Genomic DNA, 144,179 nt, shown 5'->3' with positions numbered 1-144,179 from the left:
TCGGGTCCTCCTTTCAAACTCCTCTAATATTTTTACTGGATGTTCCCGATAGGTGAGGTCTGGTTGCACGTCAATGTTCTCGTGGGATACTTGCTTCTCTGGGTTGCTTACGCACTTCCTCAACTGCGAGACGTGGAACACGTCGTGGACATCGGATAATTCTTCGGGTAATTCTAGCTGGTAGGCTACCGTGCCTCTTCGTGCCACTATACAGAATGGTCCGATTAATCTTGGTGCTAGCTTTCCTTTAACCTTGAGTCATTGCAGGCCCCTCATAGGGGACACTCATAGGTACACATATTCACCGGGTTCAAAGCTGACTTCACGGTGCTTCTGATCGTAATAGCTCTTTTGTCGACTTTGAGCTGCCTTGAGTCAGTCCCTGATTAGCTTGACTTTTTCCGGGTCTATGGCAATACCTTCTTGGGTCAGTATGTCGCCCAGAAACCCTACTTGTTTTAGCCAAAATTCACACTTGCTGAACTTGGCGTACAATTGATGTTTCCTGAGTTCTCCTAGCACAATTCTGAGATGTTCCGCGTGCTCTTCTGGTGTCTTGGAGTATATCAGAATATCGTCGATGAATACCACAACAAACTTGTCCATAAACTTCATAAATACTTTGTTCATGAGGTGAACAAAATATGCGGGGGCGTTCGTTAGTCCAAATGGCATTACTGTGAACTCATACAGTCCGTATCTGGAGGTGAAGGCTGTCTTGGGGATATCCTCTGTTCGTACTTTTAGGGTATATGGAGATATATAGGCAGAAGAAGTACGTCAAGGGGGCCACGAGGGGCCCACGAGGGTGGAGGGCGCGCCCTAGGGGGGTGGGTGCGCCCCCTACCTCGTGGCCTCCTTGAAGCTTCCCTTACGTGCACTTCAAGTCTTCTGGGCTTCTTTCCTTCCAAAAATGAGTTCAGGTCAATTGGACTCCGTTTGATTTTCCTTTTCTTCGAAACCCTAAAACAAGGTAAAAACATAAACTGGCACTGGGCTCTGGGTTAATAGGTTAGTCCCAAAAATGCTATAAAAGTGTATAATAAAGCCCATAAACATCCAAAACAGTAGATAATATAGCATGGAGCAATCAAAAATTATAGATACATTGGAGACGTATCACTGTCCTGGCGGAAATGGCGGCAGTCCTCAAGGAACCACCCGAGCCCCCGGAGCCTCCCGAGGCTCAGGGTCCTGGCGGCTCGTGAGGAGCGACTCTTCGGCACACATCATCGGCTACTCCAACACCACTTCCGGCAGCGTTATCAGGTGACTCTTTTTAGTTCATTCAGTTGGGGGCGCCCCTCGGGCTGCATTATCGCCAAGTCGTACGGGTCTGCCCCTACGACGTGTATCCTTTTGCATCTCTAGCTTACCCTGCTGTGGGCGCCCTCGGGCTGCATCATCCCCAGGCCGCTCGGGTCCGTCCCGGTGGCATGTATCGTTCTTGCATCTATCTGAGCTAACCTGCCGCTTTGCTTAAGACGTTCTATGACTATCACCTGCTCATCTATTGATACGTCCATTTTGCATCATGCTTTTATATCGATATTTATTGCATTATGGGCTGTTATTACACATTATGTCAGAATAATTATGCCTATTCTCTCTTATTTTACAAGGTTTACATGAAGAGGGAGAATGCCGGCAGCTGGGATTCTGGACTGGAAAAGGAGCAAATATTAGATACCTATTCTACACAGCTCCAAAAGTCCTGAAACTCCACGGAATCTATTTCTAGAATATATAAAAAAATATTGACCGCAAGAAGTTCCAGAGGGGGGCCACACCATGGCCACGAGGGTGGGGAGCGCGCCCTACCCCCCTGGGCGCGCCCCCTGCCTCGTGGGTCCCTTGGTGGCCCTCCGATGCCCATCTTCTTCTATATGGAGTCCTTCATTGAGGAAAAAATCATAAGCAAGCTTTCGGGGCGAGACTCCACCGCCACAAGGCGGAACCTTGGCGGAACCAATCTAGGGCTCTGGTGGAGCTGTTCTGTCGGGGAAACTTTCCTACGGGAGGGGGAAATCATCACCATCGTCATCACCAACGATCCTCTCATCGGGAGGGGGTCAATCTCCATCAACATCTTCACCAGCACCATCTCATCTCAAACCCTAGTTCATCTCTTGTATCCAATCTTTGTATCCAAACCTCAGATTGGTACCTGTGGGTTGCTAGTAGTGTTGATTACTCCTTGTAGTTGATGCTAGTTGGTTTACTTGGTGGAAGATCATATGTTCAGATCCATTATGCATATTAATACCCCTCTGATTATGAACATGAATATGCTTTGTGAGTAGTTACATTTGTTCCTGAGGACATGGGAGAAGTCTTGCTATTAGTAGTCATGTGAATTTGGTATTCGTTCGATATTTTGATGAGATGTATGTTGTCATCCCTCTAGTGGTGTTATGTGAACGTTGAATACATGACACTTCACCATTGTTTGGGCCTAGAGGGAGGCATTGGGAAGTAATAAGTAGATGATGGGTTGCTAGAGTGACAGAAGCTTAAACCCTAGTTTATGTGTTGCTTCGTAAGGGGCTGATTTGGATCCATATGTTTCATGCTATGGTTAGGTTTACCTTAATACTTCTATTGTAGTTGCGTATGCTTGCAATGGGGGTTAATCATAAGTGGGATGTTTGTCCAAGTAAGGACAGCACCCAAGCACCGGTCCACCCACATATCAAATTATCAAAGTACCGAACGCGAATCATATGATCGTGATGAAAACTAGCTTGACGATAATTCCCATGTGTCCTCGGGAGCGCTTTCCTTCATACAAGAGTTTGTCCAGGCTTGTCCTTTGCTACAAAAAGGATTGGGCCATCTTGCTGCACCTTATTTACCTTTATTACTTGTTACTCGTTACCAATTACCTTATCACAAAACTATCTGTTACCGATAATTTCAGTGCTTGCACAAAATACCTTGTTGCAAACCGCTTATCATTTCCTTCTGCTCCTCGTTGGGTTTGACACTCTTACTTATCGGAAGGACTACGATAGATCCCCTATACTTGTGGGTCATCAAGACTCTTTTCTGGTGCCGTTGCAGGGGAGTGACGCGCCTTTGGTAGGTGGAATTTGGTAAGGAAAATTTATATAGTGTGCTGAAATTTACTGTCACTTGTTACTATGGAAAGTAATCCTTTGAGGGGCTTGTTCGGGGTATCTTCGCCTCGACCGGTAGATCAAATAGTTGCTCCTCAACCTACTGGACCTACTGAAAATGAAAATGTTTACTTTGAAATTCCTTCGGGTATGATAGAGAAACTTCTAGCTAATTGAAACGTCTCCAATGTATATACTTTTCCAAACACTTTTGCCCTTGTTTTGGACTCTAACTTCCATTATTTGAATGGAACTAACCCGGACTGACGTTGTTTTCAGCAGAATTACCATGGTGTTATTTATGTGCAGGAGCAAACGTTCTCGGAATGACCTGAAACTTCACGGAGCAACTTTTCAGAAAATATGAAAAATACCTGCAAAAGATGAAGGCCAGGGGCCCCACCACCTCTCCGCGAGGGTGGGGGGCATGCCTGCCCCGCTAGGGCGCGCCCCACTACCTCGTGGGCCCCCTGTTGCCTCTCCGACTCCAACTCCAACTCCATATATTGTGTTTCGGGGAGAAAAAAATCAGAGAGAAGAAATCATCATGTTTTACTATACGGAGCCGCCGCCAAGCCCTAAAACCTCTCGGGAGGGCTGATCTGGAGTCCGCTCGGGGCTCCGGAGAGGGGAATCCGCCTCCATCGTCATCATCAACCATCCTCCATCACCAATTTCATGATGCTCACCGCCGTGCGTGAGTAATTCCATCGTAGGCTTGCTGGATGGTGATGGGTCTGATGGGATCTATCATGTAATCGAGTTAGTTTTGTTAGGGTTTGATCCCTAGTATCCACTATGTTCTGAGATTGATGTTGCTATGACTTTGCTATGCTTAATGCTTGTCACTAGGGCCCGAGTGCCATGATTTCAGATCTGAACCTATTATGTTTTCATTAATATATGTATGTTCTTGATCCTATCTTGCAAGTCTATAGTCACCTATTATGTGTTATGATCCGTTAACCCCGAAGTGATAATAATCGGGATACTTACCGGTGATGACCGTAGTTTGAGGAGTTCATGTATTCACTATGTGTTAATGCTTTGTTCCGGTTCTCTATTAAAAGGAGGCCTTAATATCCCTTAGTTTCTATATGGAGCCCGCTGCCACGGGAGGGTAGGACAAAAGATGTCATGCAAAAGTTCTTTTCCATAAGCACATATGACTATGTTCGGAATACATGCCTACATTATATCAATGAACTGGAGCTAGTTCTGTGTCACCCTAGGTTATGACTGTTACATGATGAACCGCATCCGGCATAATTCTCCATCACTGATCCATTGCCTACGAGCTTTCCATATATTGTTCTTCACTTATTTACTTTTCTGTTGCTATTGCTATCATCACTACAAAATACCAAAAACATTACTTTTACTATTGTTACCTTTTGCTACCGTTATCGCTACTATCATATTACTTTGCTACTAAACACTTTGCTGCAGATATTAAGTTTCCAGGTGTGGTTGAATTGAAAACTCAGCTGCTAATACTTGAGAATATTCTTTAGCTCCCCTTGTGTCGAATCAATAAATTGGGGTTGAATACTCTACCCTCGAAAATTGTTGCGATCCCCTATACTTGTGGGTTATCAAGACTATTTTCTGGCACCGTTGTTGGGGAGCATAGCTCTATTCTTTGAGTCACTTTGGATATATATCTGCTTATCATTATGAAGAACTTAAGAGATCCAAAAACTAAGATCTATCCCTCAACTACAAGGGGAGGTAAGGAACTGCCATCTAGCTCTGCACTTGATTCGCCTTCTGTTTTGAGTAAGCTTGCGACACCTACACCTGCTTCTGCTATTCGTTCTGATATGTCGCATGTTATTGATGATGTCACTTCTGCTATGCATGGTATTTATGATGAAACTACCTCTATGCGTGATACTACTGTGCCACTTAGTGATTTTCTTGATGAACAAATTGCTAGGGCTAGAGAAATTGAAAATATTGAATCTGATGATACTAATGAAAGTGATGATGAAGAATCACTTGTTATTCCTAAGGGTTATGTTTTTGATCAAGAAGCTTATTTCGCTATTTTAGCTTGCAATCTCCTTGTCAGATTTCTGAGCTTCTCTGATCTTATCCATCAATGTTGACTGAATCTCCAATGCTGCTACATAGCCTCTCGGAACTATTTCCAAACATAGCTCACGAAGGTTTTCTGCTAACTCCTTGGGTATACTTCCCGTCATTATCGTATTGACATGGCTCTTACGGCTCAATGCGTCAGCTACTACATTAGCCTTTCCGGGATGGTAATGCAATCTCATGTCATAATCCTTGATGAGCTCCAACCATCTCCTTTGTTGGAGGTTCAACTCCTTCTGAGTGAAAATGTACTTCAAACTCTTATGATCCATGTACACCTCACAATGATTTCCAATGAGGAAATGTCTCCACGTTTTCAACGCATGCACTACGGCTGCTAACTCCAAATCATGCGTGGCATAATTCAACTCATGAGGCTTCAGTTGTCGTGAAGCATACGAAACAACTCTCCCTGCATAAGCACTGCTCCAAGTCCTCGACGTGAAGCGTCGCAATACACCTCATAATCCTTGGTCTGATCTGGCAAAATCAATACCGGTGAGGTAACCAAACGTTTCTTCAACTCCTGGAAACTAGCCTCACACTCCTCAGTCCATGTGAACTTAGTATCCTTCTTCAACAACTCCATCATAGGCTTCGCAATTTTTGAGAAATTCTCAATAAATCTCCGGTAGTATCCTGCGAGTCCAAGAAAACTCCGGATCTCTCCAACTATTGTTGGTGCTTCCCATTCGGTTACGGTCTCAACCTTTGTGGGGTCAACTGCTATACCTTCTCCGGATATAACGTGTCCGAGGAATCCAACTTCCTTCAACCAAAACTCACATTTGCTGAATTTGGCATATAACTGATGTTCCCTTAATTTCTCCAAAACCAAACGCAAATGTTCCTGATGCTCCTCTTCATTCTTTGAATAAACTAGGATGTCATCAATGAACACTACGACGAACTTATCCAAAAACTCCATAAACACTTTGTTCATCAGGTTCATAAAATAGGCAGGTGCGTTAGTCAATCCAAATGACATAACGGTATACTCATACAGTCCATATCTTGTGGTGAATGCTGTCTTAGGTATGTCCTGCTCTCGAATCTTCAACTGATGGTACCCTGATCGCAAATCGATCTTGGAAAACACTTTAGCTCCTTGCAATCGATCAAACAGATCATTAATCATTGGCAGTGGGTACTTGTTCTTGATGGTTACTTCATTCAATCCCCGATAATCTACAACCATCCTTAATGATCCATCCTTCTTTTCCACTAGAAGTACGGGTGATCCCAAAGGTGAAGAACTTGGGCGAATGTAACCTTTATCCAATAACTCCTTAATCTGATTCTTAATTTCCACCAAATCCTTTGCTGGCATCCGGTACGGTCGCTTCGATATTGGGCCTGTACCTGGCAATAACTCAATCAAAAACTCAATGTCTCTATCCGGTGGCATGCCTGGTAATTCCTCAGGAAATACATCAGGAAAATCCTTTACCACTGGTACTTCCTCCTGCACAACTCCTGATAAGCAATTCACTTGTGTCCTGTTTGGCACATGCCGGGATACATACTTGATCCTTCTTCCTTCTGATGTGGTAAGCAAAATTGTCTTACTGGCGCAATCGATGTTTCCTCCATACATCGACAGCCAATCCATACCAAGAATCACATCCAGACCTTGGGATTCCAGAATAACTAAATCCGTTGGGAATACATGCCTTCCTATACTCAATGGTACTTGAAAACATCCTTGTCTGGCCATGTATTCTGCTCCTGGCGAGCTTACTAGCATAGGTGTTTTAAGAATCCTAGTGGGCAGGCTATACTTCTCCACAAATCCCCTTGATATGTATGAATGCGATGCACCAGTATCAAAAAGAACGAGTGCAGTAAATGACTTAACCAAAAACTTACCGATTACTGCATCGGGCTGATCTTCAATCTCCTCCACATTAACGTGGTTCACCTGTCCCCTATTGAAAGGGTTCGGCTTCTTCCCAGAGCTTCCATTGCCATTTCCATTCTGGCCTTCAGGACATTCATTGGCATAATGTCCGGTCTTCGAACACTTGAAACAGGTGACTTGACTCAGGTCTCTCTTGGTTGGGGTTGATGGGGTTGTTCGGTTCTGGCCGTTGCTTCCTCCATTCCCATTACCATTCTTGTGGCCATTATGGTTGTGCGAGCTACCTCCTCCATGGGTGTGCTGAAACTTAAATCCCGGTTTAGGGGTAAAACGGGGCTTCTGCTGGGCTCCAGAGTTATACTTCCCCTGTCCATACTTCCTCTTACGGTTCTCAATCTGCTGTTGCTTCCCTTCAATCATGATGGCACGATCTACCAACTCCTGGTAGTTGTTGAAACTTGCTACCATCAACTGCATGCTTAGTTCATCATTCAGTCCTTCCAGAAACTTCTCCTGCTTCGCTGCATCCGTAGCAACGTCATCTGGGGCATAACGGGCTAGCTTACTAAACTCTTCCATATACTGGCCAACAGTCCTTCCTCCTTGGCGTAAGTTGCGAAACTCACGCTTCTTTATGGCCATAGCTCCTGCTGAAACATGGGCAGTGCGGAAAGCTTGCTGAAACTGATCCCATGTGACAGTGTCAACTGGGTAAGTGGCTGTGAAATTCTCCCACCATGCTGCCGCGGGTCCGTCAAGCTGGTGAGCGGCAAACTTCACTTTCTCACCATCCGTGCATCCTGCAGTGGTCAACTCCCTTCCTATCTTGCGGAGCCAATCGTCTGCTACTATCGGCTCGGTGCTACTAGAAAACACTGGCGGATTCAGCCTAAGGAAACGGGCTAAGTGGTCAACAGGTGGTGGTGGTGGTGGGTTGTTGTTGTTGTTCTGCTGATTCTGAACTAACATCTGCATCAATTGATTCTGCTGCTGGATCAACTGAGTGAGCTCCGGTGGAAATCCATTGTCACGTCTCGGAGGCATCTGAGGGTTTAGAAAAGACGAGAATTAAGAATAGAGGGGGTCTAAAGGGAAAACACTACCCATATGCACATGAGGCAAAAGCACACAATTCACTTCAATCAATCAAACAAGGGCTTACAAACGGTCTAACTATCGCAAAAGTGCTCGACTATAATGTGTTTACATGGGGGAATACTACTACTATCTGGTGGTCATCTAGAAATTTGAACCGGTGGAAGACTCCATGATATCTACTCCAGCTTCGTCTTCAAAGTCGGGTTCACTTGGATCCGAACCGGTGTCGTCGATGATGATGTAGTTGTCCGGACATGCGACGTACTCGTCTTCCTCCTGGGATGCTAACTTCCTCTTGAGTTCTTCAATCTCCTGCTTAAGATCGCCATTGTGCCTTGCTAGAGCTACGATCTCGTCCATGTAGTCCTTGCGTGTAGACTTTAGTTCTCCTTCTAGCTCGATGATCCTTGCCTTCGCATTCTTCAACTCTACCATATCATTGCACATCTGGTTCTCGTGGCGTCGAATGTGCTGGTTTAACTCCTGGATGAAAGATGCAATGGATCTATCCTTCTTGGTGCTGACTAACTCCCATTGTTCATCACGGCGTCCGCAAATCTGGTAGATAGTGTCCTTGAGGTCTTCTTGATAAACTTCTCCAATGCATCCTATGGTGATATGAGCTGCCATGCTCCTTCCTAGACTCCAGGTTGGTGCATTGAAAACACTATCTATGGGCTTCGTGATTGGCGCGAATGTTCTTCCCGGAACGTGAGCTTGAATCTTCCAGCGCTCCTCTTCAGGCAGAGTGGCGTTGAAGGTTCCCGTGAAGCTTGGTAATCCAATGTTCAGGTACTTGGTGACTTCCTTCAGGTGAAATCCAAATGGTGTGCCTTCATCCGGTTGAGCGTACTTAATCTTCGCGTGTGTCATCCTAAAAGAGTAGAAAAGATGAGGAGTTAGAAAATGAGAAGAGAAGGGTGATCTATGGCTTTAACTTAGTGGTCGTGTCCTACAGTCAGCGTGTGCTCTGATACCATCTCTGTAGCGACCTGACCCGAATGGATCACGTCTACTGTGCTACGGTGTCATCCCTGGATCAGTAATGCTGACACCACACAGTACATCGAGGTTTTATAGCAGAGTTGCAATCACACACTTATTACATCGATGGCTGGAAAAAAAACTTGTTACAATAAATATGGCTTAAGGCCGATAACAGCGGAAGACTTGGAAGATAAATGGGTCCATCAACTCCAGCGGCATCACTGAGTATAGAACCACGACCTAAACGCACCTCAATCGTCGTCTGAAAAGTCTGCAACATTAACGTTGCAGCCCGAAAACGGGTCAGCACATGGAATATGCTGGCAAAGTAACACATAGAGAGTAATGGAATGAAACAGCTATACTATATGCATATATGGCTGGTGGAAAGCTCTATGGTTACAGTTTTGCGTAAAGCCAGTTTTTCCCTACTGCAAAGGAATAAATTTTATTTACTATCATGGTGGTTGTGAAACATTGAGAATGGTTGACAGCATTCTCAATCCCAATTAAAAGTAATTAAAACCCAATAACATTAATTAGAAGTAACATGTTGAGATTCACAATGATATTCAAGTACTAGATACTCAAGTTGTCCATAACCGGGGACACGGCTAATCATGATTAGTTTGTTACTCTGCAGAGGTTGCGCACTTTTCCCCACATGACTCGATCGCCTCCGTTTGTTTTCTCGCACTACATGGTGTTTGAGAAACGGATGACCGAGACAGTCTTTCAGAAGCACTAGCACCTTACATGTGGGGTAGACCGGTACACCTACATCCCCTACATCTGCTAGTCCACCCCGTAAGAGTTCGCACAACTTAGTCAACTATGCCAGAGCCCATAGTAGCATGTGGCTGCACACGGAAGTTTCTAGCATGAATTATCTTATGATCCCTTTGAGCCTGGGTGGCGGTCCAAAAAAAACAGGCAAGTCTTGATAGACATCAGGTGCCTCAATCCACCCAGATGTGTGTTTAAGTTGCCACCTTAGATAAACCATTAAATTATCAATCTCACATCTGTCATGGATATCACTCACCCAATCCACGTCTACTAGCAAAGCATGGCATAATAAGCAAACGTAGAAGTAACTCCCAAAGGTTTGATAATAATACAGGTAATAGGTACTACCTCATCTACTTCCCATCCCACAATTTAATTAGATCCTAATCATGCAATGTGTGAGGATTGATCTAATGCAGTAAAACATGGGTTGTAGAAAAGGTATGATCAAAGTGTTACTTGCCTTGCTGATGATCCGCGAGTCCTAGGGTTTCGAAGTAACAAGCGGCGCAATCCGGGTAATCTATCGCAGACAACAACAAGCATACAATAAGTACTCATCTAATGCACAGGTAAAACTCGAACAAGAGATCGAACCAGGTAGTTCAACTTAAGAACTCCGGTTGCAAAGAAAGAACGAAAAACAAACGGCGGAAGAAAACAACTCGGTTCTAGCAAGTTGAAGCTAGGTAAAAATTTTACTATAACAAAAGCTTGTTCAAGTTGATTAGACGGAACGGCGGTTTCGAGACGAAACTCCGGGCGCTTGAATCACCTGATTCCGATAAACGAGCGGAAAAATAGACTAGGAAGAAGATCGGATCTGAGATCGCGATCGCGGAATAAATCCGACGAAAAGAAAAAGAAGAACGGTTAAACGAACGGACGTTCGTTAACCTAGAAGAATCCGGTGATCACGTTCGTTAGGACGAACGGTCCGGCGAACGGTCCAAAGCAACTAAATCGGAGAAGAAAACGAATCCAATCTAGGGTTTCGGAGAAGAAAAACCGAACGAAAAACCGATCTAGAAAACCGGAACGGTTTAGAGAAGAAATGAATCGGAACGATTAGAAGAAAACGATCCGAGAAAAAGAATAGATGTAGCGCGGGGCTACCTTGGCGAGGTCTCCGGTGAGGGGCTCCGGCGGCGTCGGCGTAGGGCGGCGGCGTGGGCAAGGTGCGGCGGCGGCGCGGGTGTGGGGCGGCGGCGGCGGTGACGCAGGGCGCGGTGTGATGCGGTGCGGCGGCGGTAAGGTGCGGCGGCAATGGCGGTGACGCAGGGCGCGGTGTGATGCGGCGCGGCGGCGGTAAGGTGCGGCGGCGGCGCGGGGTGTGGGGTGGCGGCGCGGGTGAGGCGGTGCGGCGGCGGTGATGCAGGGCGCGGTGTGATGCGGCGCGACGGCGGTAAGGTGCGGCGGCGGCGCGGGGTGTGGGGTGGCGGCGCGGGTGAGGCGGCGCGGCGGCGGTGACACAGGGCGCGGTGTGATGCGGCGCGGCGGCGGTAAGGTGCGGCGGCGGCGCGGGGTGTGGGGTGGAGGAGAGCTTTGATTTGATGTGTTTAGAGGGGGGGTGCTTGGGTATTTATATTGGGAAGGGGAGGGGTTTACTTGGGGTAGAGGATAAGGAATTAGAATAGGAGTAGGAAAGATCTAGAAAATAAACGAAATAAGGAAAGGGGACAAGGGGGCGCCCTAGAATCCTAAAAGGATTCGGTCCTAGCAAGAGGCGGCGGCGGCCGACCGGCTCCTGGCTCGGCGCCTGGCGCCTGGGAGCGCGGCGGTAGGTGGCTTGGCTTGGGCCTTTGGCCCAAGGCGGTGCTCAATTTTTTTTTAAATAGTTTCCTCGCGCAGAAAAAAAACAAAAAGGGATCTAAACGAACTCCGAAAAATCTAAAGTAAATTTTCCCCGACTCCTAAAAATGAGCCGAACAAAATGAACTTTTCTTCGGACCTAAAATGCAATTTTTGAAAACGCGCATTTTTCCCTATCCAAATAAAATGCAAATAAACACCGGAAAGCAAAATTGATCTATTTATTATATCTTCATTTTTCCTAAATTTGGGAAAGTCATATTATTCCCTCTCTCATATATTTTGACACCGGAAAAATTATTGAAGATAATAAATAAATCAAATGATCCTATTTTCAAAATTCGAGAGAACTCTCAAATATGAAAATAACGAAATCTCCAACTCTCTCCGAGGGTCCTTGAGTTGCGTGAAATTTCTAGGATCAACCAAAATGCAAGAAAATATGATATGCATATGATCTAGTGTATAACATTCCAAATTGAAAATTTGGGATGTTACACTGAAACTGTTGTGGCACATCTTACTAAGTTGAATGAAATAGCCACCCTGTTCACTAAAGATGAGAGAACTCGTTACTTTTACATCCTCAAAATATTTCCGGTCTCATTAAAGGGTGATGCTAAGATATGGTTTAATTCTCTTGATCCTGGTTGTGTGCGTAGTCCCAGGGATATGATTTATTACTTTTCTGCTAAATATTTCCCTGCTCATAATAAACAAGCTGCTTTAAGGGATATATATAATTTTGTGCAAATTTAGGAAGCGAGTCTCCCACAAGCTTGGGGGAGGCTTCTCCAATTTCTTAATGCTTTGCCTGATCATCCTCTTAAGAAAATTGAAATACTTGATATCTTTTATAATGGACTAACCAATGCTTCCAGAGATTACGTGGATAGTTGTGTTGGTTCTGTTTTCAGGGAAAGAACATCGGATGAAGCTGAAATTTTATTAAACAGTATGTTGACAAATGAAAATAATTGGACACCTCCAGAGCCAATTCCTGAGCCTATTCCTAAACCAACTCCGAAGAAGAGGGGTATTCTATTTCTCAGTCCTGAAGATATGCAAGAGGCAAAGAAATCTATGAAAAAAAGGTATTAAAGCTAAAGATGTTAAGAATTTACCTCCTATTGAAGAAATACTTGGTCTTAATTTACCGCCTATTGAAGAAACATATAATCTTAATCCATTACCTATTAAAGAGACTCATGGTCTTGATAACCTGACACGGGTAGTAAAGGTAAATTCTCTCTATAGATATGATAAAGCTGAAATCCCATTTACTAAATTTGCTAGCCCATGCTTAGATGAGTTTGACAAATTTATGGCTAAGCAAGAAGACTTTAATGCTTATTTTGGTAGACAATTGAAATACAATTCAAATATGCTTGAACACTTGGGTGATTATATGGCTAATGTTAAAGGTGAACTTAAACTTATTAGTAAACATGCTTCTATGGTTACCACTCAAGTAGAACAAGTACTTAAAGATCAAAATGATGTGCTCAATGAATTGAATAGTAAAGATAATGATAGTGTTGTTAGACTGGCTACTAGAACTGGTAGAATGACTCAGGAACCTTTGTATCCTGAAGGCCGCCCTAAGAGAATTGAGCAAGATTCTCAGAGAAATAATATAGATGTACCTAGTTCTTCTAAAAAGAAGAAAAAGAAAAATGATAGGACTTTGCATGCTTCTAGTGATCCTATTGTTGAAACACCTGAGAATCCAAATGATATTTCTATTTCTGATGCTGAAACTCACTCTGGTAATGAACCTGAAACTATTGACAATGTTAATGATAATGTTCGTAATGATGCTCAACCTAGTAATGATAATGATATAGAAATTGAACCTGTTGTTGATCTTGATAACCCACAGTCAAAGAACCAACGTTATGATAAGAAAGACTTTGTTGCTAGGAAACATGGTAAAGAAAGAGAGCCATGGGTTCAGAAACCCATGCCTTTTCCTCCCAAACCATCCAAGAAATTTCCACCATGCTTGCTAATTATACTTTTAAGGGTGGAATACCAAAGAAACTTGGAGATCCAGGAGTACCCACTATACCATGCTCTATTAAAAGAAATTATGTTAAAACTGCTTTATGTGATCTTGGAGCTGGTGTTAGTGTTATGCCTCTCTCTTTATATCGTAGACTTGATTTGAATAAGTTGACACCTACTGAAATATCTTTGCAAATGGCTGATAAATCAACTGCTATACCTGTCAGTATTTGTGAGGATGTGCCTCTTGTAGTTGCAAACGTTACTATTTTAACGGACTTTGTTATTCTTGATATCCCCGAGGACGGTAGTATGTCTATTATTCTTGGAAGACCCTTTTTGAATACTGCAGGGGCTGTTATTGATTGCACTAAAGGCAATGTCACTTTTCTGTTGGGGAACGTAGTAATTTCAAAAAAATTCCTACGCACACGCAAGATCATGGTGATGCATAGCAACGAGGGGAGAGTGTGATCTACGTACCTTGTAGATCGACAACGGAAGCGTTTGGTTGATGTAGTCGTACGTCTCCACGGCCGGACCGATCAAGCACCGAAACTACGGCACCTCCGAGTTCTAGCACACGTTCAGCTCGATGACGATCCCCGGACTCCGATCCAGCAAAGTGTCGGGGAAGAGTTCCGTCAGCACGACGGCGTGGTGACGATCTTGATGTACTACTGCAGCAGGGCTTCGCCTAAACTCCGCTACAATATTATCGAGGACTATGGTGGAAGGGGGCACCGCACACGGCTAAGAATATGATCACGTGGATCAACTTATGTGTTTCTGGGGTGTCCCTGCCTCCATATATAAAGGACTAAGGGAGGGGGTGCGGCCGGCCATGGAGAGGCGCGCCAGGAGAGTCCTACTCCCTCTGGGAGTAGGATTCCCCCCCCCCCAATCCTAGTTGGAATAGGATTCGCGGAGGGGGGAAAGGAGAGAGAGGGGCCGGCCCCCTCTCCTTGTCCTATTCGGACCAAGGGAGGGGAGGGGCGCGCGGCCCATGTTGGGCTGCCTCTTCTCTTTTCCACTAAGGCCCACTATGGCCCATATAGCTCCCGGGGGGTTCCGGTAACCTCCTGGTACTCCGGTAAAATCCCGATTTCATCCGGAACACTTCCGATATCCAAACATAGGCTTCCAATATATCAATCTTTATGTCTCGACCATTTCGAGACTCCTCGTCATGTCCGTGATCACATCCGGGACTCCGAACAACCTTCGGTACATCAAAATGCATAAACTCATAATATAACTGTCATCGTAACCTTAAGCGTGCGGACCCTACGGGTTCGAGAACAATGTAGACATGACCGAGACACGTCTCAGGTCAATAACCAATAGCGGAACCTGGATGCTCATATTGGCTCCTACATATTCTATGAAGATCTTTTATCGGTCAGACCGCATAACAACATACGTTGTTCCCTTTGTCATCGGTATGTTACTTGCCCGAGATTCGGTCGTCGGTATTCCAATACCTAGTTCAATCTCGTTACTGGCAAGTCTCTTTACTCGTTATGTAATACATCATCCTGCAACTAACTCATTAGTTGCAATGCTTGCAAGGCTTAAGTGATGTGCATTACCGAGAGGGCCCAGAGATACCTCTTCGACAATCGGAGTGACAAATCCTAATCTCGAAATACGCCAACCCAACATGTACCTTTGGAGACACCTGTAGAGCTCCTTTATAATCACCCAGTTACGTTGTGACGTTTAGTAGCACACAAAGTGTTCCTCCGGCAAACGGGAGTTGCATAATCTCATAGTCATAGGAACATGTATAAGTCATGAAGAAAGCAATAGCAACATACTAAACAATCGGGTGCTAAGCTAATGGAATGGGTCATGTCAATCAGATCATTCACTTAATGATGTGATCCCGTTAATCAAATAACAACTCATTGTTCATGGTTAGGAAACATAACCATCTTTGATTAACGAGCTAGTCAAGTAGAGGCATACTAGTGACGCTTTGTTTGTCTATGTATTCACACATGTATTATGTTTCCAGTTAATACAATTCTAGCATGAATAATAAACATTTATCATGATATAAGGAAATAAATAGTAACTTTATTATTGCCTCTAGGGCATATTTCCTTCAGTCTCCCACTTGCACTAGAGTCAATAATCTAGATTACACAGTAATGATTCTAACACCCATGGAGCCTTGGTGCTGATCATGTTTTGCTCGTGGAAGAGGCTTAGTCAACGGGTCTGCAACATTCAGATCCGTATGTATCTTGCAAATCTCTATGTCTCCCACCTGGACTAGATCCCGGATGGAATTGAAGCGTCTCTTGATGTGTTTGGTTCTCTTGTGAAATCTGGATTCCTTTGCCAAGGCAATTGCACCAGTATTGTCACAAAAGATTTTCATTGGACCCGATGCACTAGGTATGACACGTAGATCGGATATGAACTCCTTCATCCAGACTCCTTCATTTGTTGCTTCCGATGCAGCTATGTACTCCGCTTCACACGTAGATCCCTCCACGACGCTTTGTTTAGAACTGCTCCAACTGACAGCTCCACCGTTCAATATAAACATGTATCCGGTTTGCGATTTAGAATCGTCCGGATCATTGTCAAAGCTTGCATCAATGTAACCATTTACTATGAGCTCTTTGTCACCTGCATAAACGAGAAACATATCCTTAGTCCTTTTCAGGTATTTCAGGATGTTCTTGACCACTGTCCAGTGATCCACTCCTGGATTATTTTGGTATCTCCCTGCTAAACTAATAGCAAGGCACACATCACGTCTGGTACACAACATTGCATACATGATAGAGCCTATGGCTGAAGCATAAGGAACATCTTTCATTTTCTCTCTATCTTCTACAGTGGTTGGGCATTGAGTCTTACTCAACTTCACACCTTGTAACACAGGTAAGAACACTTTCTTTGCCTGATCCATTTTGAACTTCTTCAAAACTTTGTCAAGGTATGTGCTTTGTGAAAGTCCAATTAAGCGTCTTGATCTATCTCTATAGATCTTAATGCCTAATATGTAAGCAGCTTCACCGAGGTCTTTCATTGAAAAACTCTTATTCAAGTATCCCTTTATGCTATCCAGAAATTCTATATCATTTCCAATTAGTAATATGTCATCTACATATAATATCAGAAATGCCATAGAGCTCCCACTCACTTTCTTGTAAATACAGGCTTCTCCAAAAGTCTGTATAAAACCAAATGCTTTGATCACACTATCAAAGCGTTTATTCCAACTCCGAGAGGCTTGCACCAGTCCATAAATGGATCGCTGGAGCTTGCACACTTTGTTAGCTCCCTTTGGATCGACAAAACCTTCTGGTTGCATCATATACAACTCTTCTTCCAGAAATCCATTCAGGAATGCAGTTTTGACATCCATCTGCCAAATTTCATAATCATAAAATGCGGCAATTGCTAACATGATTCGGACAGACTTAAGCATCGCTACGGGTGAGAAGGTCTCATCGTAGTCAATCCCTTGAACTTGCCGAAAACCTTTTGCGACAGGTCGAGCTTTGTAGACAGGAATATTACCGTCAGCATCAGTCTTCTTCTTGAAGATCCATTTATTCTCAATTGCTTGCCGATCATCGGGCAAGTCAACCAAAGTCCATACTTTGTTCTCATACATGGATCCCATCTCAGATTTCATGGCTTCAAGCCACTTTTCGGAATCTGGGCTCACCATCGCTTCTTCATAGTTCGTAGGTTCATCATGATCTAGTAGCATGACTTCCAGAACGGGATTACCGTACCACTCTGGTGCGGATCTTATTCTGGTTGATCTATGAGGTTCAGTAGTATCTTGTTCTGAAGTTTCATGATCATCATCATTAGCTTCCTCACTAACTGGTGTAGGTGTCATAGAAACAGTTTTCTGTGATGTACTACTTTCCAACAAGGGAGCAGGTACAGTTACCTCGTCAAGTTCTACTTTCCTCCCACTCACTTCTTTCGAGAGAAACTCCTTCTCCAGAAAGTTTCCGAACTTAGCAACAAAAGTCTTGCCTTCGGTTCTGTGATAGAAGGTGTATCCAATAGTCTCCTTTGGATATCCTATGAAGACACATTTCTCCGATTTGGGTTCGAGCTTATCAGGTTGAAGCTTTTTCACATAAGTATCGCAGCCCCAAACTTTCAGAAACGAAAACTTTGGTTTCTTGCCAAACCACAGTTCATAAGGCGTCGTCTCAACGGATTTTGATGGTGCCCTATTTAACGTGAATGCGGTCATCTCTAGAGCGTATCCCCAAAACGATAGCGGTAAATCAGTAAGAGACATCATAGATCGCACCATATCTAGTAAAGTACGATTACGACGTTCGGACACACCATTACGCTGTGGTATTCTGGGTGGCATGAGTTGCGAAACTATTCCACAATTTTTCAAATGTACACCAAACTCGTAACTCAAATATTCTCCTCCACGATCAGATCGTAGAAACTTTATTTGCTTGTTACGATGATTTTCAACTTCACTCTGAAATTCTTTGAACTTTTCAAATGTTTCAGACTTATGTTTCATTAAGTAGATATACCCATATCTTCTTAAGTCATCTGTGAAGGTGAGAAAATAATGATATCCGCCACAAGCCTCAATATTCATCGGGCCACATACATCTGTATGTATGATTTCCAACAAATCTGTTGCTCTCTCCATAGTACCGGAGAACGGTGTTTTTGTCATCTTGCCCATGAGGCACGGTTCGCAAGTACCAAGTGATTCATAATCAAGTGGTTCCAAAAGTCCATCAGTATGGAGTTTCTTCATGCGCTTTAAACCGATATGACCTAAACGGCAGTGCCACAAATATGTCGCACTATCATTATCAACTCTGCATCTTTTGGCTTCAACATTATGAATATGTGTGTTACTACTATCGAGATTCAACAAGAATAGACCACTCTTCAAGGGTGCATGACCATAAAAGATATTACTCATATAAATAGAACAACCATTATTCTCTGATTTAAATGAATAACCGTCTCGCATCCAACAAGATCCAGATATAATGTTCATGCTTAACGCTGGCACCAAATAACAATTATTTAGGTCTAATATTAATCCCGAAGGTAGATGTAGAGGTAGCGTGCCGACTGCGATCACATCGACTTTGGAACCGTTTCCCACGCGCATCGTCACCTCGTCCTTAGCCAATCTTCGCTTAATCCGTAGTCCCTGTTTCGAGTTGCAAATATTAGCAAAAGAACCAGTATCAAATACCCAGGTGCTACTGCGAGCATTAGTAAGGTACACATCAATAACATGTATATCACATATACCTTTGTTCACCTTGTCATCCTTCTTATCCGCCAAATACTTGGGGCAGTTCCGCTTCCAGTGACCAGTCTGCTTGCAATAGAAGCACTCAGTTTTAGGCTTAGGTCCAGGTTTGGGTTTCTTCTCTTGAGTAGCAACTTGCTTGTCGTTCTTTTTGAAGTTTCCCTTCTTCTTCCCTTTGCCCTTTTTCTTGAAACTAGTGGTCTTGTTGACCATCAACACTTGATGCGCCTTCTTGATTTCTACCTCCGCAGCTTTCAGCATTGCGAAGAGCTCGGGAATAGTCTTATTCATCCCTTGCATATTATAGTTCATCACGAAGCTCTTGTAGCTTGGTGGCAGTGATTGGAGAATTCTGTCAATGACGCAATCATCTGGAAGATTAACTCCCAATTGAATCAAGTGATTATTATACCCAGACATTTTGAGTATATGCTCACTGACAGAACTGTTCTCCTCCATCTTGCAGCTATAGAACTTATTGGAGACTTCATATCTCTCAATCCGGGCATTTGCTTGAAATATTAACTTCAACTCTTGGAACATCTCATATGCTCCATGACGTTCAAAATGTCGTTGAAGTCCCGATTCTAAGCCGTAAAGCATGGCACACTGAACTATTGAGTAGTCATCCGCTTTGCTCTGCCAGACGTTCATAACATCTGGCGTTGCTCCTGCAGCAGGCCTGGCACCCAGCGGTGCTTCCAGGACATAAAGTTACGGACCCAGTCCATGTAATTGCTACCATCATCTTTCAACTTTGCTTTCTCAAGGAACACATTAAAATTCAACGGAACAACAGCACAAGCCATCTATCTACAAACAAGCATAAACAAGCAAGATACTTATCAGGTACTCAGTTTCATGATAAATTTAAGGTCAGTTAATTTACTTAAAGAACTCCCACTTATATAGACATCCCTCTAACCCTGTAAGTGATTACGTGATCCAAATCAACTAAACCATGTCCGATAATCACGTGAGATGGAGTAGTTTCATTGGTGAACATCATTATGTTGATCATATCTACTATATGATTCACGCTCGACCTTTCGGTCTCCGTGTTCCGAGGCCATATCTGTATATGCTTGGCTCGTCAAGTATAACCTGAGTATTCCGCGTGTGCAACTGTTTTGCGCCCATTGTATTTGAACGTAGAGCCTATCACACCCGATCATCACGTGGTGTCTCAGCACGAAGAACTTTCGCAGCGGTGCATACTCAGGGAGAACACTTCTTGATAATTTAGTGAGAGATCATCTTATAATGCTACCGTCAATCAAAGCAAGATAAGATGCATAAAAGATAAACATCACATGCAATCAATATAAGTGATATGATATGGCCATCATCATCTTGTGCTTGTGATATCCATCTCCGAAGCATCGTCATGATCACCATCGTCACCGGCGCGACACCTTGATCTCCATCGTAGCATCGTTGTCGTCTCGCCAAGCTTGTGCTTCCACGACTATCGCTACCGTTTAGTGATAAAGTAAAGCATTACATCGCGATTGCATTGCATACAATAAAACGACAACCATATGGCTCCTGCCAGTTGCCGATAACTCGGTTACAAAACATGATCAGCTCATACAATAAAAATCAGCATCATGTCTTGACCATATCACATCACAACATGCCCTGCAAAAACAAGTTAGACGTCCTCTACTTTGTTGTTGCAAGTTTTACGTGGCTGCTACGGGCTTAAGTAAGAACTAATCTTACCTACGCATAAAAACCACAATGATAGTTTGTCAAGTTGGTGCTGTTTTAACCTTCGCAAGGACCGGGCGTAGCCACACTCGATTCAACTAAAGTTGGAGAAACTGTCACCCGCAAGCCACCTCTGTGCAAAGCACGTCGGGAGAACCGGTCTCGCGTAAGCGTACGCGTAATGTCGGTCCGGGCCGCTTAATCCAACAATACCGCCGAATCAAAGTATGACATGCTGGTAAGCAGTATGACTTATATCGCCCGCAACTCACTTGTGTTCTACTCGTGCATATAACATCAACATATAAAACCTAGGCTCTGATACCACTATTGGGGAACGTTGGGGAACGTAGTAATTTCAAAAAAATTCCTACGCACACGCAAGATCATGGTGATGCATAGCAACGAGAGGGGAGAGTGTGATCTACGTACCCTTGTAGATCGACAACGGAAGCGTTAACTTGGTTGATGTAGTCGTATGTCTTCACGGCCCGACCGATCAAGCACCGAAACTACGGCACCTCCGAGTTCTAGCACACGTTCAGCTCGATGACGATCCCCGGACTCCGATCCAGCAAAGTGTCGGGGAAGAGTTCCGTCAGCACGACGGCGTGGTGACGATCTTGATGTACTACGTCGCAGGGCTTCGCCTAAGCACCGCTACAATATTATCGAGGACTATGGTGGGGGCACCGCACACGGCTAAGAATCGATCACGTGGATCAACTTGTGTGTTCTCTGGGGTGCCCTGCCTCAGTATATAAAGGACTAGAGGGGGGAGGCTGGCCGGCCAAGGGAGGCGCGCCAGGAGAGTCCTACTCCCTCTGGGAGTAGGCCCCCCCCCAATCCTAGTTGGAATAGGATTCGTGGAGGGGGAAAAGAGAGAGAGGGGGCCGGCCACCTCTCCTAGTCCTAATAGGACTAGGGGAAGGGGGAGGCGCACAGCCCATGTAGGGCTGCCTCTTCTCTTTTCCACTAAGGCCCACTAATGGCCCATATCTCCCGGGGGTTCCGGTAACCTCCCGGTACTCCGGTAAAATCCCGATTTCACCCGGAACACTTCCGATATCCAAACATAGGCTTCCAATATATCAATCATTTATGTCTCGACCATTTCGAGACTCCTCGTCATGTCCGTGATCACATCCGGGACTCCGATAACCTTCGGTACATCAAAATGCATAAACTCATAATATAACTGTCATCGAAACCTTAAGCGTGCGGACCCTACGGGTTCGAGAACAATGTAGACATGACCGAGACACGTCTCCGGTCAATAACCAATAGCGGAACCTGGATGCTCATATTGGCTCCTACATATTCTACGAAGATCTTTATCGGTCAGACCGCATAACAACATACGTTGTTCCCTTTGTCATCGGTATGTTACTTGCCCGAGATTCGATCGTCGGTATCCAATACCTAGTTCAATCTCGTTACCGGCAAGTCTCTTTACTCGTTATGTAATACATCATCCCGCAACTAACTCATTAGTTGCAATGCTTGCAAGGCTTAAGTGATGTGCATTACCGAGAGGGCCCAGAGATACCTCTCCGACAATCGGAGTGACAAATCCTAATCTCGAAATACGCCAACCCAACATGTACCTTTGGAGACACCTGTAGAGCTCCTTTATAATCACCCAGTTACGTTGTGACGTTTGGTAGCACACAAAGTGTTCCTCCGGCAAACGGGGGTTGCATAATCTCATAGTCATAGGAACATGTATAAGTCATGAAGAAAGCAATAGCAACATACTAAACGATCGGGTGCTAAGCTAATGGAATGGGTCATGTCAATCAGATCATTCACTAATGATGTGATCCCGTTAATCAAATAACAACTCCTTGTTCATGGTTAGGAAACATAACCATCTTTGATTAACGAGCTAGTCAAGTAGAGGCATACTAGTGACACTCTGTTTGTCTATGTATTCACACATGTATTATGTTTCCGGTTAATACAATTCTAGCATGAATAATAAACATTTATCATGATATAAGGAAATATAAGGAAATAAATAATAACTTTATTATTGCCTCTAGGGCATATTTCCTTCATTTTCATGTTAATAGCAATGAGCATATGGTACACTTTCCGAGGAAACAACCTCAAGTTCATAGTATCAACTCTATTGGAAAAATTCCATCGATTATATTTGGAGGTTTTGAATTTCCTCTTCCTACTGTCAAGAAGAAATATGATATTCTTATTATTGGGGATGTGCATATCCCCGTTGAGGTAACATAGTGTTATTCGAAATTTCTCCGGTTCCATGTTATTCGGAATGAGTTCGTTAACAAGACTTGATCAACCTTGTTAGTGGATTCCTTTTGATGATCATGAGATGGATGAAACTAGAAGGCACAACCTTCTATGCCCCACTTTTACTTTCTGTTATATATATTAAATAAAATAAAAAATTAATATTTTCTGTCTGTTATCTGATTATCCGTGCAATATAAAAATACCCCGAAAATAAAAGTTCTCCAAATGCCCTGAAATTTAAATATATTTTTTTCTAGAATATTTGAGAATATTTGGCACTGAGAACACAGCAGGGGGGCCAACCACCTGCCCACGAGGGTGGAGGGTGCGCCCTACCCCCTGGGGACGCCCCCTGCCTCATGGGCCCACGGTGGCCCTCTTCCACTTATCCTTTCACCCATACACTTCTTCTTCCTCCCACAAACACGAATAACCATCTCAAACCCGAGTCCAAGCTCGTTTTGCTGCCATTTTCGATCTCCTTGCTCAAAGCACCTCTCACAAAACTGCTTGGGGAGATTGTTCCTCGGTGACCCTGTTCTTGAGCTTGCATGTCAAATTTATATGGTCAAAAGTAGTTTTAATGCATGATATAGGCCCTAGGCACTTGTAGGAGTAGTTGCTATCAATATTATTGAGTTTGGTTTACTTTTATTTTGATGTTACTAAAAATTTCTGAATTTTTCAGAAAATGATGAGGAGACTATTGAGGGGCTCATCGAGCCATCGAAGGAAAAGGCACCGAAGCCTAAGTATAATTTACCGCGCACCGCGGAGGTTCGGGCGTGTGAATGGCCTTCCGAGGATTTCTTGAGAGCAGCCGGTATTTATGAAGATTTTCATGAGTTGGCTAAGAATGCAGGCCTCACCGATTTCCTCCACGACCAATGCGATCAGTATCTCTTACTCACAAATACCTTTGTGCAAAACTTTCATTTCCATTCTAGGAACTCGCCACCTACGGTGGAGTTTCATTTATATGATGAGCATAAGGAGATGTCACTTTATGATTTTTGTCGGATTTGTTTAGTCCCTTTTGAGGGCAAGACAGAAGAACCACATCGCGACGATGTGGAGGGGTTTATTGATACTATCACTGTAGGGGAAACAAGGAAGGTTTCTGATGCACGAATCACTAGCATACATTTTCCTGTTTTACGTTACTTTGCATTATTTGCTAGTCGTTGCTTAATTGGTCGCAGAAACTATGGAAACCTTAGTATCCCTGATATTATCATTCTGCTCCACGGTTTATACAGTGATAACACTTTTAGTATGGGCGGTATTATTGCCAAACTGTTAAGTCTGAACCGTACCAAGGGCCCCATCTTTGGAGGCATCTATGCTTCACGCCTAGCTGCACATTTTAACATACCCGTTAGGCATTTTGAGAAGGAAGAAAAGGTGCAGCCTCGTGTTTATCTAGATTATAAAAGTATGGTGGCACATGATTTTATTGTTAAGAAAAGGGAAGGAGACCTTAAATACCAATTGTTCTTTAATAAACATCATCCGGAGACTATTACCCTGCCTGCTCCTTCTTTGTTTGATTTATCTTCAGGCACGTACTTTGTTCTGTTGAAGGCTATTCACGCCTACCGGAACCCTGCACTAGGCGTGGAGCCTGAGCCGGAACCACAAGTTGATCCTCCACGACAGTCTAATTACCAGTGGGATCCGGAGATGATTGTCAGCCAATGACAATCGGAGTCTTCCTCTTCTTCATCTTAGTACGACCCCAACTACTATTATGGATATCCGCCAGGCCAGCCGTGGCCATAGACCAACTTAGGCCAAAAGCCTAAGCTTGGGGGAGTACGTATTTCCCACCGACATTACATTTATGTTCACACACTCATTGCTAGATGTCGGCGCTCATACTTTTTCATTGTATCATCCATGCTAGTTTAATTTCCTTTTTATGCTATCTTCTTGTGTGTTTAATAAACCTTAAGAAAAACAAAAAAATAGTTGTAGCTTTTAATCAGTTTAATTTCCATGCTTGTAGTAGTAATTAAAAAGAAAACCCAAAAATATTTCCTGTTCTTCTTTTGCTTGTGGGGAGCTTTCTGCTACCTCTTAAGCACTGTGTTGGTTTTCCCCAAAGAGGAAGGGATGATGCAGCAAAATAGCGTAAGTATTTCCCTCAGTTTTTGAGAACCAAGGTATCAATCCAGTAGGAGGCTACGCGTGAGTCCCTCGTACCTGCACAAAACAAATAAATCCTCGCAACCAACGCAAATAGGGGTTGTCAATCCCTATGAGGCCACTTACGAGAGTGAGATCTGATAGATATGATGAAGATAATATTTTTGGTGTTTTTATGATAAAGATGCAAATTAAAATAAAGGCAAAGTAAATAGCAAAGTAGTAGGAGAACAATATGATAAAGATAGACCCGGGGGCCATAGGTTTCACTAGTGGCTTCTCTCGAGAGCATAAGTATTCTACGGTGGGTGAACAAATTACTGTTGAGCAATTGACAGAACTGAGCATAATTATGAGAATATCTAGGCATGATCATGTATATAGGCATCACGTCCGAGACAAGTAGATCGACTCCTGCCTGCATCTACTACTATTACTCCACTCATCGACCGCTATCCAGCATGCATCTCGAGTATTAAGTTAAAAACAGAGTAACGCCTTAAGCAAGATGACATGATGTAGAGGGATAGACTCATGCAATATGAAGAAAACCCCATCTTGTTATCCTCGATGGAAACAATACAATACGTGCCTTGCTGCCCTTACTGTCACCGGGAAAGGACACCACAAGATTGAACCCAAAGCTAAGCACTTCTCCCATTGCAAGAAAGATCAATCTAGTAGGCCAAACCAAACAGATAATTCGAAGAGACTTGCAAAGATAACCAATCATACATAAAAGAATTCAGAGAAGATTCAAATATTGTTCATAGATAGACTTGATCATAAACCCACAATTCATCAATCTCAACAAACACACCGCAAAAAGAAGATTACATCGAATATATCTCCACAAGAGAGGGGGAGAACATTGTATTGAGATCCAAAAAGAGAGAAGAAGCCATCTAGCTACTAACTATGGACCCGTAGGTCTGAGGTGAACTACTCACACTTCATAGGAGGGGCTATGGTGTTGATGTAGAAGCCCTCCGTGATCGATGCCCCCTCTGGCGGAGCTCCGGAACAGGCCCCAAAATGGGATCTAGTGGATACAGAAAGTTACGGAGGTGGAATTAGGGTTTTGGCTCTTGTTCTGATCGTTTGGGGGGTACGTGGATATATATAGGAGGAAGAAGTACGTCGGTGGAGCAACAGGGGGCCCACGAGGGTGGGGGCGCGCCTGGTAGGGTAGGGCGCGCCCCCCTACCTCGTGGCCTCCTGTTACGTGCCTTGGCGTAGGGTCCAAGTCTCCCGGGTCTTATCTATTGAGAAAATCACGTTCCCGAATGTTTCATTCCATTTGGACTCCGTTTGATATTCCTTTTCTTCGAAACCCTAAAACAGGCAAAAAACAACAATTCTGGGTTGGGCCTCCGGTTAATAGGTTAGTCCCAAAAATAATATAAAAGTGGATAATAAAGCCCAATAATGTCTAAAACTGTAGATAATATAGCATGGAGCAGTAAAAAATTATAGATACGTTGGTGACGTATCAAGCATCCCCAAGCTTAATTCCTGCTCATCCTCGAGTAGGTAAATGATAAAAACAGATTTTTTTTTATGCGGAGTGCTACTTGGCATAATTTTAATGTAATTCTTCTTAATTGTGGTATGAATATTCAGATCCGGAAGATTCAAGCCAAAAGTTCATATTGACATAAAAATAATAATACTTCAAGCATACTAACTAAGCAATTATGTCTTCTCAAAATAACATGGCCAAAGAAAGTTCATCCCTACAAAATCATACGGTTTAGTCATGTTTCATTTTCGTCACACAAGAATGCTCTCATCATGCACAACCCCGATGACAAGCCAATCAATTGTTTCATACTTTAGTAATCTCAAACCTATAAACTTTCACGCAATATATGAGCGCGAGCCATGGACATAGCACTATAGGTGGAATAGAATATAATGAGGGGGTTATGTGGAGAAGACAAAAGAGGAGAAAGTCTCACATCAACGAGGCTAATCAATGGGCTATGGAGATGCCCACCGATTGATGTTAATGCAAGGAGTAGGGATTGCCATGCAACGGATGCACTAGAGCTATAAATGTATGAAAGCTCAACAAAAAAACTAGTGGGTGTGCATCCAACTTGCTTGCTCACGAAGACCTAGGTAACTTGAGGAGGCCCATTGTTGGAATATACAGGCCAAGTTCTATAATGAAAATTCCCACTAGTATATGAAAGTGAAAAAACAAGAGACTCTCTATCATGAAGATTATGGTGCTACTTTGAAGCACAAGTGTGACAAAGGATAGTAACATTGCCCCTTCTCTCTTTTTATCTCATTTTTTATGGCATTTTCTTTTTTATGGCCTTTCTCTTTTTGGGGGGGCCTTCTCCTTTTTTATGGCCTTTCTCTTCTTCTTTTTTATATTCCTCACTTGGGACAATGCTCTAGAAAATGATGATCATCACACTTCTATTTATTTACAACTCAATGATTACAACTCGATACTAGAACAAAAGATGACTCTACATGAATGCCTCCGGCGGTGTACCGGGATATGCAATGAACCAAGAGTGACATGTATGAAAGAATTATGAATGGTGGCTTTGCCACAAATACTATGTCAACTACATGATCATGGTAAGCAATATGACATTGATGAATGTGTCATGATGAACGGAATGATGGAAAGTTGCATGGCAATATATCTCGGAATGGCTATGGAAATGCCATAATAGGTAGGTATGGTGGCTGTTTTGAGGAAGATATAAGGAGGTTTATGTGTGAAAGAGCGTATCATATCACGGGATTTGGATGCACCGGCGAAGTTTGCGCCAACTCTCAATGTGAGAAAGGGCAATGCACGGTACCGAAGAGGCTAGCAAGGATGGAAGGGTGAGAATGTGTATAATCTATGGACTCAACATTAGTCATAAAGAACTCACATACTTATTGCAAAAATCTACAAGTCATCAAAAACATCGGTACTACGCGCATGCTCCTAGGGGGATAGATTGGTAGGAAAAGACCATCGCTCGTCCCCGACCGCCACTCATAAGGAAGACAATAAAATAACACCTCATGTTTCAAATTTGTTGCATAACGTTTACCATACGTGCATGCTACAGGACTTGCAAACCTCAACACAAGTATTTCTCAATTTCACAACTACTCAACTAGCACAACTTTGATATTATTACCTCCATATCTCAAAACAATCATCAAGCATCAAACTTCTCTTAGTATTCAAAACACTCTTAAGAAAATTTTACTAATCTTGAATACCTAGCATATTAGGATTAAGAAAATTACCATGCTATTAAGACTCTCAAAATGATCTAAGTGAAGCATGAGAGATCAATAGTTTCTATAAAACAAATCCACCACGGTGCTCTAAAAGATATAAGTGAAGTACTAGAGCAAAATTATATAACTCAAAAGATATAAGCGAAGCACATAGAGTATTCTAACAAATTCCAAAACATGTATGGCTCTCTCAAAATATGTGTACAGAAAGGATGATTAAACTAACAAGCAAAGACTCAAATAATACAAGACGCTCCAAGCAAAACACATATCATATGGTAAATAAAAATATAGCTCCAAGTAAAGTTACCGATAGAAGTAGACGAAAGAGGGGATGCCTTCCGGGGCATCCCCAAGCTTTGGCTTTTAGGTGTCCTTAGATTATCTTGGGGGTTCCATGGGCATCCCCAATCTTAGGCTCTTGCCACTCCTTGTTTCATAATCCATCAAATCTTTACCCAAAACTTGAAAACTTCACAACACAAAACTTAAAGTAGAAAATCTCGTGAGCTCCGTTAGCGAAAGAAAACAAAAGACCACTTCAAGTTACTGTAATGAACTCATTCTTTATTTATATTGGTGTTATACCTACTGTATTCCAACTTCTCTATGGTTTATACACTATTTTTCTAGCCATAGATTCATCAAAATAAGCAAACAACACACGAAAAACAAAATCTGTCAAAAACAGAACAGTCTGTAGTAATCTGTAGCTAGCGGAAGATATGGGACCCCAAAAATTCTAAAATAAATTTCTGGGCGTGAGGAATTTATCTATTAATCATCTGCAAAAATAATTAACTAAATATCACTCTCCAAATAAAAATTATAGTAGTTCTCGTGAGCGCTAAATTTTCTGTTTTTTTACAGCAAGTTCAACAAGACTTTCCCCAAGTCTTCCCAACGGTTCTACTTGGCACAAACACTAATTAAACACAAAAAACACAACCAAAACAGAGGCTAAATAAATTATTTATTACTAAACAGGAACAAAAAGCAATGAATAAAAATAAAATTGGGTTGCCTCCCAACAAGCGCTATCATTTAACGCCCCTAGCTAGGCATAACAAGCAAGAATAGATCTAGGTATTGCCATCTTTGGTAGGCAATCCATAAGTGGCTCTCATAATATATTCATAAGGTAATTTAATTTTATTTCTAGGAAAGTGTTCCATGCCTTTCCTTAATGGAAATTGTAATCTAATATTTCCTTCCTTCATATCAATAATTGCACCAATCGTTCTAAGGAAAGGTCTACCAAGAATAATAGGACATGAAGGATTGCAATCTATGTCAAGAACAATAAAATCTACGGGCATATAATTCCTATTTGCAACAATAAGAACATCATTAATTCTTCCCATAGGTTTCTTAATAGTGGAATCCGCAAGGTGCAAGTTTAGAGAGCAATCATCAAAATCACGGAAACCTAACAAATCACACAAAGTCTTTGGAATCATGGAAACACTAGCACCCAAATCACATAAAGCATATCATTCATGATCTTTAATTTTAATTTTAATAGTTGGTTCCCACTCATCATAAAGTTTTCTAGGGATAGAAACTTCCAATTCAAGTTTTTCTTCATAAGATTGCATCAAGGCATCAACGATATGTTTAGTAAATGCTTTATTTTGACTATAAGCATGAGGAGAATTTAGCACGGATTGCAACAAGGAAATACAATCAATCAAAGAGCAATCTTCATAGTTAAATCCCTTGAAATCCATAATAGTGGGTTTAGCAACATCTAGGGTTTTAATTTCTTCAATCCCACTTTTATCAATTTTAGCATCAAGATCAACAAATTCCGAATTCTTGGAACTCCTTCTAGGTAAAGGTGGATCATATTCAGTCCCATCATTATCAAGATTCATATTGAAAAACAAAGATTTAATAGGGGACACATCAATAACTTTTAGTTCTTCATCATTATTTTCATAGGAAGTAGAAGAACACGCTCTTATAAAGGCATCTTTCTTAGCACGCATCCTAGCGGTTCTTTCTTTGCACTCATCAATGGAAATTCTCATGGCTTTGAGAGACTCATTGATATCATGCTTAGGTGGAATAGATCTAAGTTTCAAAGAATCAACATCAAGAGAAATTCTATCAACGTTCCTAGCCAAATCATCAATCTTAAGCAATTTTTCTTCAATCATAGCATTAAAATTCTTTTGCGAAGTAATAAATTCTTTAATATTTGACTCAAAATCAGAGGGAATCTTATTATAATTTCCATAAGAATTGTTATAGGAATTACCATAATTATTAGAGGGATTACTAGGATAAGGCCTAGGATTAAATTTTCCTCTATACGCGTTTTTACCAAAATTGTTCCTACCAACAAAATTCACATCCATAGATTCATTATTATTCTCAATCAAAGTAGACAAGGGAATATCATTAGTATTAGAAGAAACACTCATATTAGCAAATAATTTCATAAGTTCATCCATCTTTCCAGTCAAAACATTAATTTCTTCTATCGCATACACCTTTTTATTAGTAGATCTTTCAGTGTGCCATTGAGAATAATTAACCCTAATATTATCTAGGAGTTTAGTAGCTTCTCCTAAAGTGATTTCCATAAAAGTGCCTCCCGCGGCCGGATATAAAAGATTTCTAGAAGCAAAATTCAATCCGGCATAAAATTTTTGTATAATCATCAACAAATTTAAACCATGAGTAGGGCAATTACGTATCATTAATTTCATTCTCTCCCAAGCTTGTGCAACATGTTCATGATCAAGTTGCTTAAAGTTCATAATATCGTTTCTAAGAGAGATGATCTTAGTGGGAGGAAAATACTTAGAGATAAAAGCATCTTTGCACTTGTTCCATGAATCAATACTATTTTTAGGCAAAGACGAAAACCAAGCTTTAGCACGATCTCTAAGCGAAAAAGGAAATAGCTTCAATTTAACAATGTCATTATCCACATCTTTCTTCTTTTGCACGTCACACAAATCAACGAAACTATTAAGATGGGTAGCGGCATCTTCACTAGGAAGGCCGGAAAACGGATCTTTCATGACAAGATTCAGCAAAGCAGTATTAATTTCACAAGATTCAGCATCGGTAAGAGGAGCAATCGGAGTGCTAATAAAATCATTATTATTGGTATAGGTGAAGTCACACAATTTAGTATTATCTTGAGCCATAATGACAAGCAAGCAAACTAACACACAAGGAAACAAAAAGCAAGCGGGCAAAAGGAGGCAAATAGAGAAAGAGAGGGAGGATAGAAAGAGAGGGCGAATAAAATGGCAGGGGTGAAGTGGGGGAGAGGAAAACGAGAGGCAAATGGCAAATAATGTAATGCGGGAGATAAGGGTATGTGATGGGTACTTGGTATGTTGACTTTTGCAGACCTCCCCGGCAACGGCGCCAGAAATCCTTCTTGCTACCTCTTGCGCACTGCGTTGGTTTTCCCCGAAGAGGAAGGGATGATGCAGCAAAGTAGCGTAAGTATTTCCCTCAGTTTTTGAGAACCAAGGTATCAATCCAGTAGGAGGCTACACGCGAGTCCCTCGTAACTGCACAAAACAAATAAATCCTTGCAACCAACACAAATAGGGGTTGTCAATCCCTATGAGGCCACTTACGAGAGTGAGATCTGATAGATATGATAAAGATAATGTTTTTGGTATTTTTATGATAAAGATGCAAAGTAAAATAAAGGCAAAGTAAATAGCAAAGTAGTAGGAGAACAATATGATAAAGATAGACCCAGGGGCCATAGGTTTCACTAGTGGCTTCTCTCGAGAGCATAAGTATTCTATGGTGGGCGAACAAATTAGTGTCGAGCAATTGACAGAATTGAGCATAATTATGAGAATATCTAGGCATGATCATGTATATAGGCATCACGTCCGAGACAAGTAGACCGACTCCTGCCTGCATCTACTACTATTACTCCACCCATCGACTTCTATCCAGCATGCATCTAGAGTATTAAGTTAAAAATAGAGTAACACCTTAAGCAAGATGACATGATGTAGAGGGATAGACTCATGCAATATGAAGAAAACCCCATCTTGTTATCCTCGATGGCAACAATACAATACGTGCCTTGCTGCCCTTACTGTCACTAGGAAAGGACACCGCAAGATTGAACCCAAAGCTAAGCACTTCTCCCATTGCAAGAAAGATCAATCTAGTAGCCAAACCAAACTGATAATTCGAAGAGACTTGCAAAGATAACCAATCATACATAAAAGAATTCGGAGAAGATTCAAATATTGTTCATAGATAGACTTGATCATAAAGCCACAATTCATCGATCTCAACAAACACACCGCAAAAAGAAGATTACATTGAATAGATCTCCACAAGAGAGGGGGAGAACATTGTATTGAGATCCAAAAAGAGAGAAGAAGCCATCTAGCTACTAACTATGGACCCGTAGGTCTGAGGTGAACTACTCACACTTCATCGGAGGGGCTATGGTGTTGATGTAGAAGCCCTCCGTGATCGGTGCCCCCTCCGGCAGAGCTCCGAAACAGGCCCCAAAATGGGATCTCATGGATACAGAAAGTTACGACGGTGCAATTAGGGTTTTGGCTCTTGTTCTGATCGTTTGGGGGTACGTGGATATATATAGGAGGAAGAAGTACGTCGGTGGAGCAACAGGGGGCCCACGAGGGTGGGAGCGCGCCTGGTAGGGTAGGGCGCGCCCCCTACCTCGTGGCCTCGTGTTACGTGCCTTGGTGTAGGGTCCAAGTCTCCCGGGTCTTATCTGTTGAGAAAATCAAGTTCCCGAAGGTTTCATTCCGTTTGGACTCCGTTTGATATTCCTTTTCTTCGAAACCCTAAAACAGGCAAAAAAACAACAATTCTGGGTTGGGCCTCCGGTTAATAGGTTAGTCCCAAAAATAATATAAAAGTGGATAATAAAGCCCAATAATGTCTAAAACAGTAGATAACATAGCATGGAGCAATCAAAAATTATAGATACGGTGGAGACGTATCACTTTCCCGTGTAAATAGTTTTATTTCTTTTCTTTCCTTTGGGGGTCGATAGGAGAAGACCATGATTAAATTGTTGAAGTGGCTCTTATATGCATTATTGTTTATCTGACAAAAGAGCCCATATTGCCTTGTCTTCTCATGTTTATTGAATGCTTGCAGATTCCAGCTTAGTCCAATGCACGTGCACTATTATTATTATTCACACTATTCGGTCGTGCAAGTGAAAGGCAATTATGATGATATATGATGGACTGGCTGAGATGAGAAAAGCTGGTATGAACTCGACCTCTTTTGTTTTTGTAAATATGATTAGTTCATCGTTCCTGATTCAGCCTATTATGAATAAACATGTTTGCAATGACAACTAGAGATCATAGTTTCTTGTGCCATGCTTGATTAGCTATGAGTTATAATGGTTGACCTTGCGTGCCAACATGCTATTGAAATGGTTATGATGTGGTATGATAGGGTGGTATCCTCCTCTGAATGATTTAAGTGACTTGACTTGGCACATGTTCACGCATGTAGTTGAAACAAAATCAACAAAGCCTTCACGATATTTATGTTCATGGTGGATTATATCCTACTCATGCTTGCATTCGGTGTTGATTAATTTTAATGCATGTTCATGACCGTTGTCGCTCTCTAGCTGGTCGCTTCCCAGTCTTTTGCTAGCCTTCACCTGTACTAAGCGGGAATACTGCTTGTGCATCCAAACTCCTTAAACCCCAAAGTTATTCCACATGAGTCCACTATACCTACCTATATACGGTATCTACCTGCCGTTCCAAGTAAATTTGTATGTGCCAAACTCTAAACCTTCAAATAAATATCCTATTTTGTATGCTCGAATAGCTCATGTATCAACTAGGGTTGTCTGTATCTTCCAAGTTAGGCGGGTTATTCTCAAGAGGAGTGGACTCCGCTCCTCACTCACGAGATAAATGGCCGGTCACCAGGATGCCCAGTCCCATGCTTTATGCAAACTAAATCAAAATAATTGCGAACAAAACTCCCCCTGGGACTCTTGTTAGTTGGAGGCACTCGTTGTTTCGAGCAAGCCATGGATTGATGCTTGTTGGTGGAAGGGGGAGTATAAACTTTACCATTCTGTTTGGGAACCGCCTATAATGTGTGTAGCATGGAAGATATCGCCATCTCTTGGTTGTTATATTGACAATGAAAGTATACCGCTCAAAATATTATTCACCTCTATTTCAAAACCGAGCTCTGGCACCTCTACAAATCCCTGCTTCCCTCTTCGAAGGGCCTATCTATTTACTTTTATGCTGAGTCATCATCCTCTTATTAAAAAGCACCAGTTGGAGAGCACCGTTGTCATTTGCATTCATTACTGTTAGTTTACATTGAGTATGACTTGATTGGATCTCTTTTACCATGAATTACAATGTCTAGTCAGTCCTTGGTCTTTAAAGGTGCTCTGCATTCATGTTTTGCGGTCTCAGAAAGGGCTAGCGAGATACCATCCTGTTATATCATATTATGATTGTTTTGAGAAAGTGTTGTCATCCGAGATTCATAATTATTGCTCGCTAGTTGATTATGCTATTGATATGAGTAAACTTGAGACCTATGCGTTATTGTGAATGTGGTTAGTTATAATCTTTGCTGAAAACTTGAATGTTGGCTTTACATATTTACAACAACAAGAGCAAATAGAGTTTGTAAAAAAATTTCTTTATCACTTTCAGGTTGTCAACTGAATTTCTTGAGGACAAACAAAGGTTTAAGCTTGGGGGAGTTGATACGTCTCCAACGTATCTACTTTTCCAAACACTTTTGCCCTTGTTTTGGACTCTAACTTGCATGATTTGAAAGGAACTAACCCGGACTGACGCTATTATCAGCAGAATTACCATGGTGTTATTTATGTGCAGGAGCAAACGTTCTCGGAATGACCTGAAACTTCACGAAGCAACTTTTCAAAAAATATGAAAAATACCAAAAGATGAAGGCCGGGGGGCCCACCACCTCTCCACGAGGGTGGGGGGCGCGCCCCCTACCTCGTGGGCCCCCTGTTGCCTCTCTGACTCCAAATCCAACTCCATATATTATGTTTCGGGGAGAAAAAAATCAGAGAGAAGAAATCATCGCGTTTTACGATACGGAGCCGCCGCCAAGCCCTAAAACCTCTCGGGAGGGCTGATGTGGAGTCCGTTCGGGGCTCCGGAGAGGGGAATCCGTCGCCATCGTCATCATCAACCATCCTCCATCACCAATTTCATGATGCTCACCACCGTGCGTGAGTAATTCCATCGTAGGCTTGCTGGACGGTGATGGGTTGGATGAGATCTATCATGTAATCGAGTTAGTTTTGTTAGGGTTTGATCCCTAATATCCACTATGTTTTGAGATTGATGTTGATATGACTTTGCTATGTTTAATGCTTGTCACTAGGGCCCGTGCCATGATTTCAGATCTGAACCTATTATGTTTTCATCAATATATGAGTGTTCTTGATCTTATCTTGCAAGTCTATAGTCACCTATTATGTGTTATGATCCGTTAACCCCAAAGTGACAATAATCGGGATACTTACCGGTGATGACCGTAGTTTGAGGAGTTCATGTATTCACTATGTGTTAATGCTTTGTTTCGGTTCTCTATTAAAAGGAGGCCTTGATATCCCTTAGATTCCGTAAGGACCCCGCTGCCACGGGAGGGTAGGACAAAAGACGCCATGCAAGTTCTTTTCCATAAGCACGTATGACTATGTTCGGAATACATGCCTACATTATATCAATGAACTGGAGCTAGCTCTGTGTCACCCTAGGTTATGACTGTTACATGATGAACCGCATCCAGCATAATTCTCCATCACTGATCCATTGCCTATGAGCTTTCCATATATTGTTCTTTGCTTATTTACTTTTCCGTTGCTATTGCTATCATCACTACAAAGTACCAAAAACATTACTTTTACTACTGTTACCTTTTGCTACCGTTATCACTACTATCATATTACTTTGCTACTAAACACTTTGCTGCAGATATTAAGTTTCCAGGTGTGGTTGAATTGACAACTCATCTGCTAATACTTGAGAGTATTCTTTGGCTCCCCTTATGTCGAATCAATAAATTTGGGTTGAATACTTTACCCTCGAAAACTGTTGCGATCCCCTATACTTGTGGGTTATGGAACATTGCATCCCGACTTACACTTAATATATGTGGATGAAGTTTGTGGATTATTAAAGCTTGCAGGTATGCCCGATGATGTTATCAAGAAGAAGGTCTTCCCTTTATATTTGAAGGGATATGCATTGACATGGTATAGGCTATGTGATGATATGGGATCATGGGACTATAAGCGATTGAAATTGGAATTTCATCAGAATTTTTATCCTATGCATCTTGTTCATCGTGATCGTAATTATATATATAATTTTTGGCCTCGTGAAGGAGAAAGCATCGCTCAAGCTTGAGGAGGCTTAAGTCAATGTTATATTCATGCCCCAATCATGAGCTCTCAAGAGAAATGATTATTCAAAAAAATTATGCTCGGCTTTCTGACAACAATCGCTCCATGCTCGATACTTCTTGTACTGGTTCCTTTATGATGAAGACTATTGAATACAAATGGAATTTATAGGAGAGAATTAAACGCAACTCTGAAGATTGGGATCTCGACGAAGATAAGGAGTCAGGTAAAACACCCGAGTTTGATTGTGTTAAATCTTTTATGGATACCGATGTTTTCCGTAAGTTTAGCACTAAATATGGACTTGACTCTGAGATAGTAGCTTCTTTCTGTGAATCCTTTGCTACTCATGTTGATCTCCCCAAGGAGAAGTGGTTTAAATATAATCCTCCCATTGAAGTAAAAGTAGCTGCACCTATTAAAGTTGAAGAAAAGACTATCACTTATAATGATTCTGTTCTTCCTACTGCTTATGTTGAGAAACCACCTTTCCCTATTAGAATAAATGATCATGCTAAAGCTTCAACTGTGGTTCGTAAAAGTAATATTAGAACTTATACACCTCCTCAGAAAGTTAAAGTTGAACCTAATATTGCTATTGTTAAAGATCTCCTGGCTGATAATATCGATGGGCATGTTATTTATTTCTGTGATGAGACTGCTAGAATTGCTAAACCTGGTGCTAAATATAAACATAGACATGTGGTAGGCATGCCTGTTATTTCTATTAAAATAGGAGATCATTGTTATCATGGCTTGTGTGATATGGGTGCTAGTGCCAGTGCAATACCTATTTCCTTATACAAACAAATTATGCATGATATTGCACCAGTTGAGATAGAAGGTATTGATGTTACCATTAAGCTTGCTAATAGAGATACTATTTCACCAATTGGGATTGTTAGAGACGTTGAAGTCTTGTGTGGGAAGGCTAATATACTGCTGATTTTCTTGTTCTTGGTTCCCCTCAAGATAGCTTTTATCCCATTATATTTGGTAGACCCTTCTTGAACACTGTTAATGCTAAGATAGATTGCAAGAAGGATGTTGTTACTATTGGTTTGGATGATATGTCTCATGAGTTTAATTTTTCTAAATTTCGTAGACAACCCCATGATAAAGAATTGCCTAGTAAAGATGAAATTATTGGTCTTGCTTCTATTGCCGTGCCTCCTACCGATCCATTAGAACAATATTTGCTAGACCATGAAAATGATATGTTCATGAATGAAAGAAGGGAAATATATGAAGTAGTATTTAAACAGGGACCTATTCTGAAACACAATTTGCATGTTGAAATCCTAGGGGATCCTCCTCCACCCAAGGGTGATCTCGTGTTTGAGCTTAAACCATTACCTGATACTCTTAAATATGCTTATCTTGATGAAAATAAAATATATCCTATTATTATTAGTGCTAACCTTTCAGAGAAGGAGGAAGAGAAATTATTGAAAACTCTGAAGAAGCACTGTGCTGCTATTGGATATACTCTTGATGATCTTAAGGGCATTAGTCCCACTCTATGTCAACACAAAATAAATTTGGAGGAAGACGCCAAACCAGTTATTGATCATCAACGACGGCTGAATCCTAAGATGAAAGAAGTGGTAAGAAAAGAAATATTAAAGCTCCTTGAGGCAGGCATAATTTATCCTGTTGCTGATAGTAAGTGGGTAAGCCCTGTTCATTGTGTCCCTAAGAAGGGAGGTATTGTTGTTGTTCCTAATGATAAAGATGAATTGATTCCGCAAAGAATTATTACAGGTTATAGGATGGTAATTGATTTCCACAAATTAAATAAGGCTACTAAAAATGATCATTACCCTTTGCCTTTTATTGATCAAATGCTAGAAAGATTATCCAAACATACACATTTTTGTTTCCTAGATGGTTATTCTGGCTTCTCTCAAATACCTATGTCAGCTGATAATCAATCAAAGACCACTTTCACTTGCCCTTTCGGTACTTTTTCTTATAGACGTATGCCTTTTGGTTTATGTAATGCACCTGCTACCTTTCAAAGATGCATGATGGCTATATTCTCTGACTTTTGTGAAAAGATATGTGAGGTTTTCATGGACGATTTCTCCGTTTATGGGTCCTCTTTTGATGATTGCTTAAGCAACCTTGATTGAGTTTTACAGAGATGTGAAGAAACTAATCTTGTCTTGAATTGGGAGAAGTGCCACTTTATGGTTAATGCAGGTATTGTCCTGGGGCATAAAATTTCTGAAAGAGGTATTGAAGTTGACAAAGCTAAAGTTGATGCTATTGAAAAGATGCCATGTCCCAAGGACATTAAAGGTATAAGAAGTTTTCTGGGTCATGCCGGTTTTTATAGGAGGTTCATTAAGGACTTCTCAAAAAATTCTCGGCCTCTGACTAATCTATTACAAAAAGATATTTATTTTGTCTTTGATGATGATTGTGTATAAGCATTTGAAATACTTAAGAAAGCATTGATTTCTGCACCTATTGTTCAGCCACCTGATTGGAATTTACCCTTTGAAATTATGTGTGATGCTAGTAATTATGATGTAGGTGTTGTTCTAGGGCAAAGAGTTGATAAGAAATTAAATGTTATTCAATATGCTAGTAAAACTGTAGACAATGCCCAGAGAAATTATGCTACTACTGAAAAGGAATTTTTGGTAGTTGTATTTGCTTGTGTTAAGTTCAGACCTTATATTGTTGATTCTAAAGTAACTATTCACACTGATCATGCTGCCATTAAATACCTTATGGAAAATAAAGTTGCTAAACCAAGACTTATTAGATGGGTTCTCCTGCTACAAGAATTTGATTTGCATATTATTGATAGAAAGGGAGCTAAGAACCCCGTTGCAGACAACTTGTCTAGGTTAGAAAAAGTTCTTGATGACCCACTACCTATTGATGATAGCTTTCCTGATGAACAATTAAATGTCATAGATGCTTCCCGAACTGCTCCATGGTATGTTGATTATGCTAATTATATTGTTGCTAAATTTATACCACCTAGTTTCACATACCACCAAAAGAAAAAGTTCTTCTATGATTTGAGACATTACTTTTGGGATGACCCACATATTTATAAACAAGGAGTAGATGGTATTATTAGACGTTGTGTACCTGAGCATGAACAGGAACAGATCCTACGCAAGTGTCACTCCGAGGCTTATGGAGGACACCATGCTGGAGATAGAACTGCACATAAGGTATTGCAATCCGGTTTTTATTGGCCTACTCTCTTCAAGGATGCCCGTAAGTTTGTCTTATCGTGTGATGAATGTCAAAGAATTGGTAATATTAGTAGACGTCAAGAAATGCCTATGAATTATTCACTTGTTATTGAACCATTTGATGTTTGGGGCTTTGATTATATGGGACCTTTTCCTTCCTCTAACGGGTATACACATATTTTAGTCGCTGTTGATTACGTTACTAAGTGGGTAGAAGCTATTCCAACTAGTAGTGTTGATCATAACACCTCTATTAAGATGCTTAAAGAATTTATTTTCCCGAGGTTTGGAGTCCCTAGATATTTAATGACTGATGGTGGTTCACATTTTATTCATGGTGCTTTTCCTAAAATGATTGCTAAGTATGACGTTAATCATAGAATTGCATCTCCTTATCACCCACAGTCTAGTGGTCAAGTAGAATTGAGTAACAGAGAGCTCAAATTAATTTTTCAAAAGACTGTTAATAGATCTAGAAAGAATTGGTCCAAGAAACTCGATGATGCATTATGGGCCTATAGAACTGCATATAAAAATCCCATGGGTATGTCTCTGTATAAAATGGTTTATGGTAAAGCATGTCACTTGCCTCTTGAATTAGAACATAAGGCATATTGGGCCATTAAAGAGCTCAATTATGATTTCAAACTTGCCGGTGAGAATAGGGTTATTTGACATAGCTCACTTGATGAATGGAGAACCCAGGCTTATGAAAATGCCAAGCTGTTTAAAGAAAAAGTTAACAGATAACATGATAAAAGGATACAAAAGCGTGAGTTTAATGTAGGTGATTATGTATTGCTATACAACTCTCGTTTAATATTTTTTGCAGGCAAACTTCTCTCTAAATGGGAAGGTCCTTACGTTATCGAGGAGGTCTATCGTTCCAGTGCCATAAAAATCAACAACTTCGAAGGCACAAATCCGAAGGTGGTGAACGGTCAAAGAATTAAACATTATATCTCAGGTAATCCCATAAATGTTGAAACTAATGTTATTGAAACCGTAACCCCGGAGGAATACATAAGGGACACTTTTCGGAACATTTCAGACTCCGAAAAGGAATAGGTACGTGGTACGGTAAGTAAACCGACTCCAAAACAGTTCTAATGGAAATATTTCTTCGTTTTGGAATATTTAGAAAAATAGGAAAATAAGAAGCAGACCAGAAAGGACACTAGGCTTCCACGAGGGTAGAGGGCGTGCCCTACCCCCTAGGCGCGCCCCCTGCCTCGTGGGCACCTCGTGTGCCTTCCAGACTCTGTTTTCTTGCACAATACTTCTTTTGGTCGGTAAAAATTCATTATATAATCTCCCGAAGGTTTTGACCACCGTACCACGCAAATATCCTCTGTTCTTGTTTCGAGCTATTTTCTATCAGGGTTGTCAAGGCCAGGCATCATGTCGTCCCCCTCCTCCAACAATGGTGACAATGATGCTTGGCTAATGAAGATAGAGCTGAAGAGGGAAGAACCTATGGAGATCAACAAGGATGAAGGGATCAAGAAGACCACGGAGGACCAAGTTCCGGTAGCAGAAGACATCCTTCAACTTGATCACAATCTTCTTACCCCAACTGAGATCAAGGCTTTCAAGATGATTGAGTTAGCCCGTATACAAAACAAGTATCTCACATGTGAAAATATTTTGTTGAAGGATCATATCATCGCACTCAAGGGTATTATCCACAAGTTGGAGGACCTCCTACGCTTGATGTGAGACTATCCATCATCAACAACTCCACCTTCTTCACCAACAAAGAAGAACTGAGTATCTGGTATGGGCACTCCCCTTGGCAACTGCCAAGCTTGGGGGAGTGCCCCGTTATCGTATCACCATCATAACTTTTATCTTTATCGTTTTTCTTAGTTCGATCCTTTTGATAATATCTTGATCTAGTATAATAAAGTTTTAGTATGATCTAGTTGTGAGTTTTGCTTTATGATCCCTCTATGTAATCGAGTCCGTGAGCTATATAATAAAGATTAGTTTTGAGTCAAGAGCTTGATTATTTTGCTATGATCTTGAAGGAATTAAATAAAATAAAAGAGAAGAAATAAAAAGAAACAAAAATATCATATGGATCTTATGGAGAGTAATGGCCTCACATATAAAATAGTATGATGAATAAAAGTTGTTGGGAGTTGACAAACATAGTTTTGGTCATCATTGCAATGAATAGGAAGGAATAAAGAAAGAGAGGTTCGCATATAAATATACTTTCTTGGACATCTTTTATGATTGTGAGCACTCATTAAAGTATGACATGCTAAGAGTTGACGTTGGACAAGGAAGACAACGTAATGGGTTATGTTTTCTTACATCTGAGATAAATTATAATGTCATGGATTATCCAACATGTTGAGCTTGCCTTTCCCTCTCATGCTAGCCAATTTCTTTGCACCAAGTAGAGATACTACTTGTGCTTCCAAATATCCCTAAACCTAGTTTTGCCATGAGAGTCCACCATATCTATCTATGGATTGAGTAAGATCCTTCAAGTAAGTTGTCATCGGTGCAAGCAATAAAAATTGCTAGCTAAATATGTATGACTTATTAGTGTGGAGAAAATAAGCTTTATACGATCTTGTGATGTGGAAGAAATAAAAGCGACGGACTACATAATAAAGGTCCATATCACAAGTGGCAATATAAAGTTATGTTCTTTCGCATTAAGATTTTGTGCATCCAACCAAAAAAGCACATGACAACCTCTGCTTCCCTCTGTCAAGGGCCTATCTTTTACATTTATCTTCTACCTTACATAAGAGTCATGGTGATCTTCACCTTTCCTTTTTACATTTTATCCTTTGGCAAGCACAATATGTTGGAAAGATCCTGATATATATAGCTAATTGGATGTGAGTCTTCATGAACTATTATTGTTGACATTACCCTTGAGGTAAAACGTTCGGAGGCAAAACTATAAGCCCCTATATTTCTCTGTGTCCGATTAAAACTTCATACCCATAAATATTGCATGAGTGTTAGCAATTGTGAAAGACTAAAAGATGGTTGAGTATGTGGACTTGCTGAAAAGCTCTTATATTGACTCTTTCCTATGTTATGATAAATTACAATTGCTTCAATGACTGAGATTAGAGTTTGCTGGTTCTCAATGAAGTTTATGATTCATACTTGAAATTGTGATTGAATTGTTACATTAGCATAAGAGATCATATGACAAAATATATTTATGTTGTTGTTCTAAGAATGATCATGATGCCCTCATGTCCGTATTTTATTTTTATCGACACCTCTATCTCTAAACATGTGGACATATTTTTTGATTTCGGCTTTCGCTTGAGGACAAGCGAGGTCTAAGCTTGGGGGAGTTGATACGTCCATTTTGCATCATGCTTTTATATCGATATTTATTGCATTATGGGCTGTTATTACACATTATGTCACAATACTTATGCCTATTCTCTCTTATTTTACAAGGTTTACATGAAGATGGAGAATGCCGGCAGCTGGGATTCTGGGCTGGAAAAGGAGCAAATATTAGAGACCTAATCTGCACAGCTCCAAAAGTCCTGAAACTTCACGGAAGTTATTTCCAGAATATATAAAAAATACTGAGCGCAAGAAGTTCCAGAGGGGGGCCACACCCTGGCCACGAGGGTGGGGGGCGCGCCCTACCCCCTTGGGTGCGCCCCTGCCTCGTGGGCCTCCTGGTGGCCCTCCGATGCCCATCTTCTGCTATATGGAGTCCTTCGTTGAGGAAAAAATCATAAGCAAGCTTTCAGGACAAGACTCCGTCGCCACGAGGCGGAACCTTGGCGGAACCAATCTAGGGCTCTGGCAGAGCTGTTCTGCCGGGTAAACTTCCCTCCGAGAGGGGGAAATCATCACCAACGATCCTCTCATCGGGAGGGGGTCAATCTCCATCAACATCTTCACCAGCACCATCTCATCTTAAACCCTAGTTCATCTCTTGTATCCAATCTTTGTATTCAAACCTCAGATTGGTACTTGTGGGTTGCTAGTAGTGTTGATTACTCCTTGTAGTTGATGCTAGTTGGTTTACTTGGTGGAAGATCATATGTTCAGATCCACTATGCATATTAATACCCCTCTGATTATGAACATGAAAATGCTTTGTGAGTAGTTACGTTTGTTCCTGAGGACATGGGAGAAGTCTTGCTATTAGTAGTCATGTGAATTTGGTATTCGTTCGATATTTTGATGAGATGTATGTTGTCATCCCTCTAGTGGTGTTATGTGAACGTCGACTACATGACACTTCACCAATGTTTGGGCCTAGAGGGAGGCATTGGGAAGTAATAAGTAGATGATGGGTTGCTAGAGTGACAGAAGCTTAAACCCTAGTTTATGCGTTGCTTCGTAAGGAGCTGATTTGGATCCATATGTTTCATGCTATGGTTAGGTTTACCTTAATACTTCTGTTGTAGTTGCAGATGCTTACAATGGGGGTTAATCATAAGTGGGATGTTTTTCCAAGTAAGGACAGCACCCAAGCACCGGTCCACCCACATATCAAATTATCAAAGTACCAAACGCGAATCATATGATCGTGATGAAAACTAGCTTGACGATAATTCCCATGTGTCCTCGGGAGCACTTTCCTTCATATAAGAGTTTGTCCAGGCTTGTCCTTTGCTACAAAAAGGATTGGGCCATCTTGCTGCACCTTATTTACTTTTATTACTTGTTACTCGTTACCAATTACCTTATCACAAAACTATCTATTACCGGTAACTTCAGTGCTTGCAGAGAATACCTTGCTGAAAACCGCTTATCATTTCCTTCTGCTCCTCATTGGGTTTGACACTCTTACTTATCGAAAGGACTACGATAGATCCCCTATACTTGTGGGTCATCATCTATTATCCATCACGGCCACCCGCGCTGCCCATCGGCCCCTTGCTCACCCCGCAATGGGGGCTACTCGTGCTGGCACAATGCTTGTGCTCGGGTCCGTCCCTACAACGCTGACAAATCTGAGCGGTCGAGCTCTGCCTCGCAGGCATGCCCCGTGCGCATCACCTCACCAGGCCCTCGGCGCCTCCACCTGCTTGCCGAATGACCAGTGGCAGACCAGTAAGCGCGGTTGCAGCCTGTATTCCTCCTTCACGCTAACCTGCGGGAACTTCCGGAGGCTGATGGCGGACGGCACCGCAGGCTCCTCCTTTTTTCACACAATTCGCTTGCGCGTTAAAGGGGGGGCTCCTGAGCATCGCGACCCAGGAACCCTTACTGGCTCTCCAGCCCTCACCCCCTGGCCTTGACCATGGCATCGCGACCTGGCATACCAGCGGTGGCTGAGCTCGCTCGAGGGCCGGGACCCGAGGACGCAGAGCACATAGAAGGACAAGAAAGGAGTGGGAAGCTTGCACGAGCCTAATCCAGTCGACGCACGAAGCTGGCGTGACACAAGGAATCGACTCTGGACCGCTAAGATAAGTCTCACACCCGGATCAGCCGAGAGCTGCGACACAGGATTCCCTTCTCTTGCACCCTTGCTACGGCGACGCCGCCTTCCTTTCCTACCTTCAGGTAGTTGCTTGCATGCTAAAGGGGACCTCTTGAGCATCGCGCCTCAGGAGCTCTTACTGGACCTCGGGCCGCTCACCTCCTGGCCTTGACCACGGCATCGCGACCTGGCATACCAGCGACGGCTGTAGCCTGTCTAGGGACCGGGACCTATTAGCGTAGAGCACTTGGCTACCGCGAGGACAGAAAGGGGGGACTGAACCGAAGCAAGACGTGCAGTCGTAGACCTTCATAATAAGGGAAATATTAACAAAAGACACTACAGACCCTTTACACGCCCCCATGGGGTTCATCTCGACTCCTTGCAAGGAACAAAAGAAGAAGGTTTCTAGGAGCCCTATCTACAGACATCACCGCCGAAGCCATCATCAACAGTGGGCCATGAGGGGCCGACGCCAACCCCATCCAGATCAATGGCGGCGACGGGCAGACGCCGTTGCTGCACTCCGGGCCCGGCGTGAGCTCGGGGCACATAGCTGTCGTCGCTCGTCTCCGGAGCCTCGTTGGGCTCGGGAGAGTCGCTGGACCACCAGGAGCCACCGTTGCTGCTAGAAGAGCTATCGGCAGGACCAAGGGAAGGCTAAGCACCTGCCACCGCACCGTCCTAGCGGCCCCCTCCAGGCAGCAATCCAGGCAATTGCCATCCTCGTCGAAGACCTTGAAGAACAACGTGGAGACGCCATCATACTCGAAATGGATGGCGAGCGCCCCCTCCGCACGGCAGACACGGGCGACCTCACCCCATCCACGGGTCATGAAGACCTTGCCCGGGGAGATGCCCTCAACCTCCGCCCCCGTCGCTGGGGTGGTGCACCCAGCATATTGCAGCCACAACTCCAGCGGCCCCCTCGACGGCATCACGTCAGTGAAGAACTGCGGGAACCGGATCCACGTGCTCGGTGGCATCGCCGCCCACACCACGAGTTCATGCGAGGAGCCCTCGGTGTGGGTTCACGGGGCGGCAGCGCGTGCCGCCAATGTACGACCACCACGGCCGTAGCGCGGGGGGCGTCGGTCCCTGCTACCTCCTCCGGAGCCCTCTGCCTGGGCGTACAACGGCAGCGGATAGCCCGGGGGAGGTCGTTCATACCAAGGCCCCATCACCTCCGGCCTCACGATGGCATCGCGCGGGCAAGCCAGCCTCTTCTTCGGCGGGAGAGGCCTAAGCTCTTCGCGGGGGGCTTTTCCCTTCTCGGCGGCGGAGAACCTCTGTATCGGTGCCATGGGGGTCGCGGCAAGGAAGAAGAAGGAGAAGCAGGAGGAGTGGAGGAAGAGATGGGTGACAGGGGCTCTGCCCCCCTTCTCATTTATAGCCAGGAGGAGGCCAACCGCCGGCCTCCACGGTCTAAGGTAATAATGACCTTTTTCTGCATGCAACGGGGACTCGTCAAGTCGGGCAGTTGCCGAGGCAGCGTGGGGAAGTGGAGACGCCCACGTCCCGTCAATCGCCATGCGTCAATCAAGGCCGCAGGTTGTTAGGGCCCGCAGTGCTCCGCACTTGCCCCTTGGCTTCTCCGCGAAGCCAAGCACGAGCGTGCCTTGGGCCCGGGGGCTACTGTCGGCATCCTGGGAACGGGGGTACCCAGACTTGCCTGCCTACGACCCGGGGCGTGGCTCCACCAGCGGCCTGGTATGGCCCATCTTCATCAACCAACACTCAAGACCCTCGCGAGGGGCCAAGCCTCATGAGGCGGAGGACACAAGACCTCCTCAGGGGCAGCCTCACTAGGCTGGCTTGCGAGGAGCAGAGAGATCAAGGCGAGGGGCACCTCGTGAGGTTTCCATGACGTGAGCCATGACGACCAAGGCCAGGCGGGCACCAGCGGGCGTAGAGTGGCAGTTTCCTCTTTGGTGCTAAAGAGGCAGGCACAGGCGAGGAGTCCCGAGGCGTCAGGAAAAGGTTTCCATATCGGTGCAACAAGACCATTACTAGCAGGACGGCAAGATGGAGGTCACCACGGAGCCCACGACGGCGTCAGCACCAGAGCCTTTGGCAGGCAAAGACCACCTTTTGTCAGGATAACTTGTACTCGTTTTCCCCCTTCAAATTGGCTGTTGTGGGATTCCTTCCCACCTAATATTTGGGGAGAGGACCCGGGCCTCTATAAATAGGGCTATCCATCACCGTAGCCGGGGATCGGCTCATCAAGAGACGGGAAGCTCATCTGGAGACGGATCACTCAGATTATCCCCAGCCACACAAGCTCATCGAACTCAAGAACACCTCTCCTCAGGAGGTTGTTCTTTCCTTGTACTTGTTCATCCCCAGCCTACAAGGCAATCCACCACATCACACTAGAGTAGGATATTACACCGCAACGATGGCCCGAACCAGTATAAACTCTTGTGTCCCTTGTTCTTCGGGTTCGGTGAGCTAGATTGTGAGATCGTTGCGAGAGCATGAGCTAGGGGGAGAGAGATATTCATGCGCACCCCAGTGTTTGAACCTCAAGGGTTTACCGGAACCCGTAATCCGACAATGTCTATGGTTAGGAAACTTAGCCATCTTTGATTAACGAGCTAGTCTAGTAGAGGCTTACTAGGGACACGGTGTTTTGTCTATGTATCCACACATGTATCAAGTTTCCGGTTAATACAGTTCTAGCATGAATAATAAACATTTATCATGAATAAGGAAATATAAAATAATAACTTTATTATTGCCTCTAGGGCATATTTCCTTCATTATCCCACATTACCTCTTTTGCTGAAAGATGAACAATAAATGCCAACAAAAGTTCAAAGCAAGAGCTTGTATTGAGAAAATAGAATGTTCAGGTTTAGGGATCTTTTCTCCTTTTGTGCATTGTCTACTCTCCCACCATATGAACCAACTAGCCACTACAATCATACATGCTACAGGGATTTAAGCAAATGGCATGGATCATGAGTCGAACTACAAATCAGTTCCTCTAGTACAACCGAACCAACCCTGTCAACAATCAAAGCTCTTCCATGTTTTCCAATAATCTTGGGTTTCCCAAACTTTCTGCGCTCAAACACATTCAAATAAAGCATGTCGTGTGTCTTCAATATGCACTTGCCAAGTTAGCAAGAATAAATTTACATGTAATCACACTCTGTAATATTCTCCACACATGAACCTTGACTATGCCTGGGAATTTTAATTTCCATAGTACATTCCAAATTGCGTTGGCCGCTGATCCACCTTGGATGTTACTTCCTTCAAATTTGCTACCAAACCTAATATTCCACTCAAGGTAGTAGGTTGATCGCACCGTGAAATTATGAGACTTTCTATACCGCCAAACAACAAATTTGTCCATGTCTAGGTTTGAAAGTGGGGTTTGGAGGATTCTGTCTGCATCAACTCCCTCAAAATTATCTCTAATTAATACTTCATCCCATTGTCCAGTAGTCAGATCAATAAGCTCGTGTACCATTGTGAGAAGTGTAGGGTCTCGCCTCATAACTATTTTTTTGGAGCTACTAGTAGGGATACACTGATTATCCCAAATATTAACATTTAAGCCATTTCCAATTCTCCATATATAACATTGGTTCAAAGTCTCGGTACCTGAGCAAATACTATGCCAAACATACGAATAGCCCTTCGTCAACTTAACTGACAAGATATTGCTATCCAGATAATATTTAGCCTTGACAATTCTTGCACATAAGGATTCCTTATTTTCAATTAGACGCGAACATGCTTGGCCAAAGGGCTTTATTAAAGCTACCCCAAGTCACTAAATACCATTCATCCAATATGCTTTGGAGCACACATTTCCCACCATGCTAGCCAGTGCATTCTTCACTGGTTCTCATCATCACCCCACCAATATTGTGTCATCGCATTGGTGATTCCCTTTCATATTTTATTTAGGATACTAAGGACGGACATTGCATATGTAATATGTTGGGATTACCTAAGCAACCACTTTTAGAAGCACTTCCTTGCCCCCAATGGACATGGTTTTCTCTTTACAACCATCACCACTTGACCTACCCGATCAATAATATGCATAAAACACTCTGACGTATCAAGGCCCACCATCAAGGGTAATTGGGTAAACCAAGGTACTTATCTGATAGTGACTCGGTGAGTATATTTAGTATGTGGCAAACTCCAGCCTTAGTTGTAACTTCAGTATTCGAGCTAAAGTAAATAGAGGATTTAGTTTCACTTACTAATTGGCCCGAAGATTCACATTGTCTAATAGAAAATTGGGAAGGGTTGTTGCATTTTGTGAGTCTGCCTTCATAAGGATTAATGAATCGCCACCGAATAAAAGATTTGTGACCTATAGGGAATCTCCACATACCTGCACCCCTTTACAATAATTGTTCCTTTTTTCTCATTTATAAATGTTGTCAATCCATCAGTACAAAGGAGAAATAGGTAGGCGGAAGAGGATCCCCCTGTCAAAGCCCCCTTGCGGGTATAATCTCATCTGTCTCAAAATTATTGAACTTGACATGATATCTTAGTGTGCCCACACACTTCATTATCGTTTCAACTAGTGACATTGAGAAGCCCAGTCTATGAAGAATGGATCTTCAAAAACTTCATTCAACACGGTCATATGATTTGTGCATATCTAATTTTACTGCACACAGGCCAGTCTTTAATTTCTTTATCTTCATTCTGTGAAGACACTCATAAGCCACTATAACATTATATGTAATAATACGTCGTGGAACAAATGTGTTCTGAGTGTCACTTATTGTTGGTGCGATATTTTGCCTCCTTGTAGATTGGAGATTGTTTTCGGTAATAGAGAGGGACTAATGTGTTTTCTAGTGCACACAAAGAGAATAGGTCCCTAGAGTTATGGGGAGTTTGAAACAAGCTCCGAAGATAATCTCTTGCGGGGCAACAAATATTATCACCGAAGATTGTGTGTGTCAAAATTGACCTGGAAAGATTGTTGATGCAAAGCAATTGGTTCGATGTCTGTCTGAAGAAATTGACTACAGCCGAGAAGAATCAAAACGGAGAAAAGACGTTATATTTCCTTTCGTAGATCATTTTCTCTTTCTTGGGTCATAGGACCACTGTACTATTAAGAGGAGTATAGTGTTTGAAACTTTTGTTTCTCTGATGCCAAACTAAAATCTATGAGAGTTGAGAGAAATCTCTTTATGTTCCAAATAAATACTCGTTGGTCCCTTCTAGACTGCGAGAGATTTTCTTCGGACCGAGGAGTCATCTTACTTGTTCCCCAAGTAAGTTTTCAGTGACGTTTGAAATACGACCATTGGAAACGTGTCGGTTGGCCATTGGCTGGACTCCATGTCCTACATGGTCATTTCACATAAGGGAAGGCTGCAAGTATAAATAACCACCCCACTCCAACGTGAATCATTGTCTGCTCTGTGATTTCGAGAAGTTTGTGTGAGCATCCTCTCTCCAGAAGATTTGAGTATAAAATGCACCGAGAGAAAGCCCCAAGATCCAAAAAAATAGATAGTGGTTTAGCATCACAGAGATCTAAGTTTAGTACTGTCTGTGTCAAAACCGGCGGATCTCGATCGGGTAGGGGGTCCCGAACTGTGCGTCTAAGGCGGATGGTAACAGGAGGTAGGGGACACGATGTTTACCCAGGTTCGGGCCCTCTTGATAGAGGTAATACCCTACGTCCTGCTTGATTGTTCTTAATGATATGAGTATTACAAGAGTTGATCTACCATGAGATCAGAGAGGCTAAACCCTAGAAGCTAGCCTATGGTATGATTGTATGTTGTCCTAGGGACTAAAACCCTCCGGTTTATATAGACACCGGAGGGGGCTAGGGTTACACAAGGTCGGTTACAAAGGGGGAGATATCCATATCCGTATTGCCTAGCTTGCCTTCCACGCCAAGTAGAGTCCCATCTGGACACAGGACGAAGTCTTCGATCTTGTATCTTCATAGTCCAACAGTCCGGCCAAAGGATATAGTCCGACTGTCCGGAGACCCCCTAATCCAGGACTCCCTCAGTAGCCCCTGAACCAGGCTTCAATGACGATGAGTCCGACGCTTAGTGTTGTCTTCGGCATTGCAAGGTGGGTTCCTCCTCCGAATACACCATGGAAGAGTTTGAATGCAAGGATAGTGTCCGACCCTATAAAATAAGTTCCACATACCACCGTAGAGAGAATAATACTTCCATAAATCCAATCTGCTGACATGTTTTGATAGTATGACATCACTTCATGGCCCACTTATTATTCGAACCGCCTTTCTCAACCAGCTATGCACATATCGCGAGGTGGTTTTCTCGATACGTCTTGTCAAAGTAGAGATCGTGTTCCCATTATCACAGGATTCTCATAAATACGGATGTGGATAACCCAACCACGCCATCAATTACGGCGCCTGGGGAATAAACGGTTTTGCCAGGCAAGTGGGGAGACTCATCGCCTCCTCTGCCCTTATAAAGGGACAAAGATCTATTTTTTTTCACCCAGGCCTTCTTCCTTCTCGCTTGCCCATTCCCGCACACTCGAGCTCTAGCGCCCAAGCTCGCGTTCTTCTTCTCAAACCACTCCACGCATGTCTGGAGCAGGAGGCAAGTGGATGGTCTCCTCCGTCACGGAGGAGAACATCAAAAAGTTACAGGAGGCCGGATACCTACCTGCGAATATTGCGCACCGGCTGCCGAATGCGGGACAGATCGTCCCAATGCCCGAACCCCATGAGAGGGTAGTTTTCCTTACCCATTTCGTCCGCGGACTGGGATTTCCTCTCCACCCGTTTGTCCGCGGGCTCATGTTCTACTATGGGCTGGATTTCCATGATCTGGCCCCCAACTTCATCTTCAACATCTCGGTGTTTATCGTCGTGTGCGAGGCCTTCCTCCGCATCAGGCCCCACTTCGGCCTATGGCTGAAAACCTTCAATGTCAAACCGAAGGTGGTGGGTGGCCAGCAAGCAGAATGCGGAGGCGCCATGGTGGGCAAGATGCCTAATGTCACCTAGCTCGAGGGCACCTACGTGGATACCATAAAGGGGTGGCAATCGGGGTGGTTCTACATCACCGAGCCGCGCGACTCCAACTGGGTGGCGGCCCCCAAATTTCGATCTGGAATCCCCACGCAGCTCACCTCCTGGAAGAAGAAGGGCCTGTCCTGGGGTTCTCTGGTAGAGCTGACCGGACTCCAACCTACATCTAGAATATCACAAACAAGAAAATCAAGCTCGTCAACGTGGTCCAGGTTATGCTCTTCCGCCGGATCCTTCCGTGCCAACAACGGGCATTTGTTTTGTGGGAGTTCGACTCGGCCCAGCACCAGACGATACGAGAGCTCTATGACATGATGCACGAGGACGTCTGGAGGGTGATGTTCAAGAGAGCCGAGATCCCTCCCCCCTCAACGAGGACCGCGGACTCAGCGCAAAGTGCCGCGCCAATCTGGTAAGATTTTTATATTTCTCGGGGTATTTATTAGCCCCGGTTTAGTTGTGTGCAGGATATGAACTTCCATGTCATTAACAGGACTGGATAGAGACGGCGGAGCAGCTCGATAGCCCAACCCTGCTGCCCGAAGATCCTGCAGACGCTCTTCTGACGAAGATGCTGACTCCGGCACCCTACGAGGTGCCGAAAAAGACCAAGAAGAAGGCCGCGGGGACCCAAAAGGGTCTCCGGCGCAAGCTTGTATCGGAGTCATCGGACGATGACTCCGACGCGCACTCCTCCCATGGAAAGGAGGAGGAGGAGAAAAGTTCTCCCCCCCAGCCGGGGGAGACAAGAAAAGGAAGGCCGACCCATCCGGGGAGGCCGAAGGGTCCAAGAAGGGAAGGACCCTCCTTCCGGACTATGCCACGACAGTCGCCGAAAGCAGCGACGAGTGGCTACCTAGGGACAAGCCTCTGGCGAAGTCGTAAGTGTCCGGACACCGTAGTACTTCATGATATGTTTCATTGTACTGCCTTTCCTCATGCCGAACATGATTGTGCAGTCCGTCCCAAGCTCATCTCAACATACGCTCGTCGAGCGGCTCTTTGGACTCGTCGGATATGAACAGCGGTTCTATTCCGACTGCCTCCACCCCTCGCCCTTCGGACAATGCCGAGGTGTTGTCTAAACACGTACTGAGCCAAGGGGAGGTGGTCCTGGGGGCGCCTTGCGGCGACTTCCCGGACCCTGGGTACCAAGGGAGCGAGGCTCCTACGGGCTTCGAGTTCGGGCCCCAGCCGGACACTGCACCGGAACCCTCGATGGTTCTGGACTCTGGCAGGCGGTCCCCCGTCAAGGGGGGCCAACCATCCGTGCCTGTGTCCTCTGTCTAACCAAAGGCACCGGACAACCTGCTGGAAGCGCTTCGTAGTGCTTCCATCGAAGAAGAGCACCACACTATCATAAGTGCGGTGGTCGAGAAGGTTCAGTCCGCCAAAAACGGACTGACCGAAGCCTGCGCCAGCCTTCTAACAGCCTTTGAGGTGAGCAATCAAAGTATAAGAAAATATACCGCATAGATAGTAGCCCTTGATGCTCTGTTCGGCGTTCGCGAAGAAAAGCTGAATAGAGGATCAAATGATAACCCAGGAGTCTAATTAGAGTATGTCTATGTGTATGTGCAGGCTTCACTACTGGCCGCTGCCGCACGTACTGCGGAGGTCACTGCGCTAAAGCAGGACCTGAAGCGGTCCGAGGACGAGCTCGGCCTTACCAAGAGGCAGCTCGAAGAGAGCAAAGGTAAGAAATACCCCTGTCTATGTAGTTAAAAGAAGATTGGGTGTGAAGTAATAGGATCATCATGGATTTGTCAGGGGCCACGACCGAGGTGGCGACCCTGAGGAAGGCGTAGTCCAAGGCCGAAGACAAAGCGGCCAAAGAACGCATTGAACGGGAGAAGCAAGAATCCCGAGTAGGCGAGGTGCAGCAAGAGCTCGAGGCTCTCGCCAAAAAGCACGAGTCCTTGGAGCTGGACTCTAAGACGCGAGAGTCCGAGCTTGCATAGGCACTTAAAAGCGTCCGGAGCGCCAAGGCTGAAGCCCACAAGGCCCTCCAGGAGATTGACGCGGTGAAGAAGATAGCAGCGGGTAAGGCATTCATTATGCAAAGCAAGCACGTGAAGGAGACTTTCCTTATTCTTACCCGAGTTCGGAGCTCTCCAGGAGCGTTTGCAGATCTTCCCCGTAGTGTACTGGATGCCGCAGATTTTTACCGGGCTGAGGAGGGGAGCTCAACGGAGAAGTTGTTCTGGTCTCAGTATACTGGGACCGAACACCCCGTGTCCTTGAGCGACCAGCTGAAGCAGTTGGTCGAGCTTCACAAGGTGGCCGAACAGGCCATGAGGGGCCTTATAGTCCGGATGTGGCCTGGCGAGCCTCTGTCCGGTAGCTACTTCGGCCTGATAAGGTGGCTTGTGGAAGCTTGCCCGTGGCTTGAAGTCATCAAGCGGTCCGTCTGCATCGAGGGTGCACGCAGGGCTTTTACCCGGGCGAAGGTGCACTGGGTGAAGCTAGACGCCGTGAAGCTGGTGAAGGAGGGGTCGCCGGAGGGCAAGGAGCATCGCTGCCCCGAGAATTATTACGAGGGTGTCCTGGAGGGTTCCCGCCTAGTGGCAGATGGGTGTGCCAAGGATGTAATTTTTGAATGAACATGCTCATGTGATCCTGTAATATGAAACGAGTACATTTGTCCCATGCGACGCTTTCTTAATTTAAAATATTACCTTCCGTGCGGCTGTTTATAAAATCTGAGAGTTGGCCAGTCGTCGGCTTCTGCCCCCATGTAACTAGTATCGGGGTGTTCGGAATAAACCTGAACACTCTTTACCCCAATTCTGGGTCCTCCAAGGGAGGTGTTCAGCGCAACGAACCAGGCAATCGGACTATAATGCTTTATCACTCTCACTTAGCCATAGAAGTCTATGATTTTAAATTTTTGGCGAAGCCCCTGGTATTCGGAAGGCCGAATTTGGGGCGCTATACACGCCTAAGCCGGACAAGGCCGACTCTTCGCCCGAAGCGGAAAAAGTCTTTAAGGACTTGAGACCTCTCAAACAGAGACCAGTCTCTCGCCTTATCATGACAGACAGTTTTTGGCTTTCTCTACTGAGGTGCTCGTCCGGAAGAACCGGGACACAATCGCAGTAGTTCTCCCACCGCTACCTTAGCCGATATAGCGGAACGTAAGGTACCAAAGCATGGGAGCCGGGCAACCCAACATTTGACCCAAGACATGATTCGGAGCTGATGCATATAATGCTATAAGTTCGGGGTGCCGCACTGTCGAAAGTGTTCGGACTTATTGAGCCGTACTGTAGGGTAAACGAGAGCCCCTGGCGTACTGACCGCACCCGAACGGGCAGGTGTGGAATGTCGTAAATGGACATATAAGAGAAAGAGAAAAACTTAAATAATGTAATGATAGATTAATAATATGTGTTTATTTGAATAATACGTCAAAGCGTACTGGTACAAGTATGCAATAAGCATGAAGTAAGACAATTCTAAATGCCCTATCCCAAGGCAAGCTACGCATAAATAGTAAAAAAAAGTGGGTATATCAAGTAGTACTAGAGACCACCTGGCGGTTCCTGTGTTCGTCTTAGCTTCTTGCAGCCTTGGTTGTTGCTTCCGGAATGTGTCCGGCAATCGGACTACCGGAAAGGGATTCCGAAGAGTTAGGCCCTGAAAGAGAAAAAGAATGTCACAGGTATACTGCCCCTGGTGTGGTTAAGCCACAATGTGGGGCATGTCCTGATTGTGCCCCCGCCTATGTCCATGGTATTTTCAACGCGTAGTTATGTACGCGTGGCACGAATTTCGTTGCTGCACTGGGACTGGGATGAGGGCCGGATTGCTAGGCGAACGCTGATCGCGCCAGGCGATCCTGTTGCAGATTGTTCCGGACTCGCTTGAAGGTGTCCGGGGGCTGTAACGCCGAATGAGTGGTCTGCCTGAACATGCTGCTTTGTCCCTCTGCTGCAAGGGCCGCAGTGTGCTCTTCCGTACGAAGTGAGCATTCTGTGTTTCCATTTACTGTTATGACCCCGCGAGGTCCTGGCATCTTGAGCTTGAGGTATGCGTAATGCGGCACTGCATTGAATTTTGCAAATGCTGTCCGTCCGAACAGTGCGTGATAGCCACTGCGAAACGGGACGACGTTGAAGATTAATTCTTCGCTTCGGAAGTTGTCCGGTGATCCGAAGACCACTTCTAGTGTGATTGAGCCTGTGCAATGGGCCTCTACACCTAGGATGATGCCTTTAAAGGTGGTTTTGCTGGGTTTGATCCTTGAGGGATCGATACCCATTTTTCGCACTGTATCCTGATAAAGCAGGTTCAGGCTGCTGCCACCGTCCATAAGGACTCAAGTGAGGTGAAATCCGTCAATGATGGGGTCTAGGACCAATGCGGCCGATCCGCCATGACGGATGCTAGTGGGGTGGTCCCTGCGATCGAAGGTGATCGGACAAGCAGACCATGGGTTGACCTTCGAAGCGACGGGCTCCATCGCATAAACGTCCCTTAGTGCACGCTTCCGCTCCCTCTTGGGAATGTGGCTTGCGTATATCATGTTCACTGTCTTCACTTGTGGGGGAAACCCCTTCTGTCCTCCTAGGTTCGGCAGCCGGGGCTCCTTCTCGTCATCGCTATGCAGCCCCTTGTCCTTGTTTTCGGCATTTAACTTGTCGGCCTGCTTGAACACCCAACATTCTTTGTTGGTGTGATTGGCTGGCTTGTCAGGGGTGCCGTGGATTTGACACGAGCGATCCAGTATGCGATCCAGACTGGACGGAGCCGGAGTATTTCTTTTGAATGGCTTTTTCCGCTGACCGGATCTAGAGCCTTTGAATCCGGCATTGACTGTCGTATCTTCGGTGTTATCGCCGTTATTGCGGCGCTTTGGTCTATTACGACGCTGCCTACCGTTAACGTCTTTGGTATCCGAGGTATCCGGATTCCTTGATGTGTTGTTGCTGCGAGCTAGCCAGCTGTCCTCGCCCGTGCAAAAGCGGGTCATGAGTGTTGTGAGGGCTGCCATAGATTTCGGCTTCTCCTGGCCGAGGTGGTGGGCGAGCCACTCGTCGCGGATGTTATGCTTGAATGCCGCTAGGGCTTATGCATCCGGACAGTCTACAATTTGATTTTTTTTAGTCAGGAACCGTGTCCAGAATTGTCTGGCCGATTCCCCTGACTGCTGGGTTATGTGGCTCAAGTCATCAGCGTCCGGTGGCCGCACATAAGTGCCCTATAAGTTGTCAAGAAATGCATCTCCCAAATCCTCCCAACTGCCGAAGGAATCTGTTGGCAAGCTATTCAGCCAATGTCGAGCTGGTCCTTTCAGTTTTAGTGGGAGGTACTTGATGGCATGTAGATCATCACTTCGAGCCATGTGGATGTGAAGGAGGAAATCCTCAATCCATACCGCGGGATCTGTTATGCCATCGTATGATTCGATATTTACGGGTTTGAAACCCTCCGGGAATTCGTGATTCACAACTTCATCAGTGAAGCATAGGGGTGTGCGGTGCCTCTGTGTCGGGCTATATCCCGACGTAGTTCGTATGAGTCTTGTCTGCTGTATTCAGCCCGGCCGGATTTACTCTTGGTGTATCCGACGCGACGGTCATCGTCCCGTGTGGGCGCACGTGTTCGTGTCCCGTATATTGACCTTGCGATTTTTGCCTTGCTGTCCAAGATATCTCGTAGGTCCTCTGTGTTGCCCCAGGCCTTAGTATCTTTGACTGAGTGGCGACGGGGTGCGGGCTGAACTTTGGGCTGAAACGCCTCTCTGGCTCGGCCGCGTAGTGGCCGGTCCGCCACATTGTACACTGGTGAATGAGGTCTGAATGCTTCCTCCTCGAGGTGAGGTAGCAACCTGCGTTTTGGGTAACTCTTGGATGGGCGCTCGAGTTCATGCTCCTTGGTCGCAAGGACTTCGGTCCATCTGTCTGCTAGCAAGTCTTGATCAGCTTGAAGCTATTGCTGTTTCTTCTTTAGGCTATTTGTCGTGGCCATAAGTCGGCGCTTGAAGCGCTCTTGCTCGACGGGATCCTCAGGCACGATAAATTCGTCGTCGTCGAGGCTCGCCTCGTCTTCGGAGAGAGGCATGTAATTGTCCTCCTCTGGTTCTCCATCTGCTGCCTGCTCTGGAGGGCTAGCTTGTTCGTCCTCCAGCTCTTCGTCGTGCTGGAGGGGATTGTTGTTGTCTTCGGCGCTATCCGGAGTGTTATTATCTCCTGTGCCGGTATCGCTGCTCTTACTGTGGCGGGACTTAGAGCGGCGCCGCTGACGTCGGCGCTTGGGTTGCATCTTGGAGGGGTCATCCTCCGCTTTCTCCTCGCCATTGGCTTCTTTGGGGGTGTCCACCATATATATATCATATGATGAGGTGGCGGTCCAGTGCCTTGAGGGCGGTGGATCCTGTTCGTCTCCGGCTTCGTCGTCCATACCGTCGAAGTCTTCGGAGCCGAAGTCGAGCATGTCAGTTAAGTCGTCGACAGTGGCTACTAAGTGGGTGGTGGGTGGGCAGCGAATTTCTTCGTCGTCCGCATCCCATTCTAGCCGGACATAGTTCGGCCAAGGTTCTCCTGACAGGGAGAGAGACCTTAATGAATTTAGCACGTCTCCAAAAGGTGAGTGCTGAAAGATATCCGCGGAGGCGAACTCCATGATCGGCGCCCATTCGGACTCGACGGGCACGGATACGAGCGGCTCGGAGTCCGTGGCCGAAGATGAATCCAGTGGTTCGGCAACACGACTCTCGTAAGGGGTGAAGTCAGTATCCGGCTCTATCGCCGCTGAGAGTGCGGCCTCCATGGCGGGGTCCATCCCTCCGCTCTCGGATGGCGCGACTTGCTCCAGATTAAAGGTCGGAGTAGCTGTGGATGCGATCTCCCGAACACTGTCCGAAGGTAGAGTTACGTCTTGCTCATCGTGACTGTGCGGCGCGTCCGGCATGGGCTCGAATCCATCGAAGATCAAGTCTCCGCGGATATCGGCCGTGTAGTTCAAATTTCCAAATCTGACCTGATGGCCAGGGGCGTAGCTCTCAATCTGCTCCAGATGGCCAAGCGAATTGGCCCGCAGTGCAAAGCCGCCGAATATGAAGATTTGTCCAGGGAGGAAAGCCTCACCTTGGACCCCATCGCTAGCGATGATCGAAGGAGCCATCGAGACTTATGGTGACGACATAGAGGAACTCTCAATGAAAGCACCAATGTCGGTGTCAAAACCGGTGGATCTCGGGTAGGGGGTCCCGAACTGTGCGTCTAAGGCGGATGGTAACAGGAGGCAGGGGACACGATGTTTACCCAGGTTCGGGCCCTCTTGATAGAGGTAATACCCTACGTCATGCTTGATTGTTCTTGATGATATGAGTATTACAAGAGTTGATCTACCACGAGATCAGAGAGGCTAAACCCTAGAAGCTAGCCTATGGTATGATTGTATGTTGTCCTACGGACTAAAACCCTCCGGTTTATATAGACATCGGAGGGGGCTAGGGTTACACAAGGTCGGTTACAAAGGGGGAGATATCCATATCCGTATTGCCTAGCTTGCCTTCCACGCCAAGTAGAGTCGCATCCATACACGGGACGAAATCTTCAATCTTGTATCTTCATAGTCCAACAATCCGGCCAAAGGATATAGTCCGGCTGTCCAGAGACCCCCTAATCCAGGACTCCCTCAAGTACGCTCCACCTTTTACTCTTGAGAGCTGCCAGCTCTCTAGAAGGTTACGTGTCAAGTCTTTCAAAGAGCAAGAGTAATTGTGATTCAAGAAGACAAAGTCTGTGAAGGTTTGGAGATCACCTCAATCATCTACCACGAGTGATCGACACTAGTTGACAAACAATTGTCAAGAAAAACGGGACAAAAAGAGTTTATCTTCAGTGTTGAATCACAAGTCACTCCAACCATATGTAGTCCTTTTGTAGAAGGGCGAATAGGTCTACGAAGTGTTGTGTTGCCATCGAGCATAACTTGTTTCATCTTAACCCTGTTTTATATTTGATAGTATATCTTCGGTTAAGTTTCAACCATGTTATTTATGTTCGGTTAACCCTGTTTTTCGGTAGTTGTTATCCGTAGACTTGTTTCTGTTCCATCTATTCCGCTGTCATGTTCTAAGGTATTTGAAGTTCCTCAAAAGAAATTTTAAATCTCCCACTCACACCCTTCTCTGGTAGACACACTTCGTTCCAACACTTATCGACTCTAGAAATAACACTTTCAACCTATCTGCCATCATTTTGGATATTACCTTGTAGACTACATTACATAAGTTGATGGGACGATATTGTATGATATTCTACGGATTATTAGTTGTCGGAATGAGTACAAGTGTGGTGCCATTCCATCCCTCTGGTATTGTACCCAAATTAATAGCTTACAGAATAGCCGAAACCAAATCATCCAAGTGTGGTGTCATTCCATTCCTTCGGTATTGTACCCAAATTAATAGCTTACGGAATAGCCGAAACCAAATCATCCCCAAGCAACGACCATTTTTTTAAATAAAAAACCATGTAAAGTCTGTCAAGACCAGTGCCTTAGAGATCACCAATGCTAAATAAAGCTTTTTTCACGTCTTCCGCTGTGTATGGATCTGTTAATGACTCATTCATATACTTTGTAATCCTCGGATTAACTTTATTAATAGCTTCCATATCTGGGTTAATAACATCCGCACAAAATAGATTAGCAAAATAAGATGAAATGAGACCATCAAAATTATCACCACCTTCACGCCAGTTTCCATCACCCCCTTGAGTTGTTTAATAAAATTGAGTTTCTTTCAGGTTGTAGAAAAAATCTGGAAGAGAATACTATTGTGGTGTCCATTCTTAAGCCAATTTGCACGGCAGCGTTGCAACCAATAAATTTCCTCATGTTCTAGTACATATTCAATTTCCATTAAGATTTCCCATAACCGAGCTGAATTATCATTTATTGGCTACTCCCTACGGGCCACCTCAAGCCTTAGGGTCCCGTTGGTTCACGGGAGTCTGAAAATGTGGAAATATGAAAAACATAGGATTAGAATGTCATGCTCATCTTAATTATACAGGATTTTAGGTTGTTTGATAGCATCGTAGAAAAAACAAAGTAATCTTTCAGATAAGCTTGAGTGGATGCTAAAAATCCTATGAGAAATAGTAGTACAAAGAAATCCTTGGTAAAAATTCCTATAGGATACAATCTTACGAATGATACAACCAATATAGAAAAAAGTCCTAGGGCTGGATTCTAACCCTCTAAGGCCTCCTTTGTTTGTAGGAATGTCATAGGATTTCTATAGGATAGGATTTGCATAGGAAAATTTCCTTCGAGGCCCTTTGGTTTGTAGGAATGGATTCCTATTCCCATATAGGATACGAATCAATCCTTCACATTTTGAAGGAAAAAAAACATTAGCTAAGACTCAATGGAAAAATTCCTATCCTATGCATCAAATGACATCTTTTTCTCTATAGGAATTGAGATGCATGTTATCTCACTTCCTATGATTTTCCTATTCCTACAACATTTCTATCCTATGAACCAAAGGAGACCTAAAATTCATGTGAAAATCCTTTGAATCGAAGGAGCCCTTACTTTCACATCTTCCAGCCTCTTTTTTTGGGGCCTTCAGAAATTATTTGTCCCACTAGTAAAGCTCAGCATGCACTAGAGCTGTACGCGCAACGAAATTAGGCACCCCTGCTGCATCATCACATGCCTTAACTAGCGTTTCATGTATCAATTTTTCCTGTGACCAACCGAGCTTCAAACTTCTTGCATCCACTTGACCAAAGGATAGGGGCATCATTCGGCTCCAGATAAATTCGTATAAGCAGACGGTGGTCAAACTTGCAATGATCTCCATTTGTTACCGTAGCTGAAGGAAATAGACTTTGCCACGATCCGTTCCCTACAGCACGATCAAGACGTTACTTAATGTGACCTCTGCACCAGGTGAACATATCTCCAAAGTAACCAAGGTCCTCTAAAAGCATGCTTAATAATATAGTCAATGGTCGGTTATAAAAAGTTGTCATGTCATCTACAGCTAAGCTCTTAGCCGGCATGTGCAATAATAAGTTTTAAATATGTATCTATTTTGGAACGGAGAGAGTATTAATTTATCAGTAGTTGGCTCATCTTACATCCTCACAAAGTGTCTTGGGTCTCGTGTTGCAGCTGGCTACTAACCAAAAGGGTGCTTGGTTCCAAGGGACTATTTTTAGTCTGACTAAAAATAGTTTCTTTTAGAGACTAAAGTTCCAAGCACCCCTGACTAAAGAGAGGGTAGGACTAGTCTTGAGGCTAAAATTTTTTAGTCATAGGAAACTTACTAAAATATGTATTAGCCCTCTCTCTCTTCATTTAATTTCTCTCCTTTAACACATGCGAGTTCTGGATTGGAGGGTTTGGAGGATAATAAATGTTCAATAAATTAATTTTAGTCTCTTTAGTATTTGGATCCAAGCATGGGTGAGGCTAGGAAGTTTTAGTCCCACTACTTTTAGTCATGAGACTAAAACGTATTCAAGCAGCCTCCAAGAGCCCGCTTCTCTTCTCTCTCATCTTCCAACTAAGTAAAGAAATATTATTCTATTCTTTATAGCCTACTTATGCCATCTTATTGTACTTGCTCCAACCCATAGTCAACTAGTGCCTCCTTGAAAACCTCCATCAATTTAATCAGTCTCAGGTTACCACCCTCATTTTCATAAGAATACAAGATCTTGTTAAAATCACCAACCAAAAATCAAGGGATATTAGCTTGATGGTGATGATATCTTAGATTACTCCATGAGAGGTGCCTCCTCTCCCACGTCGGTTCTCCATAGAAGCAAGTTAATCTCCAAATATTTCCATCTTTGTTTTCTACTCGCACATCAATAAAACCAGGTTGACTAAAGTGCGGAAAATTATTGACTGAATTCTTCCACATTAACAGCAAACCTCCATCCGACACATCACTTTCCAAACATTCAAATGAATCCAGATCCAAATGTTTTGTGAGCTTTGATGTCTTAACTTTGTTTATAAATGCGACTCAAACAGAAAAATCACATCTGACCACACTCTGGATTTCTAGGAGCGATCTTTTGCCGCCACACTGCCAATGCCGCGACAATTCCACACTAATAATTTCATTGCTTATGATCAGCCCCCTCGGAGGCCACCGATCCAATCTGCAACCTTAATTCCCCGCAAAAAATAAAAGAGTAATGCTCGTTAACTTTGTATCCGCATGCAAGGGAGCACAAGTCCCTAAACGTCACAGCGAAGCACAACACGGGTCATCCGTGATTTTCCCGTTGCGAGTCTCAAACGTCGCGGTAAAACTTAAAACTCGTGCGTTGATGGTTCCCAACACATGCAGCTATCCAATGTATTGTTGGCAGAATTTATTAGTAATTGATCATGAGATTACGAGGGGCACTACGATCCAGAACATGGTCATCTTTTCCTTCCTTGATCTTTGACGTCTTCTCTGGAATGGACGAGAGTATAAAAAAACTAAGCAATGTGACGTTTAATACGCACTTTCCACACCTCCATCTCTGCCTATCGAGTCAACTCCCCACCACTCCCCAAACCCGGCCACTAGAGCGAGAAACATGGAGTCGTTCTCATCTGCAATGATCGACGCGATCTTCTGGGCCGTGATCCTGGCGGTCGTGGTGGCCGTCTACGCCCGCTTCTTCTCGCCGGCCGAGATGACGAAGGCGCCGGGCGACGCAGGGATCTTAGTTTCGCGGGAGGCATGCGCGTGCGCCGCCCACCCGGAGCTAGCTTCCCTGCTCGTTGGCTTTCGCCACTCGTTGACCCTCGCCATGGGTCATTTTCTCGCTTCGGAAGCACTGCCGCCGGTTTCGTATATGGCCGTCTTCTTCGTGGTTGCTTCATCCCTCTCGTGTCTTCTCTTTTGAGCTCCGCGGGCGCCGTCGCTGCTTTCGTATTTGGTAGTCTTCTCCCACGTCTCCTGACCTGCGTTGCGTTCTTCGTATCCAGCTCAGGAAGCTACGTCGCTGGTTTTCTAAGCCTTCTTTGTGGTTCCCTGATCCCCGTCATGTCATCTCTTTTGAGCTTCGGATCCGGCGTCGCCAGTTTCACGTACGCTAGGCTTGTCCGTGGTTTCTTGATCCCTGTCGTGTGTTCGTTCTTGAGCTTCGCAGGCGGTGTCGCTGGCTTAATGTATAGCGGCCTTCTATGTGGTTTCTTGGTTCCCGTCCTGCGTTCTCTTCTGAGCTTCGGGGGCGCTACCGTCGGGCTCGCGTATGCTAGTCTTATTCGTGGCTTCTTGATTCCCGTCGTGTGTTCTCTCGGAGGCCTCGTCGTCAGCGTCGCCGGCTTCGTATATGGTGACATTCTTCTTGGCATCTTGATCCCTGCCGTGTGCTCTCTCTGGAGCTTCGGAGGTGACCTTGTGGCGTGCTTCCTGACCCACTTACAGTGTTTCCTATTTGGATGACTGATGACTAGTAACTATTCCAGCTCGAGCGCGTGTACATGCGCTTCTCCTGCACGCATGCTACACGCATATATGGTGTACGTGTGGAAATGTTCTGTGCGCTCTCGTATCTCACGTGGTGTCTGTCATGTCTCAAGTCTCAAGTATGTCATGGTGTACGTGTGGAAATGTTCTGTGCGCTCGTATCAACATGGAGACTCGTCCTAAATTGCGAATGTGTCACTGCTCTTTCTTTATGTGTTTGCAATGCAGCTCTCGTGTGTAGGCTCGGCAGCACATCAAGTCCTACCGTTTTTTCTTTCAGTTTTGGTAAATGTTAGTTTCCTGATTATTATTATTTTGAGGGGGGTTGGTTTTTAAATTTGGGTTGGTCAATTCACGCGAGAAAGAAGGAAGAGACACAGCGAAGCACCGAGGCTGTCGGTTGCGTGAGCGTAGTGAGGGCCGGGACGTCAGCAAGGCCTTAGACAAGAACAAGCTGAGCTGGTGGAGGGGAGTCGGAGGTAGACGGTGGTGAGAGAGCAGGGCCAGGCTCATCGCTAAAGTCTGGTGGTGTGATAGTTTAGAAAGATGGTCGGGAAGGGGCATGCTTAGTGGTGGGTGGCGGTGAGGGGAGGTGGGGCAGCGAGGCTGGCGCGGGAGCAACAACTCCAAGTCGGTGTGGCGGAGGCAGGTGGTTCAATTTCTGGTCTAGATCCCGCGGCGGTCAGATGGGCTAAATTATAAGGGATTGGCTAGAGATGCCCTTACATCCATTGACAGCGACACTGCTGACCGACTCAGGAGCAAGGTGTACGGCATGTTCTCCTAACCGTCTACAAAGATCTTGTCCAGGAATGGGATGAAGTCATGAGGGTTGAGGTGGCGGAGCGTGTGTCGTGTCGGTGCAGGTTACGTGTCACATGTCATGGTTACGAAGGCCAGAACAGAGTAACAACTCAAACTAAACTTTCTTTGTCAACACATCAACCATCCTTGAAGGCCTGTAGGAGTCGGCGAGTGGGTGGCGGGAATTAATCAATCCCAAAAAAGCCATCATCTTGCACTCATCTGTGACAATCATATATTGTGCCCATGAAGATCAACCCAGAAAAGTGTCAAACACGAAATGAATGCAACACACAACCTCCAAGTCATGTCTCCAAATATGATGCTCCCAACAAAGAAATGGCGTCAAGGAGCGCCACCATCATCAATATGAAACCGAACCTAGGCTTTTGCCCTTAGACAACAACCCAAATGAGACGGAGTGGGATGCTGGCACACCTCAGTTATGCATCCAAGGAGGGAAAACGACACCCACAGGTGTCGTCACTGCTGGCACTGATCAAAGACGGGCAGAACATTCATTTGTATCATCGCACACCTCATCCTAGCCCACTGGACTTAGGCAATGCCGTTCACATTGGTCCAATCCGCCGCCGTCGCTTGGCCAACACCATCACACAAAGGACCAGTTAAATCCGCTGTCGCTGCTCCTCATCGTCTAAGCCATAACGGCCATCACCACCACGGCAAGCACACATCACATCATGATGCCTGCCTGAAGCCCGACGACTCCAAGCCTGCTTGAAGCATGCCCTGGGCCCGTAATCTCACACAGATCCTAGTTGGTGGGTCAAGAGCCCCAAGTCGCAGCCGCCACCGAGGCAGCACCATTGGACGGATCCCTGCCCTTCACCCCCTCCACCGAGCCGAGGAAACCTTCACCTCCCCCCCCCCCGGGTTGAGGAACCGTTCATCCATGTCGCCTCCCATACTATATATAATATTTGACATTGTAGATTTTTTTTCTTACATTTTTTATTAAACTTGGCCAGACTTTAAAAATTTCGACTTAGGACAATTCTAAAACTTCAACTATTTTGATACCGAAAAAATATTAAGCTATGATGTTACCACCATATACGGCTATATATTATATGCATGATACTAACGTGTAAGGGTGTGGATAGATTTCAGTCGATTGAGATTTAACCAAGTCTCAGTCAACTGATATAGTGTAAGAAGAAAAAAAACTAAAAGAAAATTTATGTACGAATCTTCATGCAGGATCAAAGGAATATAACATCGACTGAGACATAACGAAATCTAAGTCGACTGAGACTTAGCAAAACTGAACGTGTAGGTATTACTCCGTACCATCTCTTGTGCCACTTGAGTTCGAGACAACCTGCATATATGATCCTGTAAAAAGGAGTGATACATAAGTGGCATGGCAGCTACTTCCTCCTTTCCGGTTTATAGGGTTTATTTCAAAATTTTAGTTTTTTCATTTTATAAGGCTCAATTTGGTTGTTCCCCATCACATGTTCAGACTTCAAAATGCATTAAATCATTGCATGCAAGTATTAAGAGAAAACTGAGCAATGCATGCAATTTATGCATGCATACATTGTAATTAATGCATTCGTAAATATATTTTGTTAAGAAAAACAAGAGCACTAATTGGATAAGCAAACTATAAAAAATATTGCACCACTCATAAATTGAGCCTTATAAACCGGAAAGAAGGAAGTACCATGTAGCCAGCAGTTGACGATAGTTAACCATTCTCTGAAGTGACCATGGAATGCGAAACGGCTGTCCACGGAACAATACTCGGAGTATGACAGGGCGCCTGTTTGCATTCCATCTTGTAAATTGCACTTGCTATGCTAGTCTTGGAATTGCAACAGAGCCGCCTCGTACTCTGCAGACTAGCTACCGGGTCTTCTCGCCTTCCCAGCTCAAGCTCTCCCAGTCCCAAGAATGCAGAAAATGCACCGGCGCGGCAGCACAATATATAATGCTCCTCAAGCTCTGTGTTAATCCACCCCATCTCACCACCCGTTTCTCCCCTTCCTTCTGCCATACACCAAGACAAAAAAAAAAAAAACTCGTACCGAGCGCGACTGATGGCGGTTCCGGCGGGCTTCATCTTCGGGGCAGCCGCGGCGGCGGTGATCGCCGTGGGCGCGTACATGTTCTTCTGGCCGGCGTCGGCGGCCGTGGCCATGATGAAAGCACCTGGATCCGGCGGCCTGCTGATATCCCGCCTGGCGTTCGAGGCCAACCCGCAGCGCTACTACTACCTCCTCCGCACCGCCGGCGCCGCGGTGGCCGCCGCCGCTTTCGCTCCGTGAGCGAGGCGATCGCCTGCTTTCACAAGCTGTTGCAACGGTGATCTTCAGCGTACTAGTAGCATCCAGTGGAGTATACCGGCAGTTATGTAGATGTCTGTCCAATGCATCAGTCGTCCGCTACTGCAGTACTGATTCTACTGAACTAAACCGTGGGGCTTGTGCACCAATAATCGTTTGATGCTGACAAGTTCGGTGAACGAAACAAACTTGTCACTTATTGTCAAAATGTTGCAATCGACAATCATAGTTAAAACCTTTATTCGATGATGTATGCAGTGATTGTGCCGAGAACAGCATCTCTTTATTCTAAATCAAACGTGCGCCAGCAGCCAAGCATACAGTACAATCGAATCACGCATGCAGATTGTCCCGATCACGGAGCCGCGAGCCCCGTGCCGCGAAACTTGTCACGGACGACCTCATCCAGCCGCGTCGCCATCTCCGGCGTCATGTGGTTCACCCAGTCGCCGGCGACCCCTTTCCTGAAGAAAGAGTCCCGGGGCATGGCGTGGTACGCCCCCGCCGAGCCCTTCTTGTTCACCTCCAGCCCCTTCATCTTCTCGAAGCTGCACAGCTCCACCACCGCCTCCACGGCGCCCTCGTCGGCGGGCGAGAACGGCCGCCCCATGAACTCCGCCAGCCGCCTGACGTGCTTCCCCGTGTCCAGCAGCAGGTCCTCGTACCTGAGGAAGAGCACCCTGTCGGGCCGCGCGAGGCTCGCGCGCCAGTAGCTGAGCACGTGGTCCCAGATCGGGCCGACGGCCACGGCGCCGTCGCACACGTGCTCGAACAGCTCCGCGAACGGGAGCTCCGGCTGCCGGCGCCGGAGGAAGTGCCACAGCGACACCACCATGTCCTTGGGATCCCTGCAGACGTACGCCACCTTGCACCCGGCGATGACCGACTCGGGGAGCAGGGTGTGCGGCATGTGCGTGTTCATGAGGCGCGGCGACGGGAGCCTCTCCAGCTTGGCCTCCTGCCCGTCCGCGAAGATCTCGTCCAGGAACGGGACGCAGTCGTGCGGGTTGAGGCGGAGCAGCGGGTGCTGCGCCGGCGCCGGGTACGCGTCGCGCGTCATGGTGGCGAACGCCAGCGCCTTGAGCCACGTGGTGCCGCACTTGGGGTAGCTGGCCAGGATCACGTCGTCGGGGCGCGGGGCGAAGCGGCGCTGGAAGACCACGGTGCCCGCGACCCAGTGGTCCGGCAGCCAGAATCCCTGGTACAGGCGCAGCTCCAGGCCGGCCTGATGCTTGCGCGGCAGCGCTGCGACGAGGTCCCCGAACTCCTCCTTGGCTGGGCGCTTCGGCACCGTGCCGTCGTCCACGTCCGTGAACGGAACAGGGCCGGAAGTGTTGGTGGCCATGGCGGCCATTGGAGATGGAAACAGACTGACTGTCCGCACGCCGCGTCGCGCGCGAGCAGAAAAGTGTAGTGTGCTCAATCAAGTGAGAGCAGGCTGACACTTCCACTGGTTTGGGGGAGAATATATATCTGTGAATGTTGGCACGTTGCATCACGCATGTGCCTTTTGTTCACTTCATTAACGATGGATCAAATTTTGACTTTGAATGTCGAAAGCGAAGTGGTACTACCTTGCCGTGGCCGCCAAGGAGCAGACCCCAACCTCATCATGATTAGTTTTTCTTCCTTAAAAACAGGGAGTAGTTGCTGTCTTAGTTGAATACAAGAGTGAGAATGATGACACGTTCGAGTAGGGTTATAAATACGAGTTTAGCTCGAATAAATTGGAAGTTAGGAAATGCAAAATGAAAAAGGTGTATTTCAAAATTGAATCTGGGAAAAAAAATAAGGAAGGTTGGAGTGAATATTGTGGGTCTCCTACTTGTTGTCAGGGGCTCCGGGTGAAAACCCTACCATGTTATTTTGGGCTTGGCTGAAAATCCTAGTATGTTCTTTCGGGGCTTGCCGTCGTGTCATGTTGTGTCATCACATTCTTGGGGTCGTTATTGGAGAGCTCGGATGCCTATTGGTTGATACGCGTCTGGGCTTTTGGCATGCTTTGATCCTGGTGTCAAACTTCTTCGACTGGCATGAGATTGTCTCTTTTGTCTCCTACCTTTCACACGTGACCTTGTGGTCCTCGTTCTCGGGGCAGTACTGTTTGTAGACTGGATTGATGCTCCGCGGCCTGAAATGAGACGGCAGGTGACCCTCTCAGACGACGCCCTGGTGTGTTTGTTGCAACAACGTCCAGTGGTTGTGCAAGTAGGGTACAATCTTGGAGTTATTCTGATTGCGCCAAGTTTTCGAGTCGTCGAGACGCTCATCAGAATGAAGCCCAGCCTCTATCTTTGCAAGATCTAGGGTCGCACCACCGCCAAAGAGGCTTTTAGAGCCAAAGAAAAGGCTCACTGCAAGCAACGAGGCACATATCGACGTGGCGCATCGGTTGGGAATTGTCCTCGTGCTAGTCTGGACTTGAATCTACTGCACTATACTGGCGAGGTCGGGGAAGAGAACCAGATACGCCGCCTACAAGCCATCTCCCCGTTCCAGGAATACCAATTCGTCTCGGCTGTTGGCGTTGCCACAACATGTAGCAACCACCATTCATGAACAAAAAGACTAAACTCGTCGTGCCGAGAGAACGACAAGTACACAAAGCCGACTCTTCATTGATGCCATGGAGAGCATCGCCGTGCTGAGGAAAAAACCAAGGCAAATTTATTCAATGTAACACCGTCCTCATTGCCCCAGCACTACCGAATGAAACAACAACTCTACCTGAAACAACACGGAAGAGAAAATAGGAGCCCTCCTCCATCTGCCACCGAAGCAGCAGATGGAGGGGGACGAAAGCAGTTATGTTGTCAGCATTCGCCAGATGAAAACTTGTCGCCTCCGAATCGCCTATCCACGGCTGTTGGGAATGAAGCGGTTCGTACGCGAGTAGCCCGCTAGACGTTAAAAGCGATGAACAGGAGCTCCCCCTCCTAGGGCCTCTTTAACTTGCATGATTTCAAAACACATGAATATTATAGATTTGTATGTGAAAAATAGAGGAATGAAAAACACATAAATTCTGCATATTTTTATGTTTGATTCATGGGAGTAGGAAAAACACATGAATTCCAAAAAGTACGCCCAAATTAGGACTAAAAATTGTGCAGTAGTAAAATTATGTTTATATAATGTTAGTTATGGCCTTGCCTTTGTTTTTCGCGTATAGAATGTGAAAAAAGAGGTTTCGTGGATTATAGAATCCTTTTTATCTCTATGGAATTCCAACTAAATTTGTATGCTAATTCTTTGATCCATTCTTTTGAGTCAAATGAATGAATAGTGTCACCATAAGAAACTTTTGTATTCGTATCCTTTTCTGATTTGTCCACAAATCAAAAGGTCCCCATGATGCGCAGTCCATAGCTGATCACAAGATCATATGCTCCCGGGTGAACACTAAACTAAAAAAATTCTGAAAATAGCAAAAAAAAATTCAAATTTTCATGGTGATTTTGATATCGGATGAGCCCGGGATAAAAAAAGCATTGCTCCAAAATAAAAGATCTTGAAACGCCGTTTTTTTTTTGTCCGGAGCTCCTCCATTGTCAAATGGTCATGAAATTTTGCATACACCTAGAAAACTTGTGCATCTTTGGTGACAAAAATTTAAAATACTAAAATTCCTTTTTCCATTTATTTTGATTTACTTTTTAGGTGAATTTATTTCGATTTACTTTCTTTGGGGGCAAATTTATTTCGATTTTCTGTTCATCCTGCTCCACAGCCTCACTCCACAGCCCGTACCGCCTCGCACCCGGCCTCATCCTGCTCGGCCCACGTTGCGGCAGCGAAGCGTCTGAAGCCCAAAGCGGGGCGCCCACCGGCCTGTAACTGCTAGGAGGGGGAGACCGACGACAGCCCCAAGTGCGCAACCGCCGCCATCGTCCTCCTCGCGGCGCGCGCCAAAACCCGCCGGCCGGATACCCACCCACACCCTCCTCCCTCCCGTACGAGCCGCTGCGGCCGCCGGCTCCCGCAGCGCTCCGATGGCGCAGGAGGAGAGGGAGCTCCAGGTCCGAGCCCTCGACGGGCGGTCCACCGCCGTAACGCTCGCCGCCGCCGCCTCCGTCCGGGACCTCAAGGTCGCGCTCCGGGGCTCCTTCCCTCCCGCGCAGATCTCAAGCAACTTCCATCTCTTCCTCAAGGTGCGCCATCCACTCCACCCTCCCCCGTCTCTCTGTGACCGTTCTGGTATGGTTTTGTCACGCTCCGCGGCATTGCTGCATTTGCCGCTTTTTCTGATGACGGCATGGTTTCTCATGATGAAGGGTGCTAAACTGCGATTAGAGGCAGAGATTGGCAGCCTTGCCACCGGCAATGGTGAATTCATTGTTCTCGTTCCCTTTACACGGAAGTCAGCGCAGAGTTCTTCAGTGGCCATGCCAGCCGAAGAGCAGAGTGCAAATCCACCAATATCACAGGAAGTGGCGACTGGGGCTAATTCAGCCTGGCAAGGCATTATGGATGACCTTTCATCAATACCGAATAGCACAAACGTTGATGATGTATTGAAAAATTTGTATTCCTCTAGCATCCCCTGTTCGGGGAGCTATGCAGAGGATGGGCCGACAGGTAAAAACCTGTCAACTGGATGTTCAAGGAAAAGGAGAAAACTGTGCAAGGAAAATGGAAATGGTTCCAGTGATGCACCTGGAGTGGAAGGTGCATCGAAGCAGCCTAGCATGAATAAGAAGAGTAGTTTTGTCAGATCTGCTGCATCGTCATGCCATGTAGGTTTCCATTGATTGAGTTTTCTGTTTTGCCTTGTCAATTTTAGCTTAGCTTTCACCCCAGGTAGCATGAATCCAAACTGCAGCCTGGTGTAGTTTCCATAAAGAGGAGCCTTTAGGCATATGCTAAGCATTGGTTTGTAGGACAGTATGTTGACAATGCATTTGGATTGCAGGATAAACACCCCTTAGGGCCTGCCGAAATGGTTGAGCATCTGAAAAATGGCCTTGGAAAGGAGGGGCAGGTTTTCACTCTGTTTCAATTTCTTGAAGTAACAATGCAAATAAAATCATAATCTTTATGTTGCTGATTATTTGTTTCAGATTGTACATATTGAAGAGATTCCATGTAGACGGGCATCATATTCAGAACTTCCTCGTGATCTTTCAAAAGTTATGAGGAAAGCACTAGAAAGTATTGGAATATCTAGATTGTATAGCCATCAGGTATAATGGGGTATGTCATCTACCATATTTTCCTATATTCTGTTGTTGAGGCTAATTTCTTATGTTGACTTGAACTCAAGTGCAGTCTGAAGCTATACAATCTTCCATTTCTGGGAAGCATGTTGCGGTAGCAACTTCAACATCAAGTGGAAAGTCTTTGTGCTACAATATTCCTGTTCTTGAATCTCTCTCTCAAGACTTGATGGCGTGTGCTTTATATATATTTCCGACGAAGGTCTAGGCAGAACCCACTATGTTGTAAGCATGGTTATGTGAAATCTTGTGAGAAACCCACTTGGCTGTTGTATTGCAGGCTTTAGCTCAAGATCAGTTGAGGACTATAGTGGAGATGAAGAAAGCATTTCACACTGATATTAATGTTAGCATCTATGATGGAGATACCCCTAGACAAGATCGTCTCTGGATCAGGGATAATGCACGACTGGTAAATATGTGCTCCCTGGTCTATAGAGTTATGCTTAACTTTTATTTATTTTGGTGTGTCTAATCACTTACTCTCCTCACTCTCAGCTCATTACCAACCCAGATATGCTTCACGTGTCAGTCTTGCCATGTCACAGTCAATTCAAAAGGATCTTGTCAAATCTCAGGTGGAACTAAATGATTTACTTAGTTATGTCAATAATTTTATTTGAACATCGAGTGTCAGTTCTTAAAGTGTCAGTTCTTAAAAAAGAACTGATACCTGATATCAAATGTCAGGTGGAAGTAGAGGAGAGTTTCCTTATTTTATTTTGTTAACGGTGTTATTTGATCGGGTGGTATCATATTTCTTTCTATTTATACTTTCTTATTTGGTAAGCATATCATTTATTGTTCATTTGATAACATGTTTCTGCCATAATCTACTCAGGTATATTGTCATTGATGAAGCTCATTCATATAAAGGAGTATTTGGCTGCCATACTGCACTTATACTTAGAAGATTGAAGCGCATTTGTTCAAATAGTATGTATACTTTGTTGAACCATTCAATAGTTGTTAGTCCACTCAAAAGGTTCCATTGATCTCGCTACAAGAGAACTCTGAAATGCCAATTAGCTTCTCAAAATTTGTACTCCCTCCGATCCATATTAATTGTCGCAGCCTTAGTACAACGTTAGTACAAAGTTGTACTAAAGCTGCTGTATTTAATTTGGATCGGAGGGAGTACTTAATTTTATTAAATTGTGAGATATAACTTAGTAGATATACTTTAGTTCAGGTATTACTGATACAATTCCTAAGCATCTTGGTCTATATGCAGTTTATGGCCGTCATCCTACATTCACGTTTTGTACAGCTACTTCAGCTAACCCACGTGAGCATGTTATGGTAGGTTATATCTTCTCCTCACTGTAGTTTTGAAAATATGTGGTTGTAACTAAAAGAAAATAAACCAGCTCCCTCTGACAATTTTACTGTATGTAAAACTTGCTCCTCCTTGCAGTAGTTTTTTCAAAACATATCAGTTTTGGTCAACCTTTTCTTATGCAGGAACACATTAATGAGTTGAACAAGAACTTATTGTGTTAGATAATATTATTTTGGGATGGCCATCTTAATTTGCTATCTCTGCAGACTTATTTATATGGACTCTTCTGGGAATTGCATACATTTGTCTTCAAGCATTCTGTTTCTATCTCAGGAGCTGGCCAAATTGGATAATGTCGAGTTGATTCAGAATGATGGAAGTCCGTGTGGTTCTAAATATTTTCTCTTGTGGAATCCCCCATTACATATGAAAAAAGAGGGAGGCTCACGAGGTAGTTCAGTAACTAGACGCTCAAGGTATTCACACCCTTTTTATAATTAATGCTATTGTTACTTTTTGTTCATTGTAGTTCTACATTTCAACTTTCATAACTGCTTGTCTTTTTGTCCATCAGGCATGATATTTAATTTGTAATGACCCATATATCATCATTCTTTGGTGTCTAGCATGACATTGCAATTTCCCCAGTGTCATTTTTCACTTGTTTCAAAATGCTAAGGTCCCTAAGCAACCACTTAGTGGAAAAGGAAGTGATCGAGTGATGAAAACCAGGAGGTGGGCTTGGAAGCAGCCATCCTGCTAATAATAACAGTTGTATTGCTGGGTCGACTCCTAACAGGATGGCTCAAGAGTTCAAATGTAGTTTTACTTTAACACACCATATTACTTGTGGTTGAAACCTTTGTCAAGTGACGCACTCCTAATTGTGACACCATCATTCTCAAGTCAATATGCTATGTTGCTATTGCTTCAAAGTAAGGCATCTTTGACTTTAGTATGGTGCTGTGATTACTCTACATAAAAATGTGCGACGTATGAGCTTAAGATACAGAAGATATCAAGTGGAAAAGCTTGAGCCATCATTTAGGATGCAGAATTTATTCAATCTTGAATGTATTCATTTTCATACTGCGTGCCAGTTCTTATTTGTTCATATACCCTGCAATTATTTTCTGATAACTTCTTTTTCTGACAAAAAAACTGATATATCATATTTTTATTTGTTAGCCCAATAGTAGAGGTTTCTTATCTGTTCTCTGAGATGGTTCAACATGGGCTCCGCTGCATTGCATTCTGTAAAACAAGGAAGCTATGTGAGCTCGTTCTGTCTTACACGTAAGAGCACATTTTCCTATCTCTTTTTTACTTTTTCATTTTCCCAGTTTTTTGTACTTTTTCTATGTGCAGTTTCTTAGTTCTTTAGATGATCTATCTGTTATTGTAGGCGTGAAATTCTTGAGGTGACTGGAAAAGAATTGGTAGATTCTATCTGTGTATATCGTGCTGGCTACATTGCAGAGGTTGTTATTTTTTGCCATTTTCCTAATATATTCTGACATCCTACTTATGATTCTTTAATTCTGATCTAGGGTTTAGCATGAAGATTGTCTTTAATCTCACTCGTGATTTGCAACATCTATTAATCTCTAATGCATAGATAAAGGTATCCTTGCGATACAAGTGTTACCAGCAGTTGCATCACATACACCTTAATTTGATGTTGTAGCAACTATGTTTGTTCATGAGAGAATGAATCCCTTTGTTTATGTTTTAATAGAAGCAGCCGACCAGGTACAGAAGAGAAGAAAACAATGATCTTTTATCTTTTATCGAAGTGTATAATTTGTTAGGAAACATTATTACATGAATTCTACGATGCTTCTGGTGCCGCTCGTCCTTGTCTTAGTTTATTTTCCGCTTGGCCTCATCGTCGCGATGATCACTCGCATGTTCGTTGTCAGTGCTGGAGTCTGAAGATTCCCTCGAGCATGTCCACCACTTTCAGTCGCCGTGATCGCGCACATCGATCGAGTCTGGCTGGTCCTCTATGTCATATCGACTATGCGGCATGATGCGGAGATACTTCTATCCACGATCTCTCATGCAGGCATGCTACACCGTCTACACACAGCCCGCCCCGCGCCATCCCCCCCCCCCCCCCCCCCCCCCCTGCTCGTCTACCGTCGAAGATAGAGATCACCTATTCTTTTCATGCCCTCATGCATTGGTTGTGGCAACGGCTTGATATTGTTACATTGTCCTCTCAGTTCAGCCCTGACCTGGGACACAGGCATGTCTCAGGTCATCAGTGACGCGATCTGTCCTTCGGTGCTCCTAATCATTTTTTGGAAAATCTGGGGCACTTGTAATGCAAAAGTTTTCCGAAGCCAAGAGATTGATGATGTTGATCTAACTGTGTAGTCTGTTTGGCTCAGGAATCTGGACCATAAGATAGCAGCCCTTGACTATCTATCGTTGCGTTAATTGTAATCTTGTAAAACTCTTGATTTTGAAGTAATGAATTCAGGTGTCCCCTCCCTCCCCCTTTGATTGCTCAGTTTTTTTTTTCTCTTACATGTGAGAGTCGAAAACAAATTATTGCAGGACAGAAGAAAAATTGAGGCTGACCTCTTTGAGGGAAAACTTCGTGGCGTTGCTGCCACAAATGCTCTTGAGCTGGGAATTGATGTTGGACATATTGATGCAACATTGCATCTTGGATTTCCTGGGAGTGTTGCGAGGTAGGTGAAAGAGATCATTCGAGTAGAGTCTTATGTTTCTTTGTGAAGCCCACTAAGATACAGAATTTTAATTGTAGTTTATGGCAGCAAGCCGGAAGATCTGGAAGGAGAGCAAAGCAATCATTAGCCATTTATGTTGCCTTTGAGGGTCCTTTAGATCAGTATTTCATGAAATCCCCAGATAAACTATTTGGCAAGCCAATTGAACATTGCCAAGTTGATTCACATAACCCAAAGGTGCGTAGATCTGTGCTTATTTGAACTGACTATGTTGTTATATTGAAATACTCGAGTATCTAACTCTTCGCTTGGTTTCTCGGGATATGAAATTCGTTGCAGGTTTTAGGACAGCACATTGCCTGTGCTGCTTATGAACATCCAATCTGCCTGCAATATGATGAGAATCATTTTGGTTCTACTTTGGATAGTATAATGACAACTCTAAAGGACAAAGGTTTTCTGGTCAACAACCCGTCTGAACCTTTTTCTTCAACTATGTGGAATTATATTGGACCAGAGGTTTGTTCCTTGTTCATTCTCAGTTATATAAAATAACTCCTTCTCTTGTTACGTCAGTGCTCAGTAGTATTTGGATTTCTGCAGAAAAATCCTTCACAGACAATTAGCATACGAGCAATTGAGCATGACAAGTACAAAGTGATAGATAAGTTAAATAACAGATTACTTGAGGAAATTGAGGAAAGTAAGGCATTTTTCCAGGTAATATGTTTTAACTGTTCCAAAAGTACATGGCCACTGTTATGCTTTTATGGCTCTTTAAATATTCCCCACTGTCGGCGAAGCAGGTAGATAAATTCATGAATTTATGCACCATAGCTTTTTTTTAAAAACAATTTATGTATGCAATCTATACTTGAGCCATTGATGAGAACTGTGGATCTGCCGTTCTGAGTTCTGCTGTTATTTGCTTATTATCTCAAGTGCCCTTTTCTCAATTTCAGGTGTATGAGGGCGCTATTTACATGCATCAGGGTGTTAATTACTTAGTTGAGGAGTTTGATTTGTCATCAAGGACAGCTTTCTGCAGGAAAGTTGATGTGAAGTATTACACAAAGACACGAGACTACACTGACATCAATGTCCTTGGAGGAGATTTTGTATGTTCTTGAAAGCATTACATCATTTGATCTTATACATTCTTCTATTATGAAGTTATATCCGCTACAATATTGTTGAGCAATACATAGTTTATATCTCTTTTATCTAGATTTTCTAGACCCTAGCTAATTCCCTAATTCTGAGGACTATCTACCATCTCCTTTTCCGGTAGATGTCAATGACATCACCTTATACTATTCATTGATTTATTTGAACCCCGAGTTCCATGTTTTGTCCTCATTTTTTCCTTTTCCTTTCTTGGAGAACCCCATAATTGCTTGATGTATAACATGAAATAGGATAATTGTTCCGTCTGAGATGCTTGATCATGCTTTTGATTCTTTTCGATACCTTTTTTTCATCTAAAAAAGTTAACGCCAGTAAGTCCTGAACTTCCCTTTAAGTGAAATCTTTGTGATTTGCTAGTATACTGATATTTTGTTCTCAATGGTTAATTGTCTCTTGTAAAAAATCTTGAAGGCTTATCTTCCGGCATTCAAAACCAACCATTTGAAGACAACTACGCAAGCAAATAGTTGCAAGGTGTCGACTAAATGGTTTGGCTTTCATCGGATATGTAAATCGAGCAGTAAAATATTAGACACAGTTGAACTTAGACTACCTCCATACTCCTATGATTCTGAGGTTTGTGACTCAACTAATAAATCTTAGCAACATTATGATGCATTTCTCATGATTTTTACACTTGTATTTTTTATATGATGCCACAATAGGCTGTTTGGATACGAATTCCACGGTCAGCAAAAATAGCTGTGGAGGAAAGGAAACTAGAGTTTCGTGGTGGTTCACATGCTGCTTCACACGCACTCTTGAATATATTGCCTTTGTAAGTTCTCATTTACTGCTGTTATAATGGTTTGTGGTAGACACTAGTAATTTTGAAGCACAATTGTTTGGCACTGGTCTTAAAGAAGAATACTGCCAACCACTTGTTGTTTAACTGTTAATGCTATTCTTGCATTGAATTCTGTCATAATTTTGTTGCATCCTTTGCCTTTACTAATTTAGCTCTTTTAACTGGGATTGCTTGTGCGATTTGTGCAGGCATATGATGTGTAGTGCTTCTGACCTGGGAACTGAGTGCGTAAATCCTCATGAAACCCGTGGTATGCCTGAAAGAATTCTTTTATACGATAAACACCCAGGTGGTATCGGCCTGGCAACGCAGGTAATTTCAGATATTCGGCTATCTAGGCTATGTGAATGATCTTGGTGTAAACCGCAGTTTGTCTGTTCAATCATGCAGGTTAAAAAACTTTTTGGGGAACTTCTGCTTGCTGCTTTAGAGCTTGTTTCAACATGCAGTTGCGCTAGTGCTTCTGGCTGTCCGAATTGTATCCAAGTAAGTTTGAATGTTGTTTTTATTTTTTGAAAGATCCAGCACTGCTGGCTTTTCATTGATTAAGCAGGGAGCATGCGGAAAAAAAATTCATGATCAAGTGATCATGGTGGGGGTTACAGAGTTGACCCCACTAGAGGGGTCGCCATTTGCCTAAAAATTGAACAGAGATCAGCCTGGGTCACCAAGTGGTGTTTCCAGGCATTTGGCTCCGGCAAGCCTCCAAGAATCCATGTCTTGCCTGATTGCTGCAAGGATTTCAGCACTCTGACGCTGGCGATCTCTGAAGGTTCTTGCATTCCTCTCCAGCCAAATATGCCAGGCCACCAGCATCATTGTAGACTGCACCCTTTTCCTGTTTGCCGTTCCTGCTGCGCGCATGGCTCGTCTGAACCGTTGCTTTGACGATCCCGGAGGCCCGTTTGGAGCGGCTAAGATACTGGCGCACCCCGGGAGGGAGGCAACCTTTCGCCAAATTTCCTGAGACAGTGGGCACTCCCAGAGCAGATGAACTGATGATTCAAGGCTTCGCATGCACAGCCGGCAGAAGTAGCCATTTACCCATCCCCTCCTCTGCAATCTGTCGTTGCACCATAGCCTATCCTGGAGCAGCAGCCAACAGAAGAACTTCACCTTGGCAGGGGCCCAAGCTTCCCATAGGAGAGCCTTGTTGTCCGTCTGTTGAGTCTCCGTGAATTGGACCTTGTATGCCGAGCCTGCTGAGTATTTCCCGGAGGCGTCAAAAATCCATCTGATGGTGTCTTGGGTCCCTGCTTGCAACAGCGTGTTTGCACCCGCAATGACTCGCCACATGAGAAGGAAGCTTGTAGCGATGTCGTCGTAGCCTCGATGTCACAGATCCTGAATCCATGAGTCATTATGCAGCGCAGCCGCCACCGTTTTCTGTTTTCCTCTCGATCTTTTGAACAAGTCGGGGAACAAGGCGGCCAACGGTGGCGAGGTGAGCCAGGTGGAGCTCCAAAAGGAGGCCGTCTTCCCGTCGCCGAGGGTCACCGTTGTGGCAGCAGCAAACAGAGTCATGTCTTGCTGATCGCATGGCAGCTCAGTGCCTGCCCACGGGCGTTCTTGGTGGTGCCAGGCAAGCCATAGCCAGCGCAACCGGAGGGCTCTGGAGAATTTGCTCAAGTTGTGGATTCCCAATCCCCCTTTTTCCGTTGGCGAGCAAATCGTCGTCCAGTTGACCTTGCATTTTCCTCCAGCGAGGTCATCATCCTGTGCCCAGAGAAAGCGCCGCCTTGCTTTGTCAACTTCCTTGAAGAATTTTTTCGGCGCTCGCAACACGGACAGGGCAAAAGTGGGGATTGCCGTGAGGACACAGCGGACTAACACCCTTCTTCCAGCAATTGATATTAACTTGCCCTTCCAGCCGGCCAGCCTAGCTCTTATCCTATCAAGTACAAATTGCAGATGCACAAGTCGTAGTCGTCCCAGCCTGATCGGAAGACCAAGGTATGTTATTGGGAAAGGCCTGATTTGCCCTCCAAAACTCTGCAGAATGAGATCCAGGTCCAGCTCATCGCAGCTGATGGGGCTTATTGAGGATTTTGCTTGGTTGAGGTGCAGGCCAGAGGCGTCACCGAACAGCTTAAGGAGTTGTAGCAGCTTGTCAATTTCCTCCTTGTCTGGGTTTGCAAATATTATTGCATCATCTGCATATAGACTGACTCCGAGCTTTACATCTCTGCCCGGCAATGGTGCAATGATCCCATCAGCGGCCGCCTTAGAGATGAGACGATGAAGGGGGTCAATAGCCAAGATGAATAGCAGAGGGGACAACGGATCGCCCTGCCTTAGGCCTTTCTTGTGTTTGATCTGGGCACCCAGGATGCCATTTAGCATGAAAGCAGAAGAGGAGGAGGAAAGCAGGAGGGCAATCCAGTCACTCCACCTGGCGCTGAAGCCCAAGACTGTGAGGAGTTCCAGAATGTATTCCCAGGACACGGAGTCGAAGGCTCGAGCAATATCCAATTTGATCAGGAGGGCAGCCTTCTTCTTGCGGTGCAGGGGACGGACACAATTTTGGACATAAAGGAAGTTGTCTTGCAGGCATCTTGATTTCATGAAAGCACTTTGGGCTGGCGAAATGAGTGCGTCCATAACCGTTGAAAGGCGCATGGATAAAACCTTTGCGATAAGCTTAGGGATCGAGTTAATCAGACTAATCGGTCTGAAGTCTCCAACTCTTTCAGCCCCATCTTTCTTTGGCAGCAGCGCCACTAGAGCATCGTTTATGCGCTCAAAGTTTGCTCCAGATAAGCTGTGAAACTGCTGGAACATGGTCATAACATCGCCCTTGATTATGTCCCAGCAAGAGCGGTAGAAAACTCCATTAAAACCATCAGGACCCGGCGCCTTCTCGCTTGGGGAGGCAAGCACGGCAGCCCACACTTCCTCCTCCGTGAAGGGATTATCCAGCCCTGCTGCCGCCACCCTTGGGAGTCCCAGCTCTTGCCAGTTCAAGGTGCAGGATCGCTGCTCTTTTGTGCCCAGGATGGAGTGGAAATGATCTTGTATAATCTCTGCCTTGTCGTCATGCTCCGTTGCAAGGGTTGTGTCAGTGCGGAGATGGTGGATGAAGTTCTTCCTCTTTCGCGAGTTGATCTTGGCGTTGAAAAAGGACGTGTTTGCGTCGCCGGCCCGCAGCCAAGTGACCCGTGACGCCTGTCTTCTTCGTGCCCGCTCCACCGCTGCAAGCCCAAGCACCCGTTGCTTAAGCAGTTTTCTGAATTTGAACTCTTGTGGCGTCAGCTGTCGCGTCTCCATGGCAAATATCAAATCTGAGGATAAGCTCATTTGCCATATGGAACTATACTTTGGCATCGCTGAAGATGGTCTTGCTCCACAACTTGAGGTCGTTTGCCACTCTTTCCATCTTTGTTTTGATTCTGGCAAACGCGCAGGTCTGGTTTACTGGGCGGTGCCAAGCCCGTTGCATTGTTTCTCTGAAGTGGGGGAATTTGGGCCAGAATCCCTCGAACCTGAACCTTGCCCGGGTTGGGGGAGTTGTCACACTAGCGAGCATCAGGGGGCAGTGATCGGAGCAGGAGGATGATGTAGCCATCAACATGTATGATGGGAAGAGGGCTTCCCACGCCGTGTTGGCGAAGAATTTGTCGATGCTAACTAACGTCGGCGACTCCCGCTCGTTACTCCACGTGAAACGCCTATTTTTGCACTTAATCTCTCTAAGAGATGCTGAATCTATAGCCCTTCTAAACCTACCCATGATTCTTCTATTAAGGTTTAGGTTGCTTTTGTCCCTAGCCTCGTAGATGACATTAAAATCGCCGTTGATTAGCCACGGGGATCCTCCGGGCGGTGCACTTCTAACCAATTCTTGCAGAAAATCCTCCTTTTTAGCGTCGTCCGTTGGGCCGTAGACAGTGGTAAGGAAAAAGCGCTCATTTGTGCTAAGCACGGTGACCTGGGCCGTGATGCTAAATTCACCTATCGCCTGCGAAACTACTGAGATGATATTCCTATTCCAGAAGATTGCTGTGCCACCACCGGTTCCAATCGCTGGAAGGACAATGCAGTCCTGAAGTGTGTTGCCTCCTATATCTAACACCATCTGCCGCGACCAAATATCTATTTTGGTCTCCTGCATACACAGGATGGCTGTTCTATGTGATGTTGCAATCTCGCGGACCGATTCTCTCTTTGCAGGCATGTTTAGACCCCTAACATTCCAGGAAACAATACTGCAGTTCGTACTACTCATGGGGCACAAGGATTTTTCTCCAGGAGCAAATCTTGACTACTAAGATTGAGATACACCACCTTACAATCAGGGCTCGCCGGCGGCCACCAATAGGCCCCAACTCCCGCCGGCAGAGAAACACCACCGCCATCCTAGCACTACGAAGCAATCCTAACTCGAGCCGGCTTAAGGCCAGCCGCCCCTGGAGGCTACAATGACTAAGAACATCATACATGATCACACCTGGGCCGCCATGGCTGCTCCTTCAGGGCCAAGAAGCCCCGCAGCGATGCAGAGCGCTTCTTTGTTAAGGCGGGTGAGTTTGGCGAGCCCCTCCATGTCTTTCTCCGTGAGGGGTTCCTCGAACTTCTTGACCAGCGCTGCCGCCGCCTTGGGAGTCCACTTGTCCTTGGGGCCGAGTAGACCTAGCTCGCGCACAATCCTGAGAGCCGCGCGGTTGGCGACAGGCACCTGGGAGGTGTTGCTGGCCTGCCTTGCACTCTGGCGGGTTGGCACTGAGGTAGCTCTCGATCTTGGAGGAGCAGATGGCCGCTGCGACGGCGCCTTGGCAATGACTGGTGGAGGGATGTTGGTGAAGAGGGAGCGCATTGCAGAAGGGGGGGCGCTGGCGTCGATCGCCAGGTGCTGCACTTCCTGGGTCACCACATCGAGCTGCACCGCAACAGAGGACGCTGGAGCTTGTGCCTGGCATGCCATGGTTGATGTGCCTCCATGTTCTGCCACCAAAGCCGCTGCAGCATCGACTGGGGTCTTCTCCAGGGGGAAGTCGGGCGGCTCCACCAGGGCCGCGGCAGCAGCAAAGTCGATCTCCTCAGCCATCCCAAGTGATGCAGCCGGCGTGACCTGGCCCCTGTCTTCCTCGAAGAAACTTGCCACCGGGTCTGGGGAGGGGAGCCGGGCCGCTGCAGTGACCCTGGGGACCGCCAACTTGCTCTTGCTGCGGGGCGCCGCCGCCTGCCTGCCCTTCCTTCCGGTAGGGCGCTGACGACTGGTGGGGGTGCGGCTCCGGTGGCGAGGCTCCCGGGAACCCGACTCCTGCTTGGGGTCCTTGCCACGGTCGCTGCGGCCCCGCCCAAGCAGGGTGTCTTTCCACGAGCGCCGGCCGCTGTCGTCGTCTCCATCATGGCCGCGCCTGTGGCCGCCAAAAGGCAGCCCATGGCAGCCCGTGGAGGCAACCGGGGGCCTCTGGCGCTACTCCTGGCCTTGCGGCGCCGTGCCGTCCTCCATCTTCATGTACCAGGTAGCAGGGTAGACAGCCGGGAAGGGGCGGTCGTCGGCTCCCGATTCCGAAGAGGGGAGACCGCTCTAGGGTGATGAAGAAGAGCGCGGCGAGAGCGGAGTCCAATCTTCCACGAGGTCCACGTGAAGCAGCAGGTCACGTCGCTTCACCCAGGGCGGCGACGCGACGTCGCGGCTCGGTGGCGAGAAGCCGAGCATCTCCTTTGTTCTGCCAGCCCCGCGCTTGATCATCCAGAGCGTGCGTTTGGTCGGGATGTGGGCAACATCCCAAACCCGAACCCAGCAGGCAAAAGTCTTCGTGTGCCCACGCTCGAATGTGCGGCTGTCGAGGCGGTCCACCCTGCACCTGTCGCCGATGGCCTCCTCCGCACCTTCCAGGGACCAGAACTGCATCGGGAGATCTTCAATGACGACGCGGACGTGCAGCTTGAAGTTGTCGTGGGTGACGTGGTCGTCCTCGTGCCAGGCCTTGATCCTGAAGGCAGCGCCGTCCACCGTCACCGTCCCCTCTCTGATGGCGTTGTCGTGGTGCGCAGGGAACTCGAAGTGGACGAAGAACTCCTCCGGGTGGTGGTATGTCACCCGCAGCAAGTGCGGCGGGATCTTGAGCAGCGCCTCCAGAGCCCGGCCCACCGCCATGGGGTTCGACGGCCGCGTCTTGTCCACCGCCGAGAGGAGCACCGCGTGATGCCCGAGGAAGAACTCCTGGTGCTCCATCGCCGGCGACGAGATGACCACCTTGTGGCTCTCCCGCGGGCGCCGAGACGGGTCGGTGAGGAAGCTACGACGGTCCATCCCCGCCACGACGGGTGGTGGGATGGCTGGAGGAGAGGGGAAGCGCAGCCGGGAGTGCACCGCTGCCCTAGGAGGCACCGGCCCCAACCTGCCCTTGGCCGGACCGCCCCCCCCCCCCCCCCCCCCCCGATGATTTCTCGGATTTTGTGGACACTCTGCCAAAATGGCCTTGACGCTTACAGATGATGCAGCGGAGCGGGTCTCTACAATCTATTCTTCGGTGTTCAGTGCTGAGGCATCGAAAACACAAGCCCTTGAACTGGCTTAAGAAGGCCTCGCGGCGTGGGTCGGCATTGAAGGGCGGCCGGTGTGGAGGCCGACGACGCGACCGGCCTGCACCGGGAGCCAGCTGTTTCTCGCTAGCCTTCCGGCTCTTGCGCGACTGATAAATCGACCAGCCACCTTCGTCGCCGGAAGAGGAATGGGCGGTGGCGGGGGAAGGCACTACTATGATGGATCTGAGCTTGCTTTGCTGAACATGGGGTGGATCTGGAGCGACCGCTGTGTCCGCGGCTGGCCTAGCCTTGGAACTCTCGCCCCGGAGAAGCAGCCGCGGTTGCGGGTGGGTAGGCGCGGAGGACAGGGCCTGGGTCTCCGGCACCATGGATTGACCATTGGGCGAAAGGGGATTCGCCGAGGATCCCGGCGAATCCCATCCCAGGCTGCCCGATGGTGGCCGGCGGGGGGTCTGAGGTTGGGAGGGAGGGCAGGAGGCCATGGGTGGCGCCGCTGCCCACACGGACAGCGACGGAGGCTGGTGGCCGCCGCGGCCGGAGCGGCCGGTGGCGTGGGGGAGGGTTGGGGCAGGGGAGGAGCTCTAGATGTCGCCAATCTCAAGTTTGAATGTTGTACTGAGCTCGCTATTGAGACAAAAACGATGTTAGCGTCTTAGAGCTGATAATATGTTTCTTCTTATTCTTTTCAGTCATTGACATGTAGTGAATATAATGAGGTTTTGGACAAGGAGGCGGCGATTTTGATCCTGAAGGTTTAATGATTTCTGCTTGCTAGTACAATTACCCAATCACCCTCCATCCTGCTGCATTTATTGCAACACATAAAACTTTCCTGCTCTGAGATGCGTTGCGTGTGCAGGGAGTGATTGAACACGAGAGGTCGTATTTTGAAGTGGAAGAAGCTTCTGATCGAAGCTGACGTGCGAGCAAGGTACAAACCACGTGTTGGTGATGCATTAACTAACAATGTTTCTAGGCCTTGTCCTTTTTTTTGCGGGAAGGTTTACCAATTCAGAAATTCATTGCATGTGCACGTTTTATTCACAGAATTGAGATCCGATTATACATCCTCTCTGATTCACGCGTGCATGGGATTTCAAGGCATTTAGGAACCACCAGCTCCATGAACTAGTGTTTGTAAAACTCAAGGGCTTCTGTTCGTTAAAGCCTGCATTTTTTCATTTCATTTTTCGGTGGTGGCTGTAAACTAGTGTTTGTATAACTTTTTTTTTCAAAACAGGCTTTCACCCCGCTTTATATAAAGCAACCACCGAAGCAGTACACGGCCCCTTGCATAACTTAAGTGCTTCAGATCATTAAAGTTGGACAAGGGCCTCCTTTTTTAAAAAAAAGAGTAGTCAATATCTGAATGCTAGGCATCTGTTTTTTTGGTGAATAGACAGCGTTCGTGCTGGATAACCCGAAAGTATGGCATCGTAAAACGACAGAGCAGGACGGCCGCTCCCCACGCGCGCTGCGCCGTCCGGGGCTCTCAGGATCACAAATCGCGGCACCGGTGGGTCACACACGACGCCCCCACGCCGCCGCGAGAGCGTCCACCGCCCGATCGACCCGGCTGCCGGCCGGCGCGCGCGAGAGCCGAACGAACGACACGCGCATGGAAAAATATCTCGCACCGCATCCACGCACTCCACTGCCCTCCAGCTGAGGCGTTGACATCCCACCCCCTCCCCACGACCACCCGTCCCGCCGCCCGCTCAGCCTCCAAAAATATCCACGCGCACCATCGTTGACGACGACGGCTTTTCTCCCCCTAGGTGTAGGTGGCTTCCGGCAGGGGAGCACGGCGCGGCTCGTCCACTGGCCAGGCGGTTCATCGTACGCAGGGGGTTGACCGGGAGGCGGCATGGACTTATCAAGTTATCATACTCTCCCAGCCAGCTGCCACGCATCGTGCCGTGGTGGCTGCGGCCGCGTAGCCACTACGGTGTGCATATTCTGCGCACGCACGATACGAACGAGATCTTTTGGCTGTTTGGGCTTCGGTGGCGTTGACCGCTGGAACTTCCACAGGTACTCCACTACTCGTGTTTCGGCTGTGTGGCGGGTCAACTCGAGCGACTCTCGTTTAGGTAGAAGAAAAGTGGTCAACTGCCTTCCCAATTAGAACAGGAATCCTTAAACATACTCGGACCATATACGTTGTCTATGCAAATGCGCCACATACGTGCAACTGGCTGATGCTAATGGGGATACTAAACACACTCACATGTGCGTACATGTGGGCGAGTGCCGATAGTGGGGGATGAACCGACGTGGAGTTGTGCTCTCAACATCTTCCTTTTCACATAAAAGGCTCTGGATGAGCCGGTTTTGAATTAACGAAAACATCAACCGGCCATGAATTACAACATCCTTATAGCAACTTCAACGGGCTGACCCAAACGAATGGCGATTTTGTCCGCTTTTTGTCCGTTTGGATCGGCCAGACGAACACGGATGTCCGCTTCCGCATTTGGGTCGGTGTGCGCCCAACGCTGGCCTGAACCCATTTTTGACGGTGCAAAAAAAATATGAACGCATGCATATTAAAAAAAAGAAACAATATTAATTAAACATTAAAACCGGCTACGAAGGCCGGCGAGAGTCCACGCGTCCACATTTGCATTTTAAAAAAACTGCCTAAACTACGAGGTGGCGCGCTGCCCTAGGCGTCCTCGTCGTCGTCCTCGGGGTCCGTGAGGTCGATGAGCGTCGGCGTCGGCCCGGCCCAGGCGAACGCCGTGTTCCAAAGCGTCGTCATGTCGGGCTGTGCTGGCGAGGGGGGTTGTGTGGCTGCCTGTGCAACCACGGCCTGGCACGCCTCCTCCTCGGCCTCGCACTGCTCCTCCTCGAGGTCGCGCTCGAGCATCTCGAGGTACTCCCCGTTGCGGCGCTCCTCGGCCACCCTGATCTTGCGCCAGTACTCGAGGTATGCCTGCTCCTGCGCCGGCGTCGCTCCCATCCAGACCGGCGGCGCGCGTACCCACTCGCGCACTACTCCCGTCCAGGAGTAGCGCTTGATGGGGGACGGCTCGGGCTCCGACTCCGGCTTGATGGGGACGGCGGGGCTACCGGCGGCACCACGCTGTCGCCCGCCGCAGAGAGGGCAAGGGCCTGCGCCATTGCCGCCTCGTACCGAGCCTCCTCTTCCGCCTCCACCGCCTCCGCCCTGCGCCACTCGTCCTCCTCGCTCTCCCGGCAGACGGCCGCAAGGGCCGCCTGGTAGGCGTCCTCCGCCGCCTGGTCCTCCTCGCGGACGACGAGTGCCGGTGGCGGCGACCTCCGGTCGACCTCGCGCACGCCCCGTCGCCTAGCCTCCTAGTGCTCGAAGGCGAACCACCTCGCCCAGTTGGGCGAGTCGGTTGCGTAGGCGAGGTCGCTGCGCTGCTTTGGCGTCAGCAGCGCCCGCCCGCGCCGCACCTCCTCCGCGTGAGCACGAGCCGACCGCGGCATCGCCGGCACTGGGATCCTATCTGGATCTAGATGCCAATCGTGTAGTAGCGTCACATCAGGATACGGAAGAGGCTGGCGGTGCTGCCAGTGCCACTCCGCCTGGTGCACTGGCACGTTCACGCGCTGCCTCTGTCGGCGAGGCGCCGGTGCCGGCGAAGGCGGGAGGAAAGGGGTGGCGGGGGACTTGCCATTGGCCTTGCTGCCGCTGGCGCCGGAGAAGAGGCCCATCTCGCCGTGGTTGTGGTGGCTAGGGTTTGCCGGCGATGAGGGAGCAAAGGATGGCAGATGTGGACGGCGAGTTTGGATGAGGACGGCCCCGCCGCACGGTCGGCTTAAAAAAGGACGAGCGTCGTTGCTGACACGTGGGCCCGTCGTCATAAGTTAAGCTGACAGCGTGGGCAGCGGGTAGTTGGACGGCCGCCATCTGGGGACGCGGCGGACAGCGGGAAGGCGCGCGAAGCGTCCGTTCTATGTCCGCGCCGACGCATTTGGGGCGCAAATTTGGGCCGCAAATGCGTCGGCGCGGACGCGACACAGACGTGGTTTGGGTTTGGGTCGGCACGTTGGGCCGCCACTTGTGTCCGTGCCGACCCAAACAGACGCAGGCGAACGAAATGGGTCGGCCCTTTGGAGTTGCTCTTACAAACCGTAACGACCAAACTGATACAATGGGTCTAACTAAAAAGCTAAGAGCATCTACAACCAGACTCGGTAAATCAGACCCCTCAAACGCCAACGGAAATGTCCGGACGCGTCCGCGTGCAGTGGCCAATCACGCCTCAAATTATCCATTCCTCATTCGGACACCTCAATTAGCATACCTCAAATCCATACAAACTCATTCAACCACGTAAACGATGCATCACACACATCGTCTGGCTACTTCATCAGGACATGCCATCGGACTACCAAAATTTAGAATGTTCTGCCTACATGCTAGAAATGGAAAAAGATCATCCACGGCCGCCCTTGCCCTTCCCAGCGCCCTTGTTGTCCTTCCCACAGAAGTAGCGGTCAAAGACGCGGTATTGATCCAGCCGAATCTGCACTTCGTCGGAGCAGTCCGAGCCATCTTTGTCCTCCTTCTCCTCCTTGGGGGGGGGGCAGTTCGGCCATGGCACGGACTTCCCGATTCTGCTCTCGGGCGAGGGCGCACGCGTTCCTCCGTTGACACGTCTTTACAATGGGACGCAGATGGCTTCCTCCTCTGCGGCAGCCCACGCTGTTGTTGGGGAACATAGTAATTTCAAAAAGTTTCATACGCACACGCAAGATCATGGTGATGCATAGCAACGAGAGGGGAGAGTGTTGTCCACGTACCCTCATAGACCGAAAGCGGAAGCGTTAGCACAACACGATTGATGTAGTCGTACGTCTTCACGATCCGACCGATCAAGCACCGAACGTACGACACCTCCGAGTTCAGCACACATTCAGCCCGATGACGTCCCTCGAACTCCGATCCAGCCGAGTGTTGAGGGAGAGTTTCGTCAGCACGACGGCGTGGTGACGATGATGATGTTCTACCGACGCAGGGCTTCGCCTAAGCACTGCTACAATATTATCGAGGTGGACTATGGTGGAGGGAGGCACCGCACACGGCTAAAAGATCAAACGATCAATTGTTGTGTCTATGGGGTGCCCCCTGCCCTCGTATATAAAGGAGCAAGGAGGGTGCGGCCGGCCTAGAGAGGGGCACGCCAGGAGGAGTCCTACTCCTACCGGGAGTAGGACTCCCCCCTTTTCCTTGTTGGACTAGGAGAGATATGGGAAAGAGGTGGAGGAGAAGAAGGAAGGGGGGCGCCCCCCTCTCCTTGTCCTATTCGGACTAGGGGGGAGGGGGCGCGACCCATGCCCTAGCCGCCTCTCCTCTCTTTCCACCAAGGCCCACTAAGGCCCATTAAGTCCCCAGGGGGTTCCGGTAACCTCCCGGTACTCCGGTAAAATCCCGATTTCACCCGGAACACTTCCGATATCCAAACATAGGCTTTCAATATATCAATCTTCATGTCTCGACCATTTCGAGACTCCTCGTCATGTCCGTGATCATATCCGGGACTCTGAACAACCTTCGGTACATCAAAACATATAAACTCATAATATAACTGTCATCGAAATGTTAAGCGTGCGGACCCTATGGGTTCGAGAACTATGTAGACATGACCGAGACACGTCTCCGGTCAATAACCAATAGCGGAATCTGGATGTTCATATTGGCTCCCACGTATTCTACGAAGATCTTTATCGGTCACATCGCATAACAACATACGTTATTCCCTTTGTCATGTCATCGGTATGTTACTTGCCCGAGATTCGATCGTCGGTATCTCAATACCTAGTTTCAATCTCGTTACCGGCAAGTCTCTTTACTCGTTCCGTAATACATCATCCTGCAACTAACTCATTAGTTGCAATGCTTGCAAGGCTTAAGTGATGTGCATTACCGAGAGGGCCCAGAGATACCTCTCCAACAATCGGATTGACAAATCCTAATCTCGAAATACGCCAACCCAACAAGTACCTTTGGAGAAACCTGTAGAGCACCTTTATAATCACCCAGTTATGTTGTGACATTTGGTAGCACACAAAGTGTTCCTCAGGTAAACGGGAGTTGCATAATCTCATAGTCATAGGAACATGTATAAGTCATGAATAAAGCAATAGCATCATACTAAACGATCGTGTGCTAAGCTAACGGAATGGGTCAAGTCAATCACATCATTCTCCTAATGATGTGATCTCATTAATCAAATGACAACTCTTTGGCTATGGTTAGGAAACTTAACCATCTTTGATCAACGAGCTTGTCAAGTAGAGGCATACTAGTGACATATTGTTTGTCTATGTATTCACACATGTATTATGTTTCCGGTTAATACAATTATAGCATGAATAATAAACATTTATCATGATATAAGGAAATAAATAATAATTTTATTATTGCCTCTAGGGCATATTTCCTTCAGTCTCCCACTTGCACTAGATTCAATAATCTAGATTACACAGTAATGATTCTAACACCCATGGAGTCTTGGTGCTGATCACGTTTTGCTCGTGGAAGAGGCTTAGTCAACGGATCTGCAACATTCAGATCCGTATGTATCTTGCAAATTTCTATGTCTCCCACTTGGACTAAATCCCGGATGGAATTGAAGCGTCTCTTGATGTGCTTGGTTCTCTTGTGAAATCTGGATTCCTTCGCCAAGGCAATTGCACCAGTATTGTCACAAAAAAATTTCATTGGACCCGATGCACTAGTTATGACACATAGATCGGATATGAACTCCTTCATCCAGACTCCTTCATTTGCTGCTTCTGAAGCAGCTATGTATTCCGCTTCACACGTAGATCCCGCCACAACGCTTTGTTTAGAACTGCGCCTACTGACAGCTCCATCGTTCAATGTAAACACGTATCCGGTTTGCAATTTAGAATCGTCCGGATTAGTGTCAAAGCTTGCATCAACGTAACCGTTTATGATGAGCTCTTTGTCACCTTCATAAACGAGAAACATATCCTTAGTCCTTTTCAGGTATTTCAAGATGTTTTTGACCGCTGTCCAGTGATCCACTCCTGGATTACTTTGGTACCTCCCTGCTAGACTTATAGCAAGGCACACATCAGGTCTGGTACACAGCATTGCATACATGATAGAGCCTATGGCTGAAGCATAGGGAACATCTTTCATTTTCTCTCTATCTTCTGCTGTGGTCTGGCATTGAGTCTTACTCAACTTCACACCTTGTAACACAGGCAAGAACCCTTTCTTTGCTTGATCCATTTTGAACTTCTTCAAAACTTTGTCAAGGTATGTGCTTTGTGAAAGTCCAATTAAGCGTCTTGATCTATCTCTATAGATCTTGATGACCAATATATAAGCAGCTTCACCGAGGTATTTCACTGAAAAAATCTTATTCAAGTATCCCTTTATGCTATCCAGAAATTCTATATCATTTCCAATCAACAATATGTCATCCACATATAATATTAGTAATGCTATAGAGCTCCCACTCACTTTCTTGTAAATACAGGCTTCTCCAAAAGTCTGTATAAAACCAAATGCTTTGATCACACTATCAAAGCATTTATTCCAACTCCAAGAGGCTTGCACCAGTCCATAAATGGATCGCTGGAGCTTGCACACTTTGTTAGCTCCCTTTGAATCAACAAAACCTTCCGGTTGCATCATATACAACTCTTCTTCCAGAAATCCATTCAGGAATGCAGTTTTGACATCCATTTGCCAAATTTCATAATCATAAAATGCGGCAATTGCTAACATGATTCAGACATACTTAAGCATCGCTACGGGTGAGAAGGTCTCATCGTAGTCAATCCCTTGAACTTGTCGAAAACCTTTTGCAACAAGTCGAGCTTTATAGACAGTAACATTACCGTCAACGTCAGTCTTCTTTTTGAAGATCCATTTATTCTCAATTGCTTGCCGATCAACGGGCAAGTCAACCAAAGTCCACACTTTGTTCTCATACATGGATCCTATCTCAGATTTCATGGCCTCAAGCCATTTTGCGAAATCTGGGCTCACCATCGCTTCTTCATAGTTCGTAGGTTCGTCATGGTCTAGTAACATAACTTCCAAAACAGGATTACCATACCACTCTGGTGCGGATCTTACTCTGGTTGACCTACGTGGTTCAGTAACAACTTGATCTAAAGTTTCATGATCATCATCATTAACTTCCTCACTAATTGGTGTAGGTGTCGCAGAAACTGGTTTCTGTGATGAACTACTTTCCAATAAGGGAGCAGGTGTAGTTACCTCATCAAGTTCTACTTTCCTCCCACTCACTTATTTAGAGAGAAACTCTTTCTCTAGAAAAACTCCGAATTTAGCAACAAAAGTCTTGCCTTCGGATCTGTGATAGAAGGTGTACCCAACAATCTCCTTTGGGTATCCTATGAAGACACATTTCTCCGATTTGGGTTCGAGCTTATCAGGTTGAAGCTTTTTTACATAAGCATCGCAACCCCAAACTTTCAGAAATGACAACTTTGATTTCTTACCAAACCACAGTTCATAAGGTGTCGTCTCAACGGATTTCGATGGTGCCCTATTTAACATGAATGCGGCCGTCTCTAAAGCATAACCCCAAAAGATAGCGGTAAATCAGTAAGAGACATCATAGATCGCACCATATCTAGTAAATTACGAATACGACGTTCGGACACACCATTACGCTGTGGTGTTCCCGGTGGCGTGAGTTGCGAAACTATTCCGCATTGTTTCAAATGAAGACCAAACTCATAACTCAAATATTCTCCTCCACGATCAGATCGTAGAAACTTTATTTTCTTGTTACGATGATTTTCAACTTCACTCTGAAATTCTTTCAACTTTTCAAATGTTTCAGACTTATGTTTTATTAAGTAGATATACTCATATCTGCTTAAATCATCTGTGAAGGTGAGAAAATAACGATATCCGCCACGAGCCTCAACATTCATCGGACCACATACATCTGTATGTATAATCTCCAACAAATCTGTTGCTCTCTCCATAGTTCCGGAGAACGACGTTTTAGTCATCTTGCCCATGAGGCATGGTTCGCAAGTACCAAGTGATTCATAATCAAGTGGTTCTAAAAGTCCATCAGTATGGAGTTTCTTCATGCGCTTTACACCGATATGACCTAAACGGCAGTGCCACAAATAAGTTGCACTATCATTATTAACTCTGCATCTTTTGGCTTCAATATTATGAATATGTGTATCACTACTATCGAGATTTAGCAAAAATAGACCACTCTTCAAGGGTGCATGACCATAAAAGATATTACTCATATAAATAGAACAACCATTATTCTCTGATTTAAATGAATAATCGTCTCGCATCAAACAAGATCCAGATATAATGTTCATGCTCAATGCTAGCACCAAATAAGAATTATTTAGGTCTAATACTAATCCCGAAGGTAGATGTAGAGGTAGCGTGCCGACCGCGATCACATCGACTTTGGAACCATTTCCCACGCGCATCGTCACCTCGTCCTTAGCCAATCTTCGCTTAATCTGTAGCCCCTGTTTCGAGTTGCAAATATTAGCAACAGAACCAATATCAAATACCTAGGTGCTACTGCGAGCATTAGTAAGGTACACATCAATAACATGTATATCACATATACCTTTGTTCACCTTACCATCCTTCTTATCCGCCAAATACTTGGGGCATTTCCGCTTCCAGTGACCAGTCTGCTTGCAGTAGAAGCACTCAGTCTCAGGCTTAGGTCGAGACTTGGGTTTCTTCTCCTGAGCAGCAACTTGCTTGCTGTTCTTCTTGAAGTTCCCCTTCTTCTTCCCTTTGCCCTTTTTCTTGAAACTGGTGGTCTTATTGACCATCAACACTTGATGCTCCTTCTTGATTTCTACCTCCGCTGCCTTTAGCATTGCGAAGAGCTCGGGAATTGTCTTATGCATCCCTTGCATATTATAGTTCATCACGAAGCTCTTGTAGCTTGGTGGCAGTGATTGGAGAATTCTATCAATGACGCTATCATCCGGAAGATTAACTCCTAATTGAATCAAGTGATTGTAGTACCTAGACATCTTGAGTATATGCTCACTGACAGAACTATTCTCCTCCATCTTGTAGCTATAGAACTTATTGGAGACTTCATATCTCTCAATCCGGGCATTTGCTTGAAATATTAACTTCAACTCTTGGAACATCTCCTATGCTCCATGACGTTCAAAACGTCGTTAAAGTCCCGGTTCTAAGCCGTAAAGCATGGCACATTGAACTATTGAGTAGTCATCAGCTTTGTCCTGCCAGACGTTCTTAACGTCGTCAGTTGCATCAGCAGCAGGCCTGGCACTCAGCGGTGCTTCCAGGACGTAATTCTTCTGAGCAGCAATGAGGATAATCCTCAAGTTACGGACCCAGTTCGTGTAATTGCTACCATCATCTTTCAACTTTGCTTTCTCAAGGAATGCATTAAAATTCAACGGAACAACAGCACGGGCCATCTATCTACAATCAACATAGACAAGCAAGATACTATCAGGTACTAAGTTCATGATAAATTTAAGTTCAATTAATCATATTACTTAAGAACTCCCACTTAGATAGACATCTCTCTAATCCTCTAAGTGATCACGTGATCCATATCAACTAAACCATGTCCGATCATCACGTGAGATGGAGTAGTTTCAACGGTGAACATTACTATGTTGATCATATCTACTATATGATTCACGGTCGACCTTCCGGTCTCCGTGTTCTGAGGCCATATCTGTTATATGCTAGGCTCGTCAAGTTTAACCTGAGTATTCCGCGCGTGCAACTGTTTTGCATCCGTTGTATTTGAACGTAGAGCCTATCACACCCGATCATCACGTGGTTTCTCAGCACGAAGAACTTTTGCAACGGTGCATACTCAGGGAGAACACCTATACTTTGATAATTTAGTGAGGGATCATCTTATAAAGCTACCGTCAATCAAAGCAAGATAAGATGCATAAAAGATAAACATCACATGCAATCAATATAAGTGATATGATATGGCCATCATCATCTTGTGCTTGTGATATCCATCTCCGAAGCACCGTCATGATCACCATCGTCACCGGCGCGACACCTTGATCTCCATCGTAGCATCGTTGTCGTCTCGCCAATATTTATGCATCTACGACTATCGCTACCGCTTAGTGATAAAGTAAAGCATTACAGGGTGATTGCATTGCATACAATAAAGTGACAACCATATGGCTCCTGCCAGTTGCCGATAACTCGGTTACAAAACATGATCATCTCATACAATAAAATTTATCATCATGTCTTGACCATATCACATCACAACATGCCCTGCAAAAACAAGTTAGACGTCCTCTACTTTGTTGTTGCAAGTTTTACGTGGCTGCTACGGGCTTAGCAAGAACCGTTCTTACCTACGCATCAAAACCACAATGATAGTTTGTCAAGTTGGTGCTGTTTTAACCTTCGCAAGGACCAGGCGTAGCCACACTCGGTTCAACTAAAGTTGGAGAAACTAACACCCGCCAGCCACCTGTGTGCAAAGCACGTCGGTAGAACCAGTCTCGCGTAAGCGTACGTGTAATGTCGGTCCGGGCCGCTTCATCCAACAATACCGCCGAACCAAAGTATGACATGCTGGTAAGCAGTATGACTTATATCTCCCACAACTCACTTGTGTTCTACTCGTGCATATGACATCTACGCATAAAACCAGGCTCGGATGCCACTGTTGGGGAACGTAGTAATTTCAAAAAAATTCCTACACACACAAGATCATGGTGATGCATAGCAACGAGAGGGGAGAGTGTTGTCCACGTACCCTCGTAGACCGAAAGCGGAAGCGTTAGCACAACGCGGTTGATGTAGTCGTACGTCTTCATGATCCGACCGATCAAGCACCGAACGTACGACACCTCCGAGTTCAGCACACGTTCAGCCCGATGACGTCACTCGAACTCCGATCCAACCGAGTGTTGAGGGAGAGTTTCGTCAGCACGACGGCGTGGTGACGATGATGATGTTCTACCGACGCAGGGCTTCGCCTAAGCACCGCTATAGTATTATCATGGTGGACTATGATGGAGGGAGGCACCGCACACGGCTAAAAGATCAAACGATCAATTGTTGTGTCTATGGGGTGCCCCCTGCCCCCGTATATAAAGGAGCAAGGGGGGTGCGGCTGGCCTAGAGAGGGGCGCGCCAGGAGGAGTCCTACTCCTACCGGGAGTAGGACTCCCCCCTTTTCCTTGTTGGAGTAGGAGAGAGAGGGGAAAGAGGTGGAGGAGAAGAAGGAAGGGGGGGGCGCCGTCCCCCTCTCCTTGTCCTATTCGGACTAGGGGGGAGGGGGCGCAGCCCATGCCCTGGCCGCCTCTCCTCTCTTTCCACCAAGGCCCACTAAGGCCCATTAAGTCCCCGGGGAGTTCCGGTAACCTCCCGGTACTCCGGTAAAATCCCGATTTCATTCGGAACACTTCCGATATCCAAACATAGGCATCCAATATATCAATCTTCATGTCTCGATCATTTCAAGACTCCTCGTCATGTCCATGATCATATCCGGGACTCCGAACAACTTTCGGTACATCAAAACATATAAACTCATAATATAACTGTCATCGAAACGTTAAGCGTGCGGACCCTACGGGTTCGAGAACTATGTAGACATGACCGAGACACGTCTCCGGTCAATAACCAATAATGGAATCTGGATGTTCATATTGGCTCCCACATATTTGTTGGAAATATGCCCTAGAGGCAATAATAAATTAGTTATTATTATATTTCCTTGTTCATGATAATCGTTTATTATCCATGCTATAATTGTATTGATAGGAAACTCAGATACATGTGTGGATACATAGACAACACCATGTCCTTGGTGAGCCTCTAGTTGACTAGCTCGTTGATTAATAGATGGTTACGGTTTCCTGACCATGGACATTGGATGTCGTTGATAACGGGATCACATCATTAGGAGAATGATGTGATGGACAAGACCTAATCCTAAGCCTAGCACAAAGATCGTGTAGTTCGTATGCTAAAGCTTTTCTAATGTCAAGTATCATTTCCTTAGACCATGAGATTGTGCAACTCCCGGATACCGTAGGAATGCTTTGGGTGTATCAAACGTCACAACGTAACTGGGTGACTATAAAGGTGCACTACAGGTATCTCCGAAAGTGTCTGTTGGGTTGGCACGAATCGAGACTGGGATTTGTCACTCCGTGTAAACGGAGAGGTATCTCTGGGCCCACTCGGTAGGACATCATCATATGCGCAATGTGACCAAAGAGTTGATCACGGGATGATGTGTTACGGAACGAGTAAAGAGACTTACCGGTAACGAGATTGAACTAGGTATTGGATACCGACGATCGAATCTCGGGCAAGTAACATACCGATAGACAAAGGGAATTGTATACGGGATTGATTAAGTCCTTGACATCGTGGTTCATCCGTTGAGATCATCGTGGAACATGTGGGAGCCAACATGGGTATCCAGATCCCGCTGTTGGTTATTGACCGGAGAACGTCTCGGTCATGTCTGCATGTCTCCCGAACCCGTAGGGTCTACTCACTTAAGGTTCGGTGACGCTAGGGTTATGGAGATATTAGTATGCGGTAACCCGAAAGTTGTTCGGAGTCCCGGATGAGATCCCGGACGTCACGAGGAGTTTCGGAATGGTCCGGAGGTAAAGAATTATATATAGGAAGTGCTATTTCGGCCATCGGGACAAGTTTCGGGGTCATCGGTATTGTACCGGGACCACCGGAAGGGTCCCGGGGGTCCACCGGGTGGGGCCACCTGCCCCAGGGGGCCACATGGGCTGTAGGGGGTGTGCCTTGGCCTGTATGGGCCAAGGGCACCAGCCCCAAGAGGCCCATGCGCCAAGAGAGAAAAAAAGGGGAGAGTCCTAAAGGGGGAAGGCACCTCCGAGGTGCCTTGGGGAGGATGGACTCCTCCCCACCCTTGGCCGCACCCTTCCTTGGAGGAAGGGGCAAGGGTTGCGCCTCCCCCTCTCCCTTGGCCCTATATATAGTGGGGAAAAAGGAGGAGCAAACCAATCTAAGGCCTGGCGCCTCCCTCTCCCTCCCGTGACACATCTTCCTCCTCCCGCAGCGCTTAGCGAAGCCCTGTTGGAATCCCGCTACTTCCACCACGCCGTCGTGCTGCTGGATCTCCATCAACCTCTCCCTCCTCCTTGCTGGATCAAGGCGTGGGAGACGTCTCCATTCCGTACGTGTGTTGAACGCGGAGGTGCCGTCCGTTCGGCGCTAGGATCATCGGTGATTTGAATCACGACGAGTACGACTCCATCAACCCCGTTCACTTGAACGCTTCCGCTTAGCGATCTACAAGGGTATGTAGATGAAACTCTCCTTCCCCTCGTTGCTGGTCTCTCCATAGATAGATCTTGGTGACACGTAGGAAAATTTTGAATTTCTGCTACGTTCCCCAACAATATTCTACGAAGATCTTTATCGGTCAGACCGCATAACAACATACGTTGTTCCCTTTGTCATCGGTATGTTACTTGCCCGAGATTCGATCGTCGGTATCTCAATACCTAGTTTCGATCTCGTTACTGGCAAGTCTCTTTACTCGTTCCGTAATACATCATCCCGCAACTAACTCATTAGTTGCAATGCTTGCAAGGCTTAAGTGATGTGCATTACCGAGAGGGCCCAGAGATACCTCTCTGACAATCGGAGTGAGAAATCCTAATCTCGAAATACGCCAACCCAACAAGTACCTTTGGAGACACCTGTAGAGCACCTTTATAATCACCTAGTTACGTTGTGACGTTTGGTAGCACACAAAGTGTTCCTCTGGTAAACGGGAGTTGCATAATCTCATAGTCATAGGAACATGTATAAGTCATGAAGAAAGCAATAGCATCATACTAAACGATCGTGTGCTAAGCTAACGGAATGGGTCAAGTCAATCACATCATTCTCCTAATGATGTGATCTCATTAATCAAATGACAACTCTTTGGCTATGGTTAGGAAACTTAACCATCTTTGATCAACGAGCTAGTCAAGTAGAGGCATACTAGTGACATACTGTTTGTCTATGTATTCACACATGTATTATGTTTCCGGTTAATACAATTCTAGCATGAATAATAAACATTTATCATGATATAAGGAAATAAATAATAACTTTATTATTGCCTCTAGGGCATATTTTCTTCAGCTGCTGCACCAGCCACCTCCGCCGCCGCCATTCCAGCAGCGAGGCGCACCTCGACCACCCTCATCCTCTCCTTCCCACGGCAGGCACACCGATCCCGGTAGCTCTCATGCTTCGGTGGACCGGTGATGGGGAAAACGAGATTGGAAGACTCCCGGGAGGACCTCGATGAGGAGATAACATAGAATCACACCGTGAAAGGCCTACCAAAACACCAAATTATAAATATATAAATAAAACACTCCATCATCTCCCCCACTCACCAAACCAAATATTTCGTGAGTACCAAAATATAAGGTGTATTAATTTTGAAAAATTAAAATTTCTTTAATTTTACCAAGTTCAGAACCAAAAATATCAACATCCACATACCAAATAAATAATATATGAAAATCCACTTCATGATGAATCTAATGATACCGATTTGATATTATTGATATTGATATATTTCTTTATAAATTTGGTCAGACTTAAAGAGATTTGACTTTTCAAAAAACAAATACATATTATATTTTGAAACGGAGTGAGTAACTTTTTTATAAAAATCCAAAAACAAATGGCGCAGCAAAGCGCGCCCAACCCTTCGAGTATAGACTGTGAAGATTCATCAGTGTAAGTGTCAATTGTAAGTATTGTCTTCACTGAGGCCAACTCCACCGCGCGACCCCATCCTGTCCGGCCCCGTCCGTTTGGGGTAAAACGGACAAACGAGGCGGCCCAGCGCGCGACGGCCCGGACCTATCTGGTCCGTTTTGTGTCCGGGCCGACCCATTTCAAGCGCATCTTTGCGTCAGGTTTGGGTCGTCGCGGACACCGAACAGACGCGCTGCTCGTCCGCGTCTGGCCGCGTGGCGGGGCGGCCACCTACCTCCCGGCCGCCAACATCTGCGCACGGGTGGCAGACCCCACCTGTCATCGGCTCAGTGAAAGGTCGTCGTCCTTCTTAAATGGGGACCCGTGAACCGGTCGTCGTCCTCATTTCCCACTCCGGCCCCTCTCTGCCCCCTCGAAAGCCGACACCCTAGAAACCCTAGGCACTCCCCGTCCTCGAACTCGCCGGCCGGCCGCAGCCATGGGCCTTTGGAACTACGGCCGCAAGGGGAAGCACGACCGTGAGGCCGGCCCCTCCTCGGACCGCCGCCGCGTATCCGTGAAGGAGGAGCAAAACGCGTCACCGCCGCGCTCCTCCCGTCGAGCCCCCGCGTCACCGTCACGCTCCTCCCGTCGAGCCCCCGCGTCACCGCCGCGCTCCTCCCGTCGAGCCCCCGCGCCGGCCCCCTTCACCATTGCCCCTAGGCCCGCCGGCTACCGCGACCGGCAGTACATCTGCGCGGACGTGTGCCGGAGGTACTGGGAGACGAGGACGCCGGTCCCGTGGAGCGACGCCCACCTCCCCAACGGATGGCACCTCTCCGCGGACCGGGTCCCCATCCCGCCAGTGCCGCCGACCGGCCATGCCCGGCGCGATGAGATCGCGCGCCGCCGCCTCCTCCCCGACGACCTGTACTACGACCACAGGTATGCCCTTGACTCCCCGCTGTGGGACACATGGCTCCAGGACGAGCACGACACGCGGCGCGCGTCGTACTTCGCCGGCACCGTTTCGGGGCCGCGGAGGCCACGTGCAGAGGCGCGCGGGCGTACGTGGGTGCGCGGCCTGACACCCACCCCGTCGCCTTCGCCGTCTCCGTCGCCTCCTCCACCTCCTCGCATGACAGCGGAGGAAGAGGCCCGTCTCCTGCAGCGTGTCATGGACGACTCTATGAACACGCACGACGAGCGGCAGTGGAACGGCCTGGAGGAGGCCATGGCGCTCTCTACCGCCGGGGACGTCGCCTTCCTGGAGCTGCAGGCGATGGAGGAGGACCCGCCGGCCGCGTTCCAGCAGCTGCTGGGCCAGGGGTGGGGCTGGTCCTACACTGCTCCAGAGATGGCCGCCGGCGTGGGCGTGAATTGGTGCCCCACTCTGCCGCGCTCACCGGAGCGGGAGGCGTCGCCACGGGAGGAGGTGGTGCAGACACCTCCGGTCGTCCAGCCTGCCCCCGTCCACCACGCACCTCCGGCCCACCTGTGGACGCCGCCGGCCTACGTCGACCTCGTCAGCGACGACGACGACAGCGGCGGCCAGTGAAGACGGCGACGGCCACGGCACCGACGGGCGTGGCAGGAGCGGGCGGGGGGAGTTTTTTATTTTGTTTTTATATGTTAATTATGAAACTGGGCCTTTTAAGTGGCCGTTTTGTGGCCGACCCCTATATATGTTTTATATTTTTTTAAATGCGTTTACTTACTTTTTTAGTTATTTCTATATTTTTTTGTTCACATCCACCCCGGACACGATTTGGGGTGCGGCCACGCACGACCCATCTAACAAAACCGGACATGGGCGAACCCATCGGCACCTCAAACGGACAGAATCCGGCCAATCCAGACGTCCGTTTGGGGTCGTGCGGTGGAGTTGGCCTGACGTGGGAGGGTAGGAGAAGCAACATCTGTCTAGACTGCTGCACGCACAACACCAAATTAGCATCGCTGTCTGAAAGTTCCACCCCTAAAATTCTGCACATATCCTCTCATAACAAATTGGCATGTTCCGATGCCAAAGCGTGCGCACGGCATACTTTTCCACTCCCATGTGTATCTCGCCCCCCTTTGCACCAAGCGATTCTCTCTTTTCTCGCTTTTACCACACGGCCAAGAATATCTCACCTCCGATCTCCCCAGCAACATGTGTCTCCTCGCCAAGAGCGAGCGAGTGAGTGGACAGCGACCTCAATAATGAGAAATGTCAAACAGAACCAGCCCTTTAGCACGCTTCTTCTCCCCATGCAAAGGGCAAAATCGAGGTGGCCCGGACCTCTCTGCACGGACGAAGAAGACGAAGAAGAAGAAGAAGAAGAAGAAGAAGAAGAAGAAGAAGAAGAAGAAGAAGAAGAAGAAGAAGAAGCTGCCGCCGCCGATGGTGCCAATGCACGTACCTGTCGTCCAATTAGCAGCGAGATCTTTCCCTGGCCAATGGAATCCAGCCTCACTCGCCGCTGCTCCCAAAAGGCCAGTGGAAACTTCCACCTCAGGGCAGTAAATCCCAAGTGCTATCCATCCGTCCGTCCATCCATCCTTATCTTCCTTGCCTTTTCTCCTTTATTAATTTCGCCCTTTCTTGCCGCCTGTGGCTCTGTGACTGAAAGCTAAGTGCAACTAACTGCTCACTCATCCGGATAAACAATGACGTTTTAGAGCCTGCTCAGCCTGCATAAACTTTACACTATCTAGCTAGCCTCTTTTGAATTAAATTAAATTAAATTAATTCAGGGTGGGTTGGTAACTCATCACAGGCCAGCAGTTTGTGCCTGTCGTTTAGCTGCCCGTTGATGACGTGCCATCTCACGATATTTGTTTAATGGCCTTGTTTATGCGCGGCTTGTGCCCACGTGTCAACCTTGGAGGCTGGAGGCTTTGGAAACGAAGGATTCAGATTTAGTCCTGCGTTTCCATCAGTTAACTGAAGAATGTTGGTGTTTCTTCAGTTCCCTTCAGTGTTTCATTTCCTAATACGTACAGTGCTAACCACTCTGACATCTTAGCAGTACACTAGAGCTCAGAAGACCCGGTATTCGGAATAAGTCTCCTCATCCAAGGATTATCCATGCCGACACCTGAGATCACACGACCGACACCCGATATTCCAAATTATCTCCACGGAAAAGTACCAATCAGGCAGTACCACTGCCCAGCCAGAGTATGTATGCGCATTCGTGTGACCACAGAACATGCTCGATCGTCAGTACTACACTGTCAAAATGCACTTGCCATTAATTTTTGTATGTAAATGCACCTTGTCAGTAGCCCATTTTACAGTAGCGGGCTAGATGCAACTAGTCGCGCTGGTGCTGCTAATTTGGAATAAAATCGACTGACTTAAACCACATTCAGAACACAAAAAAGGAGTAGTACTGTGGAGATTAACTGGCCTGGCGGCTGGCCGTTGGCAACTCCGGTTACCAGTAAAACAGACACGCCAACGAACAAGCTCGTGCAAGCAGGGTAGGTCATGCCCTGTCTTGCCTGCCGAACGGTGAGGACGACGAAGACCCGCCGCCGGCGCCGGCGTCGCCGTAGCCGTACCCGCCTTGCCCTCCCGTCATCATCTGGTGGTGATGCTGCGGATGTTGGTACCCTGCCGCCGGCGGGGACCCGTACATGGGCTGCCCCATCATCATGAACATGCCGCCGCCGCCGCCTCCCCCTGCCCCGGGGCCGCCGTACATGCCGCCATAGCCGCCGGCCTCACCGCCTCCGCCATTGTTCCTTGGCGTCGACTCCCTCTGCTGCGAGCCGGAGCCGCCGGGGGAGGGTAACGCGCCAACGCCGCCGGCGCCGACGGCCTTCTCGCCCTCCAGCTCGCGGAACTTGTGCAGGTAGAGCTTGAGCGGCTCCATGTAGTCCTCGAAGCCGAGCGTGGTCATGGCCCACAGCAGGTCGTCGCCGTTGATGGTCTTGCGCTTCTCGCGCTGGCACTTGTCGGAGGCCTCGCCGGTGATGAAGGAGATGAACTCGGACACGCACTCCTGCACCGTCTCCTTGGCGTCCTTGGAGATCTTGGCGTTGGCCGGCAGCGCCTTCTTCATGATCCGGCTCACGTTCGCGATCGGCAGGAACCTGTCCTGCTCCTTGGGCGACGAGAAGTCCGCGTTGCTCGGCCCGCCGGAGTCGTTGTCGGAGTCCGGCATCGCCGCCCGCCGAAATTAGCCAAGAAACAGAGCAACTCCTCCCTTCTCCGGTCAACTCTAAAGCCGATCAAACGACCCAGCTCCGAATCAGCGGCTCCAAGAACAGGAGTGGAAGCGCGTCAATCGCAGGTGGAACCGGCGGGGCGGCGAGAATTTGTAGGAACCGGCGGGAGGAGGGGGTTGGCCTCCGCTAGTGGCGAGTGAGGTGGGAGGCGAGGGGGTTTGAGACTTTGACGAGGGGGAGTGGAGAGTGGCAGGGCCCGTCGGACGGATCGTGGGGATAAGAACGCATCGAGGGGGTGACGTGGCGAGACGTGGGCCGTTTGTTTGTCGATAAGTATTGCTGGGCCGGCGCCCGCGATGCCGTCCGCAGGTGCCACGCTGGCGGCATCCGGGGGAATTCGGTGCATCGATCGGCGCGGGTGGTCCATGCAGCCGTGGCGGAGGTCTGCCACGTCGGGTGCCTACGTGGAGCAGCTGGGTCTGACGTGGCCACCTCCCGGGCCTATTTTTATTTTTAACTCCGTTGGTCGGCGTAAGAATCTTGCTGTCACTTGCCTCCATTATTTGGGCATGCACCTACTCGCCTTTTGAGCGGCATCCCAATCAAAGTTAATGACAAGATCCTCCATAATGCAATCAAGTGGCATAGCGTACGCTCAAGTTCTATCAGCAAATATCTATGAGATCATGAGAAATGGGCCTATTGATGATACAACGATCTCATGCTCTCCGACTCAAACATTTGGTACGACGTTGATGAGAGGTCCTTGAAAAAACGTTGACAAGAGACCACACATATTTCATTTCGTCCAATCATTTGCTTTGTTTTTATAATTTTAGGCCTCTGGAGGTATTTACCGCACCACAAACGAAAGAAGAATTGTGAATACCTTTGAGAGATCGAGCTCACGTATATTGAGATTAACGAAGTCGTCGCAAACCATGTCGCAGTCGACGAACACATCATATCACTGAAAGAATACTGAAAAGTCAAATTCAACAAATATACGAGCATTCATATCAAATCTAAAACTTAAACCCAGCTTGATTGATTACATCATTAGAAATCTAGCCATCTGTACTAAGCTTAGCTTGTGAACTATGAATACTTGGAGAGTCTCACTGTCTAATCCAATACAATAAGACACATTTTACGCGAATTGAAGATGTCTCCGTCAAAAATTATACCACGTCACGACATGCCACCTAGCAAGCATAGATCCGATATAAAAACACAATAGCTTTTCGCCACTATGCACCAACAACTTTGAAAAGAAGTGCTTTTTGAGTGATGCAAAAGCTTGCTGACCACGTTGCTACACAGGGCAACCAAGTCAAGCCTTTGTACCCATTGACAAGTGGCATCAAATCTAGTGCCCTTCCAAGTGCCATACTTTTTCAATGCCGCTGTTTTACTTCTCTTGCAAGCTAGTGTTAGTGCTTACGCATAAACCACTACCCTTCCGGTGGAAATTTTTTAAATCCATCTTATTTATCGGAAATCCTCTTTGGTGCCCGAGCACCATGTAGCTCGGAATCACGGCCATCACATTGGCTCGTGATTTCTGCCCTGTGCGCGTCTCATCGAAGTATATGGACCGTATTCCCACCATAGCAGGTCGGTAAGAGACATAAATGGCACGGGTTGAGGTGTCCAATTGATGGGCTAGAAAAGATGCTGGACAGGGGTTTGTTCAGTCTTGACTAATTTAAGTCTATCTAATTTATTAGTGTGTACTTAGCGAGAGCGGACGTTTGGCTCTTGGCCTTCATAGAGGCCTTTAAAAAAAAATCAAATTTCAAACTTTTTGGTTTCAAAAAAGTCTAAAAAAATTTGTGCAAGTAAACAAGGATGTTATGTGTATGTATGTAAAATTTCAAGATGAATTGAAATGCGACCTGTACAAAAAAGATAAATTCATGCTCGCGAGGATGAATAGTATCATGTGTTAAAAATCCCCAGATTTGTCTTTTTTTGCATAGCCCTCATTTCAACGTATTTTGACCTAAAAATTTACACACATGTGTGTTCTGCCTCCATGTATATCTGTATTTTCTTCAGAATTTTTTAAAACATAGAAAATATGAAAATTGACGAAATTTAATTTTTTCAAAATCGAGCTCCGCCTCCAAAGGCAATATCCTGTACTTAGCATGATGTCAACTGCATAAACCTTCAATGTTATGAATATTAATGTAATCAAGGGCATAGATCTTCCTGACACTATTTACTAATGTTCTGCCCATGATTTTTAGTAATTGATAGGATTTTTTTTTACTAAAGCAACTAGGGCTGTTATATATTCTCCAGATGAAGACATTCTTATCGGTCAGTTTGGCAATCAAAAAGTACACTTCACTTCAATGTCCTCCATGATTCAAATGATAACACCACAAATTGACCCCAATAAATCAAAATGGGCACATTATGAAATTTCAAAATTAATATGGAGCTTTTTTTTCACGATTAAGTACCACATCATGGCATATTGCCCCAAACAAATTATCTGGCCATGCATGAAATGAAGGACAACCAAAGATCCGTATAAGCAAACTTAGAAAAAAAACAATGTTCAATCACTGCACAGAAAAAGAAAAGAAAAGAAAATGAATTTCAAAAGAAAACATATGTAAAGAAAATAGGAAAACAAGGAATGATGAAAAATAATGAAAAAAATTAACAAAGAGAAAGAAGCCTTCCTAGTGTTTTGAGCCACCAGAAAAAAAAGTTCAGTGTTTCCACCATCGTACTTAATCATCATTCTTTTAAGCAATAATGCTACAGTTATACGCAAATATTTATATATTGGAATTATGGGCTGATGTGAAATGATGGAGTTGGCCGGTTGAAAATCACAAAGGACACATCAAGAAAAATCAGGGGAGGAGATAGGATTACCAGAGAGACCGCCCCGTAAACCATCATCAATAAACATTTGCCTGTCAGTGTAGTAATTTTTTTTTTCTTTATGGGGCTGTGTCTTTCTTAGTGAATTTCAGGAACATACTTAATTATCTCTTAATGCGCAAAAATAGTTAATTATCTCTTTTTAGAGCCGTAGTTTTCTTTTCTTGAGAATTTATTTAGAGCCGTTGTTAACTGTTCTGCATGTATTACATGGGCCCATACTAAGAAATAGGTGCGCAACAGTTGACTGCCAACCATCCACCTGGGCCACTTCAAAACCAAAGCAAATATTCGCACATCTGTTCACGTGATGAGCCTGGGCCAGCCGCATACAACAACGCTGTTGAAACTCGATGTATTCAAGTCCGTATTGTCTGGCTAAATAAATTTGGCCCAGATCCCCATGCTCCACCGAACGATTGGGATACCGAGCGCCATGTCGCTCGTGACCCAAAACGCCGTACTCCTTATTTATAGGCTTTTTAATGTATTTTAAGTTCTCTATAAAAGTTGTGAGTAGGGAGATGGTGGGAATTGAGGTTTACATTCTTTTTCTCAAATTACTTGAGTATCGAATTGAATTGATTAGCCAGAGAGCCAAGACATCTTTAGGTAAAGACCCAAACAATTCAATAAGAAAGTATGACTAGAGTGTAATGCCATGTCGTATCTCCCAAATGGCTTGCCCACCTCCATATTTAGGCAGCATGCATTTCTATCACAATATTTGTTCCGCTCATTGAAGTCAGGGCCAGTTCAATCATATAGCTAACGCAAAGTTGTGCTATTATTTCAAAGCATAATTCTCCACTTCTATCTTTTATAAAATGTTTGAAAAGATACATATGAGCGCATATAACCATTTTTTTGACTGAATACCCATATAATCATTTACCAAGTGTATTATCCTCTTATATATCCATGCTTAGATAACGGGGGAATAAGGATGCAAACGGATCGGATCGGACTGGATCGGACAATGCTTTTCCCATATCCTTGACCATATTTCTTTGTCGGATTAAAGCAGAGCGGATAATAACTGGATGCAGATCAAATGCAGATTTTATCGGATTACGGATTCAGAGCAAAATCAGAGCGGACTTAGATCGGACACGTACGATTACAATGGGACATGATTTTAATTCTACTGTGCAAACAAAATGAACAAATTTATATTCAGCTGCATAATATTAGAGAGTGAACAAGCATTTAAAGTCATAACTCTCAGCAATACAACAACAATTTATATGCGATGATTGTAGTTAGTGGGCTAATTGAATATTTGGGCTTGTCGATTGGACTAATTTATTAGGTAATTCTATTTGATTACCTCGGGTAATCCGCAAAAAACACCGGATAATCCACAACCGTCGAATATTACCGCTACCATATCCGCTAGATATCATGTTGACCAGATCCGTATCCGCATCCATATCCAGCGGATTCGTGCAACATATTCTTAGAAACGGATGCGGGTGCAAAACCGAAATGAAAATTATCCGTAGAATTTACATCCCTACTAGGGAAAGACTAGAGTACAAGCAACTGCTCGGGTGCAAAAAAATGGAAAAATAAATGCAGGCCATCAGATCTCTGACATCTCGATGCTTTTCTCAATTGTATGGAGGGATTTGTTTTGCATATACCTGTCTATTCGTTAGCAGGGATTTCATGAAATGATTATATCCTTCCACTATCTTTTGAGCAGCCAATCTAGATCATTCATCGAAGACACAACGTCCAACGTTGATTTTTTTTCTATATTTGCACCCTAAGCTCAACTTCGATTGTAGACTTCCCTACAAAACTCTCGTGATGTAGGTGGTCATCATGTCGTTTCTCCGAGGATCTGAGACACATACGCTCCCAAACATGTATATACACTCACTCATATAAGGGCATCTCTATATGATCCCTTATAGTTTAGCCCCTTATATGTCTCCTTAAACTTTACCCCTTTATTTCAGGAGTTAAAAAATGTGGTTCCTAGCGAAACTCTTAAAATTAAATACCTAAAACTTTTTTCACACAAATTTGAACATAGATAACACAGTTTGATTCAAACTAAATTGCATAATACGGATATAACATAGATAACACAATTTGATTCGAACTACATTGCATAACACAGATTTAAAGTAGTCGATTTGAACGAAATAAAACTAAAAAAACTAATCTAGGCATCAGCTTCGGAGCCAGAGTCTTTTTTCGGCCAGGATCTTCTCCCAATTCATGTTGCCTAGGCCGGATGAAAGGATCGATATAGTTGACTAGAGGGGGGGGGTGAATAGGCAACTAACAATTTTAGCTTTTCTTTACCAATTTAAACTTTGCATCAAAGTAGGTTGTCTAGATATGCAACTAGGTGAGCAACCTATATGATGCAACAACAATAAGTACACAAACAAGCAAGAGAAACAACACAAAAGTTCGCACAAGTAAAGGCACGAGATAACCAAGAGTGGAGCCGGTGAAGACGAGGATGTGTTACCGAAGTTCCTTCCTTTTGAGGGAAAGTACGTCTCCGTTGGAGTGGTGTGGAGGCACAATGCTCCCCAAGAAGCCACTAGGGCCACTGTATTCTCCTCATGCCCTCACACAATGCGAGATGCCGTGATTCCACTATTGGTGCCCTTGGAGGCGGCGACCAGACCTTTACAAACAAGGTTGGGGCTCTCTCCACAACCGAATTGGAGGCTCCCAACGAAACCACGGAGCTTCACCACAATGGAATATGGCTCCAAGGTGACCTCAACCATCTAGGGTGCTTAAACACCCAAGAGTAACAAGATCCGCAAGGAATGAGTGGGGGAAATCAAATTTCTCTTGGTGGAAGTGTAGATCTGGGCCTTCTCAACCAATCCCTAGACAATCAATAAGTTTGATTGGCTAGGGAGAGAGATCGGGCGAAAATGAGCTTTGGAGTAACAATGGAGTTTGGGGAAAACGAGGTCAGTCAACTTAGAGAAGAAGACCTCCTTTTATGAGGGGGAGACAATCCAATGGTTACCCCCGCTCAGCCCCGCACAGGGCGGTACTACCGCTGGGGGGGGGGGTACTACCGCTATGGCCAGCGGTACTACCGTTCCACCTCGCGGTACTGCCGCACAATGAGAAGTGAGCGAGAAGCAGAGCAGGGCCTGGACCCAGGGTGGTACTACCGTGGTGATAAGGGCGGTAATACCGCCTATGAGCGGTACTACCGCCTCTACTGCCGCAGCTAGTGCCACAAAACCCGACACGAGAGGAGAACCCTCGAATCGAGGCGGTAGGAGCACGGAGCCGCAGCGGTACTACGGCTGAGAGCTCCAAGCAGTACTACCGCTGTGGAGCGGTACTACCGCTTTGTAGCTCTTGAGCGGTACTACCGCTGGGACCAGATCTCGTGAGAGGACCGCAAGGGAGCCTTCAACGAAGGGGAAAAACTCAGAGGGTGCAAAGGGGATGTGTACGTGTTGATTACACCCTAGCCTAACCAATGCGGATCCCCTCTTGATAGTACGATGATTCTTACGACACAAGACCACCAAAACTGAATCGAAAGGGCTACACCGTCTTTGCTTCAAACTCTGAGGGGAGGGAATCGTCTCGCCAAAGGATGAATCTCTGAAATACTCAACGCACATGATTAGTCTGCAAATATGTTGTCATCAATCACCAAAACTACTTAGAGAGAAACATGCCTTAACAATCTCCCCCTTTTTGGTGGATTGATGACAACACGGGATTTGCACAAGAAGGTAAGACAAGAAAGTAGCACTACTAGGGAAAACCTTATACACAAAATCTTAGCAGCAGCGCGGTCTAAAAACAGACGCTACTGCTAATTAGCAGTAGCGAGCTTCCAAAACCGCGCTACTAATAGCACGGTAGCAGTAGTGGTCTAGGTGAAACAAGCGCTACTACTATAATTGCCACGGCGTTGCCCCCATGCTAGATATTGTAGTAGCGCCCTTCCGAGGACGCGCTACTGCTAAAGTACTTAGTAGCAACGTTTTTCTTCAAAACACGCTACCGCTAAGTATTGCACCTAATTAAGTTTAGTCCCATACTGCTAAGCGAACAAGGTGTTTACCACCTTAAATATGTTACTTCTCAAACTATCTCGAGCACTTGGTCTTCATTGAACTATATGTGTAGGATTTGTGGCTGCAATATGAATCTTCACCTGTGCCTATACAGGTACTGTGAGGATTCATGTTGACTATTTAGATTCTACACAAAAAGATTAATGATGACCAATGTATATTTTTGAAGTTTTTATATGCTTAGACTTAGCAATAGCGTTTTTTCAGGGCAAAGCGCTACTGATATTATAAAACAGAATGGAATAGCTATAGCGCATTTCGCTTGACACGCTATAGCTAACTTAGCATAGCGCGTTCCGGCAAAACGCGCTGCTACTAGTTTGACTTAACCACCGGCCGCGCGGGCTCAAAATTTCGCTAAGTCCTTCCCCTCCACTTCCCCCTCTCCCCCATCTGCTCCATCGCAGTCGTCGCCCTGCTGCTCTCGACCTCGCCGCCGCCGCCCTCAACCTCACCACCGCCGCCTCTCGCCGCACACCCTCGACGCCGTCCCCGACCCCGACCTCAACGCCGCCCCTGACCTCGACGCCGCCCCCGACCCCGACATCGACGCCGCCCTCCGCCGCGCGCCCAAGCCCCGACCCCGTCCTCGACGCCGCCTGCCCCTCGCTCGCCGCAGTCACCGTAAGGCTCTGTCTCTCCTCTCCCCTACCCTCCTCTCTCTCTGCTAGGGCAATTCATATATGTGTTGATGCTGTGTTGATGTTCATATGAACCCTAGGTGTTCATATGAACCCTAGATTTGTTTAGGGCAGTAGGCATTTTTTAGCATTTAGGAAAAATGATTAACAATTTTTTAGGAAATTAGCTAGGGCAAATTTTTATGAAAATGCCTAAACAGTAATTTCATTCAAAAAACAAAAAACAGAATTGTTTTTCTTTCAAAAACTTGGTTAAACTAATTGTTGCTATGTAAACAAAAAATAAGATTGTTGTTATATGATATATGTCATTGATGTTCATTTGCATATTCCATTATTGAAGTGGTTCGATTGTGCCCAAGTTGCTTCGTTGTTTCCAGGGAATGAAGTCGAGTGGCCTATGTTTTGCCGGAATGTTGATTCATTTCCGTTCCAGCAAATTTCAGGTTCTCGATTTGTCCACTTTTTTAGTAAAAGTCATGCCGAAATTTTTCATGAATTTCAGCATGACTTGTGCTACAAACTAGGACATATCGAGTGCCCGGGATTTGCCGCACCGGGAAGGAGTCAACATTCCTGCAAAAGCATAGGCCTTTTTTATGTCATTATTCATTTTATTAGGTATAGAATTAATTGATTAGATTTAATTGTAAGAACTAGTTGAGTTAATAGAACTAGTTGAACATGTCACATTTGTTGTTATTTTTTTAGTTAAAGAAACTTTTCCCGCATCGACGTCGACGATGCCTATCCCACATCCTCGTCATCGAGTCGGCGAAGGACACCTGCATCACCAGATGGGCCATGTCTGGGACTGGGCTCCGCCGGGGTGGTACTGGGAGGCGCTACCTATCGGGGGCGCAGGTTGGTGAGGAGCCAGCCTGTCGTTGACCCGAACCTTCTTTGGTGGCGGTCGCGTGGGCTAGTGATGGTCCAGAGGCTCGAGGACCCCGCGGAGGTGGTGCGTCACTGTGTCAGTGAGGAGGACGCGCACGTCCGTCGCTACTAGTTTGCATTGGAGCACATGTTCTCCAATACCTGGCAGGTTCTTCAGGGATCTCACTAGAGCTATGATCCTGTGATGGTTCCTTCTCTTTGGGTGCCCACCGCCCGCGCCGATACCCATCGTGCGCTAGGGTTTTAGTTGTATTAGTGATGTTATATGTATGATACTATTCGAGATGTATTAGTGATAATATTCGACGATGTACGGACGCATGAGATGGTTTACTTTTGCTTATTGAATGCATGCTAATTTGAATACTTATTTATTTTATGATTTGGTTTTGCTTATTGAATGCTCATATAAATATGAGCCCTATAAGATATTTTGAGTATCCTGGTAGTTGTCTTCGTTTGATTTTCAATTGATGTTTCAACTATGAACATAGGAAATGTCTGACAACGAAAAGGATTTCGGTATTTGCAAATACTGCGAAGACGAGCGCGGCCTGTGCGACGGAATCTTCCTAGATGATGATAGGCGCTTCAGCATCAAGCTGGACGTGAACTTCAAAGTGGATACAGTAAGTCACAACGACAAATATTTTTTCGTAATTAAGCATGACATCTGATTCATTTGCTTCAACTTATAATTTAATTTTTTTTACTATTCTACTAGCGTATCCCCTGCCATGCAAGAGTTTTTGTCTTGGATAAGATAGGTTTCAGTCGTACTATGGAGGTAAAGAAAGTTTACTTGAAGACCGAGCATGGTTGTATTTTCCACGCAAAATTATACAACACACACGACTACACCTATTTTGGATGCAAAACTTGGCAAGCACTATGCAAGACTTATGCATTTGAGCCCGATATGGTTATCACCTTTGATATTCGTCCGGAAGATGATATTGAAGGTAATATCGACATCTGGGTGGATGTGCAGACGCCTCCAGTTATACCATTATGTGAGTTTCTCAACCATATTTATGTCTTTGATATTGTTTATTCAAAAATAGTTGACAACTAATTTCTATTGTCAACTTATTTCCGTTCAAGAAAACATGTCCAGCGCTTGGTAGACAGGACCTACTACTGTCTCGGGGCTGAACTAAACTGCGAGGAGCTAAGTCATTATGTTTCATGGCTTGAAGATCTTGATACTGTCAAGACAAATTTTCTTCCTGCACTTAGAAATGTTAGTACTGAAAACGTGCGACCAATAGTGTTCGTAATGAACTACGGTCACATCTATTTAGGAAAGATGGTAAGATTTTTACTATTTGTCCTTAGTGCATCTTTTGCATACATTATTTTTTAAGCTAAACTTCATTGCTAAGTATGTTAGTATACGATGTTATTCAACAGGGACTCCCGATGAATGTTGTTCCTCATGGGATCGAGACTAAAGGTACCATGAGTATTGTTAGCTTACGGCCAAGATATCCTACAATGCACTTTAGTGCATTCAGGATTTCTAATAGCGAGCAATGCTTAATAGTGAAAGATTGGACCCAATTTGTGATGGAGGAGCGCAGAGAAGTACTAGGGGGCAGCAATCAGAAGCGCAACCCATGATTAGGAGACAGGTTCATCTGCATGCTCCAACTTGATGAAGGAGGAGAGCTACACATGTTTTATGTTATTTTACCCGAGAGAGAGCAGCAGGAGTGATTAGCTAGCTAGAAATGAGTTTGAAGATGATGATGTGCTACACTATGACTATGATGATTAAATAGCTAGTGTTGGTGGTAATGACTATGATGATTATTATTAGCTAGTGTAGGTGGTGATTAGATAGCTACCACATCTAGTGTTGGTGGTGATTAGCTAGCTAGAATGAGTTTGATCGGATGATGATGTGCTACACTATGACTATGGTGATTAAATAAATACTGTTGGTGGTAATGACTATGATGATGATTAAATAGCCTGTGTTGGCGGATTAGATTCAAGTGGAGGCAACATGTGATGCACATCGAAAGCACTACTAGTCCAAACTAGATCAAGTTTGGATTAGTAGTATACTTTTGACATGCACCACATATTGCCTCCACTTGAACCTAATCCACCTTCATTTGACACACTGTTATGGACATAATGATATAAACCTTATAATTGGTATTGTACCAAAATTTGTATAACGACGTATAAATACACTAAAGATAAAAAAATGAAAAAAAGAATACTAGTAGCGATGGATAGTAAACATGCTGCAACTAGCTAGATTAGCAGCAGCGCGGGAGAGAACAAGCGTTGCCGCTATGTGTCTTAGCAGTAGCGCGTGTCGCACGCGCTACTGCTAAGTAATAGCTGTAGCGCCTTATTAATTAGTAGCGCGGCAGCCCGTGCTACTACTAGGGTTTTTCCTAGTAGTGTAGATGAACACCAGAACTACAAAATATAGACAGAGCTCCCCCTGAATGTGTGCACCTAAGAAGAGGAGACAAAGTAAAGCAAAGCACATACATTGGGATCAGTGCTCCCCTATCTTTTGTAGTCTGACAACATTAGCAACAGGTAATGGAACATATAGAACTAGGAAGCATAAGGTACTTGAAAAACTAGATAATACCATATGAAAGGGAGCATATGTCTCACACCATATGAAAGGGTACCGGTTCTCACAAACAAAAACCAAACAAGCGCCAAACACGAGAAAAGAGTTTGCGAGAAAGACATGCAAGGAAAACACGCCACGCAAACACACGCTCGCAACTCAACACGACAAATCCCTAAGCTCACTCCCCCTTCGGCATCGAGACACCAAAAAGGCAAAGAGCGCTGCTCCAGGTGATAGCAAACTGAGGGGCTCCATCATCACATCCCGGTGGGATCGTCTGCACTGCCATCCTCAGTCGGAAACTGCTCGGTGTCTGAATCGGTCCACGGACAGTGCTGCTGAATCCACTCCTCCTCATCAGTGATCTTACCCTCAGATCCGCTGGCAACAGTCGCACCCAACTGGCACATGAGCTCCTTGTGACGACTCCTGGCCTGCTTCTCAGCTACATGAGTCATGTACTGACCATGAGACTCCATGCAGAAGAGTTTCTTCATCTTGCGCTTGAGCTTCTTCGCCCAAGAGGGCTCTGCTCCAGAAGGCTCATAGTTATCGTCATCATCAGCATCAGCCTCGGTCTCCATGTCAGCAGCTCCAGGCGGAACGCCAGAACTCGGAGCTGCGGTGCCACAATTCTTCTTCTTCCTCAGATGCTTGATCTCATGAGAACCTAGATCCCCAGTCTCCAACACCACCTTAGGATGAACACGCTCCAGGGCCTTCTCAATGAGCAACATGATAAACGGTCCATAGATAGGGCACTTTCGCTCAGAGATGGCGGAGACCAACTCAGACCACATGACATGAGAGATATCCAAAGAGTCTCCAGTGTTTTCTTCCTTCTCATGTTGACAGAAAAGAAGCATGTCCACAAGGAAAAAGTGTACCATATCCAAGTTGCCAATGCGAGGGAAGAGGGTCTCCCTGAAGATGCGATGCATAATGTATAGAAATGCAGGCAGCTTGATGTCTACTACACAACCTTCTTCTTGTAGACGTTGTTGGGCCTCCAAGTGCAGAGGTTTGTAGGACAGTAGCAAATTTCCCTCAAGTGGATGACCTAAGGTTTATCAATCCGTAGGAGGCATAGGATGAAGATGGTCTCTCTCAAGCAACCCTGCAACCAAATAACAAAGAGTCTCTTGTGTCCCCAACACACTCAATACAATGGTAAATTTTATAGGTGCACTAGTTCGGCGAAGAGATGGTGATACAAGTGCAATATGGATGGTAGATATAGGTTTTTGTAATATGAAAATTTAAAAACAGTAAGGTAACAAATGGTAAAAGTGAGCGTAAACGGTATTGCAATGCTAGGAAACAAGGCCTAGGGTTCATACTTCTTCTAGCACTTGAGCACAATTATCCTTTCCATCATACTCACGAAAGATATTAAAAAGGTGAAGCGTATGAGACAAACTCAACTCCATCTTTATAATTTTCTTTTATAAACTAAACTAGTGATAAAACAAGAAACTAAAAGACTTGATTGCAAGATCTAAAGACATACCTTCAAGCGCTAACCTCCCCGGCAACGGCGCCAGAAAAGAGCTTGATGTCTACTACACAACCTTCTTCTTGTAGACGTTGTTGGGCCTCCAAGTGCAAAGGTTTGTAGGACAGTAGCAAATTTCCCTCAAGTGGATGACCTAAGGTTTATCAATCCGTAGGAGGCGTAGGATGAAGATGGTCTCTCTCAAGCAACCCTGCAACCAAATAACAAAGAGTCTCTTGTGTCCCCAACACACCCAATACAATGGTAAATTGTATAGGTGCACTAGTTCGGCGAAGAGATGGTGATACAAGTGGTATATGGATAGTAGATAATAGTTTTTGTAATATGAAAATATAAAAACAGCAAGGTAGCAAGTGATAAAAGTGAGCGTAAACGGTATTGCAATGCGTTGAAACAAGGCCTAGGGTTCATACTTTCGCTAGTGTAAGTTCCCTCAACAATAATATCATAATTGGATCACATAACTATCCCTCAACATGCAACAAAGAGTCACTCCAAAGTCACTAATAGCGGAGAACGAACGAAGAGATTATGGTAGGGTACGAAACCACCTCAAAGTTATTCTTTCCAATCAATCCGTTGGGCTATTCCTATAAGTGTCACAAACAGCCCTAGAGTTCGTACTAGAATAACACCTTAAGACACACATCAACCAAAACCCTAATGTCACCTAGATACTCCAATGTCACCTCAAGTATCCGTGGGTATGATTATACGATATGCATCACACAATCTCAGATTCATCTATTCAACCAACACAAAGAACTTCAAAGAGTGCCCCAAAGTTTCTACCGGAGAGTTTTCGTGTGCCAACCCCTATGCATAAGTTCACGAGGTCACGGAACTCGCAAGTTGATCACCAAAACATACATCAAGTGGATCACATGATATCCCATTGTCACCACAGATAAGCACGTGCAAGACATACATCAAGTGTTCTCAAATCCTTAAAGACTCAATCTGATAAGACAACTTCAAAGGGAAAACTCAATCCATTACAAGAGAGTAGAGGGGGAGAAACATCATAAGATCCAACTATAATAGCAAAGCTTGCGATACATCAAGATCGTACCACCCCAAGAACACGAGAGAGAGAGAGAGAGAGATCAAACACATAGCTACTTGTACATACCCTCAGCCCCGAGGGTGGACTACTCCCTCGTCGTCATGGAGAGTGCCGGAACGGGTCTAGATTGGTTTTTGGTGGCTACAGAGGCTTCTGGCGGCGGAACTCCCGATCTATTCTGCCCCCCGATGTTTTTAGGGTATATGGACATATATAGGCGAAAGAAGTCGGCCAGGGGAGCCACGAGGGGCCCACAAGGGTGGGGGCACGCCTAGGGGGGCAGGCGCGCCTCCCTGCCTCATGGCCACCTCGAAGCTTCCCTCACGTCTACTCCAAGTCTCCTGGATTGCTTCCGTTCCAAAAATAACTCTCCCAAAGGTTTCATTCCGTTTGGACTCCGTTTGATTTTCCTTTTCTTCAAAACACTGAAATAGGCAAGAAAACAACAATTTGGGTTGGGCCTCCGGTTAATAGGTTAGTCCCAAAAATAATATAAAAGTTTATAATAAAGCCCGTAAACATCCAAAACAGATAATATAATAGCATGGAACAATAAAAAATTATAGATACGTTGGAGATGTATCAGCATCCCCAAGCTTAATTCCTACTCGTCCTCGAGTAGGTAAATGATAAAAACAGAATTTTTGATGTGGAATGCTACCTAACATATTTATCGATGTAATTTTCTTTATTGTGGTGAGAATATTCAGATCCATAAGATTCAAAACAAAAGTTTAATATTGACATGAAAATAATAATACTTCAAGCATACTAACAAAGCAATCATGTCTTCTCAAAATAGCATGGCCAAAGAAAGCTATCCCTACAAAATCATATAGTCTGGCTATGCTCTATCTTCATCACACAAAATATTTAAATCATGCACAACCCCGATGACAAGCCAAGCAATTGTTTCATACTTTTGATGTTCTCAAACTTTTTCAATCTTCACGCAATACATGAGCGTGAGCCATGGACATAACACTATAGGTGGAATATAATGGTGGTTGTGGAGAAGACAAAAAGGGAGAAGATAGTCTCACATCAACTAGGCGTATCAACGGGCTATGGAGATGCCCATCAATAGATATCAATGTGAGTGAGTAGGGATTGCCATGCAACGGATGCACTAGAGTTATAAGTGTATGAAATCTCAACAAAAGAAACTAAGTGGGTGTGCATCCAACTCGCTTGCTCACGAAGACCTAGGGCATTTTGAGGAAGCCCATCATTGGAATATACAAGCCAAGTTCTTTAATGAAAGATTCCCACTAGTATATGAAAGTGACAACATAAGAGACTCTCTATCATGAAGATCATGGTGCTACTTTGAAGCACACATGTGGAAAAAGGATAGTAACATTGTCCCTTCTCTCTTTTTCTCTCATTTCATTTTTTTATTTTATTTATTTATTATTTGGGCCTTCTCTCTTTTTTTATTTTTCCTTTTTGGCCTCTTTTTTCTTTTTCTTTTTATTTTTCGTCCGGAGTCTCATCCCGACTTGTGGGGGAATCATGGTCTCCATCATCCTTTCCTCACTGGGACAATGCTCTAATAATGATGATCATCACACTTCTTTTTACTTACAACTCAATACTTAGAACAAAATTTAACTCTATATGAATGCCTTCGGCAGTGTATCAGGATGTGCAATGACTCATGAGTGACATGTATGAAAGAATTATGAACGATGGCTTTGCCACAAATACGATGTCAACTACATGATCATGCAAAGCAGTATGACAATGATGGAGTGTGTCATAATAAACGGAACGGTGGAAAGTTTCATGGCAATATATCTCGGAATGGCTATGGAAATGCCATAATAGGTAGGTATGGTGGCTGTCTTGAGTAAGATATATGTTGGGTTTATGGTACCGGCGAAAGTTGCGCGATACTAGAGAGGCTAGCAATGGTGGAAGGGTGAGAGTGCGTATAATCCATGGACTCAACATTATTCATAAAGAACTCACATACTTATTGCAAAAATCTATTAGTTATCGAAACAAAGTACTACGCGCATGCTCCTAGGGGTATAGATTGGTAGGAAAAGACCATCGCTCATCCCCGACCACCACTCATAAGGAAGGCAATCAATAAATAAATCATGCTCCGACTTCATCACATAACGGTTCACCATACGTGCATGCTACGGGAATCACAAACTTCAACACAAGTATTTCTCAAATTCACAACTACTCAACTAGCATGACTCTAATATCACCATCTCCATATGTCAAAACAATTATCAAGTATCAAACTTTTCTTAGTATTCAATGCACTTATATGAAAGTTTTTATTATGCCTAAAAGCAAATTGCCATGTTGTTCTAAAGGACTCTCAAAATAATATAAGTGAAGCATGAGAGATCGATTATTTCTATAAAATAGAACCACCGCCGTGCTCTAAAAGGATATAAGTGAAGCACTAGAGCAAATGACAAACTACTCCGAAAGATATAAGTGAAGATCAATGAGTAGTCGAATAATTATGCAACTATATGAAGACTCTCTAACATTTAATAATTTCAGATCTTGGTATTTTATTCAAACAGCAAGCAAAACAAAAGAAAATGAAATGACGCTCCAAGAAAAACACATATCATGTGGCGAATAAAAATATAGCTCCAAGTAAAGTTACCGATGAACGAAGACGCAAGAGGGGATGCCATCCGGGGCATCCCCAAGCTTCGGCTCTTGGTTTTCCTTGAATATTACCTTGGGGTGCCTTGGGCATCCCCAATCTTAGGCTCTTGCCACTCCTTATTCCATAGTCCATCGAATCTTTACCCAAAACTTGAAAACTTCACAACACAAAACTTAACAGAAAACTCGTAAGCTCTGTTAGTATAAGAAAATAAATCACTGCTATGTCTTGAGCTTGCATTGGTTTTCCCCGAAGAGGAAGGGATGATGCAGTAGAGTAGCGTAAGTATTTCCCTCAGTTTTTGAGAACCAAGGTATCAATCCAGTAGGAGCCCACGCTCAAGTCCCTCGTACCTGCACAAAGTGATAGCTACTCGCAACCAACGCGATTAGGGGTTGTCAAGCCCTTCGGGGTCACTTACGAGAGTGAGATCTGATAGATAGAATATTTTTCGTATTTTTGATATAAAGATGCAAAGTAAAAAGTAAAAGCAAAGTAAATAGCAAAACAATATTAAAGTGATGGAGATTGATATGATGAGAATAGACCCGGAGGCCATAGGTTTCACTAGTGGCTTCTCTCAAGAGCATAAGTATTCTACGGTGGGTGAACAAATTACTGTTGAGCAATTGATAGAATTGAGCATAATTATGAGAATATCTAGGCATGATCATGTATATAGGCATCACGTCCGTGACAAGTAGATCGAAACGATTCTGCATCTACTACTATTACTCCACTCATCGACTGCTATCTAGCATGCATCTAGAGTATTAAGTTAAAAATAGAGTAACGCCTTAAGCAAGATGACATGATGTAGAGAGATAAATTCATGCAATATGAAATAAACCCCATCTTGTTATCCTCGATGGCAACAATACAATACGTGCCTTGCAGCCCCTTCTGTCACTGTGTAAGGACACCGCAAGATCGAACCCAAAGCTAAGCACTTCTCCCATGGCAAGAACTACCAATCTAGTTGGCCAAACCAAACGGATAATTCGAAGAGACTTGAAAAGATAACCAATCATACATAAAAGAATTCAGAGAAGATTCAAATATTATTCATAGATAGACTTGCTCATAAACCCACAATTCATCGGTCTCAACAAACACACCGCAAAAAGAAGATTACATCGAATAGATCTCCACGAGAGAGGGGGAGAACTTTGTATTGAGATTCAAAGAGAGAGAAGAAGCCATCTAGCTACTAACTATGGACCCGAAGGTCTGAGGTAAACTACTCACACTTCATCGGAGAGGCTATGGTGATGTAGAAGCCCTCCGTGATGACAGCCCTCTTCCGGCGGAGCTCCAGGACAGGCCCCAAGATGGGATCTCGTGGATACAGAAAGTTGCGGCGGTGGAATTAGGTTTTTGGCTCCTGTTCTGATCGTTTGGGGGTACGTGTGTATATATAGGAGGAAGGAGTACGTCGGTGGAGCACCGAGGGGCCCACGAGGCAGGGGGCGCGCCCTGGGGGGCGCGCCCTGGGGGGGCGCCCCCCACCTCGTGACCACCTCTTTGATCCCTTGCAGTAGGGTCCAAGTTTCCTGGATCACGTTCGGTGAGAAAATCACATTTCCGAAGATTTTATTCCGTTTGGACTCCGTTTATCCGAAACACTGAAATAGGCAAAAAACAGCAATTCTAGGCTGGGCCTCCGGTTAATAGGTTAGTCCCAAAAATAATATAAAAGTGGAAAATAAAGCCCAATATAGTCCAAAACAGTAGATAATATAGCATGGAGCAATCAAAAATTATAGATACGTTGGAGACGTATCAGGCATCCCCAAGCTTAATTCCTGCTCGTCCTCGAGTAGGTAAATGATAAAAAGAGAATTTTTGATGCGGAGTGCTACTTGGCATAATTTCAATGCAAATCTTATTAATTGTGGTATGAATATTCAGATTAGAAAGATTCAAGATAAAAGTTTATATTGACATAGAAAATAATAATACTTCAAGCATACTAACAAAGCAATTATGTCTTCTCAAAATAACATGGCCAAAGAAAGTTATCCCTACAAAATCATATAGTCTGGCTATGCTCCATCTTCCCCACACAAAGTATTTAAATCATGCACAACCCCGATGACAAGCCAAGCAATTGTTTCATACACTAACTTTTTCAAAACTTTTTCAATCTTCACGCAAATACATGAGCGTGAGCCATGGATATAGCACTATAGGTGGAATAGAATGGTGGTTGTGGAGAAGACAAAAAGGGAGAATATAGTCTCACATTAACTAGGCATATCAACGGGCTATGGAGATGCCCATTAATAGATATCAATGTGAGTGAGTAGGGATTGCCATGCAATGGATGCACTAGAGCTATAAGTATATGAAAGCTCAACAAAATAAACTAGTGGGTGTGCATCCAACTTGCTTGCTCATGAAGACCTAGGGCAATTTGAGGAAGCCCATCATTGGAATATACAAGCCAAGTTCTATAATGAAAGATTCCCACTAGTATATGAAAGTGATAACATGAGAGACTCTCTACTATGAAGATCATGGTGCTACTTTGAAGCACAAGTGTGGTAAAAGGATAGTAACATTGTCCCTTCTCTCTTTCTCTCTCATATATATATATATTATATGGCTTTCTCTTTTTTATGGCCTTTCTCTTTTTTTATTTGGGCTTCTTTTGCCTCTTTTTTTTTGTCTGGAGTCTCATCCCGACTTGTGGGGGAATCATAGTCTCCATCATTCTTTCCTCACTGGGACAATGCTCTAATAATGATGATCATCACACTTTTATTTTTCTTACAACTCAACAATTACAACTCGATACTAAAACAAGGTATGACTCCATATGAATGCCTCCGGCGGTGTACCGGGATATGCAATATGACAATGATGGATGTGTCATGATGAACTAGATGGTGGAAAGTTGCATGGCAATATATCTCAGAATGGCTATGGAAATGCCATAATAGGTAGGTATGGTGGCTGTTTTGAGGAAGGTATATGGTAGGTGTATGATACCGGCGAAAGGTGCACGGTATTGGAAAGGCTAGCAAGGGTGGAAGGGTGGGAGTGCGTATAATCCATGGACTCAACATTAGTCATAAAGAACTCATATACTTATTGCAAAAATTTAGAAGCTATCCAAGCAAAGTACTACGTGCATGCTCCTAGGGGGATAGATTGGTAGGAAAAGACCATCGCTCGTCCCCGACCGCCACTCTTAAGGAAGACAATCAATAAATAAATCATGCTCCGACTTCATCACATAACGGTTCACCATACGTGCATGCTACGGGAATCACAAACTTCAGCACAAGTATTCTTTAAATTCACAACTACTCAACTAGCATGACTTTAATATTATCACCTCCATATCTCAAAACAATTATCATGCTTCAATCTTTTCTTAGTATTCAACACACTCAAAAGAAAGTTTCACAAATCTTGAATACCAAGCATATTATTATTAGGCAAATTACCATGCTATTAAGAGACTCTCAAATTAATTTAAGTGAAGCATGAGAGATCAATAGTTTCTTTAAAACGAATCCACCACTGTGCTCTAAAAGATCTAAGTGAAGCACATAGAGTATTCTATCAAATTTTAATTCATGTATGGCTCTCTCAAAAGGTGTGTACAGCAAGGATGATTGTGGTATACTAGAAAACAAATACACAAATAATACAAGACGCTCCAAGAAAAACACATATCATGTTGGTGAATAAAAATATAGCTCCAAGTAAATTACCGATGGAAGTGGATGAAAGAGGGGATGCCTTCCGGGGGCATCCCCAAGCTTTAACTTTTTGGTGTCCTTGGATTATATTGGGGGTTCCATGTGCATCCCCAAGCTTAGGCTCTTTCCACTCCTTGTTCCATGATCCATCAAAAGAATTCACCCAAAACTTGAAAACTTCACAACACAAAACTCAAAATTGAAAACTCGTGAGCTCCGTTAGCGAAAGAAAATAAAAGACCACTTCAAGGTACTGTAATGAACTCATTATTTATTTATATTGGTGTTAAACCTAATGTATTCCAAATTCTCTATGGATTATAAACTATTTTACTAACCGTAGATTCATCAAAATAAGCAAACAACACACGAAAAACAGAATCTGTCAAAAACAGAACAGTCTGTAGTAATCTGTAGCTAGCGCAAGATCTGGAACCCCAAAAATTCTAAAATAAATTTATGGACGTGAGGAATTTATCTATTAATCATCTTCAAAAATAATTAACTAAATATCACTCTTCAAATAAAAATTACAGCAGTTCTCGTGAGCGCTAAAGTTTCTGTTTTTTACAGCAAGTTCAACAAGACTTTCCCCAAGTCTTCCCAACGGTTCTACTTGGCACAAACACTAATTAAACACACAAAACACAACCTAAACAGAGGCTAAATAATTTATTTATTACTAAACAGGAGCAAAAATCAAGGAATAAAAATAAAATTGGGTTGCCTCCCAACAAGCGCTATCGTTTAACGCCCCTAGCTAGGCATAACAAGCAAGAATAGATCTAGGTATTGCCATCTTTGGTTGGCAATCCATAAGTGGCTCTCAGGATAGTTTCATATGGTAATTTTATTTTCTTTCTTGGAAAGTGTTCCATGCCCTTTTTTAATGGAAATTGAAATCTAATATTCCCTTCCTTCATATCAATAATCGCACCAACCGTTCTAAGGAAAGGTCTACCAAGAATAATAGGGCAAGAAGGATTGCAATCTATATCAAGAACAATGAAATCTACGGGCACATAATTCCTATTTGCAACAATAAGAACATCATTATTTCTTCCCATAGGTTTCTTAATAGTGGAATCCGCAAGATGCAAGTTTGGAGAGCAATCATCAAAATTACGGAAATCTAGTAAATCACACAAAGCCTTCTTGCTACGTCTTGAGCTTGCGTTGGTTTTCCCCGAAGAGGAAGGGATGATGCAGCAGAGTAGCGTAAGTATTTCCCTCAGTTTTTGAGAACCAATGTATCAATCTAGTAGGAGCCCACGCTCAAGTCCCTCGTACCTGCACAAAGCTATAGCTACTCGCAACCAACGCGATTAGGGGTTGTCAAGCCCTTCACGGTCACTTACAAGAGTGAGATCTGATAGATAGAATATTTTTGGTATTTTTGATATAAATATGCAAAGTAAAAATTAAAAGCAAAGTAAATAGCAAAACAATATTAAAGTGATGGAGATTGATATGATGAGAATAGACTCGGAAGCCATAGGTTTCACTAGTGGCTTCTCTCAAGAGCATAAGTATTCTACGGTGGGTGAACAAATTACTGTTGAGCAATTGATAGAATTGAGCATAATTATGAGAATATCTAGGCATGATCATGTATATAGGCATAACGTCCGTGACAAGTAGATCAAAACGATTCTGCATCTACTACTATTACTCCACTCATCGACTGCTATCTAGCATGCATCTAGAGTATTAAGTTAAAAATAGAGTAACGCCTTAAGCAAGATGACATGATGTAGAGAGATAAATTCATGCAATATGAAATAAACCCCATCTTGTTATCCTCGATGGCAACGATACAATACGTGCCTTGCTGCCCCTTCTGTCACTGGGTAAGGACACCGCAAGATCGAACCCAAAGCTAAGCACTTCTCCCATGGCAAGAACTACCAATCTAGTTGGCCAAACCAAACGGATAATTTGAAGAGACTTGCAAAGATAACCAATCATACATAAAAGAATTCAGAGAAGATTCAAATATTATTCATAGATAGACTTGATCATAAACCCACAATTCATCGGTCTCAACAAACACACCGCAAAAAGAAGATTGCATCGAATAGATCTCCACGAGAGAGGGGGAGAACTTTGTATTGAGATTCAAAGAGAGAGAAGAAGCCATCTAGCTACTAACTATGGACCCGAAGGTCTGAGGTAAACTACTCACACTTCATCGGAGAGGCTATGGTGATGTAGAAGCCCTCCGTGATGACAGCCCTCTTCCGGCGGAGCTCCAGGACAGGCCCCAAGATGGGATCTCGTGGATACAGAAAGTTGCGGCGGTGGAATTAGGTTTTTGGCTCCTATTCTGATCGTTCGGGGGTACGTGTGTATATATAGGAGGAAGGAGTACGTCGGTGGAGCACCGAGGGGCCCACGAGGCAGGGGGCGCGCCCTGGGGGGGCGCCCCCCACCTCGTGACCACCTCTTTGATCCCTTGCAGTAGGGTCCAAGTTTCCTAGATCACGTTCGGTGAGAAAATCACGTTTCCGAAGATTTTATTCCGTTTGGACTCCGTTTGATATTCCATTTATCGAAACACTGAAATAGGCAAAAAAAAACAACAATTCTGGGCTGGGCCTCCGGTTAATAGGTTAGTCCCAAAAATAATATAAAAGTGTAAAATAAAGCCCAATATAGTCCAAAACAGTAGATAATATAGCATGGAGCAATCAAAAATTATAGATACGTTGGAGACGTATCAATCACCACTTAGGTACTGTTGCAAACTCATTCCAAATTCATATTTGTGTAATATCTACTGTATTCCGACTCATCTATGGTTCATACCCTCCGATACTACTCATAGATTCATCAAAATAAGCAAACAACACGTAGAAAACAGAATATGTCAAAAACAGAACAGTCTGTAGTAATCTGGATCAAACGTATACTTATGGAACCCCAAAAATTCTAAAATAAATTGATGGACTTGAGTAATTTATCTATTAATCATATTCAAAAAGAATTAACTAAATATCACTCTCCAATAAGAAATTGCAGCAAATCTCGTGAGCGCTAAAGTTTCTGTTTTTTACAGCATGATCGCAAAGACTTTCCCCAAGTCTTCCCAAAGGTTCTACTTGGCACAAACACTAATTAAAACATAAAACCACATATAAATAGAGGCTAGATGAATTGTTTATTACTAAACAGGAGCAAAAAGTAAGGAACAAAAATAAAATTGGGTTGCCTCCCAACAAGCGCTATCGTTTAACGCCCCTAGCTAGGCATGGTGATTTCAATGATGATCACATAAAAGATAAGAATTGTAACATAAAGAGAGCATCATGAATAATATTACTAGCACATTTAAGTCTAACCCACTTCCTATGCATAGGGATTTTGTGAGCAAACAACTTGTGGGAACCATAATCAACTAGCATAGGAGGGCAAAACAAGCATAACTTCAAAACTTTAAGCGCATAGAGAGGAAACTTGATATTATTGCAATTCCTACAAGCATATGTTCCTCCCTCATAGTAATTTTCAGTAGCATCATGAATGAATTCAACAATATAACAAGCACCTAAAGCATTTTTTTCATGATCTACAAGCACAGAAATTTTATTACTCTCCTCATAAGCAAAATTCTTCTCATTCGGAATAGTGGAAGTATCATAAGAGACTCGAATACTATAAATTTTTTCCACGTTAAAAGAGTAATGTTCAGAAAAAGGGTAATCATAATCATGACAAGTTTTATAAATATAATCATCACTACTTTTTATAGCATAAGTGTCATCACAATAATCATCATAAGTAGCAACTTTGTTCTCATCATAATCAATTGAAACCTCTTCCAAGATAGTGGAATCATTACTAAATAAAGTCTAGACCTCTCCAAATCCACTTTCATAATTGTCACAATAAGATTCAACATCCTCCAAAATAGTGGGATCATTATTTCCTAAAGTTGACACTCTTCCAAACCCACTTTCATCAATATAACCATCATAAATAGGAGGCATGCTATCATCATAATAAATTTGTTCATCAAAACTTGGGAGACTAAAAATATCATCTTCATCAAACGTAGCATCCCCAATCTTGGGACAAACATTAATTGCAGCAAATACATTCTCAAACATGTCATTCTCATCAAATATAACATCCCCAAGCTTGGACCTTTTCATATCATAAGCAAAATGTCGGAGTAATAGGCCACGGGTAGGCTAACCCGAGGCCCAGAACCTTTCAAAACATCGGGGCTGACTGCGCCCCTCAAGACACCAGGATGGAGAGCCATCTTTTGGAGGCCGGCTAAAGGAACAGCCGACTGCCCGCATGCGGCCGAGTCCTAGAGGCGAGGTGAAGACGGGCCGACTCCCGCCTGGCGGCTCCCAGAGAAGCCGGCCCCGGGGAGTCGGCCCACGACACCAACAAAGCCCATGCCCTCGTAAGGGGGGATGGGACGGGGAGTGGCAACAGTAAAGCCCACTCCCTTCCCTTTTCATGGGATGGCTAGGACACAGTGCGCCGTACTAGTGGAGATCTCCGTCCGGTGAGGCACTGTTGCCGTGCCATCCCTGACATTAGCAACAGTGGGCGGAGTCCTGCACCCACGACAGCCTATCGGTACGGTCCACGGATGATGGGCCCTACCGATCAGCGAGAGTCCAGAAGACGGCAAGGGCGCCACCAGTCAGAGCCAAAGGGAGCCGGCCCCCGGAAGTCGGCCTGCCCCTCCCACGGGTCCCACACGCCATTAACCAGACGAGACGGGGAGTGGCTACAGTAATCGCCCGCCAGGTAGCAGGGCTGTAGCCACGACCCCATGACCAAGCCTGCGTCATTAGAAGCACGGCTATAGTAATCGGCAGCCAGCAAGACTCACAAGCGGCGGGTACGGCCTGTCGGCTCCGTACCAGACCAGTTGGCAGGGCCCACCAGCCATGGGCCCCAGCAGTCGGCGAAGAAGCCGGCAGGCGAAGAGACTGATGGCTGGGCCCTGCGCCCAGTCGGTTTACCATTGTACCCCTGGGGGTAGGCCTATATAAACCCCCCAGGGAACCCATGCAAAGGGTTCGGATCCATTAGAACTAGACCAGACCTTAGAGAAGGGGGAGAGATGGCCTAGCCTCTTCCTGTCCACAGATACAACTCGAGGAGCACCATTGTACTCACTTTTGCCTTAGTGATCATGCGGAGACCCCGCAGAGCAGGACTAGGGGTGTTATCCCCTAGGAGATCCCCGAACCTGGGTAAAGTCCGCCGGCGTTCGTGTCTACGCCTCATCCCGTTTCCAGGCACCGGCGACGTTCTACTCGCCCCCACCATGATAAGCCATCCATTGGCATATGTCGCTGAAGGAAATATGCCCTAGAGGCAATAATAAATTTATTATTTATTTCCTTATCTCATGATAAATGTTTATTATTCATGCTAGAATTGTATTAACCAGAAACATAATACATGTGTGAATACATAGACAAACAGAGTGTCACTAGTATGCCTCTACTTGACTAGCTCGTTGAATCAAAGATGGTTAAGTTTCCTAGCCATAGACATGAGTCGTCATTTGATTAATGAGGTCACATCATTAGAGAATGATGTGATTGACTTGACCCATTCCATTAGCATAACACTTGATCGTTTACTTTGTTGCTATTTCTTTCTTCATGACTTATACATGTTCCTATGACTATGAGATTATGCAACTCCCGTTTACCGGAGGAACACTTTGTGTGCAACCAAACATCACAACGTAACTGGGTGATTATAAAGGTGCTCTACAGGTGTCTCCGAAGGTACTTGTTGGGTTGGCGTATTTCGAGATTAGGATTTGTCACTCCGATTATCGGAGAGGTGTCTCTGGGCCCTCTCGGTAATGCACATCACTTAAGCCTTGCAAACATTGCAACTAATGAGTTAGTTGTGGGATGATGTATTACCGAACGAGCAAAGAGACTTGCCGGTAACAAGATTGAACTAGGTATTGAGATACCGACGATCGAATCTCGGGCAAGTAACATACCGATGACAAAGGGAACATCATATGTTGTTATGCGGTCTGACCGATAAAGATCTTCATAGAATATGTAGGAGCCAATATGAGCATCCAGGTTCCGCTATTGGTTATTGACCGGAGACGTGTCTCGGTCATGTCTACATTGTTCTCGAACCCGTAGGGTCCGCATGCTTAATGTTACGATGCCAGTTTCATTATGAGTTTATATGTTTTGATGTACCGAAGGTTGGTCGGAGTCCCGGATGTGATCACGGACATGACGAGGAGTCTCGAAATGGTCGAAACATAAAGATTGATATATTGGAAGCCTATGTTTGGACATCGGAAGTGTTCCAGGTGAAATCGGCATTTTACCGGAGTACCGGGAGGTTACCGGAACCCCCCGGTAACCTAATGGGCCTTAATGGGCCTAGTGGAGGAAGTAGAGAGGAGGCCAAGGGGCAGCCGCGCGCCCCTCCCCCCCAAGTCCGAATTGGACAAGGAGGGGGGGGGCGGCGCCCCCCTTTTCCTTTCCCCTCTTTCTCCCCTCCCCCCCAAGTCCTAGTCCAACATGGAAAGGGGGGGAGTCCTACTCCCGGTGGGAGTAGGACTCCTCCTGGCGCGCCCCTTGCCTGGTCGCACCTCCTCCCCCTTGCTCCTTTATATACGGGGGCAGGGGGGCACCCCATAGACACAACAATTGATCATTGATCTCTTAGCCGTGTGTGGTGCCCCCCTCCACCATAATCCTCGATAATATTGTAGCGGTGCTTAGGCGAAGCCCTGCGATGGTAGAACATCAAGATTGTCACCATGCCGTCGTGCTGACGGAACTCTTCCCCGACATTCTGCTGGACCGGAGTCCGGGGATCGTCATCGAGCTGAACGTGTGCTAGAACTCGGTGGTGCCGTAGTTTCGGTGCTTGATCGGTCGGTCCGTGAAGACGTACAACCACATCAACCGCGTTGTGCTAACGCTTCCGCTTTCGGTCTACGAGGGTACGTAGACAACACTCTCCTCTATCATTGCTATGCATCACCATGATCTTGCGTGTGCGTAGGAATTTTTTTGAAATTACTACGTTCCCCAACAGTGGCATCAGAGCCTAGGTTTTATGCGTTGATGTTGTGGACGAGTAGAACACAAGTGAGTTGTGGGCGATATAAGTCATATTGCTTACTAGCATGTCATACTTTGGTTCGGCGGTATTGTTGGATGAAGCGGCCCGGACCGACATTACGCGTACGCTTACGCGAGACTGGTTCTACCGACGTGCTTTGCACACAGGTGGCTGGCGGGTGTCAGTTTTCTCCAACTTTAGTTGAACCGAGTGTGGCTACGCCCTGTCCTTGCGAAGGTTAAAACAGCACCAACTTGACAAACTATCGTTGTGGTTTTGATGCGTAGGTAAGAACGGTTCTTTCTAAGCCCGTAGCAGCCACGTAAAACTTGCAACAACAAAGTAGAGGACGTCTAACTTGTTTTTGCAGGGCATGTTGTGATGTGATATGGTCAAGACATGATGCTAAATTTTATTGTATGAGATGATCATATTTTGTAACCGGTTATCAGCAACTGGCAGGAGCCATATGGTTGTCGCTTTATTGTATGCAATGCAATCGCGCTGTAATGCTTCACTTTATCACTAAGAGGTAGTGATAGTCATGGAAGCATAAGATTGGCGAGACGACAACGATGCTACGATGGAGATCAAGGCGTCGCGCCGGTGACGATGGTGATCATGACGGTACTTCGGAGATGGAGATCACAAGTACAAGATGATGATGGCCATATCATATCACTTATATTGATTGCATGTGATGTTTATCTTTTATGCATCTTATCTTGCTTTGATTGACGGTAGCATTATAAGATGATCCCTCACTAAATTATCAAAGTATAAGTGTTGTCCCTGAGTATGCACCGTTGCGAAAGTTCTTCGTGCTGAGACACCACGTGATGATCGGGTGTGATAGGCTCTACGTTCAAATACAACGGGTGCAAAATAGTTACACACGCGGAATACTCAGGTTAAACTTGACGAGCCTAGCATATAACAGATATGGCCTCGGAACACGGAGACCGAAAGGTCGAGCGTGAATCATATAGTGGATATGATCAACATAGTGATGTTGACCATTGAAACTACTCCATCTCACGTGATGATCGGACATGGTTTAGTTGATTTGGATCACGTGATCAGTTAGAAGATTAGAGGGATGTCTTTCTAAGTGGGAGTTCTTAAGTAATATGATTAATTGAACTTAAATTTATCATGAACTTAGTCCTGGTAGTATTAGCATATCTATGTTGTAGATCAATAGCTCGCGTTTAGCTCCCATGTTTTATTTTTCATATGTTCCTAGAGAAAACTAAGTTGAAAGATGTTAGTAGCAATGATGCGGATTGGATCCGTGATCTGTGGTTTATCCTCATTGCTGCACAGAAGAATTATGTCCTTAATGCACCGCTAGGTGACAGACCTATTGCAGGAGTAGATGCAGACATCATGAACGTTTGGCTAGCTCAATATGATGACTACTTGATAGTTTAGTGCACCATGCTTAACAGCTTAGAATCGGGACTTCAAAGACGTTTTGAACGTCATGGATCATATGGATGTTCTAGGAGTTTAAGTTAATATTTCAAGAAAATACCCGAGTTGAGAGATATGAAGTCTCCGACAAGTTCTATAGCTAAAAGATGGAGGAGAATAGCTCAAGTAGTGAGCATGTGCTCAGATTGTCTGGGTACTACAATCGCTTGAATCAAGTGGGAGTTAATCTTCCAGATAAAATAGTGATTGACAGAATTCTCTAGTCACCATCACCAAGTTAGTAACTATAATATGCAAGGGATAATGGAAACGATTCCCAAGCTCTTCGTGATGATGAAATCGATGAAGGTAGAAATCAAGAAAGAGCATCAAGTGTTGATGATTAACAAGAACACTAGTTTCAAGAGAAAGGGCAAAGGGAAGAAGGGGAACTTCAAGAAGAACGGCAAACAAGTTGCTGCTCAAGTGAAGAAACCCAAGTCTGGACCTAAGCCTGAGACTAAGTGCTTCTACTGCAAAGGGACTGGTCACTGGAAGCGGAACTGCCCCAAGTATTTGGCGGATAAGAAGGATGGCAAAGTGAACAAAGGTATATTTGATATACAGATTATTGATGTGTATTTTACTAGTGTTCGTAGCAACCCCTCGGTATTTGATACTGGTTCAGTTGCTAAGAGTAGTAAGTCGAAACGGGAGTTGCAAAATAAACAGAAACTAGTTAAGGGTGAAGTGACGATGTGTGTTGGAAGTGGTTCCAAGATTGATATGATCATCATCACACACTCCCTATACTTTCGGGATTAGTGTTGAACCTAAATAAATGTTATTTGGTGTTTGCATTGAGCATAAATATGATTGGATCATGTTTATTGCAATACGGTTGTTCATGTAAGTTAGAGAATAATTGTTGTTCTTTTTACATGAATAAAACCTTCTATGGTCATACACCCAATGAAAATGGTTTGTTGGATCTCGATCGTGGTGATACACATTTTAATAATATTGAAGCCAAAAGATGCGAAGTTAATAATGACAGTGCAACTTATTTGTGGCACTGCCGTTTAGGTCATATTGGTGTAAAGCGCATGAAGAAAATCCATGCTGATGGGCTTTTGGAATCACTTGATTATGAATCAGTTGATGCTTGCGAACCATGCCACATGGGCAAGATGACTAGGACTCCGTTCTCCGGAACAATGGAGCGAGCAACAGATTTGTTGGAAATAATACATACTGATGTATGCAGTCCGATGAATGTTGAGGCTCGCGGAGGGTATCATTATTTTCTAACCTTCACAGATGATTTGAGCAGATATGGGTATATCTACTTGATGAAACACAAGTCTGAAATATTTGAAAAGTTCAAAGAATTTCAGAAGTGAAGTGGAGAATCATCATAACAAAATAAAAGTTTCTACGATATGATCACAAGAAGTAAAATATTTGAGTTACAAGTTTGGCCTTCGGTTAAAACAATGTGAAATAGTTTCACTACTCACGCCACCTGGAACACCACAGTGTAATAGTGTGTCCGAACATCGTAACCGTGCTTTATTAGATATGGTGTGATCTATGATGTCTCTTACCGATACCACTATCATATTGAGGTTATGCATTAGAGACAGCGACATTCACGTTAAATAGGGCACCATCTAAATCCGTTGAGATGACACCGTATGAACTATGGTTTGGCAAGAAAGCTAAGCTGTCATTTCTTAAAGTTTGAGGTTGCAATGCTTATGTGAAAAAGTTTCAACCTGATAAGCTCAAACCCAAATCGGAGAAGTGCGTCTTCATAGGATACCCAAAAGAAAATGTTGGGTACACCTTCTATCACAGATCCGAAGGCAAGTTATTCATTGCTGAGAATGGATCCTTTCTAGAGAAGGAGTTTCTCTCGAAAGAAGTGAGTGGGAGAAAAATAGAACTTGATGAGGTAACTGTACCCGCTCCCTTATTGGAAAGTAGTTCATCACAGAAATCTGTTCCTGTGACTACTACACCAATTAGTGAGGAAGCTAATGATGATGATCATGTAACTTCAGATCAAGTTACTACCGAACCTCGTAGGTAAACCAGAGTGAGATCCGCACCAGAGTGGTACGGTAATCTTGTTCTGGAGGTCATGTTACTTGACCATGACGAGCCTATGAACTATGAGGAAGCGATGATGAGCCCAGATTCCGCAAAATGGCTTGAGGCCATTAAATCTGAGATGAGATCCATGTATGAGAACAAATTATGGACTTTGATTGACTTGCCCATTGATCGGCGAGCCATTGATATTAAATGGATCTTCAAGAGGAAGACGGACGCTGATAGTAGTGTCACTATCTACAAAGCTAGAATTGTCGCAAAAAGGTTTTCGACAAGTTCAAGGTGTTGACTACGATGAGAGTTTCTCACTCGTATCTATGCTTAAGTCTGTCCGAATCATGTTAGCAATTGCCGCATTTGATGAAATCTGGCAAGTGGATAAACAAAACTGCATTCCTTAATGGATTTATTAAAGAAGAGTTGTATATGATGCAACCAGAAGGTTTTGTCAATCCTAAAGGTACTAACAAAATATGCAAGCTCCAGCGATCCATCTATGGACTAGTGCAAGCATCTCGGAGTTGGAATATACGCTTTGATAAGTTTATCAAAGTATATAGTTTTATACAGACTTGCGGTGAAGCCTGTATTTACAAGAAAGTGAGTGGGAGAACTACAACATTTCTGATAAGTATATGTGTATGACATATTGTTGATCAGAGATAAATGTAGATTTATTCTGCAAAGCATAAAGGAATGTTTGAAAGGAGTTTTTCAAAAAAAGACCTCGGTGAAGCTGCTTGCATATTGAGCATCAAGATCTATAGAGATAGATCAAGACGCTTGATAAGTTTTTCAATGAGTACATACCTTGACAAGATTTTGAAGTAGTTCAAAATGGAACAGTCAAAGAAGGAGTTCTTGCCTGTGTTACAAAGGTGTGAAGTTGAGTAAGACTCAAAACTCGACCACGGCAGAAGATAGAGAGAGAATGAAAGTCATTCCCTATGCCTCAGCCATAGGTTCTATAAAGTATGCCATGCTGTGTACCAGACCTATTGTATACCCTGCCCTGAGTTTGGCAAGGGAGTACAATAGTGATCTAGGAGTAGATCACTGGACATTGGTCAAAATTATCCTTAGTGGAATAAGGATATGTTTCTCGATTATGGAGGTGACAAAAGGTTCGTCGTAAAAGGTTACATCGATGCAAGTTTTGACACTGATCCAGATGACTCAAAGTCACAATCTAGATACATATTGAAAGTGGGAGCAATTAGCTAGAGTAGCTTAGTCCAGAGCATTGTTGACATAGAAATTTGCAAAATACTTATGGATCTGAATGTGGCAGAACCGTTGACTAAACTTCTCTCACAAGCAAAACATGATCACACCTTAGTATTCTTTGGGCGTTAATCACATAGCGATGTGAACTAGATTATTGAATCTAGTAAACCCTTTGGGTATTGGTCACATGACGATGTGAACTATGGGTGTTAATCACATGGTGATGTGAACTATTGATGTTAAATCACATGACGATGTAAACTAGATTATTGACTCTAGTGAAAGTGGGAGACTGAAGGAAATATGCCCTAGAGGCAATAATAAAGTTATTATTTATTTCCTTATCTCATGATAAATGTTTATTATTCATGCTAGAATTGTATTAACCGGAAACATAATACATGTGTGAATACATAGACAAACAGAGTGTCACTAGTATGCCTCTACTTGACTAGCTCGTTGAATCAAAGATGGTTAAGTTTCCTAGCCATAGACATGAGTTGTCATTTGATTAACGGGGTCACATCATTAGGGAATGATATGATTGACTTGACCCATTCCATTAGCATAGCACTTGATCGTTTAGTTTGTTGCTATTGCTTTCTTCATGACTTATACATGTTCCTATGACTATGAGATTATGCAACTCCCGTTTACGGGAGGAACACTTTGTGTGCTACCAAATGTCACAACGTAACTGGGTGATTATAAAGGTGCTCTACAGGTGTCTCCGAAGGTACTTGTTGGTTTGGCGTATTTCGAGATTAGGATTTGTCACTCCGATTGTCGGAGAGGTATCTCTGGGCCCTCTCGGCAATGCACATCACTTAAGCCTTGCAAGCATTGCAACTAATGAGTTAGTTGCGGGATGATGTATTATGGAACGAGTAAGAGACTTGCCGGCAACAAGATTGAACTAGGTATTGAGATACCGACGATCGTATCTCGGGCAAGTAACATACCGATGACAAAGGGAACAACGTATGTTGTTATCCGGTCTGACCGATAAAGATCTTCGTAGAATATGTAGGAGCCAATATGAGCATCCAGGTTCCGCTATTGGTTATTGACCGGAGACGTGTCTCGGTCATGTCTACACTGTTCTCGAACCCGTAGGGTCCGCACGCTTAACGTTACGATGACAATTTCATTATGAGTTTATATGTTTTGATGTACCGAAGGTTGTTCGGAGTCCCGGATGTGATCACGGACATGACGAGGAGTCTCGAAATGGTCGAGACATAAAGATTGATATATTGGAAGCCTATGTTTGGACATTGGAAGTGTTCCGGGTGAAATCGTCATTTTACCGGAGTACCGGGAGGTTACCGGAACCCCTCGGTAACCTAATGGGCCTTAATGGGCCTAATGGAGGAAGTAGAGAGGAGGCCAAGGGGCAGCCGCGCGCCCCTCCCCCCCAAGTCCGAATTGGACATGGAGGGGGGCGACGCCCCCCTTTTCCTTTCCCCTCTTTCTCTCCTTCCCCCCAAGTCCTAGTCCAACATGGGAAGGGGGGAGTCCTACTCCCGGTGGGAGTAGGACTCCTCCTGGCGCGCCCCTTGCCTAGCCGCACCTCCTCCCCCTTGCTCCTTTATATACGGGGGCAGGGGGCACCCCATAGACACAACAATTGATCTCTTAGCCATGTGCGGTGCCCCCCTCCACCATAATCCTCAATAATATTGTAGCGGTGCTTAGGCGAAGCCCTGCGACGGTAGAACATCAATATCATCACCGCGCCGTCGTGCTGACGGAACTCTTCCCCGACATTCTGCTGGATCGGAGTCCGGGGATCATCATCGAGCTGAATGTGTGCTAGAACTCGGAGGTGCCGTAGTTTCGGTGCTTGATCGGTCGGGCCGTGAAAACGTACGACTACATCAACCGCGTTGTGCTAACGCTTCCGCTTTCGGTCTACGAGAGTACGTAGACAACACTCTCCTCTCTCGTTGCTATGCATCACCATGATCTTGCGTGTGCGTAGGAAATTTTTTGAAATTACTACGTTCCCCAATAGTCGCACCCAACCCCCGACATTTGGCGCCCAGCGTGGGGCCTGGTGCACCGTCGTCCGGAGACCTGTTCTGGATGGGAACCCTTTTCCTCCCTAGCGAGCGCAGCCAGCCCGGCACGCCAGACGGAGTCTGCGCCGACGCGCTGCATGGCGCTAAAATCGCCCGCGCGGCCAGTTGCCTCGCTGATCTTGTAGGCGAGGTCCGCCTCTCTGACGAGCCCGCATCCAACGCGGGCACATGCGGCCCCGAGAGCCTCCTCGCGGGCCTCCTCGATCAACTTCACGTTGCCAGCGAGCCAGCTGGGGACTTGGAGTCCGTAGGCTCCACTGATCCGATGTTGGTCGACTCCGACACTGTGTCGCTTGATGATACGTCTCCAACGTATCTACAATTTTTGATTTCTCCATGCTATATGATCTACTGTTTTTGGCAATATTGGGCTTTATTTTCCACTTTTATATTATTTTTGGGACTAACCTATTAACCGGAGGCCCAGCCCAGATTTGCTGTTTTATGCCTATTTCAGTGTTTCGAAGAAAAGGAATATCAAACGGAGTCGAAACGGAATGAAATCAACTGGAGAAGTTATTTTTGGAACAAAAGCCACCAGATAGACTTGAACTCCATGTCAGGAGATACGGGAGGTGCTCACGAGGGTGGGGGACGCGCCCCCTAGGGCGCGCCCCCTGCCTCGTGGGACCCCGTAGCTCCTCCGGCGTACCTCCTGCACCCATATATACCCACGTAACCTAAAACTTCCAGAACGCACAATAGATCGGGAGTTCCGCCGCCAGAAGCCTCCGTAGCCACCGAAAACCAATGTAGACCCGTTCCGGCACCCTGCCGGAGGGGGCAATCCCTCTCCAGTGGCCATCTTCATCATCCCGGTGCTCTCCATGACGAGGAGGGAGTAGTTCTCCCTCGGGACTGAGGGTATGTACCAATAGCTATGTGTTTGATCTCTCTCTCTCTCTCTCGTGTTCTTGAGATGATACGATCTTGATGTAGCGCGAGCTTTGCTATTATATTTGGATCCTATGATGTTTCTTGCCCCCTCTACTCTCTTGTAATGAATTGAGTTTTCCCCTTGAAGTAATCTTATCGGATTGAGTCTTTAAAGATTTGAGAACACTTGATGTATGTCTTGCCATGGATATCTGTGGTGACAATGGGATATCACACGATTCACTTGATGTATGTTTTGGTGATCAACTTGCGGGTTCCGCCCATGAACCTATGCATAGGGGTTGGCACACGTTTTCGTCGTGATTCTCCGGTAGAAACTTTGGGGCACTCTTTGAGGTCCTTTGTGTTGGTTGAATAGATGAATCTGAGATTGTGTGATGCATATCGTATAATCATACCCATGGATACTTGAGGTGACATTGGAGTATCTAGGTGACATTAGGGTTTTGGTTGATTTGTATCTTAAGGTGTTATTCTAGTACGAACTCTAGGGCTGTTTGTGACACTTATAGGAATAGCCCAACGGATTGATTGGAAATAATAACTTTGAGGTGGTTTCGTACCCTACCATAATCTCTTCGTTCGTTCTCCGCTATTAGTGACTTTGGAGTGACTCTTTGTTGCATGTTGAGGGATAGTTTTATGATCCAATTATGTTAGTATTGTTGAGGGAACTTACACTAGTGAAAGTATGAACCCTAGGCCTTGTTTCCACACATTGCAATACCGTTTACGCTCACTTTTATCACTTGCTACCTTGCTGTTTTTATTATTTCAGATTACAAAAACTATTATCTACTATCCATATACCACTTGTATCACCATCTCTTCACCGAACTAGTGCACCTATACAATTTACCATTGTATTGGGTGTGTTGGGGACACAAGAGACTCTTTGTTATTTGGTTGCAGCGTTGCTTGAGAGAGACCATCTTCATCCTACGCCTCCTACGGATTGATAAACCTTAGGTCATCCACTTGAGGGAAATTTGCTACTGTCCTACAAACCTCTGCACTTGGAGGCCCAACAACGTCCACAATAAGAAGGTTGTGTAGTAGACATCAAGCTCTTTTCTGGCGCCGTTGCCGGGGAGGTTAATGCTTGAAGGTATATCTTTAGATCTCGCAATCGAGTCTTTTAGTTTCTTGTTTTATCACTAGTTTAGTTTATAAAAGAAAACTATAAAAAATGGAATTGAGTTTGTCTCATACGCTTCACCTTTTTAATATCTTTCATGAGTATGATGGAAAGGATAATTGTGCTCAAGTGCTAGAAGAAGAATGCATTAGAATGTTTGGAACTAAATATTTGAATGATGAGCATGATTGCAATGTTGTTAGTATGAATTCCTTGATTATCCATGATGCTAATGATATGCAAAGCCACAAGCTTGGGGAAGCTATGTTTGATGAAGATGATATTTTTTGTCCCCCAAGTTTTGATGAGCAAATTTATTGTGATGAAAGCATGCCTCCTATTTATGATGATTATATTGATGAAAGTGGAATTGGAGAGGTCATGACTTTATTTTGTGATGAATCCACTATTCCGGAAGAGGTTCCAATTGATTATGAGAACAAAGTTTCTATCTATGATGATTATTGTGATGACTTGTATGCTATAAAGAATAATGATATCCATGAAACTTGTCATCATGATTTTAGTTTTCAATTGGATTACGCCTCACATGATAATTATTTTGTTGAGTTTTCTCCCACTATTATTCATGAGAAGAATTTTGCTTGTGTGGAGAGTAGTAAATTTTCTATGCTTGTAGATCATGAAAATAATGCTTTAGGTGATGTTTATATTGTTGAATTAATTCATGATGCTACTGAAAATTATTATGAGGGAGGAACATATGCTTGTAGGAATTGCAATAATATCAAATTTCCTCTCTATGTGCTTAAAATTTTGAAGTTATGCTTGTTTTACCTTCCTATACAAGTTGATTCTTGTTCCCACAAGTTGTTTGCTCACAAAATCCCTATGCATAGGAAGTATGTTAGACTTAAATGTTCTAGTCATATTCTTCATGATGCTCTCTTTATGTTTCAATTCTTATCTTTTATGTGAGCATCACTGAAATCATCATGCCTAGCTAGGGGCATTAAACGATAGCGCTTGTTGGGAGGCAACCCAACTTTATTTTTATTCCATGATTTTTGTTCATGTTTAGTAATAAATAATTCATCTAGCCTCTGTTTATATGTGGTTTTATTGTTTTAATTAGTGTTTGTGCCAAGTATAACCTTTGGGAAGACTTGGGGAAAGTCTTGTTGATCATGCTGTAAAAAAACAGAAACTTTAGCGCTCACGAGAATTGCTGCCATTTTTATATGTAGAGTGCTATTTAGTTAATTATTTCTGCAGATTATTAATACATAAATTATTCAGGTCCAGCAATTTATTTGAGAATTTTATGAGTTCCAGAAGTATACGTTTGATCCAGATTACTACAGACTGTTCTGTTTTTGACAGATTCTGTTTTTCATGTGTTGTTTACTTATTTCGATGAATCTATGGATAGTAAAATAGTTTATAAACCATAGAGAAGTTGGAATACAGTAGGTTTAACACCAATATAAATAAATAATGAGTTCATTACAGTACCTTTAAGTGGTTATTTATTTTCTTATACTAACGGAGCTTACGAGTTTTCTGTTAAGTTTTGTGTTGTGAAGTTTTCAAGTTTTGGGTAAGGATTTGATGGACTATGGAATAAGTAGTGGCAAGAGCCTAAGCTTGGGGATGCCCGAGGCACCCCAAGGTAATATTCAAGGATAGCCAAGAGCCTAAGCTTGGGGATGCCCCGGAAGGCATCCCCTGTTTCGTCTTCGTTCATCGGTAACTTTACTTGGAGCTATATTTTTATTCGCCACATGATATGTGTTTTGCTTGGAGCGTCAATTTATTTTGTTAGGATTTTCTTGCTGTTTGAATAGAGTACCAAGATCTGAAATTATTAAATGTTAGAGAGTCTTCACATAGTTGCATAATTATTTGACTACTCATTGAACTTCACTTATATCTTTCGGAGTAGTTTGTTGTTTGCTCTAGTACTTCACTTATATCTTTTAGAGCATGGTGGTAGTTTTATTTTGAAGAAATAGATGAACTCTCATGCTTCACTTAGATTATTTTGAGAGTATTAATAGCATGGTAATTTGCTTAAAATCCTAATATTCTAGGTATTCGAGAATAATAAAATTCTCTTATGAGTGTGTTGAATACTAAGAGAAGTTTAATACTTGATGATTGTTTTGAGATATGAAGATGGTGATATTAGAGTCATGCTAGTTGAGTAGTTGTGAATTTGAGAAATACTTGTGTTGAAGTTTGTGATTCCCGTAGCATGCACGTATGGTGAACCGTTATGTGATGAAGTCGTAGCATGATTTATTTATTGATTGTCCTCCTTATGAGTGGCGGTCGGGGACGAGTGATGGTCTTTTCCTACCAATCTATCCCCCTAGGAGCATGCGCGTAGTACTTTGTTTCGATAACTAATAGATTTTTGCAATAAGTATGTGAGTTCTTTATGACTAATGTTGAGTC

General features: G+C 45.0%; 4 protein-coding genes across 4 annotated transcripts; 2 read left to right on the top strand and 2 right to left on the bottom strand.

The window, feature by feature from the left end:
- Positions 1-67,827: 67,827 nt before the first annotated feature.
- LOC125536357 (protein EGG APPARATUS-1-like) lies at positions 67,828-68,206 on the top strand. Its single transcript, XM_048699555.1, has one exon. The coding sequence runs from the start codon at positions 67,891-67,893 to the stop codon at positions 68,116-68,118; it is 228 nt and encodes a 75-aa protein (XP_048555512.1). The 5' UTR covers positions 67,828-67,890; the 3' UTR covers positions 68,119-68,206.
- A 138-nt stretch (positions 68,207-68,344) lies between these two features.
- Positions 68,345-69,606, bottom strand: LOC125536356 (flavonol 3-sulfotransferase-like). Its single transcript, XM_048699554.1, has one exon. The coding sequence runs from the start codon at positions 69,488-69,490 to the stop codon at positions 68,492-68,494; it is 999 nt and encodes a 332-aa protein (XP_048555511.1). The 5' UTR covers positions 69,491-69,606; the 3' UTR covers positions 68,345-68,491.
- A 2,367-nt stretch (positions 69,607-71,973) lies between these two features.
- Positions 71,974-87,108, top strand: LOC125536355 (uncharacterized ATP-dependent helicase YprA-like). The gene is made up of 24 exons (XM_048699553.1): positions 71,974-72,287; positions 72,411-72,872; positions 73,049-73,117; positions 73,197-73,319; positions 73,405-73,554; positions 73,633-73,764; positions 73,851-73,930; positions 74,194-74,288; positions 74,587-74,654; positions 74,968-75,110; positions 75,823-75,930; positions 76,040-76,115; positions 77,200-77,336; positions 77,414-77,573; positions 77,676-77,855; positions 77,940-78,056; positions 78,299-78,454; positions 78,936-79,100; positions 79,190-79,302; positions 79,521-79,644; positions 79,723-79,818; positions 86,517-86,579; positions 86,687-86,758; positions 86,875-87,108. The coding sequence occupies exons 1-23, from the start codon at positions 72,129-72,131 to the stop codon at positions 86,744-86,746; spliced, it is 3,036 nt and encodes a 1,011-aa protein (XP_048555510.1). The 5' UTR covers positions 71,974-72,128; the 3' UTR covers positions 86,747-86,758; positions 86,875-87,108.
- Positions 87,109-104,760: 17,652 nt separating this feature from the next.
- LOC125536354 (nuclear transcription factor Y subunit B-10-like) lies at positions 104,761-105,954 on the bottom strand. Its single transcript, XM_048699551.1, has one exon. The coding sequence runs from the start codon at positions 105,700-105,702 to the stop codon at positions 105,022-105,024; it is 681 nt and encodes a 226-aa protein (XP_048555508.1). The 5' UTR covers positions 105,703-105,954; the 3' UTR covers positions 104,761-105,021.
- Positions 105,955-144,179: the final 38,225 nt, after the last annotated feature.

This window comes from Triticum urartu, chromosome 2 (assembly GCF_003073215.2).
Source record: "Triticum urartu cultivar G1812 chromosome 2, Tu2.1, whole genome shotgun sequence".
In the NCBI taxonomy this organism is placed as follows: domain Eukaryota; kingdom Viridiplantae; phylum Streptophyta; class Magnoliopsida; order Poales; family Poaceae; genus Triticum; species Triticum urartu.
The sequence above is the reverse complement of the archived record's forward strand: the minus strand, read 5'-3'. Positions and strand labels throughout refer to the sequence as shown.

What these genes read in the sequence shown, in the direction of transcription:
- LOC125536357 (XM_048699555.1), top strand. Translation starts at nt 67,891, where the DNA reads ATGGCGGTTCCGGCGGGCTTCATCTTCGGGGCAGCCGCGGCGGCGGTG.
- LOC125536356 (XM_048699554.1), bottom strand. Translation starts at nt 69,490, where the DNA reads ATGGCCGCCATGGCCACCAACACTTCCGGCCCTGTTCCGTTCACGGAC.
- LOC125536355 (XM_048699553.1), top strand. Translation starts at nt 72,129, where the DNA reads ATGGCGCAGGAGGAGAGGGAGCTCCAGGTCCGAGCCCTCGACGGGCGG. An exon ending in AAAGTAAGGCATTTTTCCAG is followed by an intron (nt 78,057 to 78,298) that starts GTAATATGTTTT and finishes TCTCAATTTCAG; the next exon opens with GTGTATGAGGGCGCTATTTA. An exon ending in ATGTCCTTGGAGGAGATTTT is followed by an intron (nt 78,455 to 78,935) that starts GTATGTTCTTGA and finishes AAAATCTTGAAG; the next exon opens with GCTTATCTTCCGGCATTCAA.
- LOC125536354 (XM_048699551.1), bottom strand. Translation starts at nt 105,702, where the DNA reads ATGCCGGACTCCGACAACGACTCCGGCGGGCCGAGCAACGCGGACTTC.